Raw genomic sequence first — 144179 nt, 5'->3', positions numbered from 1 at the left:
CAAGATGCCAATTTGCCAACAAGTTTTTGGGAAGAAGACGTCAATACTGTATGCTATACTCAAAACAGATATATAATCAACAAAAATCTTGAAAAGTCACCCTATTCAATTTTTTCGAAGGAAAAACCTATTGTAAAGCATCTGCATTTCTTTGGAAGCAAATGATTTGTGCTCAAAGACAACTCTAAATATGTTGGAAAATTTGACTCTGAAGTATTTGAAGCTATTTCTCTGGGATATTCATTGGAAAGATCTGTCTATAGAATTTATGTGTTAGAGCAAAAGAAAATTATGGAAAGCACAGATGTGACCTTTGATGATGACAAGTATCCAGGCTTGGAATGTCTTGATAAAAATGAAGCGGAGGCGCTAAAGTTTGAAAATCTGAACATTGATAGTGATTCTGAAGATGATGTTGAGATCAACACAAATAACATGATGGAGGAAGAATCAAATGATCCAGTGAATTGAAAAGATGAGAATTCATCTCAAATAGAAACACACCTGGATTTGATGGCACAAACTCAGGGGGAGAAAGAGATGATAATTCTGCAAGTCATGCCAATAATGAAGAAAATGCAGACAATTCTAGTCAACAAAATCAAACCACAAAATGGGATAGAAGTCATACGAGAGAAGCTATAATTGGTGATCCCAATGCTGGTGTAAGGTCTAGAAGTGTCATTGTAAATGAATGCTTGCATGCATGCTTTTTGTCTCAAATTGAGCGAATAAAACCAAGGAAGCTCTACTTGATCCTGACTAAATAACTGCCATGCAAGAAAAGATAAATCAATTTGAAAAAAAAAGTTTGGAAATTGGTTCCCGCACCAAAGAACATAAGTGTCATTGGAACAAAATGGGTGTATAGGAACAAAATGGATGAAAATGTAATTGTGACAAGAAACAAAGTAAGACTGGTTGCCAAAGGCTACTCACAAGAAGAAAGAATCGACTATGATGAAACTTTTGCTCCAGTTGCAAGACTTGAAGTAATGAGAATTTTTCTTGCATTTGCTGAACACTCAAATTTCAAGGTGTATCAAATGGATGTGAAGAGTGCATTCCTTAACGATGAATTTTGAAGAAGAAGTCTATGTGCAACAACCACCTGACTTTGAAGATCCAGAATTTCCAGACTTTATTTATAAACTATTAAAGGCTCTTTATGGATTAAAGCAATCACCTAGAGCATGGTATGACACATTATCCAAGTTTCTACTCAAACATAAATTTGCTAGAGGGATAATTGACAAGACTCTGTTCTACAAGCAGCATGGAGATGACATTATTCTAGTTCAAATCTATGTGGATGATAACATTTTTCGTTCTATAAATGAAAAGCTATGTCAAAGATTCTCAAGACTCATGCAGAGTGAATATGAGATGAGCATGATGGGAGAACTAAGTTACTTCCTTGGCCTTCAACTTAGCCAGAGAAGTGATGAAATCTTTATCAGTAAAACCATGTATGTCAAAGATTTATTGAAGAAATTTGGAATGGTTGACTGATCACATGCATCAACACATATGTCTACAGCGACCAAGTTGGATGAAGATAAGAAAGGAAAAAGTGTAGACATTTCCGGTTATAGAGGAATGATTGGATCTTTGTTGCTAGTAGATCAGACATCATGTTTGCAATATGTTTGTGTGCTAGATTTCAAACAAACCCCAAAGAATCACATTCGATGGCTGTCAAGAGGATTTTCAGATATTTGAAGGGAACAACAAACTTTGGATTATGATGTCCAAAGGAAACTGGTTTTGAAACTGTTGGATATACATATACAGATTTTGTTGGATGTAGGGTAAACGGAAAGAGTACTAGTGGAAGCTGTCAATTCTTTGGTCAAAGACTTGTATCATGTTAGAATAAGAACATCGATCTGTGTCAACTTCCACAGCCGAGGCTGAAAACATAGCTGCTGGAAGTTGTTGTGCTCAAGTGATTTGGACTAGGAATCAATTAATGGACTATGGCCTAGTGTTACATAAAATTCTAATCATGTGTGACAATACCAGTGTTATATCTATTATTGCTAATCCATTTATTGCAAATCCAGTTAATCATTCTAGAACTAAGCACATTGATGTAAGATACCATTTTATTATAGAACATACTGTAAATGGTACCATTGAGCTTATTTATGTTCCAACAGAAAAATAATTAGCTGATATTTTCACTAAATCTTTGGATGAAGCAACTTTAACTAGACTTGTAGGTGAAATTGGTATGTTAAATTTTTCATCCTAAAGGCAAGAACTCGGCTAATGTGTTGCAGCAGATTAATTTCTGATAAATCAAAATTAATTTCATTTAATTGAAATTAACTGGAATATAATATACAAATATTTCTCTATATATTTATTTTTCAAAATTCAAATTTCACTTGGAATTTTTCTAATTCCGAGAAAAGTTGTCTAATTATTAATTCATATTGTAATATGTGAAATTAATATAAGACATATATTAGATAAAATCAAATTATGTAGAGAACGAAGTTCTCGATAAGTCTAAATGACTTCTCGACAAGCCATTTTGAGACTTCTCGATGGACATCTCGATAAGCCTCTTTATGACTTTTCGATAAGTATTATATAGATCTCAGTATACATATCAAAGTGGAGTTATCTACAAGTATAAATTTTAGGCTTCTCAATAACTTAAAACTGAAATAATTTAATTTAATGAATTATTTTTAGTAAAATACTTTTGATATAAAATCAATTCTAATTTTGTGTTGATTTATTTAATATAAATTAGAATAATTCAGTCCAATTAGGACACACTAGGTATTTGTACAACATCTTTGTTGTACAAGACATGCCTGTACTATAACAAGACTAAGTCAATTTGACAGGCCTAAGAATTAGTTATATGATAATCTAAGTTTGCATTTTGTATTGTATTACTTGAGTCTATAAAAGTGTCAATAGATTAGACTAGAGTATTTTTTTGTAAACAGTCTCAAGCCTAAGAATAAACTCTGGAAGAAGATCATGCCTCAGAGAAAGTGTGAAGAAGCTTGGAGTTGAATAAATCTGTTTTGAAAAAAGCATTCTAAGTCAATAAATCTACAAGTCACAGATCAAGTCATATAGATAAGTCATTCTAGAACTCCAGAATGACTTATCGAGAAGTCGAGAATAGCTTATAGAGAAGTCTCAAAGATATCGACAAGCCAAATGAAGATATGAAGATTGGAGATATCGACAGGTCATTTCTGTAATAGAGAATACATAGATATTGACAAGTCAAATTGAAGATATGAAGATTGGAGATATCGACAAGTCAAACTCTTATTAAAGATCTTAGAGATATCGATAAGTCAATATGCCTATAAAAATTTCAGAGATATCGACAAGTCTTTTCTACATGCAGAAATTCAGAGATCTCGACAAGCCAAATTCTTTTATAAAGAACTCAGAGACTTCGATAGTCAAAACAACTATAGAGAAATAAGAGATCTCGATAAGCCATTATACTTATCGAGATGCCAAGTTCTCTATATAACAAACTGGAGATCTCGATATAAACCTCAAGTACATAATGCAGACCAGTTAAAGATCCAAGATTGTCATTCAACAAACAAATCAGTCACTTATTTGAAAAGTCTACAAAAATAGCTTGAAGAGTAAAAGATCAAAGCCCAAGATTAACTGACACAGGAAAGTCACAGACATGCACGATTTGCAAAGATATACTAAGACAGAAATGGAAAGTTTTAGATAACTTAAAGTAGGATTTAGTACATGTTATTGCATGATGTGTAAAACCTGTGTTTACTGATTTATAAAGTAAACACTGGTCCTTTGTTCTAGTGTAACAAATAGATCTAGAAAATCTAGTAACTCTCTCAAAAAAGAAGTTGAGTTCTTTATCAACAAAGAACCCAAAAATTTGTAGCAAGACATAATTGATTTTAATATAAAATTAAGTGAGTTTTGAAGATAGTGTGTTCATATGCATGTTTTATTATTTCTGTTAAAATACTTCATCTCTACAAGTTAGACTACTTTGTTCACCACATCCATAACAGTTCAAAAAGCTTAAAAATAAGCCAAAACACATTCACCCCTCTGTGTTGTATTCATTACCTAACAAGTGGTATCAGAGCAAAATCTGAAAGCAAACAGATTAAAGATCTTGGAAGAATGAATACACAGAAGCTTAGCAGCATCAAGATCCCTACTTTTGACAAATCTAACTACACATTATGGAAAAAGAAAATGATGTTGTTCATAAGAATGACCAACCCATTATATGTTCAGATTCTCAAGAATGGCCCTTTCACCCCCATGGAAAGAGTTGAGGAATCTACAGATGGAGACATGGTCATTCCAGCACCTTATGTTAGGGCTGTCAAAAAATTTCGAAAAATACGATATTCGTCCGAAAAATTCGCATTCGTATCCGAAATAAAGCAGATATTATCTGTATCCGACACAAAACAGATATTATCCGTATTCGAATCCGACGATTGTGGATACAGATATAGGCATATTCGTATCTGATAATATCCGAATCTGAATAAATATATTTTATATTTAAATAATTTAAAAATATATTATATTAAATTTATAGTGTGTTTATGTGTATATATACATATATATATATATTAAATATTCTATTTATACAAATTTTATGGACATATAAAAAAATCATTTGAGTTCAACAATTTAAAGATAACGATTATATTGAAAAAAAATTAATTTTTAAAAAATTAAAATATGATTAAACCACTTTATCTCTTATTTTAAATTTTCAAAGAATTTTTATTTTTTACTATATTTTTCAGTTTTTTTAATTTTTAATATAAAATAAAAAAATCTGATTGAAAATCGGATTCGGATCCGTATATTATCTGTATCCGGATAGTATTCGTCGGATCCAGATTCAGATATTATTCTTTAAATATTTCCGGATTGGGATACGGATACAGATACAGATTTTCATATCCGGATCAAGATCCAGATATAGACAGATCTGTGTCCGAATTATCTGTTTGACAGCCCTACATTATGCTCCTAAAGATCCTTCACAATATACTGAACCTGAAAAGGAGAAAGTCTCTCTGGATAGTGGATTGCAGCTAATTTTAATAGAGTCACTTGACAATGTAATGTACAATAACATTATCAACTAGGACATAGCCAAACAGATCTGGGAGAAGATAGAAATTTTATGTGAAGGAACAGAGAAAGTTAGGTCAAACCAAAGAAGGATTTTGGTATCTCAGTATGAGGGTTTTATGGCTAAACCAAAAGAAGGAATTACTGAAGTTTTTGAGAGGTTCAATAAGTTGATAAATATTATGAGGCTGAAGAGGTTAACCTAAAGTTCCTGTTAGGTCTTCCTGGCCATCTTGAATAGAAAATATCAGCTATTAGAGAAGGAAGAGATCTAAGCAAGATAACTTTAAAAATTCTATATTGAATCTTGAAAACTTATGAACTTGAGATGCTGTAAAGAAAGTTATTGAAAGCGCATCATGGACATGTTGTTGGTGGTTCCAGTGCTTTGATTGTAAATGACAGGGAAGAAAGTGAAGATGAGCAAGACAATCAAGTTCCAGTTATTCAAGCTGTAGAACAAAAGAATAAAGGATCTCATAAGCAAGTTGTGTTGGAACTGTAGGAAGATGAATATTACAACCTGGATGAGCTAGATTAAATGGATCAATCCATAGTTTACTTGGCTAGAAAATTTTCCAACATAAGAGTCAAGAATTCAAGGTTTTTCAAAAGCAAGGGATAATCTTCCAATAACAACAATTGGAAACCAAAAGCTCAGTATAATTCAGGTAGCAAAGGTGGCTACAAAGTAGGATTTGTGGACAGATCAAAGATAAGGTGCTTCAATTGTGATGTGTTGAGTCACTTTGCTACTGAATGCAGGAAGCCCAAAAAGGTGAAGAAGGATAAAGCTTACTTGGAACTGGAAGTAAAGTATGAAGCTCTCTTAAAAAAATAGTCTGAAAAAGCCTATATTGTAGAAGGAAAGAGTTGTGATGACACTGATAATGATGATGAGGATGAAGAAGTTAGAAACTACGAACTAATGGATTTTGAGCATGGAGAAGCATCCACTTCAAAATCAGAGGTGCCAATTCTAACCACTATTGATTTAAATATTTGTCAATATAAGGAGACTGTGGAAAAGATGAGTGTAGAGATGTTTCATACACACACTAGCATGGTAGCAGCTACTGAGGAAGTCAGTAGGCTAACAAAAACTAATGAGAAGCTTGAGAGTAAGAAGTAAAACCTGGATCTGCTGCTTGTGGAACTTGAGTCAGTCAAGCAAGAAAATGAATATTTGAAAAACAAGCTGAAATCTGTTGCTGAAATTGAAGCTGTGTTGAGGGAGAAGCTGGAAAAGAATGAAGTAAAGTTGAAGTCTTTCAGGAATGCATCTGAGTTGGTTGGTCAGTACCATGAGAAGAACAATCCATGTGCTAACCTAGCTATTGGTCTTTATTATGATGCTTTGAACAACAACAAGAAAGGTGTAGGTGGTAAAGAAAAAACAACTGAAAATGAAGATGTCCCAGCTATGCTGAGAAAGGTTGGTTCACCTATGTTCAAAGCATGTGAAGTGAACTTCAGTGAAGAAGAGTTGATCATAAAGCAAGAAATTGCTGATGAAGATAATAAAAAGAAAAATGCAGAAACAACTTCAACTTCCAAAGTTGAAAAGAAGCCCATGGTCAACCAAGATTCCAAGACACCTGTCAAGGAAGTAAAAACTGAAGATGCAAGAAAGAAGAAGAAGAATAGAAATGGGAAGATTGGATAAACAAAAGCAACAACTTTACATTTATTGCAGATGCTCCAAGAAAACAATGTAAAAAATGTGGCTCTGTGAATCATCTAACTCACTTTGTAAAAAGGTTGCTAGCAAGCCAGTAGAAGGAACATGCAAGTACAATGAAGCAAATGCAAATGATATCTACTCATTCTGTGACAAGTTTGACTGCATCCCTTGCAACTTGAAAGTGATGAAAAGTTGCCATAAGCTGAGAGTAAACCTCAAAGGAGTAAATGTTGGGTCTACATCAAAAAGGGAGAATGCACAACAGTCCATGAACACTATTCTTTCTGAAACAACTTATTCTAATTCTGCTCATTCTATTAATAAGAACAAAGTACCCAACACTGCTTGGGTTGCTAAACACACTTAACCCTCATTGTGTGCAGAGCAAAAGGAAGAAAGTCATATGGATCATAGAAGTGGATGCTCAAGACATATGACAGGTGATATGACCCTGCTATCACAATTTGAGGAGAAAGATGACCCATTAGTGACTTTTGGAGACAACAACAAAATTTTCATAATGGGATATGGCAAATTAATTTCTGGAAATGTTGTCATTGAAGATGTAGCACTGGTAGCTAGTCTTGAAGTGAATCTTCTTAGTGTTCATCAATTTGCAGACAAAGGATTCAAGGTCTCACTTGACAAAGAGAATGCACTTTTATCAGCAAAAAGACTGGTGAAATTGCTCTGAAAAGAGTAAGAAAAGGAAGCTTATTTGTTGCAGACTTGGACTCAGCAAATGAGGATGAAATTTGTTGCTTCTACACCGAGGCATCTGTAGAGCAAAGCAAGTTATGGCATAAGAAGCTGTCTCAATTGAATTTCAAAGCAATAAACACTCTAGTCAAGAATGAGTTAGTGAGAGATATGCCAAACGTGGAGTTTGCTCAAGATAAAGTTTGTTATGCTTGTCAAAAGGGAAAAATGAAAAGATCAAGTCACAAGAGTAAACTGTGAATTCCATAAGTGCACCTTTACAACTTACTCACATGGATTTATTTGGACCAGTTAATGTCTTGTCAGTTTCAAGAAAGAGATATGCACTTGTGATGGTGGATGACTACTCAAGATATACATGGGTATAATTTATGCATTCTAAAGATGAAACTCCACACATCATAATTGAACACATCAAGAAGATTGAGAAACAGGCTGAAGATCAGAATTGTGTGAAAATATTGAGGAGTGATAATGGAACAGAATTCAGGAATGCAACCTTAACTGAATTCTGCAAAGATAATGGCATTGTTCAAGAATTCTAAGCTACTAGAACACCTCAGCAAAATGGGGTAGTTGAGAGGAAGAATAGAACACTAGTAGAGGCTGCTAGAACAATGCTGCAAGATGTAAAATTGCCTACAAGTTTTTGGGAAGAAGCTGTGAACACTGTATGCTATGCTCAAAACAAATATCTCATTAACAAGAATCTTGGCAAATCACCCTACTCAATCTTGTCTAAGAGAAAGCCTACTGTAAAACACCTTCATGTGTTTGGAAGCAAGTGCTATGTGTTAGATATATTTGAGATGTCATGTCTAATATGATTTGTGTTTAGTTTTCAGAAATTAACAACAGGACAAATCAGGACTTACTGGAAGTCAGAACTTAATATCAGAACTTAAGGTCATATCAGAACTTAAGTGTGGGAAGACTTTCAGATAAGGAATAAAGCTGATTTACAGGAGAAGATCGAGACTAAAACAATGGAAGATATGCATGGAAAGAGTTAGAAGGCTAGAAGACTTGTAGAAGATATCTGACTGATATATTTTAGGAGACAGAATTGTATTCCATATCAATTAGAATATATCTTGTAACTGTGTACTATATAAACACAGACTTAGGGTTTACACTATATGTGTTATCATTATCGAGAAGATTATACATTGTAACCTAGAAGCTCTTAGTGATATTTATTCATCACTGAGAGAGAACAACAGTTCTTATTGTAAGAGAGTTTATTCAAGATACTTGATCTTTGTTACATACTTGTGTTAAATCAATTTGATTGTATAAACACTGTATTCAACCCCCTTATACAGTGTTGTGTGACCTAACAAGTGGTATCAGAGTTTTTCTGTTAACACACATACAATAAAGATCCAAACAATCATGTCTAAAGAAGCACAAACCCCAACTAAGCCCACCAAAACTCAAGAAACTCAAAACACTCAAACACACAGTCGATATGAGACTATTAGGGTTCCCATACTGAGACCTTCTGAGTATCCCATATGGAAAGTGAAGATGGCTATATTTCTGGAAGCTATAGATCCAGAATACCTTGATAGGATTAATGAAGGACCATATAAGCCTACCAAGCTCTCTGTTGCAGTTGCAGATCAACCAGCAAAGTCCATACCAAAGGAGAAAGGTGATTACACAGCTGAAGACATCTCATCTATTGCCAAAGATGCAAGAGTAAGGCATTTACTGCATAGTGTCATTAATAATGTCATGTCAAACATGGTAATTCATTGCAAGACTGCAAATGAGATATGGGATGCTTTGGAGATAAGATGCCAGGGAACTGATACAATCAAGAAGAACAGGAGGACTATACTCACTCAAGAGTATGAGCACTTTGACTCAAAAGCTGATGAGTCATTAACTGACTTATATGACAGGTTTGTCAAACTCTTGAATGATCTGTCACTGGTGGACAAGGAATATGATCTTGAAGATTCAAATCTGAAATTCCTTTTAGCTCTTCCTGAAAATTGGGATTTGAAGTCTACTATCATAAGAGACAACTATTACCTTACCGAAACTACTCTTGATGAAATTTATGGTATGCTCAAGACTTATGAACTTGAGATGGATCAAAGGAGCAAGAGACATGGAAGAAAGTCAAGGACAGTTGCTCTTAAAGCTGAGGAGGAATCTCCTAAAGTGGTTACCTCAAATAGGGGCAAAGGAAAGACTCTCATCATAAAGTCTGATTCAGAGTCATCATATTCCGATGATGATGATTCAGAAACTGAAAGTTTACCTGAAATGGATGCTGATGTAGAGATGATACAATTGTGTGCTCTTATGGTGAAGGGTATCACAAAGATAGCCTACAGGAAATTCAAAAAGGGCAGGAAGTTTTCCAGGAAAGGTGGAAGTTCTGATAAGAAAGGGTTCAGAAAGTCTTAAGGAAAAGGAGGAAAGTCTGACAGAGGAGACAACTCAAATGTCAAATGCTACAACTATGGTGAAAGAGGCCACATATCTCCTGACTGCAAAAAAAGGAAAAAGTGAAAAAGACAAGGCACTTGTCACAAAGAAGAAAAGCTGGACAGACACTTCAGATTCTGAAATGAGGTGAACTATGCCTTGATGGCAAATGCTGATAGCAGCCCTGAAACTGCTGAATTGAAGGTACCTTAAACAACTTATGCTTTTCATACTGATGATATTACTGAGTTGAGATTATATCTTAAACCATGTTCATTAGTTATAGAGATCAGACTTTAACATATGAAAGATTAACATCTGAAAATCTTGCTTTTAAAAATAGAAATGACTATTTAAAAAATGAGTTACTTTTTTCATCAAACTAAGAAAGAAAGAGATGATGTTTTGTATGTTAGAGATGAAGTGTTAAAATTGAATGAATCTCTAAAAGCTGACTTAGAAAAGGAAAGAGAGATTATCAGAACTTGGACTAACTCTGGCAGAACAACTCAGAATTTACTAAGTAGTGGAAACTGGAAAGAGGGCTTAGGTTATAGAGATGATAAAAGTGAGAAAAGAACTGTGCAAATTGAGCCAATTGTTGTTAAACAGACTGTTAAGCCAAAGGTAAATCCTGTTAAGTTTGTAGCAAAAACTGTAAAGTCTGATTCTGAAAAGATGAAAGAGTCTAGGACAGAAGTCAAAGAAAAGTCAACTTCTGACAAATTAGAACATGATAAACCAGCAGAAGTAAACATAGGCTTAATGACTAAAAAGCAGCTTAAGCATAAGCTGAAAGAGATTAGAAATATGAACAAGGTAAAGGAAGCTAGGAAAAATAGGAATGAAAAGGAAGGTGTGAATAAAAGCAATAATTATATGCCTGTTCCTAATGCTCCTAGATAGAAATGTTATAACTGTGGAAACTCTAACCATCTTGCTTCTTTTTGCAGGAAAAATAAAGATATAAACTCTTTACCTCTTAAATCAGGAGTTAAGAGTCAGTCTGTTAGGTTTAAACCATAAAATCTTTATTTTCATTGTCGTACTTTATGGCATTCCATTTATACTTGTAAGGAATATCATAGTTTGTATTATAATTATTATCAAATAAAACCTTTTTTGAAGAAAGTTAGTATTATTCCTTCTAGTGTAAAGTCTGATATAAATTCTTATAAATAACATGTTAGCATAAACTCTGAAATTAAATTCGCTGCAAATGCTAACAAACTTAAAAAGGCCAAATGATCCAAGCAAGTCTGGGTCCTTAAAACTAATCAATAGTGGTCTTTGTGATTGCAGGGCAGCAGGAAAAACATCCTAGTATTGGACAGTGGATGTTCAGGACATATGACTGGAAATAAAGCCCTGCTATCAGACTTTGTGGAGAAAGCTGGCCCAGGAGTTTCTTATGGAGATGGCAACATGGGAAAAACTCTGGGATATGCCAATATTAATCTTGGGAATGTCATCATTGAAACAGTAGCTCTTGTCTCAGGACTTAAACACAATCTTCTAAGTGTGAGTCAAATCTGTGATAAAGGTTGTTGGGTATATCCAGCATCTTGCCTATTCGAAACGTGGCGCTGGCTGTTCCCTTTAAGGGAATAAAGTAGCACCTCACTAACACTCCGGAGTTTTGGTGCAAGTGGTAAGCGCTGAGGTCCTAAGAAGTGGTATCAGAGCAGGTCACGTGTTCGAGTCCCAACGTAAGGCATTTGCTTGGTGGCAATATGCTGGGGGGGGATTGTTGGGTATATCCAGCATCTTGCCTATTCGAAATGTGGCGCTGGCTGTTCCCTTTAAGGGAATAAAGTAGCACCTCACTAACATTCCGGAGTTTTGGTGCAAGTGGTAAGCGCTGAGGTCCTAAGAAAGGTTATCAAGTGGATTTTTTTTGAAGAACACTGTGAATTTGTAAGTAATTTTACAGGAAAAGTGGTTTTGAAAGGTTACAGGCATGGTAACATATATGAAGCCAGACTTTCAACAAGTTCTGATGGTTCTGCAATCTGTCTGTTGAGTAGAGCATCAATTGAAGAAAGATGGAATTGGCATAAGAGACTCTCTCATTTAAATTTCAATAATATAAATGAGCTAGTAAAGAAAGATCTTGTGAGAGGACTTCCAAAATCAGTATTTGCTCGTGATGGCCTTAGTGATTCATGTCAAAAGGCAAAACAAAGAAAATCTTCATTTAAGAGCAAAACTGAATCCTCAATTCTTGAGCCTTATCACCTACTGCATGTTGATCTATTTGGTCCAATCAATGTCATGTCAATTGTAAAGAAGAAATATGCTATGGTTATAGTGGATGAGTTCACAAGATACACTTGGGTGTATTTCTTGCACAAGAAGAATGAAACTGCATCTAATCTAACTGATCATGTCAGACATCTGGATAAATTGGTCAAAGACTCTGTCAAAATTATAAGAAGTGATAATGACACTGAGTTCAAGAATTCAATCATGGAACAGTTCTGCAAAGAGCATGGAATTGAACAGGAATTTTCTGCACCTGGAACTCCACAGCAAAATGGAGTTGTAGAAAGAAAGAACAGGACTCTCATTGAAGCTGCACGAACTATGCTTGATGAAGCAAAGCTGCCAACCTACTTTTGGGCTGAAGCTGTGCAGACTGCTTGTTTTACACAGAATGCTACACTCATAAACAAGCATGGAAAAACACCATATGAGATGGTGAAGAAAAAGATGCCAAATCTGAAATACTTTCATGTATTTGGATGTAAGTGTTTTGTTCTTAAGACTCATCTTGAACAGCTGTCAAAATTTGATCTAAAAGCTAATGAAGGAATTTTTGTTGGATATCCATTTTCCACAAAAGCTTTCAGAGTCTACAATTTAAGAACAAGGGTTGTCATGGAATCTATCAATGTATCTATTGATGATAAGAAGATTACTGGACTTGAAGATTTCAATGATCATGATTAGCTGAGATTTGAAAATGAAGATTTAAGTTCTGATTCTGTAAATTCTGATGACTTAAACTCTAATCCTGTAAGTTCTGATGTCATTAAAACTGTGGTCACTACTGAAAGGGAAAATGCACCTGTCCAGGGGGAGCAAGCTAATGATCCTACCACACTTCAAGACTCTCGAGGAGCATCAGAACTTATCACTGGTTCTTCAAGTTCTGATTCATCAAGTTCTGATGAGCCAAATTCTGATAATTCTGGAAATTCTGATTCTTCAAATCCTGAAGGATCCAACTCAAATTCTGAAGTCTCAGTGAGCATAACTACAGGGGGAGCATCATAAAATGCTGATGGAGACAACATGGATCATGAGGGAGGATCCAGTTCTAGAGAACAACTTCCATCTGCAAGGAAGTGGACCAAATCACATACACCTGACTTAATAATTGGAGATCCTGAAGCAGGTGTCAGAACTAGAACTGCAACATCAAATGAATGTCTCTATCATTCTTTTTTGTCTCAGACTGAACCAAAGAAAGTGGAAAAAGCTCTTCAAGATGCTGATTGGGTTCAAGCAATGCAGGAAGAGTTAAATGAATTTGAAAGAAATAAAGTCTGGACCTTAGTGTCAAGACCAAATAACAGATCCATTGTTGGCATAAAATGGGTGTTCAGAAACAAAAATGACAGTGATGGCATAATTACAAGAAACAAAGCAAGGTTGGTTGCTAAAGGCTACTCTCAGCAGGAGGGTATTGATTATGATGAAACATTTGCACCAGTTGCTAGATTGGAAGCCATAAGATTCTTTTTGGCTTATGCTGCTCAAAAAAAGTTTAAAGTCTTTCAAATGGATGTGAAAAGTGCTTTTCTTAATGAAGAATTGGAAGAAGAGGTATATGTTGAACAACATCCAGGATTTGTGGATTCAAAATTTCCAAATCATGTCTACAGATTAGACAAAGCACTTTATGGCCTTAAGCAAGCTCCAAGATCATGGTATGAGACTTTAGCTCAATTCCTTCTGGAAAGTGGATTTCACAGAGGTACAATTGATAAAACACTGTTCTACCTCAACCATGGAAAGGACTTACTTTTGGTATAAATATATGTTGATGATATCATATTTGGTTCTACAAATGCGAAACTCTGTGAAAGGTTTGCAAAGTTAATGCAATCAAGATATCAAATGAGTATGATGGGAGAACTTAGCTATTTTATAGGACTTCAAGTCAAGCAAAATAAAGAAGGTACTTTCATAAATCAATACAAGTACACCAGAAATTTACTGAAGAAATTTGGAATGCAAGATTGTTCAACTGCATCCACTCCCATGGCCACTGCAACCAAGTTAGATAAAGATACTGGTTCATCAGTAGATATTACTAACTACAAAGGTATGATTGACTCTTTACTCTATTTAACTGCAAGTAGACCTGATATCATGTATGCTACCTGTCTTTGTGCAAGATTGATCTAAGAGAATCTCATCTACTAGTTGTGAAAAGGATTTTCAAGTACCTCAAGGATACAGCTCATCTAGGATTGTGGTATCCTAGAGAATCATATTTTAAGCTAATAGGTTACTCAGATGCAGATTTTGCAGGATGCAAAATAGACAGGAAAATCACTAGTGGAAGCTGCCAGTTCTTGGAGGCAGATTGGTTTCTTGGTTTAGCAAGAAACAAAAATCAATTTCCACATCAACTGCAGAAGCAGAATATATTGCTGCAGGAAACTATTGTGCACAGATTCTTTGTATGAAGAATCAGTTTCTGGATTATGGGTTAGAATTTTCTAAAATACCTATTTATTGTGATAATTAAAGTGCTATTGCTATGACAGGTAATCCAGTTCAACACTCAATGACGAAGCACATCAGCATTAGGTACCATTTCATAAGGGAACATGTGATGGAAGGTAGAGTGGAATTGCATTTTGTTCCAACAGATCAAAAACTAGCAGATATCTTCACAAAACCACTATGTGAAGCTACTTTTACAAGACTGGTAAATGAACTTGGAATGGTTTCAGGTTATTTCTCAAAATCTACTTAGTTTCTGTTCTCATGCATCAGAATAATATGACCAGTGTTTACAGATTGTCTTATCTTCATGTAATCTGTGCTTAAATTGTTATACATTAAATATTGATTGTTATCTGATGTGGATCTTTATACTCTGATAGTGTTTTGAATGTTCAGTGACTATTCAATCCAATGAGGATAACTGTGCTAGGTGTTGAACTAGTAGTCTTTAACATACTAGAAATCCCATGTTTGAATTAGTTGTTTATGTGGAAATTCAATAACACAAGCAAATTCTGATGTTGAACTTAGTCAAATTTACTTTATGTATCTTATTACTAAGTCACAAACTAGATTCTTGCTTCTTATCTATATGTCAGTAAATCTTAAGGATGAACCACATGCTTGATAAGCCTCACTTATCTGAAGAAAAGAAAAGAAAATGGAAGTCAGGTACACCTTTGAGATCTAGAGTAAACATGTGGAAGGGAAGATCCAAGTGCATTGCTGGTATTAAGTTATATGCATTAGAAAAGCAAATAAATTTTTTTGATGACTTTTCACATTCTCTGATTACTGGAGAAATACTCTGATAATAGCATAAATTCTGATAGTAGTTGAGACTCACTTACACTGAGAAGCCACTGTAAAAAGGAATTTCAAAAGATGTATAAAATGAGCACAAACAGTTGAGGTGGATTCTTGCACAAATTTATTCTATAGTAGACTTCATTATTAATGACAAATTTTAAGCACTTTTCTTAGTTATGCCTTATTTCTAAGATGTACTAAAGTCTATCATACTTTAATCTTTATCTGATATTTTGCTAATGCACACACTATCACTCCATATGAATGATGAAAATTACTGTGGTTATTAAGTTGTTTTAGATAAACAGTTAAGTGTCATATGCATAAATTCTGAGGACAAGTTCTGATGGAAGTTCTGATAATTAAACTCTGAAGAAACAAGTCAGTATTTGTATGAAGAATCACAGATACAAACATTCACTTTTTGAGTACAGGAGCCATGTTCTGATGACCGTTAAAATATGATAATAGTCAAGTTCTGATATTAAATCCTGATGCAAACTCTGATGCTTACGTGGCATTATTTATTTACTTGACTTATTTGTGGTAAATACTGTAACGGTCATATTTTATCATAATATAATTAGGTGAGATAAAAACAGTCATAATCATTTAGTAAGTGGGAAGCATGTTTTCCTTGAAACACTGCATGTGCACATTTATTACTGTTTATTACCCGTGCCCACTAATAATGTTTTGACTAATGATATGCTGCCAGGTGTCTAAAGTCTGTTCTACTTCAATCATAAAAGTTGTCAAAAAGAGAGTATATATATGGGAGTTAAAAGATTTTATAATCTTTTACCTACTTTTCTTTCTCTAATCTCTCTTATTCTCTCTCTCTCTCTAATATTCTCTGAAGCTTTTTCTTACAGGACTTTTATCAAACACCTTGTGCACATTCTATTTTCTCACTTATTTCTTACAGAAATGGCACCAAAAGGCATAGTTTTCAATGGAGCTAAGTTTGTTCCTAACAACTACTCAGATATTCTCTCTAAGGATGGAGCTCCATCAGAACTTCACTTCATCCAGGACTTTTTGTCTCGAAGTGAAATAGGCTATGCACTGACCCAACCAGACACACTCTCAGGAACTCAAGTGTTGGAGTTTTGGAGGAGTGGCGTGTATGATGATGGTGGTGTCAATGGGTCCCCAAGTATTATCTTTACTACAGGGGATGATGAGCATGTGGTGACTGTGGCTACAGTTCGCCAAGCACTACAATTACCAGAAAACTGCACTTATTCAACAGTTGAGGAGCCAGCTCTTCAACAGCTAATGGCCAATCTGGGCTATGAAAAGACTTTGACAAAGCTTGGACAGTTGAAGAGACCCCATATAAGGAGGGAATGAAGTTTATTCTTTGACTGCATCACCAGAACTTTTGCAAACAAATGTTCAAACTTTGATGCAATTCCTATCCTAAGTCAGCAAATTGGGTATGCTCTGATTACTCAATCTCATTTTGATTATGCTACTGTTGTACTAGGATTCATAGGGGATAGGATGACAGATGATAGAAATACTGTATATTTTGCTAGATTCTGTCGACTTATTTACAGCTTTTGTAACTCTGATGCACCTCAACTAGTAAGTGAGTTAATTTCACCATTTAAACTTGCTAAGAGAGCATTTACTGACTTATTATCTACTGATAATAAGAAAACTGTTCTAAACCCCTCCAAATTCCACAAGCAGTCAAACAATTTTTAGTAAACTCTGACCCGACCACATACACTGCTAAATATCCTGATGTCCAACCATCCCAACCTCCATCAGCACCTACACAACCAACCACCTCTCAACCTCAACCAACTCAACCTACCATCTGAACATACTTCCAACCAGCTCAAGTCACACAACAACAACCATCAACACCTACCATCAGACCTTCATCTTCCAGGCCTAAGAGGGCAAAGTCTTTTCCTCAACCTCCACCAAAGAGAAGGAAGATGATTCTAAGGGATGAGTCAGATGATAAAGAAGTACATGTTCATGCATCAGAACCTGTGACTGTTGAAGCTGAAAATGTGGTTTTTCAGAAAGAAGCTGAATGGTCAACCCATCAAAATTTAGATGAAGCTGAGGGTTCAGGTATTTTGAAGAGGAAAAGAACTGTAAGTTCTGATGATAAAGCAACTCCTTCACTATCAATGAGATTAAAGAAAATGAGAGCAAGAAGGCACATGACTAAGCCTCCATCGGAGAATACTGAAGAAGCTGAGGAAGGGGATCAGGAATCTCTGATCTCACAACCAATTGTACTTGAAGCTTTTCCTTTTCCAACTCTAGCTCAAGACACTGCTCAAGATACTATGCTCACACCTCTTGTCTCTCCTATTCATGACAAAGCTATAGATAATGTTGAAGAACAAGCTGCAAGTTCTGAAACAGATATTCACAATCTGAATATACCAACTGTTCTTTATCTGGAAGCTCCAACAACAGTAGCTCAACATTCTACAATCAATTCTCCTATTCTACAGGCTGAGATACCACCAACTCATATTCTGGAGATAAATTCTGATGATTAGAATTTAGATGAAGATGTTCCAGAATCTCCAGTTGCCTCACATACTCTTGTACTGTCAGAGGATAATGAGTCTTCTTCCAGTTCTGAAGACAGTGTTTCAGTACATACTCCAGCTCCTATTCTTGGAAAGGAGGCATTGATCCAAAAATTTGTTGAACAAGATGCACCTATTCCTTGGGAAGATACTCACAGAGGTGTGGAGTGGACCAAGAAGTGGAATGAAACTGATTTTATTCCAAGCTCCAAAGTACTGATAGACCATATTGGAAAAGCTGATGAGTTGCTCATAAATTCTGATTTCAAGACACAACTCAAAGTCACAGCTATGTCTACCAAAAATCTTCAAGGTCTACACTCTGCTACTCATGAAAAGGTTGACAAACTTCTTGAAAAAGCTGAAAAGCTGGATATGGGGACCAAACTTGATAAAAAGAGGTTTATCATACCTAATTCTGAAAAAGTTGAAGCAATTAAAAAAGCTCAAGAGAAGCATCAGGCCCAAATTAATGAGGTCCTGCAGAATCAAGCTTCTCAAAAGGCTCAATTGGATGAAATTCAATCTTCAGTAGAACTTCTTCTCTCTCTCTCTCTCTCCTACTACCTGATGATGCCAAAAAGGGGGAGAAGGTAGTTAAGTCCAAATGCACACCTACTCAAATACTGAAGAAGAAGGATGACAAAGGTGATGACCAGGAAAACTCTGATAAGAGTAGAGGTCATGGAAAAGATCAAGGTCAAGGGCAGAGCAGCAAGGTTTCTTCTAGGAAACTAATTACTGATGTAAGAAAATCTTCTATTCAAAAAAAGACAAGTTCTGAAGCTGCTCAAACTCAAAATATGATAGCAAGTGCTGATAATCAAGTTCTGATGAGTAAAGTCTGATGACAAAGCCTGATGTTCTGATTCAAGGTGGAAGTCAAGACTCTCAAAAGTTTATTCAAACTCTGAAGCTAAAAGGGAAGCCGACTATAGTCTACTACAAAGATCTCAAGATTCAGACACTTGATGAAGAGATTGCTTGAAGATTATTTTTGAAGCATAATCCTGGAATGAATTTAGAAAATCTCAAGGAGGAAGAAGCTAGATTTAAAGCTGAAAAGACAAATCTAAAGCCAAAAGCTTCTATTGCAAAGAAACCTCCAAGGCCTAAGGAAAAAGGCATTGTGATCAAGAAGAAATCAAATACTGAGGCATCAAAGTCCAAAACAAGATCACAAATTGAGATTGATCCCAAAGATAAAGGAAGGGAAAAGTTGATGAACCAACCAATCCATTGGAGATGAAAATTCCTCAAATCCTGATGAAACCAGTGTGCAAAATGGTTCAAGTTCATGATGATACTCTTGTTGAAGATGAAGATGTTCAAACTCTGAAAAGAAGGAAGATAACTGAAGAATCCAAGACAACCTCTGATAAGGCTCAAGTTGTTCAGAGTGAAGAACTGCAAGCTACAACAGAAACAACATGTTCTGATAAAGTCATCAAGACATCAACCTCTGACATAGCTCAAGTTGATTTAGACAAGATGAAAGTAACTGACAAAAAGAAACTTCTATGGAAGAATTTTAAACCATCATATCCAAAGAAAAGCCAATTGTTATCTGATTTCATGACTGTTGGATTGAAAGCCAGAGAAGCAAGGGATAGAGCTGGACTAGGTTCTGATAAAGATAAGATCAAAACAGAAGTGGAAGTGCTTACAAGAGATCCATTTTTGTTGACTGACAAGCCTCTTGAAGATGTTACACAGAAACACCTTGATAAGGTTATCTCTGTTCAAGTGGTATTGGATGCTCATGACAAGCATAATGTCAAGGAAAATTTGATTCTATTTCTTGAAGATGGAAGGACATATCAAATGTCAGAATCAAATGTGCTAAACAAATCACTGAAAGAACTTCAATTTTTTCATTACCTTTTAGAGGTAAAGTCTGATATTACCAGGAGATTGTCAAATTTCATATTGAAGACCATAAGAGATAAAGCAAGAATTTCTAGTTCAAGGGTTACAGAATTCATTCCAAACATAGTTGAAGATGATGGAAGTGAAATTCCAATGAAAAATGATTCTGCTAAGCTTGAAGTGATACTGAATGAGAAATGTATGTGCTACAATGAAGATTCTTCTCATCCAAAGGTAATAAGACTGGGTGATGGTTTAGAAAGAAACCATATCTCTGCTTTAAGGACTGCAATCTACCAGATTGAAAGCCAGAATGAAGAGATGAAGCAAGTCAAGACTACAATGGCTCAAGTCCTGAGGAGTAAAGAAGAAAAGCTAATATCAAGCTTTGTCAATAATCATTTTGGATTCAGATTGACTCAGTGAGATTGGTAAAAGCTACACGGACTGTAAGTTGTAGTTAGTTATCTAGTTAAACTCTTATTGCATTTGTACTTAAGTGTTTTTGACATCATCAAATCTATTAACTTGTATATTTTGTATAATTTACAAGTTGGGGGAGATTGTTAGATATATTTGAGATGTCATGTCTAATATGATTTGTGTTTAGTTTTCAGAACTTAACAACATGACAAATCAGGACTTACTGAAATCAGGACTTACTGGAAGTCAGGACTTAATATCAGAACTTAAGGTCATATCAGAACTTAAGTGCGGGAAGACTTTCAGATAAGGAATAAAGCTGATTTACAGGAGAAGATCGAGACTAAAACAATAGAAGATATGCATGGAAAGAGTTAGAAGGCTATAAGACTTGTAGAAGATATATGATTGATATATTTTAGGAGACAGAATTGCATTCCATATCAATTAGAATATATATTGTAATTGTGTACTATATAAACACAGACTTAGGGTTTACACTATATGTGTTATCATTATCGAGAAGATTATACATTGTAACCTGGCAGCTCTTAGTGATATTTGTTCATCACTGAGAGAGAACAAAAGTTCTTATTGTAACAGAGTTTATTTAATATACTTGATCTTTGTTACATACTTGTGTTAAATCGATTTGATTGTATAAATACTGTATTCAACCCCCTTCTATAGTGTTGTGTGACCTAACACTATGTTTTGAAGGACAACTCTGAATATGTGGGAAAATTTGACTCTAAAGTTTTTGAGGCAATTTTTATGGGATATTCATTGGAGAGAACTACATACAAAGTCTATGTGATTGAACAGAAGAAAATTATGGAAAGCACAGATGTTACTTTTGATGATGACAAATGTCCATGCTTGGAATGTCTTAGTGAAAATGAAGTTGAGACCCTACAATTTGAAAATCTTAAAATTGATAGTGATTCTAAGGATGAAGCTAAAATCAATACAAATCACATAAATGATGAAGAGTCTACTGATCAAGAGAATCATGAGAATGGAAGCTCATCTCAAACACCTGAATTTAATAGCACAAACTCAGGTGGAGAAAGAGGAGAAAATTTTGGAAGTCAAGCCAATGATGAAGAAAAAACTTAAAATACAAGTCAGCAAACTCACACAAGGAAATGGGATAGGATTCACAATGCAGATGCAATTATTGGTGATCCCAGTGATGGAGTGAGGACTAGAAGTGCAACTGCAAATGAATGTCTTCATGCATATTTTTTTTCTCAAGTTGAGCCTAAGAAAAATGAGGAAGCCCTACTTGATCCTGATTGGATATCTACTACGCAAGAAGAGCTAAATCAGTTTGAAAGAAACAAAGTTTGGAAATTGGTTCCTGCACTAAAGAACAGGAGTATAATTGGAACAAAGTGGGTGTACAAGAACAAAATGGATGAAAATGGAATTGTCACCAGAAACAAAGCAAGGTTGGTTGCAAAAGGCTACTCACAGGAGGAAGGAATTGATTATGATGAGACCTTTGCTCCAGTTGCAAGACTTGATGCAATAAGGATATTTCTTGCATTTGCTGCACACTCCAATTTTAAGGTGTATCAAATGGATGTGAAGATTGCATTCCTTAAGGTGAGTTGGAAGAAGAAGTGTATGTGCAACAGCCACCTGGCTTTGAAGATCCAGAATTTCCAAATTTTGTATACAAGTTACTCAAGGCTCTCTATGGACTAAAACAAGCACCTAGAGCTTGGTATGACACACTGTCAGAATTTTTTATTAAACATGGATTCATTAGAGGTACCATTGGCAAGACTCTCTTCTACAAAAAGCATGATGATGATATGATCCTAGTTCAGATCTATGTGGATGATACTATCTTTGGTTCTACAAATGAAAAGCTTTGTCAAAGATTCTCTAAGCTTATGTAGAGTGAATATGAAATGAGTATGATGGGGGAATTGAGTTACTTTTTGGACTTCAAGTCAATCAAAGAAGTGATGGAATCTTCATCAGCCAAACTAAGTATGTCAAGGATTTATTGAAAAAGTTTGGTATGGTTGATTGCTCACTTGCATCTACACCTATGTCTACAGTTACAAAGTTGGATAAAGATAAAAAGGTCAAAGGTGTAGATATCTCAAAGTATAGAGGAATGATTGGATCTTTGTTGTACTTAACTGCAAGTAGACCAGACATCATGTTTGCAACATATTTGTATGCGAGATTTCAAGCCAATACAAAAGAATCACATTTAATTGTTCTGAAGAGAATTTTCAAATATTTGAAGGGAACTCCAAACTTGGGATTATGGTATCCTAAGGGAACTGGGTTTTGAAGTTGTTGGATACACAGATGCAGATTTTATTGGATGCAGGGTTGACAGAGAGAGCATTAGTGGAAGCTGTCAGTTTCTTGGACAAAGACTTGTATCCTGATATAGCAAGAAACAACAATCTGTGTCAACTTCCACAGCCGAGGCTGAATACATAGCTGCTGGAAGTTGATGTGCTCAAGTGCTTTGAATTAGAAATCAGCTATTGGATTATGGCCTAGTATTACACAAAATTCCTATTATGTGTGATAATACTAGTGCTATATCTATTGTGGCTAATCCAGTTAATCATTCTAGAACAAAGCACATTGATGTAAGGTACCATTTTATTAGAGAACATGCTGCAAATGATACCATTGAGCTCATTTTTGTTCCAACAGAGAAACAGTTAGCTGACATTTTTACTAAAACTTGGATGAAGCAACTTTCGCCAGGCTTGTTAATGAAATTGGAATGTTAAATTCTTCATCCTAAAGGCAAGAACTCAGCTAAATATTTTGTAGCGGATTAGTTTCTAGTAAATCAAAATTAATCTGATTTAATTGGAAATTAACTGGAATATGAATTATAAATATTTCAGAAATCTCTACATATTTATTTTTCAAAATTCAAAATTTAGCTTGGAATGTTTTTTTAATTATGAGAAAACTGTCTAAATATTGATTTGCAATTTCAATATGTAAAATTAGCACAAGGCAGAATCAAAGTAATCAAAAGTATATAAAGAACTGAGTTCTCGATAAGTCTAACGGGCTTATCGACAAGTCATTTTAAGACTTCTCGAGTGAGTTCTTGACAAGTCAATTTTTTTTTACTTTTCGAGGGACTTCTCGATAAACTTCATAATGACATATCGACAAGTCATTGTAGAGTTCTCTATAAATGTTAACCTACAGAGTTCTCTACAAGTACAATTTTAGACTTATAATAACTCAGAACTGAGATAATTTAATTTAATACATTATTTTGGTAAAACAATTTTGACAAAATCATTCTGATTTTATTTGAATTTATTCAAATAAAAATTGGAAACAATTCAGTCCATTTAAGACAAACTGGGTATTTATTTGACATCTCGATAAGTCTTTTTCTAGTTCTCGATAAGACTCAGAAATATGACATATCGATATGTATATCTATTCTCTCAATATGAATTCTCGATAAGCAAATTCCAAACATTTATTTTGAGTTCTCGATAAGTTATTTACCTTTTACAATAAATACCCAAACATCTCGACATACAACTATTTACGCTTTCGAGATCTCCAAGTGACCTAAGTTTCCAAATTCTTAACCGTTCTCTCTCGTTTCAAACTGTTTCTCTCTACTTTTTCTTACTTACTCAAATTCAGACTATTCAAATGGCCTCAAACACAGTTACACCTTTCATTCCAAAGGAGGGCACCAATTACCCGGGCTTTACTGATGCAAACCAGGCTCCTGATACTTTCAAGAGTTTTGTAAAGTTTCTCTCTGAAACTTATTTTGTAGGTGCTTTAACAGCTAATCCAGTCTTGTACTTGGATGTTCTAGGGGATTTCTGGAATACAGCAGTGATAAGAACAATAGTGCATGAGGACCAAACTGCTTCCATGGTGGTTAATTGCTCTATTAAGGGTCAGCAAGTGGAATTTTCTGAAATGGATGTCAACATGGCTTTGAGGATTCCTACTGAAAATCTGATGGAGGTTCTAACCCAAGATGAATTAGTTGAATTCATGGACTTCATTAACTATAGTGAAAGGATCAACCTGGCCAGTCTCAACAAGAAGAATTCGAGGAAGGAATGGTCATTCCTGTTTGACTCCATTGTGAGAGCTTTCACATGTAGGAAGACAGGGTATGATAACATTTCTAGTGTAGTTCAGTAGCTGGTATTCTCCATGGCTCACAACAGACACATCAATGTGGGATGCTAATTCTACAGGAGCTCAACACAAGGCTAATTATGCCTTTATCTTCTAGAGGTAAGGAAATTTTCTTTCCTACGTTTATCATGTCTACTTTAATCCATAAAGTTGCAGACATTCATTTACTTGATGGTATAGATAGGACCACAATAGGCAACTGTAAGCAAATGTCCAAAATTTAATTTGGTTCACTTACTACAAATAACAAGGTAAGTGTGAGTCTTAAAATCGCTCCATTTATGTTGGAGAGATTTAGGCTTACCCTTACTTTATGCCTGACATGAGAACTAATTTTAATCCTAGTGCAACTATGGCTCATGTCTCTATGGAAGTACAAACACAGGACAACCAACATGGACCTTCCCAAGCTAGACCATTCTTTCTGTACCACTAGAAGCTAGGAAACCAACCACTTCATCCTCTCAAAAGGGTGAAGTGAGTAAAAAGAAGAGAAAGTAGGCAAATCTGACAATCATAAATGAGAGTGGTGAGGAGCAAACAGAAATTGAGTCACCCTTGGTCAAAAAGACAAAGAAGGCTAAACAATCTGAGCTGATCACTCAAGTCACCTCTACATCCTCTCAAAGGGATGTAGTTGTAAAACAGGGACAAAAATAGACTCTAGGAGCATCCTCTCAACATGGTGTCTCTATTGAAAAGAGTACTCTCCCTAGTGCACCGTGTAATGAGTCTGCACAAGCACTTGAACCAATTCAAGTGCATGAAAGGAGGAATAAGGATGTCACACACAAGGAGAGCACATCTCTTGAATCTCCCTCATTTGTTCAGGGGGAGCTACCAACACTCAATACTGACATTCAAAATCTTATATCTCAAATTTCTTATTCCTACAATGAAACTCTTGATTCTGGTTCTCAAGAGTTGCCAACTTCAAGTGACATGGTTCTAGAAACCGTGATCACCATCCAGGAACCACAATTAGTTGGTGAGAGGCTACATGCTGGGATAGACCTTGATGACACCAACACAAACACATGGGTTTCATCATTTTTCACTAAAGACCCTATGATGGACACAAATGCACCTTCATGTGCAAATCAACTGTTATTCCTAGTGGACTAACAATGAGATTTACAGAAGGGGGGTTGAATGTAAATCTCAAAACTTTTTCAAGTTTTGAGCAGTTTATAAAGTTGTGTGTTCAAGAAGAACAAGTGTGTGAATTACTTTAAGCTAATACAGACAGATATATATTCAAGCACAAATGTAAAGAACACAACAGACCTTAAAAACTTTTCTGGTGGATTTGTTGTTCCACCAGAGATGGTATTTTAGAAAATCTGTGATTAAACAACGTTGATCACAGCTGCATCCTAGTACAAACTAGATGAATTTTCTCTCAATATTTTTCTAAACAGCTCTGGAAAATTCTCTTCTAATTACTAGCTTCTACTTGGTTTATATATTACCAAGTGTACAAGTGAAAAACAATATAAAAATACAGTAATAAAATAAGTTCTTCACTTGCTCCTTTTCCTGTTCACTCCAGTACTTTGTTGACTATTGCATCTTTGTACAGAAGAAGAACGGCTGCTTTTTCTGTTGTTCCTGAAATTCGGCTACCACATCTCAGTTGTCTCTATCAACCCATGTGCCTCTGTTCGTAGGTACAACTACCACTTATCAACGGCTAATCATCAGAACATCCGTTGAAGCTTTCATCCGTTGATGCACTCATCCGTTGATGCACTCATCCGTTGAAGGATGTTATCCGTTGATGACTTTATCCGTTGAAGCTTTAGAGACATCCGTTGAAGCTTAGCTTCTCATCCGTTGAAGGTCTTTAAGTCATCCGTTGATACCACTTCACTTATACAAAATTACAAGGCATGAAGTATTTACAATTGGCCTTCCTATCTGCATATCATCTAGTAGTCAACATGACTCATAGTTTCTCTCAACTTCTAAGAATTACATTTTAAATACAGAGACTGAAATATGCTACAACACTAGACTTATTTCTAAGTAAAGCTACACCATCAACGGATAGCCAAAGTGGTCTTATCCGTTGAGGCTACAGACACTAAATTTCTACTTAAGTATTTTGTTAAACATATCATCAAACTAATGCACATACATTCCTAACAATCTCCCCCTATTTATGTCTATAAGAATTGTAGGCATAAATTCAGGGTTAGCTTGATGATAACAAAACACTTAACAGATATATGAATTGAAACTAAGTAGAAATTTAAAAATGCTGCAAAAGTGTATGTACTAGGAGGTAATTGAAGATTTACAGTGTTTCCAAGGACACTCCTTTAGTCTGAGCAGATCATCTTTTTCTTCTTTGTTCCCTGGTTTTCTTTCCTAGCCTTTTGTCATTTTCCTCAATTTGGAGTTGGAGTTGTCTGAAGAATTCAGCTTCATCTTCAACACTGACATCCAACTTAGATTGCATTTCTTTGAGAGTTTCATTGCTGGCAATCTTGAGTTGGTCTTCAAGTCTGAAAAATCTTCTGACTCCTTTATCATCTCTAAATTCCATCAACCAATGAGGTGATTTGTGAATTGTAATTCCCCTTTCTTGAATGAGTAAAGTCCTGGGTAAAGCATTGGGCTCCCTCCAAGTTTTCCTTATATTGGCTATCTTGTTGAGAATTTCAGTCTTGGCAGTTCTGGTAAAGCCAGAATCCTTTTGTATGGCTGAAAAGACTCTAATCAAGGTAGAGTAGCCTTCATCCAGAATCCTGTGGAGAGGCCATGTTCTTTCCCCAGCTCCTTTATATCTGAACACTAATCTCTCTGGTAGCTGTCTGTAGGCAGCTATTCCCCTTACATCCTCCAGCTCATCCAGATAGAGTTCAATGTCTGAAATTTCTTTTATGTCACAGATGTGAACATAATCATCTTTAGAAATGGGTGACTTAGGCTTAGGTTTTTGTTTTTGAGTGAATTTCTTAGAGGTTATGGGAGGTGTAGATTTTGGTTTTCTTTTCTGTTTCTTTGGTGGTGGAAGAGTGGTTAGAAAGGTAGGCAATTTGATAGTATCCCAATCAATAGGTTCCTCTTTTGGAATGATTGGTTCACCATGGATGTTTATTGTGGGATCAGCAACAAGAGGTTCAGGTATGGAAGATAGTGGTTTAGATATAGATTTGGTTACTTCAGTGTTATCTCCACTCCTTCTATGTGCCTTGGTCTTTCTTCTGTTTCCCTTCTGCCATTCCTCTCTTTCTTCCACACTCTCACCAAATATTCTCCCTAAAACCTCATCTAGGTTTGTAGTCTTGTCTTCACCCCTGACTTCAATCCCTTTTTCTTTTTCAACTAGACTTGACTTTAGCTGTTGTTCAAGCTTTGCTTGTGCTCTTTTGTCAGCCTCTAATTGCTTGGCTTCTTCCTTCTTGGCTATTGAGAATTTGGGATGTCCTTGCATCACACATATGCTCTTTCCCTCTCTAATGATAATAGCTCTATTTCTCCTTACAGCCTCATCCATGGACTTTTTGAGATAGGCAATACTCCTGCCTAAAATCTTGTTCTCATCATCTTTTGGAGGAGGAAAGTCCACTTCTTTTAAAGGATTCTTTGTTGAGTCCTTATTGGATCTTTCATTGGGCTTGAGGATTATAGCTTGTAGTTCTTTGGAAGAAGCTTCTCCATCCTTATGACTCCCTACTGGCATGAGCTCCATGTTGATTGGTTCAATTTTTGTGCTGTGTTTCACAGATGTTGATTTGTCTTGTGTAGAACCAAACAACAGTTGCAACCTTTCATCAATTCTCCTCCTTTGCTCTTTCACTTGGATTTCAGCTGCTGCAAGCTGAATCAAATCAATTCCATCAGGCTTGCCCTTGATTTGAATGATTGGAGAAGTAGTGATGGCAGGAACTAGCACTTTAGATATTTTGACTTTTGTAGATGGCTCTCCTTCCCCTTCCCTTTTACTCTCCCCCTTTTTGTTATCATCAAGGAGAGGGGTCAAGCCTTGTGCTTTTGCCAGCTGCATTAGGAGACTGGTTTGAGATTGTTGGTTGTGAAGAATGGTGGCCACAGAATCTTCAATAACTTGAACTCTGTCTTCTAACTTGGCCAACCGTTTTTCAGTAACAGATTCTTTCTTCAATCTCAAAACCAAGTCCTGCAATGTACCATAGGGCATGACTGAATCCAATTTATCTGAAGTATAGGTTTTCAAGTCAGCAATATCCTTCCTTAGATCATCCATACCCAGATTCTGCTTCACTTGCTGCAGCTTCATGAGATGCAGTGAGTCCAGGTGAGCTTGAAGGATAGCCTTGATACTTGCATGTGAAGTATTCTGAATGGCCTGTTGAATAGTGTTGATTTGTTTGACTAAAGAGACATTGAATTCCCCTGATCTATACTCCTTAGTCAAGGCCCATTCAGGTAGATTTGGAATTGAACTAGGGCCTTCATCTCCCCCTAAGTCCATGCTTCCATCAAAAGAAATAGAGTCATCATCATCAGAATTTGCTCCAAATTCCTCAGATGGCTCACCAGCTGTAGAAGGCATTTTGTTAATGGCAGCTTTATCCCTTTGAAGAGATTCTGTTGTGTGCACTAGATGTAGTGACCTTTCTGCCTCCTCATTGCCCTGAGCAGCCAACATTTGATAGGCTGTCACAGGATGAGTAAAAGTGTCAGCATCCAAGGAAATGTTATCAATTACAGCTTTGTAAAGTTGCTGAAATTGTCTTTCCTTTTCAGCATCATCCACAATCATTGACTCATTAGCAATGGCTGGTTCCACCCTTGTATCTACTGTACCTGTTTTTCTCTCTTTATCTCTATGTTCTTGCATCAGGGGCTCCCCCTGGCTCACACATCTCACTCCCTCACCTTCACCTACTAAGGTGGTACACCACTCACTCACTTTTGCCATGCTGGAAGAAATAGCATGCATTTTTGAGCTCTCAATCTCTCCTTTTGCCTGGGAGCAACCCAGCCTCTCACTCAAATTGTCACTCCCTTCCCTCAATCCTAAGAGTGATTGCACATTATTCATGTCTTCTACACTTGGGATTAATTCAGTTATTTGTGTAGAGACTGTCAACGGATGTGGAATATCCGTTGAAGGTGAAACTGATGTTATCAACGGATGACTGCTGTTAAGCTTATCCGTTGAAGAACAACCACTTGTCAACGGATGAGTGATATCCGTTGAAGAAGGAAAAGAAGTTGAAGTTGAAAGTGATATAACTGTTGAATCTGTGTAGATTGATTTGAGATGTGGTGACACAGATCCTTCAATTATATCTGAAAGAATTTGCGGGTGATCCAACAAATCATCTAATAGATGATGATCACCTGTATTTGAGTGGGGCTTCTCCCTGAGTTGTAAAGAGGGAGAATCAGGAATTGATGGGAATAACATATCCACATCCAGAGATGGTGATGAAGTGTTTGGTGATTGATGTGTGATTATTGTGAGAGAATGGGGCTGTGACTCCACATTTATTGGAGTCACATCAAACTGAGTTTGAGAAGGCATAGATACAAATGGATGTATCTGTGCAGTGTGTGCACCCTGTGTAGAAGATTGGGTTCTGGCCTTCTTTCTTCTAATAAAGGCTTTTGTTGGTGAGTGTTTGGCTTTATTGTCCCTCCCTCGTTTGTTCTGTGTTCCTGGTTGGGAACTATTTTCAATAGTAACATCCTTTTGGGAGGATGCTACTAGGGATGTGCTAGATACCTTTTCAACCACCACAGCTTTTTGAGAAACTGTGGCTTGGCTAGCTTGGGAAGCACTCAACTTTCCTTCCTTATCCTGGGGGTTTCTTTGATGTTCACCCCTCCCCTCACCACTCACACCCTGTTCACTCACCTCAGGGTTAATAGTTGGTGTTACAACTGTTGTCTTTTGAGAAACAACAGAGGTGGATTTCTTTGTCTTGGATTTTGAAAGTTTAGTTTTGGTGACCTTGGTAGAAATCTGTTGGGGCATCACAGATTTCATGGCCACACTAGAAGATAAAGAAATAGAGGGGTTGGAAGAAGTAGGAGTTGTAGAAGCAATTACCTCACCTACCTGAGGTGCATTCATGATTGGTAAATATACCAATGGCACACTGCTGTTAAGATCCATTCTCTTCAAGTCTGCAAGAACTCTTTTCTCTTGTGCCCAGCACTTGAGTTTATTATTCTCATTGATTATGACTAAACCTTCAGCAACATGGTTAGCCAATAACATAAAGAATCTAGCATAATAGATGTTATTAGGTCTATTAGCTTTGTTACCTAATCTAGTACCTAATTCTAGCATCATATAGTTGCTAAAGTTAAAATACCTATCAGAAACAAGCATATAGAACATATTAACCAGAGATGAAGTTATGGCATCAAAATTACTAATTTTCCCAGAGAAAACCTTTATAAAGGCATCCCCAAGGAAACTCCATTCTTTCCTAAGGCCTTTTCTTCTAATACTCCCTAAATTAGCAGAGTTAAGAGAATAACCTATGGAATCTAACATGCTGGATACATCACTATCAGTGTGTGGTGTCATGGCATTGTTTTCAGGTAATTTAAAACATGCTTGTAAATCATCACAGTTAATACAGTGAGTTTTACCTTTGAGAGTGAAGGAGATAGTCATATCCATGGAGTTGAACTCAGCAGTTGTCCAAATCTCCTCAACTACTTCACAGAAAATTGTTGGGGCTTCCAGCATTGCATAGCTAAGTTTGCAGTTTTTGATGAAGTCCATCATTTTGTGATAGTCTGAGTGGGCTTCATTCTTCTCTACCAAAGCTATGAAATTGTTCTTTTCATAGATGAACCCAGATTGAGACATAATCTTCACGACTGGTGCCATTTTTGTGAGTAGAAATTGCAGAGAATAACTTGAAGTTTTTGCAGAGAGAAAATGGTAAATGCTTGAAATTTTAAGAAAGCGTAAAGTAAAAATGAACAATCAGAAGGACTTATATGCTCTCTCAAATTAAAAAAAAAATAAAAGAAAGATTTATCAATAAATATGCGTTAGTGAATTTCAGTCGTTTAAGAATAAACTGTAAGTATTCTAAAAACTACCTTTAAGACCAATACATACAGATGTATGTATGAGTATCAACGGTTAAGAGAATAGAATCAACGACTGTTAAACACCTGAATCGACTGATGTGACATTTCAACGGATAAGGCAAATTGTCATTCGTTGAAGGATACTTCAGTTTTATCCGTTGACGGATAAAAATTCCAGAAATGTATTTGTCTTTCAACGGATAATGACTATCCGTTGATAGAGCAATTTTGACTTTCAACGGATAGGGAACATCCGTTGATGAAATAAACTATGTTAAAAGTCAAATTTGTTCTAGCAACTAATATATTTCAGGCTTCAATTCAAATTGCAATAAAGACATGAATTTTAAGAATAATTAAGCATACCTAGCTCACTTACCAATCTTGTGAATGTTGATTCATCAAGTGGCTTGGTAAATATGTCAGCAATTTGTTGTTCACTTGGAACAAAATGTAGTTCCACTGTACCATTCATGACATGCTCCCTAATGAAGTGGTACTTGATATCAATGTGCTTGGTCCTTGAGTGCTGCACAGGATTCTCTGTTATGGCTATGGCACTTGTGTTGTCACAAAAGATAGGAATTCTATCAACATGAAGTCCATAGTCAAGGAGTTGGTTCCTCATCCATAACACTTGAGAACAGCAACTTCCAGCAGCAATGTATTCAGCCTCAGCTGTAGAAGTAGAGACTGAATTTTGCTTTTTGCTAAACCATGATACAAGCTTGTTTCCCAGGAATTGGCAGGAGCCTGTTGTACTTTTCCTATCTATTCTGCAACCTGCATAGTCTGCATCTGAATAACCAATTAGATCAAAGCCAGATTCTCTAGGATACCAAATACCTAAATTTGGTGTACCCTTGAGATATCTGAAAATCCTTTTGATAGCAATTAAGTGAGACTCCCTAGGATCAGCTTGGAATCTAGCACATAGACATGTAGCAAACATTATATCTGGTCTGCTAGCAGTTAAATATAAAAGTGAACCAACCATGCCTCTATAACTTGTAATATCCACAGACCTTTCAGTCTTATTTAATTCAAGTTTGGTGGCAGTGGCCATGGGAGTTTTTGCAGATGAACATTCCATTAAGTCAAACTTCTTTAAAAGATCATAAATATATTTAGTTTGACTAATGAAAATTCCATCACTAACTTGTTTAACTTGTAAACCAAGAAAATAGGTTAGTTCTCCCATTAGGCTCATTTCATAATTACTTTGCATTAGCTTAGCAAACTTTTTGCAAAGTTTGTCATCTTTAGAACCAAATATTATGTCATCTACATAAATTTGAACAAGTATACTAGAGCCATTAACATCCCTAAAGAAGAGAGTTTTATCAACAGTACCTCTAGTGAAGTGATTCTCCAAAAGAAATTTTGATAAGGTCTCATACCAGGCTCTAGGTGCTTGCTTCAGTCCATAGAGTGCTTTCAACAGATAATACACATAGTCTGGAAAATTTGGATCTTCAAATCCTGGAGGTTGACTTACATAGACTTCCTCCTCTAATTTCCCATTTAGAAATGCACTCTTGACATCCATTTGATAGACTTTGAAATTGGCATGGGCTGCATGGGCTAGAAATATTCTGATGGCTTCAAGTCTTGCAACAGGAGCATATGTTTCATCAAAATCTATTCCCTCTTGCTGAGAATAGCCTTTAGCAACCAGTCTGGCTTTATTCCTTATGATAATGCCATTTTCATCCATCTTGTTTCTGAATACCCACTTTGTGTCAATAGGACTCTTGTTCTTTGGTTTGGGTACCAGCTTCCATACTTGGTTTCTCTCAAATTGGTTCAGCTCTTCCTGCATAGCTAATATCCAATCTGGATCCAATAGAGCTTCTTCCACTTTCTTAGGTTCCTCCTGAGACAGAAAACCACTATACAGACATTCATCTTGAGTGGCTTTTCTTGTTTGCACTTTAGATGATGCATCACCAATGATCAGTTCAAAGGGATGATTCTTGGTCCATTTCCTTTGTGGTGGAAGATGTGCTCTAGATGAGGTGGCCTCAGTATTGTCATGATGTGAGACAGAGTGTTGACTAGTTGAAACTCCCCCTGAGTTGTTGGTCCTTTGCAGGGAACTTGGAGTTCTATCAACTGATGATGTAAATCGATTATCCGTTGATGAACCATGATCAACGGATGCTTCATTTTGTACTTCAACGGATGATGCACTATGTCTTTCAACGGATACTGCATTGCTTCTATCAACGGATGCAGTATTTTGTGCATTATCCAAGGGCAAGTTTTGAATCCCTTTTGAAGTGTCATCTCCATCAGTCTCCTCTTCACTATCATCACAATATATCTCAATGTTGTCAAATTTGAGTCTCTCATTATGTCCCTCATCTGTTAGTCCATCAATCTTTTTATCATCAAACACAACATGCACAGATTCCATAACAATGTTGGTTCTAAGATTGTAGACCCTATAAGATTTTCCAGCTGAGTAACCAACAAATATCCCTTCATCAGCCTTTGCATCAAACTTCCCTTTATGGTCAGATTGATTCCTCAGTATAAAGCATTTACATCCAAAGACATGAAGAAAGTTTAGAGTTGGTTTTCTTCTCTTGAACAACTGATAAGGAGTCATGCCTTTAGCTTGATTGATCAAAGAAATATTCTGAGTGAAGCAGGCACAATTAACAGCTTCAGCCCAGAAATATGTTGGTAACTTTGATTCTTCAAGCATTGTTCTTGCAGCCTCAATTAAAGATCTGTTCTTTCTTTCAACAACCCCATTTTGCTGAGGTGTTCTTGGAGCTGAGAACTCATGCATGATTCCATTTTCTTCACAGAACAGCCTTAATGTCAAATTCTTGAACTCAGTTCCATTGTCACTCCTGATATTTCTAACCTTCAAGTCAGGATGATTGTTGACTTGCCTGATGTGATTGATAATGATTTCACTTGCTTCATCCTTTGATCCAAGAAAATAGACCCATGAGAACTTTGAGAAATCATCTACAATCACTAAGCAATATCTTTTTCTTGCAATAGACAATACATTGACTGGTCCAAACAAATCCATATGTAGCAGCTGTAATGGTTCATCAATTGTTGTTTCAAGCTTCTTTTTGAATGATGCTTTCCTTTGTTTGCCTTTCTGACAAGCATCACACAAACCATCCCTTGAGAATTCAACTAGAGGGATTCCTCTAACTAAGTCCTTTTTGACTAGATCATTCATTATCTTGAAATTCAAGTGGGATAGCTTCTTGTGCCATAGCCAACTTTCAACTGAGCTTGCTTTGCTGAAGAGACAAGTAATGGATTCTGCATCTGTAGAGTTGAAGTCAGCTATGTACACATTTCCTTTTCTAACTCCAGTTAGAATCACTTTGTTGTCTTTCTTACTAGTGACAACACAGGCTTCAGAATTGAAGGAAACTGTATTCCCTCTATCACATAGTTGACTGATGCTCAGAAAATTGTGCTTGAGACCATCAACTAATGCAACTTCATTAATGATGACATTCCTTGTTGAAATCAAGCCATATCCCATAGTAAACCCTTTGCTGTCATCTCCAAAGGTTATGCTAGGGCCAGCTCTCTCCTTGAACTCTGTGAGCAGGGAGAAATCTCCTGTCATGTGTCTTGAACAACCACTGTCCAAGTACCATAGATTTCTTTCATTTCCCTGCACACCATAAAATCAATCAATTTGATTTTGGTACCCAAGTTTCCTTGGGTCCATTCTTGTTAGCCTTTCTCCTAGACTTCATTCCTCCTGTATCTTTAGACTTAGGTGAGTTTGAGTCAACCTTGGTCTTAGATGTAGTTGGTTGAGGTGTAGGGTTAGTCACTGAATCATTTAGCACATTTGTAAAATTATTAGGCATTGATTGTGCAAACATGTTATTCCATATGGGCATATTGTATGGCATTTGAGGCATACTACATGCAGCAAGATAAGGATTGTTAAAATATGGCATGTTTACAAAATGTGCATAAGGATTTTGTTGAGACATAACAGGCATAGCATGCAGAGGTGATGCAGACATATTAGGCATAGAAGAGGGTACAGTTATGGGAGTCTTCTTAATGGATTTACAATTAGCAGATAGATGATTAACACTACTACAATGCACACAGCTTTTTCTAGGAGCATACCTATCAGGTGTGTAATTGTTGTGTTTATTAATTCCTACCTTCCCATTTCTGTTGGATTTTCTTTTAGATTCCTTTTTGTCCTCAACCATCTTGAGCCTATTATTTAACTGTTCTAAGGTCATGTGCCCTACATTCACCTTACCGACATCTTTGGATGTGCTTGCTTCTTCTTTGACAAAGTTCTTTGAAGTTGAACCAAACTTTTTGTTGAGTTTCTTTAGATTCTCTCTTTTAGAAACATCTGCCTGTTTTAATTGAGGAACCTTCAACGGATGCTCCTTTTCTTCCTTCAACGGATAACTTTCATCATCCGTTGATTCCACATCCGTTGACAGTCCATCAATTAATTCTAGTTTCTTTTTATTTTTATTCCAGGCAGTTTCACAGAATGATTCAATTCCTTGGACCTTAGCAATTTGAGCACTTACATCCCTAGATGTCTTCCAGGCTTTAATCACCTCTTGCTCTTTCTCTAATTGATTGGAAAGTATTTCTACTTTCTTAACAGATTCAGCTAGTTCATTTTCAACAGATATACAATGCAACTTAGTTTTCTCTAGGTCAATCATCTTATCTTCTAACAAAGCATTTCTATTACTTAAAAACAGATTGTTCTCTTTAATCCTACTATTTTCTTTAGCAAGAGATTTAAGAGATACACGCAAATGATACAATTCAGTAGACATGTCATTAAAGGCATCATTGCACTCTTCTTTAGTAAGCTGTGTTAAGTCAGTAGTGATTACCTGATTGCTTGATGAACTAACTTCATTTTCTTCAGAATCAGCCATGAGAGCAAGGTTGACATACTCCACATCTTCATCCTCTTCATCTCCATTAGCTGCCCAGTCCTTTTCTTGAGTAATGAAAGCCCTCTCCTTTTGCTTGAGCAGATCAAAATATTTCTTTTTGTAATCTACTTGTTCAAATTTCTTCTTTTCAGAAGTTGGCTTTCTGCACTCACCTGCAAAGTGTCCACTTATACCACAATTGAAACACTTGAACTTGGATTTGTCCACAGTGTTTTTGTGAGGTTTAGTGGCTCTAGTGTTTTTCTTGAATTTCATCTTTGCAAATCTTCTGGACAGAAATGCAAGATGCTCATCAATTCCATCTGAGTCATCTTGGCTGGAGTTGTCTTCATTTTCAGCAACTTGCTCTTTCCCCTTGCTTGATTCCTGACTTCTTATACCATCTTTGGAGTTTGATGTAGATCTCGCAGTTTCTTGTCTGCATTTCCTCTCATTTTCAGCTACCAATGCAACTGAACTTCCTTTCTTTCTCCCCTTCTCCAATACCTCATCCTGTTCCAGCTCTAGTTCATAAGTCTTCAAGATTCCATACAATCTTTCAAGAGTGAAGTCCTTATAATCTTGAGAGTTTCTTAAGGAGACAGTCATGGGTTTCCATTCCTTTGGCAAGGATCTTAAAAATTTAAGATTTGAATCCTTCACCTGGTACACTCTTCCATACAGCTTCAGTCCATTCAACAGCTTTTGGAACCTATTGAATGTTTCATTTAAAGATTCATTTTCTTCAAAATGAAAGTATTCATACTGTTGAATGAGAAGCTGCATTTTGTTTTCTTTCACTTGTTCTGTACCTTCACACAGTAGTTGAACTGTGTCCCAAACCTCTTTGGCAGTTGTGCAATTTATCACATTATCAAACATATCCATGTTAAGACCATTAAACAAAATGTTCATAGCCTTCTTATCCTTGTGGACTTCTTCTGTGTCTTCCATTGTCCATTCTGCTCTAGGTTTTGGAATGGATTGACCAACAGCAACTGTGGCTGTAGCAACTGTGGCTACTTTGTGGGGAATGTGAGGACCATTCTCAATGCAGTTTACATAACCTTCATCTTGGGAGAGTAGATGAAGGTGCATTTTCACCTTCCAATGGTGATAATTGTCTTTGTCAAGAACTGGGATCTTTACTCCAATATCCTTCTTACTCATCTTTGTTAGATTCCAAGATCTTTAAACTCTTTGTATGTCAAGAGCCTGCTCTGATACCAATTGTTATTCCTAGTGGACTAACAATGAGATTTACAGAAGGGGGGTTGAATGTAAATCTCAAAACTTTTTCAAGTTTTGAGCAGTTTATAAAGTTGTGTGTTCAAGAAGAACAAGTGTGTGAATTGCTTTAAGCTAATACAGACAGATATATATTCAAGCACAAATGTAAAGAACACAACAGACCTTAAAAACTTTTCTGGTGGATTTATTGTTCCACCAGAGATGGTATTTTAGAAAATCTGTGATTAAACAACGTTGATCACAGCTGCATCCTAGTACAAACTAGATGAATTTTCTCTCAATATTTTTCTAAACAGCTCTGGAAAATTCTTTTCTAATTACTAGCTTCTACTTGGTTTATATATTACCAAGTGTACAAGTGAAAAACAATATAAAAATACAGTAATAAAATAAGTTCTTCACTTGCTCCTTTTCCTGTTCACTCCAGTACTTTGTTGACTATTGCATCTTTGTACAGAAGAAGAACGGCTGCTTTTTCTGTTGTTCCTGAAATTCGGCTACCACATCTCAGTTGTCTCTATCAACCCATGTGCCTCTGTTCGTAGGTACAACTACCACTTATCAACGGCTAATCATCAGAACATCCGTTGAAGCTTTCATCCGTTGATGCACTCATCCGTTGATGCACTCATCCGTTGAAGGATGTTATCCGTTGATGACTTTATCCGTTGAAGCTTTAGAGACATCCGTTGAAGCTTAGCTTCTCATCCGTTGAAGGTCTTTAAGTCATCCGTTGATACCACTTCACTTATACAAAATTACAAGGCATGAAGTATTTACAATTGGCCTTCCTATCTGCATATCATCTAGTAGTCAACATGACTCATAGTTTCTCTCAACTTCTAAGAATTACATTTTAAATACAGAGACTGAAATATGCTACAACACTAGACTTATTTCTAAGTAAAGCTACACCATCAACGGATAACCAAAGTGGTCTTATCCGTTGAGGCTACAGACACTAAATTTCTACTTAAGTATTTTGTTAAACATATCATCAAACTAATGCACATACATTCCTAACATCAACCTTCACATATTGTTATGTTTGATGGTAGTACTTCTGAGGGGGAGCTATCTAAATACTCTCCAATTCAATTGGAGGTTCCTCTTGTGAGAACAACTTCCCTCACAACCCTAGCTGAGATTGCTCTCTCAGTTGAAGCTAGGAGTTCAATTGACAATGATCCTGTTATAGGGGAGGCATGTTTAGCACATTCAAGTGCAAGCTCACTGTAAAATAAACAAGGGTTTGAGGCTAGAGTACATGACAGTAACCCGGATAACTCCCCTCCAATTCAAATGGAGGTTCCCACCACAAGTGAGGAACAACAAACTGTCAAAATCACAGAGCAATATGTGAGTCAAACTGTGATTTCAGTCACAGATGGTTCCAACCCAACTGATCAACCCTCTACTTCTCAACAACAACAACCACACCTCATCACCCAATGGTTACAGGCAGCTGAAGCTCAACCAACAACTGTAGATGATCTTCTAGTTGATTAGCTGTCTGGACTTGCTCAAATCTCTCAACAGCTACTAATTTTAGATATGTCCAACCGGGATTATCAGGCTATAATGCTCACATATCAGACAGGGGTCCAATAACAACCAGCTAAAATTATTAATGAAGCTGAACAAGATGACAACTGTGATGTTTGGCTGAAAAAAGACTACAGCCTTGAGATGGAAGTTGTTTTGGTAAAATTCATGGAAGATTATTTGACCATACCAGGAAGCAATGCAAAAGCTTTAACTCCAAAGTCTTAACCGTTCTCTCTCATTTCAAACTTTTTCTCTCTACTTTTTCTTACCCACTCAAATTCAGACTATTCAAATGGCCTCAAACACACTTACACCTTTCATTCCAAAGGAGGGCACCAATTACCCGGGCTTTACTGATGCAAACCAGGCTCCTGAGTACTTTCAAGAGTTTTGTTAAGTTTCTCTCTGAAACTTATTTTGTAGGTGCTTTAACAGCTAATCCAGTCTTGTACTTGGATGTTCTAGGGGATTTCTGGAATACAGCAGTGATAAGAACAGTAGTGCATGAGGACCAAACTGCTTCCATGGTGGTTAATTACTCTATTAAGGGTCAGCAAGTGGAATTTTCTGAAATGGATGTCAACCTGGCTTTGGGGATTCCTACTGAAAATCTGATGGAGGTTCCAACTCAAGATGAATTAGTTGAATTCATGGACTTCATTAACTATAGTGAAAGGATCAACCTGGCCAGTCTCAACAAGAAGAATCTGAGGAAGGAATGGTCATTCCTGTTTGACTCTATTGTGAGAGCTTTCACATGTAGGAAGACAGGGTATGATAACATTTCTAGTATAGTTAAAAATCCGATATTCTCCATGGCTCACAACAGACACATCAATGTGGGATGCTAATTCTACAGGAGCTCAACACAAGGCTAATTATGCCTTTATCTTCTAGAGGTAAGGAAATTTTTTTTCCTACGTTTATAATGTCTACTTTAATCCATAAAGTTGCAGACATTCATTTACTTGATGGTATAGATAGGACCACAATAGACAACTGTAAGCAAATGTCCAAAATTTTATTTGGTTCACTTACTACAAATAACAAGTTAAGTGTGAGTCTTAAAATCGCTCCATTTATGTTAGAGAGATTTAGGACTTACCCTTACTCTATGCCTGACATGAGGACTAATTTTAATCCTAGTGCAACTATGGCTCATGTCTCTGTGGAGGTACAAACACATGACAACCAATATGGACCTTCCCAAGCTGAGACCATTCATTCTGTACCACTAGAAGCTAGGAAACCAACCACTTCATCCTCTCAAAAGGTTGAAGTGAGTAAAAAAAAGAGAAAGCAGGCAAACCTGACAATCATAAATGAGAGTGGTGAGGAGCAAACAGAAACTGAGCCACCCTTGGTCAAAAGGACAAAGAAGGCTAAACAGTCTGAGCTGATCACTCAAGTCACCTCTACATCCTCTCAAAGGGATGTAGTTGTAAAACAGGGACAAAAATAGACTCTGGGAGCATCCTCTCAACATGGTGTCTCTGTTGAAAAGAGTACTCTCCCTAGTGCACCCTGTAATGAGTCTGCACAAGCACTTGAACCAATTCAAGTGCATGAAAGGAGGAATAAGGATGTCACACACAAGGAGAGCACATCTCTTGAATCTCCCTCATTTGTTCAGGGGGAGCTACCAACACTCAATACTGACATTCAAAATCTTATATCTCAAATTTCTTATTCCTACAGTGAAACTCTTGATTCTGGTTCTCAAGAGTTGCCAACTTCAAGTGACATGGTTCTAGAAACTGTGATCACCACCCAGGAACCACAATTAGTTGGTGAGAGGCTACATGCTGGGGTAGACCTTGATGACACCAACACAAGCACAAGGGTTTCATCATTTTTCACTAAAGACCCTATGATGGACATAAATGCACCTTCATGTGCAAATCAACCTTCACATGTTGTTAGGTTATATGGTAGTACTCCTAAGGGGGAGTTATCTAAATCCTCTCCAATTCAATTGGAGGTTCCTCTTGTGAGAACAACTTCCCTCACAACCCTAGCTGAGATTGCTCTCTCAGTTGAAGCTAGGAGTTCGATTGCCAATGATCCTGTTATAGGGGAGGCAAGTTTAGCACATTCAAGTGCAAGCTCACTGCAAAATGAACAAGGGTTTGAGGCTAGAGTACATGACAGTAACCTAGATAAATCCCCTCCAATTCAAATGGAGGTTCCCACCACAAGTGAGGAACAACAAACTGTCAAAATCAAAGAGCAATATGTAAGTCAAACTGTGACTTCAGTCACAGATGGTTCCAACCCAACAGATTAACCCTCTACTTCTCAACAACAATAAACACACCTCATCTCCCAACGGTTACAGGCAACTGAAGCTCAACCAACAACTGTAGATGATCTTCTAGTTGATCAGCTGTCTGGACTTGCTCAAATCTCTCAACAGCTACTAACTTTAGATATGTCCAACTGGGATTATCAGGCTATAATGCTCACATATCAGACAGGGGTCCAATAACAACAAGCTAAAATTGTTAATGAAGCTGAACAAGATGGCAAATGTGAGGCTTGGCTGAACAAAGACTACAACCTTGAGATGGAAGTTATTTTGGTAAAATTCAGGGAAGATTATTTGACCATACTAGGAAGCAATGCAAAAGCCTTAACTCCTGAGAAAATCTATGATGTAGTCAATGAGGTTCACATGGCTCAACTCAAAGCTTTTCACCTATTTGGTAAAGCACTAGAAATAAAATTGATTGGTCATGAAGACAAGATGAGGAAGCTGGTGAGAGATAAGATGGATGAGATTATTCTTTCTCAAGTCAAGATCACTTCAAGATTCCAACATTTTACTGACCAAATGGAAAAATTTGATCTAACTTCTATAGAAAAAGATGTCAAAAATCTCAGACAGTCTTTTATAGCTTTGCATGAGGTGCATATTGTCAATTCCAATGATACAAATATCAAATTGAACCAACTTCATCAAAGTAGGTATGAGCCCTCTGCACTACTCATGGAAGGAATAAAGGAAGTTGCGCAAGCAACCTTTGGCATCTCAGTACCTTCAAGTTCTCGACCACAATCTGCCACTTCATCAAATCTCCAACTGCAAGCTCTCCAGTGACAAGTTTCAACTTGCAGTCTTCCAATGATTCACTCACAGCTCAAGTGCAAGCTCTCGCTACTCTGGTGCAGAGTCAACATGCAGATATACAGATCTTGGTGGACTCCCACAAGCATTTACAAATGCAAAATTCTGTAGCTTCAGGATCCATCATGGGAAAACTAAACATTCTATTTCCTGTACTTCCTGAGACTGTGAGACCAGAATTGCCAACTCTCCTACTCATGCCTGTCAACAAGACTAAGGGGGGAATAGAAGCTAGGATTCAAAATCCAAGGATGCTGGTAAATCAAAGGAGCTTCGAAAATCAACAACTTACACTGGTCAAAGCTCCTCAAAAGCTCAATTATCTAAAGATGTTGGGAAAGACAGACTTCTAAAAGTTGTAGAAGGGCCTTGTCAAGATCAAGAATTTAATGAACTTATGTCAGTCTTAAGAATGTCTCTTTACAACAACTATGTAACCTACAAAAGAGCATTGGCCAACAACATCAACTTTGTCAGAGTGGTGATTGTCAAAGTTGATAATTTTCTAGAGAAAAGAATAGTTGCAAATGTGAATGATTGTGGCCTGGACAGATGTCTACATGTGTCTCTCACCAATCTTCAAAAATTGAGAGCATATGAGCTGGATGTGGTGATTGATAAAGTTCATACAGTAATTCCAAAGGACACCCAACTGCTAAAGGAACTCAAGAATGCTCAGATAGTTATTTTTCCTGAAGCCTATCTTCATCCAAGCAGGGGGATTGCCTACATATATTCATAATCCAGAAAATGCAGATTCTTCACAGTTCCAAAGAATTGTGTAAGAAATAATGTGAGGTTGATAATGACCTTTGAAACTGATCTCAAGACCAATATAAATAAGAAACCTGAAGATGAGGAAATGATCAGAATCTTGGGAAGATATCTTCAAAATGCAGAGACCATGTTGCCAACTTCAGATTACAACTTAAAGGATGACAATGATGATGATGAGCAGAAGCAAAATGATCAACCACCTTCTGGCTCAAATCCAAGTCAAACTTGTAGAGAAACTGGTAGAAAAGAGAAGAAGCGGGATAAGAAGAAGGGAGATGATAAGAAAAGAAAATAAGAGAGGAGAAGGAAGAAGATAGCTCAGAACCACAAAAGCAAATACTAAATCACCTCAAACCTCAAAGTCCAAATTCTTGTACAAACAAACTGCCAACACCTTACTGAAAATACCAATCACCTCATGCCAGACATCTCTAAAGAAAGTCTTAAACCTACCTTCTGTTAAGCCACCAACCAAAATTCATTACAAATCTATTGAGAGAAAACCAAAAAAATTGCAAGTAACTGAGAGGGTCATCTGGAACTGTTTCAATCAAAGTGATTTTCTACCTCTGAACTGGTCACCTCAGATGAAGACTACTTTCAACAATTAGCTGAAGAAATGGTCAGAGTTTGGGTTGTAACACTAATGGAAGTCAAAATGTACTATCAGGATGGAACCTTCACATTTCTTGGCAGAAACCTAATGGACACATTTTCACCCACATAGATCAAAAGGGTGATAAGCTTACTAAAGGACAAGGATACTGCAACTAAGGCATGAAGACCTGTTTTGGCTGAATGGTTGGTAGAAAGGGAAGAAAGAAGAGTAAAAGAAAAGGCTGAAAGTGAGGAGAAGAAAAGAAAGTATATATAGGAGATAAAAATGTTTATACAAAGATCTGAAGAACTCAAGGAAAAGGGGATGAACAGAATTACCAGGAATGGACAATTTTTAAACATCAAGACTGACAGATTCTCAATAATTAGGGTTGGTTACTTGTACAGTTATCCATTAGCTAATAAACTGAAATGTGTAGAAGCTCTAAGAGGGACACCAATCATAGAGGAACTGAAAGTACTTGTAAAGTTAAAGGATCTCATTAGAAAAGAAACAGGAGATGAGAAATTTGTCAAATGAATGTATCTGTCAAACTCAAGAAATCCTTAATGTATAAATATTGTATTTCTGTCAATTCTTATGTAATATTCCATTGTTCATTTTAACTTGGGATTAGTCTTGTTATTAGGCATGAATTTGTGATAAGCAATCTTCTCAAAAATTGGGGGAGATTGTTGTACAAGACATGCCTATACTATAACGAAACTAAGTCATTTGACAGTCCTAAAAATTAGTTGTATGATAATCTAAGTTTACATTTTGTATTGTATTACTCGAGTCTATAAAAGTGTCAATAGATTAGACTAGAGTATTTTTCTGTAAACAGTTTCAAGCCTAAGAATAAACTCTGGAAGACGATCATGAAGATCATCTGTTTTGAGAAAAATATTATACGTAAAGAAATCTACAAGTCACAGATCAAGTCATATAGAGAGGTCATTCGAGAACTCCAGAATGACTTATCGAGAAGTCAAGAATAACTTATAGAGAAGTCTCAGAGATATCGACAATCCAAATGAAGATATGAAGATTAGAGATATCGACAAGTCATTTTTGCAATAGAGAATACAGAGATATCGACAAGTAAAATTGAAGATGTGAAGATTGGAGATATCAACAAGTCAAACTCTCATTAGAGATCTCAGAGATATCGATAAGTCAATATTCCTATAGAAATTTCAGAGATATCGACAATTCTTTTCTACATGCAGAAATTCAGAGATCTCGACAAGCCAAATTTTCTTATAGAGAACTCAGAGACTTCGATAAGTCAAAACAACTATAGAGAAATAAGAGATCTCGATAAGCCATTATACTTATCAAGATGTCAAGTTCTCTATATAACAAACTGGAGATCTCGATATAAACCTCAAGTACAGAATGCAGATCAGTTAAAGATCCAAGATTGTCATTCAATAAACAAATCATGGTTTGAAAAAGTCTACAAAAGCAGCTTGGAGAGTAAAAGATCAAAGGCCAAGATTAACTGACAGAGGAAAGTCACATACATGCACGATTTACAAAGATATACTAATCCAGAAATGGAAAGCTTTAGTTAACTTAAAGTAGGGTTTGGTACATGTCATTGCATGATGTGTAGAACCTGTGTTACTGATTATAAAGTAAACACTAGTCCTTTGTTTTAGTGTAACAAATAGATCTAGAAAATCTTGTAGCTCTCTCAAGAAAGAAGTTGAGTTCTTTATCAACAAAAAACCCAGAAATTTGTAGCAAGACATACTTGATTTTAATATAAAATTAAGTAAGTTTTGAAGATAGTGTGTTCATGTGCATATTTTATTATTTCTGTTAAAATACTTTATCTCTACAAGTTAGACTACTTTGTTCACCACATCCATACAGTTCAAAAAGCTTAAAAACAATCCAAAACACATCCACCCCCTCTGTGTTGTATTTATTACCTAAAAATCTCGATAAGTCACTATCTAGCTCTCGATAAGAGTCGAGATAGTGACATCTCGACATGAGTTTTGTAATTCACGTGACTTCTCGATAAACAAATATCAACCGTTTATTTCTTACTTCTCGACAAGTCATATCTCTAGCATGTAAATACTCAGACATCTCGACATAACCACTCTTTACGCTTTCGAGATCTCAATTGACCTAAGTTCTGCAAATTTTCACCGCTCTCACTCGTTTCAAGCTCTTTCTTTCTCAAATCACTTACCCACTCAAACTCAACTCTTTCAAATGGCTGCCAGTAATGTTAGAACTTTTATCCCCAAAGAGGGAACCAACTACTTGGCATTTATGGATGCAAATCAAGCCCCTGACAACTTCAAGTGTTTTGTGAGATTCATTGATGATTCATATCTCTCAGGGCCTTAACTGTTAATCGTGTGCTTTATATGGACGTGTTAATGAATTCTGGAACTCTGCGGTTATCAACACCATTGTCCATGAAAATCAAACTATATCTTTGATGGTGAACTGCACAATTCAGGGTATAACTGTGGAATTCAATGCTAATGATGTCAAAAAAGCTTTTGGTATTCCCACAGACAACATTGTGGAGGTTCCAACAACATAGGAATTGACCGAGTTTATGGACTTCATCAACTGTGGTAAGAAGATTGACATGGCAAGGATGGACAAGAAGAATCTAGGGAGATAATGATCTTTTGTGTTTGACTCTATCATAAGAGCATTCACATGCAGAAAGACTGGCTATGACAACATCTCCGGTGCAGTGCAGAAGTCGGTGTACTCCATGACTTACAACAGACGACTCAATGTTGGAAGCTTGATTCTGGAAGAACTGAGCATAAGGTTGACAATGCCTTTAGTAAGTAGAAGTAAAAAAAAATTCTTCCCTGGATTTATAATGTCCACTTTAAACAATAAAGTATATGACATTTATATGATTGATGGTATAGATAAAAATCAAATAGGCATTTGTAAACATGTGTCCAAAGTTTTATTTAGTTCACTAACTACAAAGAATCAGGTAAAGGTAGCTCTAAATGTCATTGACTTCATGTTGGAGAGATTTATAACTTACCATATGCCTGGTATGAGATCCAGTGCAATATCTAGCACAATTATGGCCTCTGCACATATAGAAGTACATAAAAAGGACAGCACACAGGGGCCTGCCACAACTGAGACCTTTTCTTTAAAACCATTAGACGCTATGAAGTTAACTACTTCATCCTCACAAAAGGATAAAGTTAGTAAAAGGAAGAGAAAGCAAACGCCTATGATAATTGTTACTGAGAGTGGTGAGGACCAGATACATATTGAGTCTCCCTTGGTCAAAAAGCCAAATAAGCAAAGGAATGTTGAGCTGACCACTCAAATAACCACATCTGCATCTTCTCAAAAAGATGCAGTTGTAACAAAGGGGCAACAACAGACTCTAGCGGCACCTTTTCAACAAGGTGTCACTATTAAAACTAGCATTCTCCCCAGTGCATCATGTCAAGAGTCTGCACCCTCTCTTGAGCACTCTCAAGAGGGTGGAAGAAGTCATTTGGTTGGCACACACAGTGAGATCACATTAATTGAAACTCTCTCATCCACTCAGGGGGAGTGCCAATATCATTCCTGAAATCACTAATCTCGTTTCTCAAATCTCTTCATCTTACGATAAGGGGCTTGAATCTACTTCTCAAGTCTTGCCAACATCAAATGACACAGTTCAAGAAACTGAGCTCACCACCCAGATACAATCTTTAGATGGTGAGAGGCTACATGCTGAGATAGACCTTGATGACATCATCACAAACACAGGGATTTCATAAATTTTTACTGAAGACTATGTGTGGGTTCCAATTGCACCTTCATGTGCATAACAGTCTTCACAGACGACTAAAAGGTTTGAGGGTAGTACTCTTGAGGGGTAGCTACTCAAATCCTCTCTAATTCAATTGGAGGTTTCTCAAGAAGGAATAGCTCCCCTTCCAACCATAGCTGACATTGTTTGTCAATTGAAATTGGGAGTACAATTGCCAATGATCCTGTTATTGGGGAGGCAAGCACACAAGAACATTCAAGTGTCAGTCCCCTGCAAAAAGGACAAGGGTTTGAGGCCATTGTACATGATAGTAACTTGGTCAAATCCCCTCAAATTCCAATGGAGGTTCACTATACCAATGAACAACACACTATCACAACCACAATTCATTCTGTGAGTCAAACTGTGACACCTGTCACATGAACAGTTTCACCAACTCTCCCATTCACCTCAAACACAAAAAATCTACCATCAACCTCAACAACCATTAATCAAAATTCTACACAACTTTCACACCTCATTTCTCAAAGGCTGCAAGATGTTCAAACTCAACCCACAATAGCGAATGATTACTGGTTGATCAGCTTGCAGGCCTAGCCAACATTACCCAGCAACTTCTCAACACTAATATGTCTAATCAAGACTATCAGGCAATCTTGATATCATATAAGGAGGATGTAGAAGAATAACAAGCCAACATTGCAGATTAGGGCCGAGCAGAAAACCGAAAAAATCCGAATCTGCCATCGAAACCGCTAAAAACCGTTAAAATCCGATCTGAAACCGAAACCGCAAAACTAAAAACCGAACCCGAAACCTATTATATGGGTTCGGTTATAGGTGAAAACCGAACCGAGAAAACCCGATCCGAACCGATAATTATAAATAAATAAATAAAATATATTTAAAAAATATATATATATATTTTAAAAATTAATAAATACAAATAATTTTTAACGGAAGTTAAAAATAGTTATAAACTAGGGGATTGTGATGGTGTTAGGATGGGGATTGGGCAGTAAATTTCCAGTTCTAGTCTGTTGTTTTTGGTCTGCTGTTTTATGCATATTGTCCACTATTTTCAACTTTTTGTCGTCATATATACTTTGTTGGTGTTCATATTATGGTTCTGGTAAAGCTAGCTATATAATTGTGACACTGTCATGTTATACTTAATCTATAGCATTTGAATAAAACTGATTATCTAATGATTATTATTTGTTTTGTTTTGTATAAATATGATACATGTGGACATACAAGTATTAGAATTGTGCACTGTATGATGAACAATGGCTCATAGTGCTTGCTTCTTTTTAGATTGTTGTAATTTATTATGATTTTATATTATTATTTCGGAACAAATGTACTTTGTATATATATATATATTTTGAATGTTTAAAAATTTTATTACTAGTATTTATTTTACTAATTTTATTGGACGCGGTTTTATAACCGAACCCGATCCGATAAAAATCGAACCAAGATTTTTAAAAACGAAACCGAAACGGTAATTTCGGTTGCGGTTTTAAATTTTAAAAACCGAGGATATGCGATTTCGGTTTCGGTTTTACCTAAAATCCGGCCCGATCCACCCGCGCTCTCCCCTCTTGCAGATGAAGCATACATCAGACAGACATGAAACATACATACACTCGAGCATCACAGTTTCCAAGACACTTAAAAGCGGTGTACGTGTGTGACACAACTCACAAGGCACTGTTTCTTCACATATTTCTAGAAATAACACCGGCTGTTTCATTTTAAATGTATCTCGACTTTCATTTTTGCGCACAGTTTTCAGAAATAGGTGTAAAAAGGTCATGTTACTTGCTCTATTATTGAAGAGGGTTTTTTGGGATTCTCAAAACTTAAACAAAAACAACCAGAGAAGTTGAAAAGAGGAGCGAGTGTCGGTCTATTCGATCGATGAAACTTTCGGCGTCACTTTCCGGCTAGTAACCTTCTTTCTCCTATCAGTTTTCTTTTATTTTTTTTATAGTTACAACACTAGCACATCCCGAGATTCGAACTAGTAACCTCCTTCACGAAGCCAAGAGCACGAACCATTATACCAACACACGCACATTATGAGTTCTCTTATACTCCTTCCGTCTCACTGGATTTTTTATATTGACCGGATTCTTTATATTGACAACGGGACGCATTTTAAACATGATTCCCTAAATAATTTTAAATATTTTTTTTTTCTTTTAAATAGAATTATAATGTTTAAATTTTTATATAGAAAAAAAGAAAATTCTAAAAAAAATTATAAAACTAGCCTTAAAATCTGTGTATAGGAAAAAGTATGTAAAGAATGGAGTGGGATTAACATATTTAAGTTGTTTAGATTATGTTTTTCTTTTCTATGCTAAAATTTGTAGGCAGTAGGAACATATGTTATAGTTCTATATGCTGTTTTACTCTAAATGATGGTTAGGTTATAATATAGATGCTTTTTGGTGCATACAGAAACCCCATCCTAAGATAGGATATTGATATTCCACTGTAAGTGACAAGCACACGTTATTCTTTAGTAAAAAGCCTAAAAGGTGAAAGAATAGTTTGCTCTGTGCTCATCGCACGGTCACATTGATGAGTTCAATTAGTACAAATCCGGACAACTCTTTGATATTTGATTTTGACAATGTTGTTTACCTTGTTCTTGTAATGTGGAATTTCTTTCAAAGTCCCAAAAAATTGAATAAGCATGCGGAACTTGGTAATTCTAAGAGGGGCTTGTAGGCTAAATAGTTGTTAATTTGTTTAGCAATATTAATATAGACGTGGGATATGTGGATTGGTGATTCTAGAGTTTTTTGTAGCAAGGTAAATATATGTGCAGGATGTACTGATTGCTCGCTTGAGAACTTATTCGCTGCTAGCTTTCTTTGTGTAATCTGTTAGCTTGTGACAAGCCGTAATTCAATCTAATGCGTATACCGTCATTGTAGAAAAGGATCCTGACAGAGCCTTAAGGCCTCTAATCTTCCGGTACTTTTTCCTTGTGCAAGTACCTGTCATATTGCGGCCTATAATCTGTTAAGCAAAAGTCTGCTTTACATAATATGATTTGAATAAAAATGATTAATATTGTATATCTGATTCAATTCAGCAGCAAGGAAGCAATTTATTACGTGTAGAAAAGTTTAAAGAACACTATTCACGGTGAAAAACATAAGTGGAAATGAATCTGGTAAGGGCTCAAAGTTAGCTAAATTGCAGAAGTTGCATTGGTGTACAATGACACTTCTTTGAATACTATTTATTCTCCGTTGAGTCTTAGGCAGGTTTAAAACGGAAACAGGGATCGTGTTGGTTCCGGCGTTTAGGAAAGATCACCTCTTCCATGTGTCGATGCGAAAGAGGTATCCATTTCACAAGTCTATGAAGTATGCAAATTCTTATATGTGTACAAGTCAACTAATTTATGTTGCTTTTTCTTGTTTACAATATCCTGTTAATTGATACAAATTTATCTTTTCTTGTTTACATGATCATGTTAATTGCTACAGATTTATCTCATTGAATCCAATAGCAGCTTAATTATATAGGCATTATAGCTTTTGATTTATCTCGAAACTTAAATTCACAAGCATATTGTATCGAGCCTGCTTAAGAATCCAGGATGTACGTGTGTGTACAAGAACTTCGCAGTCCCCCACTATTACACACAAGGCACTGTTTCTTCACATATTTCTAGAAATAACACCCGCTGTTTCATTTTAAATGTATCTCGACTTTCATTTTGCACACAGTTTTCAGAAATAGGTGTAAAAAGGTCATGTTACTTGCTCTATTATTGAAGAGGGTTTTTTGGGATTCTCAAAACTCAAACAAAAACAACCAAAGGAGAAGTTGAAAAGAGGAGCGAGAATCGGTCTATTCGATCGATGAAACTTCCGGCATCCCTATCAGTTTTCTTATAATTATTTAAGTTGTTTAGATTATGTTTCCCTTTTCTATGCAAATATTTGTAGGCAGTAGGAATATATGTTATAGTTCTATGTCTCATATGCTGTTTCACTATCTAAATGATGGTTAGCTTATAAGATATTGATGCTTTTTGGTACATGAACATGGTCTTATACATGTTTTTTTTTTAATTTATTAATTATTTAATGTTTTGGAGAATATGAGCAATTCATGTCGAAGAAAAGGATCCTGACAGAGCCTTAAGTGCCTCTAATCTGCCGGTACTTTTTCCTTGTGCAAGTACCTGTCATATTGCAGCCTATAATCTGTTAAGCAAAACTCTGCTTTACATAATATGATTTGAATAAAAATGATTAATATTGTATATCTGATTCAATTCAGCAGCAAGGAAGCAATTTATTACGTGTAGAAAAGTTTAAAGAACACTATTCACGGTGAAAAACATAAGTGGAAATGAATCTGGCAAGGGCACAATGACACTTCTTTGAATACTATTTGTTCTCCATCATCGAGACTTAGGCAGGTTTTAAACGAAAACAGGGATCGTTTTGGTTCTGGCGTTTAGGAAAAATCACCTCTTCCATTAAGTCGTTCCATGTGTCGATGCGAAAGAGGTATCCATTTCACAAGTCTATGAAGTATGCAAATGTTTATATTTGTACAAGTCAACTAATTTATGTTACTTTTTCTTGTTTACAATATCCTGTTAATTGCTACAAAAGTATCTTTTCTTGTTTACATGATCATGTTGATTGCTACAGATTTATCTCATTGAATCCAATAGAAGCTTAATTATATAGGCATTATAGCTTTTGATTTATCTCGAAACTTAAATTCACAAGCATATTGTATCGAGCCTGCTTAAGAATCCAGGATGGTAACCTCAATTTGTGCAAGTAGAAGCCTTTTGATCTCTTTATTGCCGGTCGTACATTTAAAAGAAGGCGATTTCACGTTTACAAGAGGGCATGGTACAAAAGGCTTATTGCATGTTTCTATATTTCACTTATAGATATGGTCCATTATTATCTTTGATTTGAGAATTAAAATACCGCACCATTTAGTCATAAACTAATATATTGCGCGGTTAAGAATGGTGAGTACATGCAGAGTGCATGCAGGTGTGGTGTCACTTCATGAGTAGAGTAGGCCATTGCTTAGGACTAGTTTAAATTAGTTGTTACTTTAATTATACATGGAATCTCTAAAACTGTATTAGACTCCTAATGTAACTAAACTATATTAGACTCCTAAAGTATCTAGTAAAAGGTATTAGATTTAGATTGATTTGTATTCTAATTGTATTCATTAGTTTTTATTGAAGAAATTAAAATTAGTGCATCTAATGGCGCCATTCAATCAGTAAGAAAATCTCGAATTATGTTTTTTCCCCAGTTGTATCTTAGCTAATTTTTTACAAATTAACAAATATTTCCTTATTGTGATTGTTATTTTTTTCTATTTATATGTAATATTTTTAAAAAATATATACAGAGTCCAACCATATCTTGTATTTGGTTTTGGGAAAAAAAAATTGGACCATTTCTCGATTTGTGCGTGTCATCCTTACGCAGGGGCCATGCTAATCTTCTCTGTATCATTCCAATTTTATCGGATGTCCCCGAAGGGACAAGATATGTATCATCACTATCTAAATGATGGTTAGGTTATAAGATATTGATGCCTTAAGTGCCTCTAATCTGCCGGTACTTTTTCCTTGTGCAAGTACCTGTCATATTGCAGCCTATAATCTGTTAAGCAAAACTCTGCTTTACATAATATGATTTGAATAAAAATGATTAATATTATATATTTGATTCACTTCAGCAGCAAGGAAGCAATTTATTACGTGTAGAAAAGTTTAAAGAACACTATTCACGGTGAAAAGCATAAGTGGAAATGAATCTGGTAAGGGCACAAAGTTAGCTAAATTGCAAAAGTTGCATTGGTGTACAATGACACTTCTTTATATACTATTTATTCTCCATCATCGAGTCTTAAGTCGATTAAGTCGTTCAATGTGTCTATGCGAAAGAGGTATCCATTTCACATGCATATGAAGCATGCAAATGTAATTTATAACGATATTCTGTTAATTTCTACAAACTTATCTTTTTTGTTTATGCGATCATGTTGAATCGTAATCTTAACAATATGTATTATTGTCTCCGATATCGGAATCTTGAGAACCTGCCTTATACATTATTAGTTTAGTTTCATTTAGGAAAAGCTGATTAAAACCTTGAAAGGTTGAGATTTGAAACAAGTTGTGTCATCTGCCATCCTCCCAACCACGGGGTCAAAACTGAATTTTCAGAGCTACAACTTCAAGAATGAATAACGGAAACTCTCCCAATGTGAAAAGATGGTTGTGCGAACGAGGAATAGGTTGCCTGCTTATATTCTTTTTCTTGTTTGCTGTTGTGGTGAAACATTTCTTTATGTTGTGCTCGTCATTTAATACATTTCCTTCATTACATCGTACCATTCATATGGATCCATGACGGGTTCTTGAAGTAAAAGAAAGCATTTATTAGGTTACTACAATTGATTCAGGAGCGATATAATTATCAAGAATGACAGCATCATTTTTTCCTCGGGAGTGTTGACAAGCAGACGGAAGTCTAATTTCTGCATCAAATGGTCACTTTATTGTTCTGCCTGATGTTAGTCCGCACGGTTGCTGATATTCACTCCAAGTCCGCACAGTTGCTGATATTCACTCCAAGCTGAAGATAAGGTATACCATTATCATTAAATTTTTGGTATCATGCAACTTTGATCTGTCAGTTGGTTGAGAAAAACCTTGATCAAACTGTTATAATTGTTCACTCTTGCTAATAGGTACTTTCAAAAAGATGTATATATAAAGCTAAGTGTCATGAATATACTTAAACAGTAGTGCAACACTTGGACGACTCGTGAAGACCCCAATAGCAAGCTATTGTGGTTACCTAGATGAACATTGTTATAATGTCACGCTTCTAAATTTTGGACGACTCGTGAAGACCCCTAGTGCAACACTTGTTCACGTAATCTTGTTAATTGCTACAAATTTGTAAGTGTTAGTGGGATTGGACAGTCGTTTGTGTTTGATGCCAGGGCATTGACCTGTTGCTGACTTGCTGTCTTTACATGCTGCATGGCTTCTCAAAAAAAAACCCATATATATTCTTTAACAATTTTCTTGCTTTTGGAATTGAGACGGTGGCAAGTTGAGATGGTTATCAGGAGTCGGTGTTATGTCTCCGCAAGCAAGGTACGAAGATCAGTTCTTAAGGTTCTTAAGTTAGTAATGCTGTATGCTTTGTCATTTCAATATAATCAAGTTACTTTTTATCGCCCTCTGTGCTATAAGAAATCATATTTGATTGCTGCTTTAAACTGTTACTAGCATTTAGCAACCATTATGTAAAATGTTGGGATACTTAGTGAGGTCGGTTTGGGTTGCTCATTAAAATTTTACTTATTAATTACTTTGTTTAATTAAAAATAATTAGTAAATAGAATTCTTAAAATCTCGACATATTATATAAAATACTAGAATTCACAACTTTTCATTTTGTTGCTTGTTGTATCGTTCTAAAAAAAATGTGTGATACTCAATTAAGTAATTTTACTTGACGAGCACATATATGTCCAATATTTATCGATGATATCATATGTGCAATTAAGTGAATATTTAACCATTCTAAAAACAATTTTTTTTATTAATCAATATTAATAAGAGCGACAAATTTGATATTTAATTTTTCTACAAACACGTACACGGGGAAAATCTAAAATCAACTACTCATTATCATAATGGAATTTTTATAATTATGAACTTAAATTGTAGGGAGCCAACCAAAAGGAAGACACCTCCAAAAATAGGCGTATGCCACTATGAGTGACGAGCACACGGTATTCTTTAGTAAAAGGCGAAAGAATAGTTCGCTTTGTGCTCATCACATGGCTGCGTGATTTTGAAGCTTTCTCAGTGCTAGTTATTTATAGGTGTGCTAGACGATGTCTCTGAAATATTTTCGATGTGGGTTATATACTAACCGGAGTGGATAAGTGCTCGCTTGCACTTCGCAATATATTGTCTTTTGGTGCTATTTAAATATAAGAAGAAATAGTTTAGAGTCCACGTAACCTTTATTGACGTTTTAAAGCTAGAAGCCAAACGAGGAGACCGTCAAATTATGTAAAATCAAAGCTTCGCAAGTCTTCAATAGGAAAAAGGCTTTACTACAAGTAAACCAGGGGACAGGGAAAGAACACAACAAATTTCCTTATTGCATTATTTTATGCTAAATATCTTTAGCTTTTGCGATATAAACTCCAAATTAATTTATAAAAGTCACGAGAAATAACTTGATGGAGAAGGTAAACTTTCATAAAGCATTAACTAAACAAGTCAAGACACATGAACGTTCTTATTAATTGACAAAAAAGGAGAAGCACGTCAATTGTAGAACGAGTTTGTTAAAACACTTCAAAGTTAAGATTTAGGTATACCCTTTTCATCGATTGATTGCATAAATCTTATGGCTTGAATTCTTAGGTGTTCCATACATAAACCCCACTCCAAAAATAGGCATAGTACGTCACTGTAAGTGGCGAGCACACAGTATTCTTTAGTAAAAGACGAAAGAATAGTTCGCTATATGCTCATCACATGGCTACGTTTAATTAGAAGGAATCTGGTCAGCTCTTTGATATGTGATGTTGACAACGTCGTTCACCTTTTTCATGCTCCTAGCCAGCCCTTATACTTTCTCAAAGTATCACGCAAGAATAGTCAATAGCTAATTCACTTAGCTATTACAGAAAATTGGGGCCAGGGAACCTAAATATTCTCCAATCTTGCTAAAGTTTATACCCTTCTGCCACTTTTTTTTGCATTCTTGTTACTTGTGCAAAATAAAGAGTCAGAGTAACAAACCGTAGGCACGACAAAAAAAAGAGTTAGGGTCTGTCAAACAACTGCAAGACCACCCCAGCAAGAAGAACCTGGCTGAGAACGATCCTCTACGGCTCTGAATGAATGGTGAACTGACCACTGAGTGCTGTTAATCACGCTCTGGTCTTGCAGTCTTAAGTCATCCACCAGACTTGGTCACTATATGTTCATCACATGGCTACGTTTAATTAGAAGGAATCCTGTCAGCTCTTTGATATGTGATGTTGACAACGTCGTTCACCTTTTTCATGCTCCCAGCCAGCCCTTATACTTTCTCAAAGTATCACGCAAGAATAGTCAATAGCTAATTCACTTGGCTATTACAGAAAATTGGGGCCAGGGAACCTAAATATTCTCCAATCTTGCTAAGTTTATACCCTTCTGCCACTTTTTTTTGCATTCTTGTTACTTGTGCAAAATAAAGAGTCAGAGTAACAAACCGTAGGCATGGAAAAAAAAAGAGTTAGGGTGCAAGACCACCCCAGCAAGAACCTGGCTAAGAACAATCCTCTAGGGCTCTGAATGGTGAACTGACCACTGAGTGCTGTTAATCACGCTCTGGTCTTGCAGTCTTAAGTCATCCACCAGACTTGGTCACCTGTCTCCTTAGAAATCAAGGATAGGAACCTAAATATTCTCCAATCTTGCTAAAGTTTATACCCTTCTGCCACTTTTTTTTGCATTCTTGTTACTTGTGCAAAATAAAGAGTCAGAGTAACAAACCGTAGGCACGACAAAAAAAAGAGTTAGGGTCTGTCAAACAACTGCAAGACCACCCCAGCAAGAAGAACCTGGCTGAGAACGATCCTCTACGGCTCTGAATGAATGGTGAACTGACCACTGAGTGCTGTTAATCACGCTCTGGTCTTGCAGTCTTAAGTCATCCACCAGACTTGGTCACTATATGTTCATCACATGGCTACGTTTAATTAGAAGGAATCCTGTCAGCTCTTTGATATGTGATGTTGACAACGTCGTTCACCTTTTTCATGCTCCCAGCCAGCCCTTATACTTTCTCAAAGTATCACGCAAGAATAGTCAATAGCTAATTCACTTGGCTATTACAGAAAATTGGGGCCAGGGAACCTAAATATTCTCCAATCTTGCTAAGTTTATACCCTAAAGAGTCAGAGTAACAAACCGTAGGCATGGAAAAAAAAAGAGTTAGGGTGCAAGACCACCCCCCCAGCAAGAACCTGGCTAAGAACAATCCTCTAGGGCTCTGAATGGTGAACTGACCACTGAGTGCTGTTAATCAAGCTCTGGAACCTAAATATTCTCCAATCTTGCTAAGTTTATACCCTAAAGAGTCAGAGTAACAAACCGTAGGCATGGAAAAAAAAAGAGTTAGGGTGCAAGACCACCCCCCCAGCAAGAACAATCCTCTAGGGCTCTGAATGGTGAACTGACCACTGAGTGCTGTTAATCAAGCTCTGGTCTTGCAGTCTTAAGTCATCCACCAGACTTTGTCACCTGTCTCCTTAGAAATCAAGGATAGGGAGGTATGATTACTATAGAACAGATCCTGTTCAAGTAAGGTCATGAATTCAAGTCTTGCACACCTTGGTAATATTCATAGTATTGTTTCAAGTTCTTTCATTGTGGGATATTCACGAGTTTCTCTGTGAGTGTATTTTTAACTTCTGAAAAAGTTAAGACCATTTTCAACCCAAACTCTAAAAATGTACCTTTACACTCTTCAACCTAACTCCAAAATTTATATTATTTTGGTGTCAAATCAAAAGTTATATCAAATTTGGTGTCCATTAAATATTTGGAGTTTTTGTATATTCGATGTTGCCCTTGTACTCCTTTACTAAAAACAAATTTGTTCCATTTGTATCCAACCACTTTATAACTTTTAACTTTACTTTTGTACTTAAGTTATAAAATAACTCAATAGTACATGAATTGTGTAAAATTTAGTGTTGATGGGTTGAAGTTGAATTTAAAAATAGTGTAACTTTTAAACTAGTGTAAAAATTACACCAAAATAGTGTAATAGGTTCGAGATGGCACAATAATCTGGGACCGCCAAAACAGATTGCACAATTTTGTAGCAAGGTCGAATTATTCGTATACTGATTGCACGCTTGAGAATTTATTCGGATACCGTCATTGTAGAAAAGGATCGTGACAGAGCCTTAAGTGCCTCTGATCTGCCTGTACTTTTTCCTTGTTCAAGTACCTATCATATTGCAGCCTATAATCTTTTAAGCAAAACTCTGCTTTACATAATATGCGTTGAATAAAAATAATTAATATTGTATATTTGATTCAATGCAGGAGCAAGGAAGCAATTTATTACGTGTACAAAAGTTTAAAGAACACTGTTTTCGGTGAAAAACACAAGTGGACATGAATCTGGTAAAGGCAAAAAGTTAGCTAAATTGCAAAAGTTTTGTTAGTGTACAGTGACACTTCTTTAGATACTATTTAATCTCCATGAGTGTTCAACTTTTTGGAGTTAAGGCGTGGGCAGTTGATAACGGAAACAGGGATCGTGTTGGTTCCGGCGTTCAGGAGAGATCACCTCCTCCGTAACGTCGTTCCATATGTCTATGCGGAAGAGGTATCCATTTTACATGCATATGAAGCATGAAAATTTAATTTATAATTGTACAAGTCAATTAATCTATGTTACTTTTTCTTGTTTATAATATCATATTAATTGCTACGGACTTTTCTTTTCTTGTTTACATGATCCTGTTGATTGCTACAGATTTATGATTTATCTCATTGAATCCAATGGTAGCTTAATTAGATAGGCATTATAGCTTTTGATTTATCTCGAAACTTAAATCACAAGCATCGAAACTTAAATCACAAGCATATCGTATCCGAGCCGGCTTAAGAATCCAGGATGGAAACCTCAATTTGTGCAAGTACTTTTAATCTCTTTATTGCTAGTCGAACATTTAAAAGAAGGTGATTTCGTGGCTAGGTTCAAGAGGGCATGATACAAAGGCTTATTGCATGTTTCTAGATTTCAGTTGTAGATATGGCCCATTTATTATCTTTGATTTGAGAATTAATATTCTGCACCATTTAATCGATATGTCAAAAATAAAGGACCAAACTAGTATATTGCGCGGTTAAGAATAGGCAGAGTGCATACATACATAGCTACTGTATAGAAGTTAGGAGGATGGATGAGTGCATGCAGGTGCGAAGTAACTTTACAAGTAGAGTAGGTCATTGCTTAGAACTAGTTAAAATTAGTTGTTTCACATGAGATATCTAAAACTGTATTAGACTCCTAATATAACTAGTAATATAATATTAAGATTGATTGTATTTTATTTGTATTCATCAGCTTTTTTGAATAAATTAAAATAGTGCACTCTAATGGCCATTCAATCAGCAAGGATATCTTGAAGTGAGGTTTTTTTTTTCCGGTTATTTGTATCTTAGCTAATATTTTATTGTGATTGTAATTTTCTTTTCTATTTTTATGTAATATTTAAAAAAAAAATTGGGGGTCATCTTGGACATGTAGTAGTCTTCCACCCCTAATTTCATGTCTAGATTTGAATAAAAAGAGTTTTGCAGGGAGCTTGTATTAAACAAAACTGTAGTCCATTTCCTAGATTTTTGGTTGGCAAAAAAATTTGGACCATTTCTCGATTTGTGCGTGTCATCCTTGCGCAGGGGCCATGCTAATCTTCTCTGTATCGTTCCAATTTTATCGGATGTCCCCGAAGGGACAATGTTTGCAATTAAACTGTTATTATATAAAGAATAAATAATCACTATTCGTAGCCAGTGTGGGAGATTTTTAAAGTAAGTGTATGCCAACATGAAAGCTTTGAATCTATAATTGTGCTCATGCAACGGTCGAGGCATTAGGTGTTATGGATAACAAAGCTGAGAGAGCATTGCTATCCTATGCGATTGTTTGGCTTAAAATTTTAGCAGACTATTCTTTAAATTATAAGCTAGTCACTAGTAAAAGCCTTCTTAATTCTTATATTTTTTTTCTTGTTTGATGTTGTGGTGAAACTTTTCTCTTGGTTGTGCTCTTCTTTTAACACAAACATTCAAGACATCCTACCATTCATATAGATCAGTGACGGGTTCTTGACGTAAAAGGAGCATTTATTAGGTTACTGCATTCAGGAGCGATAAAAATATCAAAAGTGACGGCATCATTTTCTCCTTTATAGTGTTGAAAAGCATCATTTTTTTCCTTTATAGTGTTGAAAAGCAGTGGTCTACCAAGAACAGAAGTGCAAATTCTAGAATTAAATGGTCCATCTCTTTGGTCGGCCTGAAGTTGTCTGCACTATGTTGGGGGATATTCACTGCAAGATGAAGCTGAAACATTCAGGTATCCCTTAAATAATAAATGCTTGGTAATAGTATCTGCCTATAGAACTAAAACGTCATCTGCCGCTCTTTGACATCTTCATTATTGATTTGTGTTTTTTGTCCAAAATACTGATTCACCAACTATTAATTGCACACTCAAACTAAAAGTTTATTCCACAAAATCTGATGTTCTAACTTTGTTGGTTACCTAGTTGAACATTGTTGTACTGTCATGGATGCGCTTATTTTTTTTTATAAAATTGCTTTTAAAAGTTTTTAATGGCAACTTTTGTGAGAAAACTAAATAGCCAAGCATATATAAACTAAATAGCCGGCACTAGTATAAAGATCAGTCTTCAATCCCCTTCAGCTTGTATACACACAATCAGTGAATTGTATGTATTTGGAAGAGTCGCTGATACATCTGAGCTTCATGAGTTACATTTCGGGTAATTCCTTGATTCAAGCCTTTAAACTTCAATCTGTTTCGTTTGTTCCATTAGATTCTAATTAACCATGAAATATTTTACACTAGAGTTGTAGGGATTAACCTTAAATAAAGGGAGCCCTTCCAAAAATTCTCCATGGCACATGGCCAAAGAGGGGTTTGGAAATAATTTTCAACCAGCAATTGACGCGCCTCAGTTAGTAAACTTCACTAGCTGTGTCACTGCCCCGAGGCGAGGGCCGAAGCCCTGAATAATATGTGTTACCCTTTCTTATTTTAAACTGCTTTATCCTTGCATGCTTTTCGCACCAAGCGATGTGGCGAGTATCATCGCCTCAGTTAGTACTTCACTAGCCGTGTCACTGCCCCGAGGCGAGGGCCGAAGACCTGAATAATATGTGTTACCCTTTCTTATTTTAAACTGTTTTATCCTTGCATGCTTTTCGCACCAAGCGATGTGGCGAGTATCATCGCCTCAGTTAGTAAAGTGACACTAGCTGTGTCACTGCCCCGAGGCGAGGGCCGAAGCCCTGAATAATATGTGTTACCCTTTCTTATTTTAAACTGCTTTATCCTTGCATGCTTTTCGCACCAAGCGATGTGGCGAGTATCATCGCCTCAGTTAGTACTTCACTAGCTGTGTCACTGACCCGAGGCGAGGGCCGAAGCCCTGAATAATATGTGTTACCCTTTCTTATTTTAAACTGCTTTATCCAAGCGATGTGGCGAGTATCATCGCCTCAGTTAGTAAACTTCACTAGCTGTGTCACTGACCCGAGGCGAGGGCCGAAGCCTTGAATAATATGTGTTACCCTTTCTTATTTTAAACTGCTTTATCCTTGCATGCTTTTCGCACCAAGCGATGTGGCGAGTATCATCGCCTCAGTTAGTAAACTTCACTAGCTGTGTCACTGCCCCGAGGCGAGGGCCGAAGCCCTGAATGAATAATATGTGTTACCCTTTCTTATTTTAAACTGCTTTATCCTTGCATGCTTTTCGCACCAAGCGATGTGGCGAGTATCATGTACAATGATTATAATGTAGGATTGGTAATACTTATCAGGGCAGTATGTAAAAAAAACAAAAAGATGGTTGTTGGTTTGAGTGGCTCATCAAGTGCTAATATGTGCTAAACTTCACTAGCTGTGTCACTGACCCGAGGCGAGGGCCGAAGCCTTGAATAATATGTGTTACCCTTTCTTATTTTAAACTGCTTTATCCTTGCATGCTTTTCGCACCAAGCGATGTGGCGAGTATCATCGCCTCAGTTAGTAAACTTCACTAGCTGTGTCACTGCCCCGAGGCGAGGGCCGAAGCCCTGAATGAATAATATGTGTTACCCTTTCTTATTTTAAACTGCTTTATCCTTGCATGCTTTTCGCACCAAGCGATGTGGCGAGTATCATGTACAATGATTATTATTCAAGGCCGAAGCCTTGAATAATATGTGTTACCCTTTCTTATTTTAAACTGCTTTATCCTTGCATGCTTTTCGCACCAAGCGATGTGGCGAGTATCATCGCCTCAGTTAGTAAACTTCACTAGCTGTGTCACTGCCCCGAGGCGAGGGCCGAAGCCCTGAATGAATAATATGTGTTACCCTTTCTTATTTTAAACTGCTTTATCCTTGCATGCTTTTCGCACCAAGCGATGTGGCGAGTATCATGTACAATGATTATTATTCAAGGCCGAAGCCTTGAATAATATGTGTTACCCTTTCTTATTTTAAACTGCTTTATCCTTGCATGCTTTTCGCACCAAGCGATGTGGCGAGTATCATCGCCTCAGTTAGTAAACTTCACTAGCTGTGTCACTGCCCCGAGGCGAGGGTCGAAGCCCTGAATGAATAATATGTGTTACCCTTTCTTATTTTAAACTGCTTTATCCTTGCATGCTTTTCGCACCAAGCGATGTGGCGAGTATCATGTACAATGATTATTATTCAAGGCCGAAGCCTTGAATAATATGTGTTACCCTTTCTTATTTTAAACTGCTTTATCTTTGCATGCTTTTCGCACCAAGCGATGTGGCGAGTATCATCGCCTCAGTTAGTAAACTTCACTAGCTGTGTCACTGCCCCGAGGCGAGGGCCGAAGCCCTGAATGAATAATATGTGTTACCCTTTCTTATTTTAAACTGCTTTATCCTTGCATGCTTTTCGCACCAAGCGATGTGGCGAGTATCATGTACAATGATTATAATGTAGGATTGGTAATACTTATCAGGGCAGTATGTAAAAAAAACAAAAAGATGGTTGTTGGTTTGAGTGGCTCATCAAGTGCTAATATGTGCTAAACTTCACTAGCTGTGTCACTGACCCGAGGCGAGGGCTGAAGCCTTGAATAATATGTGTTACCCTTTCTTATTTTAAACTGCTTTATCCTTGCATGCTTTTCGCACCAAGCGATGTGGCGAGTATCATCGCCTCAGTTAGTAAACTTCACTAGCTGTGTCACTGCCCCGAGGCGAGGGCCGAAGCCCTGAATGAATAATATGTGTTACCCTTTCTTATTTTAAACTGCTTTATCCTTGCATGCTTTTCGCACCAAGCGATGTGGCGAGTATCATGTACAATGATTATAATGTAGGATTGGTAATACTTATCAGGGCAGTATGTAAAAAAAACAAAAAGATGGTTGTTGGTTTGAGTGGCTCATCAAGTGCTAATGGACTTGACAAGTACAAGCATGTTATCCTTCCACCGAAGGATTCGCTGCTCAGTGGAGCCTGCCTAGCGCAGTGCCTTCCGCTTTAGTCACCATGAGCTCCAGGCCTTCGCCCAAGACCCATGGTACAACTCCATACTTGGAATGGGCACACCTGTGAATTACTCAACAAAGTCTGACCTTCTGAGCCACGCCAATCGAGTTACAGGCCCCCGTTACAAGACCCAGATGTAGCAGGTGCTGGATCTCCTTTAATATAATGAAGCATTTATTCATTTCTTGAAGCGGTGTGGGTCTTCTTTATCTTGCCATATATGCAATTAGTTGAGTTTCCTGCCTTTGAAATAACTTATAATACATTCGTTAATAAGTAGTTCATTGTTGTAGTAAATTATTAATACAGTAATTTTAGAAGCGATAGAATGAAAAATGAGGTACACTTGATCTTCACAAAAGGCTAAGATATCCTAGACATGTGATGCAAAGTTAGTTCATATTCAATGTTAATGGATGAGTTCCCACATGAAATGCATAAGATATTTTAGTCTCTCCGCATGAATTGCGAGATGTTTGCATATTACGTTCTATTCTCTCTTTTTTAAGGGTAAAAAGTTTAGGCTGCAGAGTGCATACTATTGAACCGCATGAACTCCTCTCTTTAAAGGGTGAAATGTTTAGATAAAGAATATTTTCTACTCTCTACATGAACTGCTTAGAGAATTTCATTGCCACTTGAATGTGCAGACCTAGATTTGCTCACCTCCATAATTGACGTTACCCAGGTGTGATTTAAAACATGTTTCATCCGTCCCTCCTACAGGAAGATCGCTAAAAAAATATTGAAGTTAAGAGTTGTGTGGCTTCACCTGTGTTTAGAGGGAGACAACGGGGACAAACCGTGATAGCAGGAGCAGCGCCCCTGCCACATTGCTAACTACCTTCAGGTTGCTTATGAACACTTTTCCCTTTTTTAAGTTTGATATAGCTTTGTTTATTAAAAATAAACTTTTAATACATCAACAATAATCAATCAAATGGACCTTGTTTGATGGAAACCTTGTTTGAATTCAGTTATTTAATAAAACTACAGGTATGTGTACTAGACGGACCAGTGGAGATTTGCACCTCACAGTAATTTAGTTTCTAATCAATCATGTTCTTGTATACTTCCAGGTGGATATATGAAGCAAGTGCGAAGATGGTAAGTTAAGAGTTTTGAAGATAAACAGTCTTGTTACAGGAAGAGTTTGATTACCAATTTGAAAATAACAAGTGAACAGTTTTGGGTTGACAGTTAACGCAACACAAACTTTAAAACTATATTGGCGGGGGCTGCGCGAACGCAAGCCACCCCTAACACAAATTATGATGTAGACTCCACCACTTGGGTAGATCTTAGACGAGCACCCCTCCTAAGTGCAATGGAGGTCACTAATCTAGGCCATGAGCCTTCCTGATCGCTCATTGACCCCATCCAGGTAAGTATGTCACAAGGTTGGAAGTATGTCCATACTTATATCCAGGTGGTAGTGTTTGCTTTAGCATGTTATCGATGTGGGAATGTTGTTATCACAACTAAGAAAATTAGAGCTATTAAGTTCTTCACAATAATCCTAGTGGGATCAGCTTCGCACCTCTAGCTATGAATATTGTCATTATAGCAGGATATCTATGATTTGCTAAGTAACCTTAGCAATCTTACATGACTTCACTAATAAAGTTTGTAATATATAAGTATGATATGTAAGAAAAAATGTAGATACAACCAAGTACAATGTTTTATAATTTTAAATTTTAATAGTTATTAAGAACACGAAAGCTATTAAGGTGTTTAAAATAATCCTAGTGGAGATCGGCTTCTCACCTCTCTAGCTATGAATATTGTCATTATAGCACGAAATCTATGATTTGCCAAGTAACTTTGGCAATCTTACATGACTTCACTAATAAAGTTTGTAATATATTAATATGATATGTAAGGAAAGAATGTAGATACAAGTTATACAACTAAGTACAATATTTTATAATTTTAAATTTTAATAGTTTATAGATGCACACGAATTTCTTTGGAAATCATCTTTTTCATGGTGTATATGTTTTTTTCTATTTTTTGTCAAGTTGTTTTTTTTTCTATTTAATGGATTTAACTTCATTGACTTCAAATATATTCAACTCATGCTCTGTGTAATTTTTCTCAAACCAGCAAGTTGGCAACTTTGATTTTACTAGCATTTAGCAACCATGAGGTAAATTGTTATTGTAAGACCTTAATAATATCATTTGGGATATTGTCACTGGTAGGTGTGAACTTGTGATATTTATAATTAAAATATTAGTGTTTCTCTAAGATAAATAATAATTAAAATATGTCTCCATCATCCCTAATTGTTTGTATATATATAAAAAGCTTTTTGGAAAATTTTGAGTTAGAAACATTCAAGTCAACATGTCATATGTTTTTCATTTTGAAAGTAAGTTGTTTTACATGATAACAATGTACATGTGTTAATTTTTTTTAACAATATGGCTTTAAAGACTGGGGGATAACTAAAGAGTCATTTTTGAAATGATAATCAACTTAAATTAAAAATAACAAAAGCGGTGAGAGCGCGCTGAGCAACTGGCTCCTTAAAAATACATACTCTCAAATTTATAAATCAATATATATATATATGTAAGTTTAAGGGAAGTTTTGTTAGTGAAAATAATTTAATGAAGATGTTAATGAATTTTTTTACGTGGATTTACGAATAACTATGTTGCAACAAAGGTTAAATGTACTTACCATACTAGTAATTAAAATTGGAATGTGAAATTTTTAACGAAGGGGATATTTAAAGCGTTTTTTATGATCATGTTACACATACATCAATAAAAATAACTTTTTAAAGTTAATTTATCGAAATATATTTGTTATGATGAAGCCTAATAATGGTAGACTTGTTAGTTTTTAAACTGACAAATTACTGATAATGGTAGACTTGTTAGTTTTTAAACTGACAAATTACTGATACATTTAATATGCCTCGTAACAACTGTGGACCCAGATATATTATGATGAAGTTGAAGGTTTGACAGTGGCTTGATGCTACATGTACATTGATATCACAAATAAAGGGTATACAAAGAAAAGAAAGTCCAGCCAAGTGCAGGCCACTTGAAGAGGCTGTGTTAACTGTCAGTCCACATAACTTGATGGAAGCAAGTGATCCTTCCCAGTAAGCATTGTAATGAGGTGGGTAGTTTAGAAATGGAAGAGGGAGATGTGCTAGCTAGCATCTTGCATACCGAAAATATAGAACCAGTTGTTTTTCCTCTCATAGTTCGCAACTTATCAACAATCTATATTGTGCTTCATGCTGTTGGCGGTAATGGACCCCTCGACATAGGAGCAAGGTTAATGTATGCTAGCTCGTATCTTGTATAGGGAATTTTCTTGAGGGGCTAGTACTTCCGCAAAGCAAAAGGTTCCCCCAAGATGACAAAAATCCACAATAATTTTTGGTTGTGTTGGTTATGGGGTAGTAGTATATAGCTAGGGGTTTAGAAAAGAGACTATGAAGTGATCAGGAGGAGTGCATGCATTATGGAAATGCCTATTCCTAAATGTGTGACTGTCAAAGAGGCTTGGACAGTAGTACTGTTACTGGGTTTTTTTTGTTTCTTTTACACAAACCCAATAATTTTAACTTTGGGTTTCCCTTATCCAGCACTTGACTCCTGTTACTGAGATCAACTACCTTGTTGTTTGTAGAGTTGGATTTCTTAACAATTGTCTGTAAAATGTTGAATCGTTCAATGAAAATCTCCTGTTTCTTTTCTGCATCTTGTGTTTTTACAATTTTCCTGTCATATCAAGCATTGGTGGTCTGAATTATGCACCCAAATTTCCCCTTTTTTTAACGATTTAGATGAATATATCAAAATCTAATAGTTGCATCAAGGAATTTCTTTCATTTAAGAAAATCTATATGATAAGAGAAAATTCATACAGATAATCTCATTCAAGCATGTAAAAAATAAATGCAACATTCAAATTTAGGTTTAATAATAATAATAATAATAACTAAAATATCAATTAAAAATATCCAACCAAAAAGATCCCTCTTGAAGACAATAAAAGACACAAATGTTAGACAAAACAAGATTAATGTCAACATAAATATGAAGTAATTAAATTTTAACCAAACTAAAAAATATAAAAAATTAAAGTTTTTAATTCAAAAAAAAAACTTAATTAAAACAATGAGGTAATAATTATCTATAATTAAGAAATAAAACATATGGATCTGTAACTTATACTCATAAAAGTCATTAAAATAAATAATCAATGACACCTTTAGGTCAGGAAAATGGCATTAGCACAACAGGCTAATATATAGTCTGGAGGATCTCAGTAACAATAGCCTAATCCATAAACTGTTTTGACATCCTGTGCAAATCAGAAAATCAATGACACAAACATATATACTACCAAATTCAAGCTCATGCAATCACCTGGATAATATTAGCCCTGCTCATGTTCTTTGCTTCTCCTAGCAGAAGAAAATTTAAATTATGAACTAATATCTATATATTCTTAAATTGTACTCCTTAATTTACCCATTTTCCAAATGGGTATCCATAACCCATATTAAGTATAAAATCACTAGATTCATGAATATATCCACTAAATTTACTCAATGGGTAAATAAATTTACCCGTGACCCATATTAAGTATAAAATCTATATATCTATGGATATATCCATATAAGTTTACCCATTGTTTTACCCATCAAAACACTAAACATGAAAAAATTTTGAATTTTAAAATTTAAACATCGTATCTAAGGAAAGATTTGCATGATTTTCTCACATCTGTTACAACACTAATTCAATAATAATTATTGGTTTCCTTATTCTTTCTCATTCTTTATTTACACATTCAATTATTTTTTTTGAAATTCAAATTTCCTTAATTATCTCATATCCAATCAAATTACCCAATTAATATTATATGTGTACTACTCAAGATCCACAATTTTAGCCACGAATACGATAAAACTATCTATTCCAATATATCTACCTTCAAAAACCACTATTTCAAATTACATCAGACATTTATCTCTATCATTCTTCTATTTTTAATTTTTTTTCTTTTTATTCGACTTTTTACTCTTTTTTGCAATTTTAGTATAATTTTTTGTATTAATTTGATATGTCGTCTCTTTTACTCTTTCTTTTTTGTAATTTTAGTATTATTTTTTTATATTGATTTGATATGTTTGTATAAATATTCTTAATCTACATTTATAATTTGAAATTCAAAAAGTAAGCTATCTATGTAAAAAGATTTTAGACTAATCAATCATGCATGATTTGCTCCTTTATTTGTTATATTTTTAAATTTTGAATTTCATACTTATCTATAGAAACTATCACTCCTTGATTTGTAAATTGAGTTAAATTATTGATATATATACGTTTGTTATTCTTCTTTTCTCAAATTTCAAATCTCAGAATCTCATTTTCTCTCTTTCTTTTTGCAGGTCACATGTAGATTTTAATTGAGTTTCATTTGCTAATGAACAAACAGGTTAATACATCATAGTTCTTCTTTTTTCAGTTTTTCTTTTAATTCGTCTATGCACTCATTTCTTTATGTAATTTTAATGTTGTTTTTTGTATTGATAATATGTTTGTACTATTTCAAAGCATTGTTGGGTTAAGAATTCTTGGCGGTCTTATAGTTATGTCATGAGGTATTTTGTTGTTATTTTGGTATTGCCGATGATGGCATTGCACTTGCACAATTGGGATTTCTGGCCTTTTTATTGGTTAGCTCAGGGGACCATGTTCCGGGAAATCTTTGTTCTTGGCCATGATTGGTAAATTTTGTCATGTTTTTCCATTTGTTTTAACTATTTTTATAGAGTGAGTTGACTTGTATCTGGTTCTTGATGTCACAGTGGACATGGAAGCTTCTCTGATAATATTGAGAAGGATGGATCTTGGGTTCCTGTAAAGTTTCTTCACTCTCATACTCATAACTCAAGAATTATTTTTTCACAGTTCCTTATAATAAAATGTGCATCAATATTTTTTATTTTGGTTTCAGCTATCAGAAAAGATATACAAAAGTCTGTCAGTCCATATTAAACTTCTGAGATTCAAGATTCCTTTTCCCATATTTGAATATCTTCATATCTGGTGATAAATCATCTCTGTTTTGATAGAAGCTAGCATTTGTCTCTAAGTTTTTAGAACATAAAAGCTCATAATTTCTACGTATAATCTGCATAAATAACATATCAGCAAAAGTCCAGGGATGAAAGGTTCACAGTTCAACCCATACAGTGATATATTTCACCTGAGTGAGAACAATTTGGTGGTAACGTCGACATTGTGTTGTACTGCAATGCTAGCTTTCCTTAGCTACATGGCTAATACATTTGGCTAGGATTGTTGCAGTTAATACTATTAAATTGCAGTGATATTGCACTTTGTATCATGTATCATGCAAAGAAGTGCTGATGCAATTGGCAATGATGGAGGAAGCTAATGCTAGAGGAATCAATTGAAGTTTAACTGTAATGTCATATTTCAGTGTTAGTGTCGGTGATTTTTGCTAATTTGTAGTCTGTTGCTTAGTGAGCTTCAATTTTCTAAATTATGACCAAGTAATGTAAGATTGTAATAGTAAAGTAAATAGTGAGTGGGTTCTTCTTTAGTATATTTGGTCCAACAGTATGTGAGACTGCATGCTATGTTTAATAATTGTATTAGTATCTTTTCGTGAGGTTTGAACTATCAGGGCTTGATGTGTTCTATTTTAATATATCAATTGACTTTATAAAAGAAATGACGTTTTTATAGTTACATAAATTGCAAAGTATATAAATAATAAATTTAGTATAAGTTTATTCATTTTTACATTTTATTGAAAAAATCAGATTAAAAAGTATCATAGTATACAAATAATAAATTTAGTTTATATGCATACTTTTTATTATATTTAACTAATAAAATTATTAAGTTCATTCAAATTATGTACAAAAAAATATTATGAAGATAAAAGTGCAATATTAAACTATGAAAAGTTTGCATAAATTACGTAACCTTATGTAATATTGATTTTGAGTTCAATTATCTTTTGATATTAAAATCTCAAATATTTAATGAATTAATGAAAATCTCAAAAAATTTAAAAAAGAGATAGTGTGATATTTATGTGATATTTTTATGCATTTCAAAATATATTCATACACAGTTTACATTTTCAAAAAAATTATATGTATCTGCATTTCAAAATCATTGTTATATTTTATGTAATTTTAATTTTTTTACAGCAAATTATGTCGAAAAAAGAAATATTTTAATTTTATAATATTTTTTCTAAGAATTAATTTTATAATGCTTAAAATAGGAGGTGTTAAGGTGGATATCAGTAATATTAAAATGAATTTTTAATAAAAAATTCCGTTAGAAAAATAATTTTAATGCACTAATGTTTACTTTTGTAAATTGTATACATCAAATATAACATAGTGGTTGTCAATTAACATATTTTAAAATAACTTATGTAGAGTATTTATATATATATTTTTTCAAAGTTTAAAGTGTGAGGTGTTGTCATAACGAGTAATATTGAACTAAATTGTATATCAAAATTCAGCTATTTTGATATACTTTTCATTTGTCTATAGTATATATTTACATTTTGACAATTAATGTAATTCATATAATTTTAAATTTGTTCTACATCAAACTGTGTCGAGAAAATAAATATTTTGATTTTTTTTAATAATTAATTTTATAATGTTTAAAATTGGAGGTGTGAGTTTAAGGTGGCTATTAGTAATATTAAAATGATTTTTTAACAAAAAAATTTTGTTGCAAAATAATTTTAATGCACTAATATATATTTTTTGCAAATTGTATACATCAAATATAATATAATAGTTGTCAAATAACATATTTTAAAATAACTTATGTAAAGTATATATATTTATTTTTTCAAAGTTTAAAGTTCGAGGCCGGGTGATATTGAACTAAATTGTATGCTATTTTGAATATAACTATATAATTTTTATTTGTATATATTTACCTTTTGGCAATTAATGTAATTTTTGTAATTTTAAAATATTTTATTTATTATCTTTTTTTTTGAAGAATTAATTTTATAATGTTTAAAATTGGATGTGTCAGTTTAAGGTGGATATCAGTAATATTAAAATAATTTTTTAATAAAAAGTTTTCGTTGTAAAATAATTTTAATGCACTAATGTTTTACTTTTGCAAATTGTATACAAATTGTATACATCAAATATAGCATAGTAATTTTCAATTAACATATTTTAAAATAACTTATTTCAAAGTTTAAAGTGTCAAGTGTGGGACACCGAGTAATGTTAAACTAATTGATATATTTAACAATTGTATTGGTGTCTTCTTCGTGAGGTTTGAACTATCACGCTTGTTATGTTATATTTTAATATATTAATTGACTTTGTAAAAAAAGAACTTATAGAAATTGCATAGTATATAAATAATAAATTTAGTACAAATTTATACATTTTTTCATTTTATTAAAAAAATCAGATTAAATAGTATCATAGTATATAAATAATAAATTTAGTTTATATGAATACTTTTTATTGTATTTAACTAATAAAATTATTAAGTTCATTCAAATTATGTACAAAATAATATTGGATAGATAAAAGTGCAATATTAAACTATCAAAAGTTTGGATAAATTATGTAACCTTATGTAATATTGATTTTGAGGTCAATTATCTTTTGATATTAAAATATCAAATATTGAATGAATTAATGAAAATATCCAAAAATTTAAAAAACAGATAGTGTGATATTTTATGCATTTCAAATTATATGCATACACAGTTTACATTTTCGAAAAATTATATTTATCTGCATTTCAAAATCATTGTTATATTTTATGTAATTTTAAATTTTGTACAGCAAACTATGTCGAGAAAAGAAAATTTTTAATTTTAAAATATTTATTTCAATAATTAATTTTATAATGCTTAAAATATGAGGTGTTAAGGTGGATATCAGTAATATTAAAATGTATTTTTTATAGAAAAATCCCGTTAGAAAAATAATTTTAATGTACTAATGTTTGCTTTTGTAAATTGGATAAATCAAGTATAAGTTGTCAATTAACATATTTTAAAATAACTTATATAGAGTATTTATATTTTTTTCAAAGTTTAAAGTGTGAGGTGTCGCCTAACATGATGGCGGGTAATATTGAATTAAATTTTATATCCAAATTTAGCTATTATTTTGAATATTTTAATTTTATTATCTTTTTTTTGAAGAATTCATTTTATAATGTTTAAAATTGGAAGTGTCACTTTAAGGTGACTATCAGTAATATTAAAATGTTGAAGAATCAAAATTTGTGTCGATGAATATTTCAACCATCCTTATATTACTTCTATGTCATCTGTGTCATTTTCAAACCTGATTAGCATTTAATAACGTCATATTTTTTGTTAAAACTCTCATCTCCATTTATAATCTAACTAAAGTAGGTTATAAGGTCAATATCTAAAACAAGTGCATATACTGCATCTGTTTATGTAGATATTTGGTTATTGTTGTAATTTCGTCAATATTATTTTGTGTATGATGTTCCATGCACGGGTAATCTTAGATTTATGTGAAAAGTTTAAACATGATATCGGTTTTAAGCATGTTGAAGGGGATTTTGACTCACAACAAGAAAATGGTTATCAAAACAACTTGATAATCATCACACGCTCAAACATTGGGGAGTAAAAAAATGTGGTATCATTGATACACATACTACATTATTTTTTTATTACTTATTCTTCTATTTCTTTTTATTTTGACATTATTAGTGGCAAGTTTAAATACAACATATCTTATAAATATTTCAGAATTTTTTTTTAAGGGGAACTAATGAATATGATTTCTATCCGGGTGATTAAGCTATCGATGTGCGCATTTTTATACCTATATCACTTTCATCACCCTCAAATGCAAGTTATGTGTGATCGGTTATATTGTTACATTTCTTACCGTGTTAGACACGATATTCATGAAACAAGTTTTCTAAACTCTCAATCATATTCTTTGTGATTACAATTGACAGAGAATATTGTGGATACACAAACTCTCAGTCAATTAATCAATGAAAATAGTGCATATCTGTTTAAAAGTTGAAAATATCATGCAACTCTACCATAATCAACTTCATTTAACTGTACTATATATTCACATGCTTGGGCTCTCAACCTATACTCAAACATCAGAAGAACATAATAGAGATACACATTCTTGATTTTCTCAAATATAAATTGAAGTTTATATCAATTTATTAAGTTTCTCCTCTTCTTGCATTCAGATATGAACGACCATCAGCATTTTTCCGCTTTGGATGCTACTCAAGTAGCTTGGAAATTGAAGGTTCGAGTGACAAGAATGTGGATATCAAGGAATAACCATGGGGAGGCAATCAGGCATAATCTTATTATGTTGGACTGTGAGGTGTGATTTAATTATATCAGTTGCATTCGAACCATTGTTCACATCTCTTGGCGCATATTCTGCATATTAACATCCTAATTTTAATCCCGATGATGACAAATCCTGATTTCTTCTGCAACAAGATATGATCAAGATCATGATATATTTCTCGATTTCTCCTTCATCAGGATATGAATCAATATCAGGATATGAATCAGGGTTTGTTAGCATCAGGATTAGAATCATCATGTGATTACAATCTAAAATTTCAATTAAATTCTCCATGATTACAATTCACAGAGAATATTATGGCTACACAAATTCTCAGTCAATTAATCAATGAAAATGATTATGCAACTCTACCATAATCAATTTCGTTTAACCGTACTATATATTCACATGTCTGGGCTCTCAACCTATACTCAAACATCAAAAGAAGGTAATAGAGGTACACATTTTTTTATTTTCTCAAATATACATTGAAGTTCTATAGTAATTTATTAAGCTTCTCATCTTCTTGCATTCAGATATGGACGACCATCAGCATTTGTCCGCTCTGGATGTTACTCAGGTAGCTTGGACATTGAAGGTTCGAACGAACAATCCCATTTCTCACATCTATTGGAGCATACTCTACATATTAACATCCCGATTCTAATCTTGATGCTGAGAAATCCTGATTTCTTATGCAACAAGATATGAATCAGGGTTTGTCAGTATCAGGATTAGAATGAGGATGTGATTACAATCTTAACTCTCAATTATATTCTCCATGATTACAATTCACATAGAATATTGTGGCAAATTCAGCATTAGGATTAGAATCAGGATGTGAATACGAATAAAATATTGTTTCATATCTATGTTTTTAGTTAACTTTTTTTAAAAACATTTGCAGAACACATATATGCTTGCAATCTTGCCATTAGCTATTTGGAATCAATTTGTGATTTCCATGACATCTACTGTTAAAGAGACTTCCAACAAATCTTTTAGAAAACTGGAGAATCATTTTACAAATTATAGAGCATTGATATGAATATGTGCTGATAAAAAATATATTTTAATTGTATAATGTTTAAACGACGAGGCGTCGCAATAATATTAAAATACTTTTGAATAAAAAATTTCCTTTAGCAGAATACTGACTTTTTTTAATGCATTAATTTATATGTTTTGTATATGTATTCAGGTAAAACATTATGGTTTTCAATTCAACAGTTTTAAAATATCTTATATTAGTATTTATATACTGCGAGGTGTCGCCGTAACGCGACGCCGAGTAATATTGCACTATTTTTTTATATTTAAGTTATATATATAGTAATACAGTTAGAGAGTAATTGACAAAAATTGATTTCAAATTCACATGTGTAAGCAATATATGTAGAAATGTAACATTGTAGTTTTCAATTCAACTATTTTAAAATAACTTATATCGAGTACTTTCATTTTTTAATTTTCCAAATTTTAAACTACGAGGTGTCATCGTAAGGCGATACCGAGTAATATAAAACTAATTTTTTTATATTTAAGTTATATATATAGAAATACAGTTAGAGAGTAATTGACATAAATTAATTTCAAATTCATATGTTTAAGCAATATATATAGAAATGTAACATTGCAGTTTTCAATTCAACGATTTTAAAATAACTCATATTAAGTATTTACATTTTTTTAATTTTCCAAATTTTAAACTGCGAGGGGTCGCCGTAAGGACGCTGAGTAATATTGAACTAATTTTTTATATTTGAAATTTATATACAGAAATACAGTTAGAGGAGTAATTGACAAAAATTGATTTCGAGTTCACATGTTTAAGCAATATATGTAGAAAAACATATATGTGAAAAAATATTAATTTACCATAAAAAACTTAAACAATATTTATAAACTGAAAAAACCGTGTAAATAATATTTATTGACTGAAAAAGTGAACGATACAAAATGAAATATAAACAAAATATCAACACCTATCTAAATTGAATTAATTATAAATTAATAACATAATCTATAAATGAAATGGTATGATTTCAAATATTTTTAAAATAAATTAAAGTTCAATGAGATATTATTCATATTATTACAGGGAGATACTGATTTGTTAAAATTTGTTCACAGACACATGTTTACAGGGAGATACTGATTTGTTAAAATTTGTTCATAAACACATGTTTACAAATGCATCAGAAGCCAAATTTGAACATAAATCAGGCTCAACTTGATCATCGCATGCTGGAAACTCCTTCACAAGCTAAAAAAAATCAGCGTAAGAGACGTGTAACAGTTCATATTCCAGAGCCTGAGCAAATTGGTGTCAAAAGGTCAGGTATTCCGACATACTCATTTGTCAACATCACACAATATTAAAAAGTATTGCAACCTTGAATTGATGTTTTCTATTATTTATACTCAGTTTGGTTTCCAGCTTCACACGGTATGTCCCCGTCTTTGTGAGCCTATGATTTAAATTAGAATAGCATTCTCTAATATCAATTTCAGATAACAAGGATTCAATAAGAACGCCTAGAGCAAATGACGATTCTTCTGCGTCTGGTAAAAGGAATTTGTTTGAAGCATTCAATGACGCTGTTGAGATACAAATTGAACACATGTCGGACTATGAGCAATATATTTCTGGTAAAATATATTAAGACAGATTTCAGTCAGTTTTTTAGACAATAAGCCATTTTGTATTTACCAGAAAAAATTATATTTCGATATATTATTTTTTTCAGATGATAATGCAGATGACTCAGACGCTGAAGGTATGTTCAAACTGATAACCACTCATTACAATCAAACCTCAATGATTATCCTATTTAGATGGCCATTAATCTATTTATTTAATATTATCATAGTACAGCTCATAGAGGTGAGTACTTATCCGATGATGAAGAAGACAATAATCAATATTTCCCAGGTAGCATAAATATTTTAACTACGTCACAAAGGAAACATAATTTATGAAACTATGACATTTTTATCTTTATATTAATTTTTATTGTCAGATTTATGGACGAGATACATGGACCTCGGGCCTCCATCTAAGGTATGTCAAAAGTGTAACACACGAATGTGGAATGAAGAACGAAACAATAAATCATCGAATAATAGCACACCAACTTTTACAATGTGTTGCAAAGATGGTCAAGTTAAGCTTCCTGCTGAAAAACGTCTTCCTCCCTTCCTTGCTTCTTTGCTATCCGGAAGTGAAAAATTTGATCACTTTAGGCTCAACATAAGAACATATAATTCCCTATTTCAATTCACCTCAATTGGTGGCAAAATAGACCGCAAAATTAACAATGGAGGAGGGCCTTACTGTTTTAAACTTAATGGCCAAAACTATCATCTAATTGGAAGCCTCAAACCCAAGGATGGTCAACCAGCAAAATTCTGCCAACTGTATGTGTATGACATTGAAAATGAAATAGAAAATCGCATGAATGCAGTACCTGGCTCGGAAGTGTTTGATCCAGATATTGTAGAAGGGTTGTTAAAGATGCTTGACGAAAATAATCAATTGGAAGAAGGTCTTCGTTATGCGCGTGATCGTATTAATCTTGGTGAAACAGGCAACTTTAGTTTGCTTTTGGTTTCATCTAAGTCAGCCTCTAGCAGGAAAAACCAGGTTGGACCTTCAAATGAGGTGGCGGCCTTGGTAGTTGGAGATAGCGATGATACTTTCCCATTCAGAGATATTGTCGTTCAAATAAAGCAGATGTATCTGAAAAGAATATATGTAACCTGCAAGCACTTTATGCAGCTTCAATACTGTTGCTTTTTCCTTATGGTGATGATGATTGTCATCTAGGTATTCCCCTTCACAACAAGAAGCCTAAAGTGCCGGATGAGAATGTAAGTGATCTACATCCAGATGAGACTCAGCACAGAACTATTGTCACAATGCGAGAATATTATGCTTATAAGTTAATGATACGCCCAGAAGAAGGTACTTTTAACCACTGTCTTCTGATGCATAATATATTAGGGTTGTGCTCAGAATTATATATTTAGTGCTAACTTTATATTTACTATAACATGCATGAATCTTCATCTTGACGATTGTTTATGGCAACAATTTGTGGTAGATGCCTTTGCAGCAGTTGAGCAATATAGACTGGACTGGATTCGAGCTCATCAGAATATAATAAGGTCTGATCTTTATAAATTTATTCGTGATTCGGTATCAAAAGGTGATACAAATCCATCTACAAAAGGCAAGAATGTCATCCTTCCTGCAACTCACACTGGTTCACAAAGATATATGAATCAATACTTCAAAGATTCATTAGCTATTTGTCGTACCATCGGTCATCCATCCCTATTTTTGACAATGACGTGTAATACACAATGGCCTGAGATTAAGAGTATGATGAAATTTTTCCCTGGAGTAGATGTTGCTGACAAACCTGATGTGACACCGAGAGTTTTCAAGTTAAAACTTAACCAGTTGCTGGACCTTATCAAAAACAAGAATTATTTTGGGAAATACAAAGGAGGTAGTAATGCACTCTTATGATTTAGTTTCTTCCTTATGATTATAAAATCTTAGTTTATTACATATTGTTTATACCTTTTAAAGTCGTAAATAAATATATCACTGTTTCTTTCTTTTGTAGTAATGCATGTAATTGAATTCCAAAAGTGCGGTCTTCCTCACTGTCACATGTTAATATGGTTGCACCCGAGAGATCGCCCACAAAATGTTGATGACATTAATCAGTTAATCTTGGCTGAAATACCGGATAAAAATCATGATCCTATTGTGTGACTCCCTCAATCTCGGGGTTAGGAAATGAGGACCCACACACCTCTAATTTACTAATTAAATAAGCATAAACTCCGATTAGCTACTGACAGGATCAAACAGGATAAAGTATGAGACAAGATTACAACTACCAATCATACATTATAACTTACAACCCCAAAATAAAATTTAATAATCATATTCGATCCCGGCTTGGAACCGACAGATAACCCATTGTATCTTTACAACTCTCTGGCTAAGCGCTTGCTCACTCAAGAAAAAACTTTACTAACTGCTCTGGCAACCGGAAGCCCTCTACACGATAGGGACCACCAGGTACGCTCTTACAAGCAGTGTGCCTAATCCTGGCCATCTTCTTGCTTAACTGCCATGGTTAGATTTAAACAAAATATTTGAGTATAAAACTCAGCAAGTAACTATAAAACAGTTCTACGATATCAAAAATCCACAATATACTTTACCAATCACAGGGCATTCTACTTTATCAGATCTAGGTGGCAGATTTCTATCTTTCGGGTTAAGAAAGGGTTATGAAGGAAAAAATTGGGGCTTTCAAGGAACAAGGCTCAAAGCAGGGTGAAAGCCGACATTCATCACAAATCATTAAGGGATCAAAACAGATCTTTCAAAAAGGAAAGCGATAATCTTTTCATTATATGGAATCAATTATATGATCAACAGAATAACAATCAGGGTTCACGAGTTATAAGCTTCACAATATCACAATCAACTCTTTTCAAAGCAAAATAAACCATTTTCATTTTCAAAGAATCAATTACTGAGTAGGAAATTTCAATTCCTTTTAAAATAATCAATATGGAACCCTTGATTGGACCACTTTATCTTTCATTTCATTATAATACGGGTGATCAGCCCGTACCGACCTCCATCCGGTCTTTAAGGTACCAAATGGCATAATTTCAGCCTTAAACTGGACTAGCTCCGCTAGCCTCTTACTATGACTGGACTAGTCCCACTAGCCTCTTACGTCCCAATCCAATCCATCAGGAATTCGTTTGGAAAACCTTGAGTTGGAAAAAGTAGGTTTTCTAAATTCATTTTATCATTAACAAAAATATGAAATCATTCGGACTCTTTCAAGTCGAAATTCATTCTTAGATTCAATTTCAAGAAACCAAAGTTAAGGAAATGAATCAAGGATAGGAAGGTGCAATTCTAGGGATCTTGAATCAATGATAACAAGGTACTTAAGTTAGAAGAATCAAAACTGTTTCAAGGATCAATAGGGAATATGGTGATCTAGGATTGTAGCATCATTATAAGGGGTTCGTAAAGGTACTTGTAGGGTTTATAACAGTTCATGGTATATCAAATAAGTAGAACAGGAAAAAGAGTTACCAAAGGGGGTTGGATCAATAAGCTTATCAATAACAGTTTTACAAGATCACAGACAAGGTATCTCAAATCAATAACAGGGGTTCATTATTTAAACAGTTCAATACTCTACATGGCATGAACAATATCCTCTCTATAACCATTTACACAAATAATTATAGTTACTTGCCTGAATTCGCTTTCCTGAAGGTTGAACTACTGCCACCTAGTATACCTTTCCCTTTCCTAGCCTGAATGCCCTCATGCTCTGAATCTACAATAAAAACCAAACCCTTAATCAGATCTCAACTCTCGTTCCCGGAACGTTCACTCAATACGATAGCTCGGTTATACTCTTGACTCGAACTATAAGAGTATAGCTTATATACACACATGCACATAGCACATAACACATTCTTTTCTCGTAACCTCTATATCTTTATATACTCAATAATCAACTTATACTCGCTTTAATCTCGACTATTCTTTAAATCAAATGATTATAACTCATACGAGTACACGATTCATACACAACTAAATCTTTACGATTATAACTATCACTTATAGCTTTTAAAATCAATCGTCTTAGTTCCCTTTTTCTTTTATTCCCTAATTCGAACCACATACTACAATCAAACAATCAAATCAATAGACATTTACATATACACACCCAATCATTCTTTCGATTATCAAAAACCAAGTTTCATTCTAAGTTTATATGGCCTATTCGGCCTTCTTGCAATTACCAATCACAAAATCAATCAAATACTCACTTAGTTCGTATAAACACATACTCATTCAAAAACCTTTAAAGAATCATTTTCCTTTCTTTCAATTTACAAAAATTTGAACCATAAATATATATATGTACAATCAAATTTCTCAAAAATTACACCATGCAACTTTAGTTCTAGCATAATCCAACATTTAAGCTATCACCCTTTTCTTTATTGATAAAATCCGAGCAAAATCATACATTTATGCTCACATGCAAATCAAGTTCATCTCTTAATTAAATCAAACACTCATTTTTATCACAATTTTTGAATAACACCAAAACATCACTTAGTGACTCAAGCTCTAATCAAATTTTCCAATTAAACATGCATGCATTCACTTAGCATCAAATCAATCTCTTTTAGACCCATTCGCCTAAAATCATAAATCACAATTCAAGGACCAAACAATGACATGCATCACTAGTTCTTCTTTTAAACCAACATGCAATCATATTTCTCACTAATTAAGCTTAGCTTACACTAAGATCAAGTCACAAAATCTAATTCCCCTTTTTATTAGTACAAATGCCGAACCAAAACCCCAACATGCAACCCTCAAATTTAATTTCTTAAGCATCCAATCAATTACACAAGTCCAAATACTTTTAAAACAATCGTAGCAATCCTTTTATCAATCAACACACTTAAATTTCAAAGAAAGTACAAAACCTTTTTTTTTGAACTCTTCAAGAAACCAAGACATGCAAAGGCTACATAAAATTTTTAAAGGGCATAAAGCTCAAAAATCACATTAGTACCACTAACACATCATTTTCTTAAAATCCCACCGGCTCTCCTTGGATCATGGCCGGTGGTGGTGGAACTTAAGAGTGCCCATAACGGGTCTCCTCTTGAGTTTTAAACCATAAAATCTCTTGAATCTTCTCTTATGATCATATATCAAGAAATCATATTTCCTTGAACACAACCATAGAGATGGAATCCATGAAACTTACATAAACACTTACATGCAAGTGGTGTTTGAGTAGTATATTGAAAATAGAAGCTATGGATGGTGAGACCTTTGAATTTGGGTGAGTATTTGGTGTTGCATGCAAGAGAGAGAAGAGAGATGGGGAGAGAGCCGAGAAAGAGTGTTCGAGAGAGAGAGGAAGAAAGAAAGAGAGGGAGAGGGGGGTGCTCACGGACAGAAAGAAGAAAGAAGGGTGGGTGAGTTTATATTTGTATTAGGTCCAAGGGTAGTTTTGTAATTTACTAATTCCCTTTTTGTTTCATTTATCCTTTCTTTTTACTCAAATAAGATAGAAATCGAATATTGAATATATCCATCTCGGAAAGTCAAAAATTATTGTGAATGACAATTTTAAGACGTAGATATCGAAATTAGCTTTCCAACCATTACTCATAATAAACTTTTGAGCGTACGGTTGATTTTATATGATTTTCACAAGTTTGTGCTAAATATAGCATTTTATCACATAAAAATCAATTTCAAATGCAACGATCATCAAATAAATCCGTCCGTCATTTTTAGAAAGTCTCTAGGACTATTTCGAAGATAACAGAACAAATCTCATGCCTTTATCTTACTCAGATAATTTTTGACAATCCTTTTATCAATCAACACACTTAAATTTCAAAGGAAGTACAAAACCCTTTTTTTTGAACTCTTCAAGAAACCAAGACATGCAAAGGCTACATAAAATTTTTAAAGGGCATAAAGCTCAAAAATCACATAAGTACCACTAACACATAATTTTCTTAAAATCCCACCGGCTCTCTCTGGATCATGGCCGACAGGGGTGTACACGGTTTGGCCAACCCGACCAATCCAAACCGAACCGACCCTATTTCGGCCGAACCAAACCGATTTTTTTCAACCCGATATATAGTTGGGTTGAAAAAATGTCAACCCGATTTAATTGGGTTGGATATGGTTTTCGATAATTTTAAACCAATCCAACCCAACCCGATTAAAATATATATGTACATGCTAATAAGTTAATCCAAAATTATGTTTAGGTCATTTACATAGATCCATATATCTCTAACTCTAAATGTAACTTATAACTTCCGTGTTCATAGTTCATTTCGTAACAACAATAGATGTTTGATTAGTGTTATATTTTTTGCATTTATGATTCATTCCAATATTTAAAGCGTAAGCAATATTATTAGTAATTTTGATGTCGAAAATTAGATGCTTAAGATTATTCAATATGGAGGATTGTAATATTGTTTTGCACTATTTTCAAGTATTTTAAACTTTGAAACCTTATGTTTTATTATAATTTTTTATATTAATTTTGTATATTTTATAAACCGATCAAACTGATCCAAATCGAACCAAACCGAAGTATATAAATCGGTTTGGGTTACAAATTTAAACGGTTTGGGTTGGGTTGAAATTTTGAAAATCCGAACTAATTGGGTTGAGTTGCTAAATTCTCCTAACCCGCCCAACCCGATCCGTGTACACCCCTAATGGCTGGTGGTGGTCGAACTTAAGAGTGCCCATAATGGGTCTCCTCTTGAGTTTTAAACCACAAAAACTCTTGAATCTTCTCTTATGATCATATATCAAGAAATCGTATTTCCTTGAACACAACCATAGAGATGGAATCCAGAAAACTTACATAAACACTTACATGCAAGTGCTGTTTGAGTAGTATATCGAAAATAGAAGCTATGGATGGTGAGACCTTTGAATTTGGGTTAGTATTTGGTGTTGCATGCAAGAGAGAGAAGAGAGATGGGGAGAGAGTCGAGAGAGAGTGTTCGAGAGAGAGAGGAAGAAAGAAAGAGAGGGAGAGAGGGGTGCTCACGAAAAGAAAAAAGAAAGAAGGGGGTGAGTTTATATTTGTATTAGGGCCAAGGGTAGTTTAGTAATTTACTAATTCCCTTTTTGTTTGATTTATCCTTTCTTTTTATTTAAATAAGATAGAAATTGAATATTGAATATATCCCTCTCGGAAAGTCGAATATTATTGCGAATGACAATTTTAAGACGTAGATCTCGAAATTAGCTAACCAACCATTACTCATAATAAACTTTTGAGCGTGCGGTTGATTTTATATGATTTTCACAAGTTTGTGCTAAATATAGCATTTTATCACATAAAAATCAATTTAAAATGCAATGATCATCAAATAAATCCGTCCGTCATTTTTAGAAAGTCTCTAGGACTATTTCGAAGATAACAGAACAAATCTCATGCCTTTATCTTACTCAGATAATTTTATAAAAATGCGCGAAGGTTAAATAAACCTTATTTAAATCAAATAATTCTCTTAAATCCATAAAAATATTAATAGATCGCGTAATCATGCATACAGACAAACAAGCACATATATGGACACATCACAACTCATGTCTGATCATAAAAATTTTCCTTCTTTAATATTATTCCTTTCTACGCGTACCGGGTCACGTTCAGCCTGACGGTCCGACGCTTAGCGTTTCATTTACGCTTCACAATATCGTCATCGACCGACACGCCACTAGAACGCATTACTTTACTCAAGCATTTCATTTCACATAATAACACATAATTCACACTTTAAATACTTTAATCCCCTTTTTAGGACGGGTTCCGTTCTTCCTGACGGCCCGACAACATAGCTTAACTCCTAAGCAAACTCTTTAAATTGGAACGCTTCTAATTACGCTCCTAGATACTAATATACAGTAAGGGCAATTAACCAACACTTAATCTCATAATTCATATTTATAGCACATAAATCACACTTTATTCACTTAATTACGTCGCAAAATTCTCAATCGTCACATATTGGTTTTAATATTGTCAACAGTCACATGATTCATGGGCCATGTGGAAAAGATTACTCCTACTCTCCTTGCATGGTTAAGGGGAATTATGGTCGCCATTTTCCTAAAAGGTGTTGATTTTTTCATATTTGGCATTTGCATTGGTATATGTTTAATAAGCCTTTATTTTTTATACCAAGATTTAACAACACAAATGTAGTAATATAATAACCATCCTTTTTTCCTTATCCAGGTTTAATGCTCACACATTTTTTGACGATTGTGGCTTTCCTGTATATCGTAGATGACGCACATGATTGACTGTGACAAAGAAAGGAGTGGAACTTGATAACCAATACGTGGTTCCTTATAATAGGGATTTATTAGTCCGTTTCCACTGTCATATTAATTTGGAGGCTTGTAACAGTTCGCGATCTTTGAAGTATTTATTTAAATGCTGCTTGAAAGGTCACGATACGGCTACCATGATTCTGAGGAAAAAACAGCAAGGAAATGAAACAAGCACTTCATTTTCAAAACCAAAGTCAAATGATGAAATAAAAAATTTCCTTGATGGTCATTACATATGTGCTTCGGAAGTTGCCTGACGTCTTTTAGGATTTGACATACATCATCGTTTTCCTACTGTTGAGCGTTTGCCAGTGCATTTGGAAGACGAAAAGAGTGTGTCTTTTAAGCAACATGAAACTCTTCAAGATGTTGTAGAGAAGGCTAAAAAGAGATTTAGCAAATTGGAAGGATGGTTTCAGGCAAATAAAAACATACCAAAGGCAAGACAATTTACATATCATCAGTTTCCTCAGAATTTTACTTGGAAACGGGATCAAAACAGGTGGAAGATTCGTGAACGTGTACAGTTTTTGGGCGTTTATATGATGTTCATGCATCTTCTGGAGAAACATTTTATCTGTGTATGATTTTGATGCACATTAAAGGAGCAACATATTTCAAAGACCTCAGAACTGTTAATGGCATTGTGTATAATACATACAAAGAGGCATGTGATGCTCTTGGCCTATTAAAGGATGACAAACAATGAGATGTCGCCATGACCAAGAATTCCAATCATGCTATGCCCTTTCAGCTGAGACAATTGTTTGTATTCATATTATCTAATAATCAGGTGACAGATCCTTTGAAACTATGGCAACAACATTGGAAAACAACGGCAGATGATGTTCTCTACTCAAGGCGTAAAATTTCTGGAAACGTTAATCTCCAGCTAAGTGAATCAGATATCCAGAACATAACTCTAATAGGTAATTTGAACTATTTAATTTTTGTCTCATATTTTTGGAGATATAACTGAAGTCATGTTGATGTGTTATATTGAGCTAAAAGTTGTTATATTTCACATAGTTATAATGAACTCATTTTTCCTTTTTAACTATAATTTTCTATGTAGCAGATTATAGAATCCTAATTCTGCCTCAATTAATTGAAGATATTCCTCGCACTTAAAATTTAAAATATTACTACTATACCCACCTACATTTATAATAGTTTCATGTATGTGACTAATTTCTTATTATGAGGAATAAGCTCCTCGGAATGATAGTTGTTGCAAACTGTTTGGTAACGTTAATCTCCAGCTAAGTGAATCCGAATTCCAGAACATAACTGTAACAAGTAATTTGAAGTATTTAATTTTTGTCTCATTTCTGGAGATATAACTGAGGTCATGTTGCTTTGTTATATCAAGTTGTGTCACTTTTACAGGTTAGTCTTCATGGTTGCTTTCAATATACTATTAAGTCTATGTGTAAACAAACTTTTTAATATGTAGATGGACAATTAACTTTAATAGATTTTTATAATCTCAATACACAAATATAACCCACTGTCAATTTTCATTATTGAAGTAGACACCATTGTATAATGCTATACAAAATTGAAATATCTGATTAGTAATGTTTAGACAGTAATAAAAATCAACCAAGTTTTTCTATATGTCAAATCTATTCACATACCGTGTACCAATCTAATGCAAAGTTTAAGCAGGAACAAGATTGATAAAAATATTCTCATACTTTAAAGAATCCTCATGGTGTACTATTTATGTTATGTAATATTTACTGGATTTTTTTAAAAGTATTTAATTAAAAAAATATTTACTCAGTTTTGTTGTACAAATTATTAAAATATTGACTACTACAAACGTAAAAGAGAAATGTTAAAATATGAGTTAAGAGACTTTTAATTGGTTAAAATGTGAGAGAAAGAAAACTAAATTAAAATACTGAGATTTAACGTTAAACTATAATATCAATTTTATATTTCAAAATAAACGGAACCTAAATAACTGTAATAAATAAATTAAATAAAACTAGAAGATAACTGTTTATGTTATAAAAATTACAAACTTCGTGAAAAAAATTCAAAATTGAAGAAATTTGGAGCGCGCGTAGCATGGGCAAAAAGTCCCTAGTCTACATAAATGAATACAAAAGTTTAACAAATAGGAAATGCAAACCTCCTATGATGTTAAATCCTCTCCAACACTGACAAATAAATTATTCTCGGTAAGAACCCCATGTACGTACAATAGAAAGTTTGGAATAATTTTATTCATCTCAAAGACGATTTCCTCATTTGTCAAAGCACCCTAAGCAACATCATACAAACACAAAATTTAAAATATTACATACAAAGAATTATGAAATTAACAACACAATTTTTAATAAAAATCTTACTTTCTTTGCATCCACAATTAAGTTTCACTAGAATTTCAAGAATGATGACGGAGAACCATCATAATCGACCTCTCCCTCTCCTGCTTCCACTTCCTCTCCCAATGGCGTATCCAATTCCTTTTTCGATAGCTCTTCTATTCCTTTATCATTTCCCGTTTCAATTTTGGTTGCTCCAGAATCTTGTACTTTATTCTTTTTGAAGTTAAGTACATCCAATAAAATTGGATGTTGTACCTCAGCAATCCAATTCAAATTATCATAAAACTGAACTTGTACAAAAAAGTTGTTTTTTTTTATAAATTGAGCACGTACAAGGAGATGCTTGTATTCTTTCATGCGCTATCTTTAAATACATGCACGTTTGTGAGGCCGACAAAAAGAATGGATGTGTCACACACGACACATGCCAACTGCCAAAAATACCAAAAAGAAACATAATGAGAAAAAAATATATATTAGTAGATTTCAACAAAGTTAAAAAGTAGCATCAGATAATCAAATGTAGTTACACACCTATGTTTTCTCATGTGCTTAAGAAGATAATAAAGCTCTACCGGAACAGGATTAGATTCAAAAACCTCTATTTTCACCATATAGCCACAGGCGGTGGTATCCGATGTAGCTTGTTTAAACAAGCTTAACTTTGCTCGCCCATTAACAATGAAGATATTATTAATAGATAGTTCAACACCTAATATACATTTGGATTGATTATGCACATATGTCGCTTTATTTATCACATCTCTACAAAATATAAAACAAACAAAAAAAACAAAGTATGAAAGTAACAAAAGGTAGAAGAAATTAATTTATGGCCATCTGAAGAAACTTTTTAAAGTACTTGAAAGTGGTTTATCATGACTAAAGTGTGAAGAATCATTGAGCCAGTTTTCTAAAGATTGCTCGAAAGTCTCACATGCAATAAAGTACCGATCATCTACCGTTTCGCTTACCCCATATACACTTAAAACATTGATACTGCATTGTGAATTTCGCCCACCAAAATCATGACATGTCATAAACAAGCTTCTCCAATTTGAGATACATAACAACAATTGGTTCTTTGTCGGTGGTATTGGATGGCACTGAAATTGTAACTTTCACTTTAAAAATGCGAGTGCTAATATTCGTACTCTCCCCCCAAGAATACTGGATAAAAGCTATATGGGGAATACAAGTCTACAAAATATAGAGATAAGAGAGTCAAACACTATAGTCTGAAAATTAACACAAAGAGTTAAATACAATAACAAGTGGAATAAATTTCAGGAAACAAATGCTAATAGGATTAGTATGGGTGCACAGTATTAGTAATAATCTACTTGAACCTTAAAATACTTATTAGCAAAAATATAGGAAAAATTTTGAAAATATGAAACAATTTAACAAATATAAAGAAACATATTGGCATTTGCAATTACGTAATATATATATATATATATATATATATATATAATTTTACCTTTTCAGTTCGCGCATCCTCTTTGTCAAAGTCATGTATTGCCTCAGCTTCAATTTCAATTTCAGGCTGAACAATTGCCTAGAAAATAAACATATTAAAAAGAGTTATATACAGTAACAAAATGGATAGTCAGCCTTGGAAACAAGTGCACTCGTATTTATATAATGGATACTTGATTTTAGCTCACTTATTGAGTTACTGCAATCACGTTGTCAAGGCCATTATACGTTTCACCGAGATTTTGAAACTCAATACTTATTTTAAAATACTTATTAGCGGAAATGAGAGAAAAGTTTTGAAAACATGAAATAAATTAACAAATATAAAGAAGCATATTAGCATTTGCAATCACGTAAGTTAGATAATTAAATTTTACCTTTTCAGTTTCCACATCTTTGTCAAAGCCATGTTCTGCTTCAGCTTCAATTTCAGGTTGAATACTTGCCTAAAAAAAACACATTGAGTTATACACAGTAAAAATATATGGCCAACCTTGGAAACAAGTGCACTCATATATAATAGATACTTGGTTTTAGCTCACTTGTTGAGTTACTGCACTCACATTGTCAAGACCATTATACACCTAGATTTTGACACTGAACACTTGCCTTAAAAAACAAAAAAATTTGAAGTGTCAAGCTAACAACGCTTAATAATATGAAATGGACACATAATTGTCAATTCTATATAAATTTATTCATAGTGGTATTATAATCATTATCATTATATTACTTCTTATTATTAATAGTCGGTTATTGATCAAGACTTCATTATACCACTATAAGGATTAGAGTGGACCTGGATTTTCAATTTAAAACTGAAATACAATACCATATACAGACATGATATAAGCAACAATTTAACCGGGCCGGATTTGGGTGGACTGGAATTTTCAATTAATATTAAAAGGGTGTTGCCATATAATTTTAATCATGTCGCTACTATAAGAAATTCATTCCTCTAAAAGAGTTATAGTTAGTCAGCATGTTATTAACTTGGAATAGGAGTTAGGGTGAAAAGTAAAAAAAATTGTTATAGTTACGAAACCTTGGCTGATTATATGTAGTTGACAACAAGCATTGACCGGCAAAATAAGCAATCTATATATGGCAATTAGATTTTTTTTACCTCAACTTACTAACAACAGTGAAAGTTTAGCCTCTTAAAACGTATAACAGAGTTCTGCTAATCAATTATATATATGACCATACTCATTTCCTTTTTGAGTCAGAGTAGCAGAGGCAGCATGTACTGACTGATATTGGTCATTATATGACACTGTCAATTAATCCTCGAAACAAATATTTAGAACTGGAAAAGTCTAAGCAGAGAATTAATCTCGATAAACTGATTCACACACTTTATAGAGTTGTCTACCTGTTATGTATGCGATAATCAAGGACTTGATAAAACTATGGCATATCACTGGTGAATGATTGAACAAAAACTAGTGAATTTTAATCCTATATGTTGTGTAATGTGTAAGCACCAATTGTTACCAAAAGGTACAGTCTGAAGACTACTTACAAAAAAGAAAGGTGCGGGTTTTTATGTGGTTTTGCAGATGGCAACTAGCGACAAGTTTATTAACAATTTCAGGTGTCATATAGGGTTCCAGTCGTTATGTACGGAAAGACGCTTTCACATAATCATTAGCTATCCCGAAGACTTATTCCTGAAGTTGCAATACTGCATATGGCCAATGTGGCTCTTATAATACTCATCAATGATAAAATTTACACCTAACACAGATATCCTCTGTTCCGGACATCATTACGGATAGACCTACCTATGTTCTCATAGGACACCATACAAGTAGACCTAACAATATTCGTGTTGGTTAATTTTGTGTCATACAGTACTTTCGTGTTCCGTGTATCTCGGGCCTCACCACGAAACCAACATCAATTTAAGTAAAATAAATCGAGTAAGAATGCCCCAAGTGGAATAAGATCAAATAAGGAGTAACTACTAGGGGAGAACATGGGCCGGTTTTGCTCGGTTTTCGGATAAAACTGAAATCGCAACCACATATATTCGGTTTCTAAAATAAAAAATCACAACACCCCTTCGGTTTCAGATTCGGCAGCTACTAACTACACTGTACACACCTACCACATGTAATAGTAAGTTTAACCTAGCTTAGCATCTACAAGCATAATACAAAACTGAGCCGTAAAATATAAAAATGATAAGAAAATGTTGAATTTATAAATGTCTAAGAAAACATTCAGTATTAATTAATTTTAATAAACATATAGTTAATGATCTTAATTTTTACTTAAAGCTATTATGACTACAAATTTTGTATATGACACGTAAATATAGTTTACTTTGGATTTTTTTTAAATTTTATAATTTTTTATTTCAGAAATTTTTAAACACCACTAAAATATAAAAATATGATTTTTTTTTGTAATTTAAATAGTAACTATGTTTATCAACCACTATTAATTTTGAACAAAGTTAAGATTTAAAGAGAATAATAAATATAAGGATAATTAAAAATTTATTTTTAAATTTGTATTGATATAAAAAATGGAAAAGTGCAACTTTTTTTCAAAAAACAAATGAAGGGAAGAGGGAGGATCTTTTTTTTCTGTGAGGAGAGAGTATCGATTAGTTGTATTAAGCATGGTTTATTCACTACTCCCCATTTCAAATTAGTTGTCTTATTTAACTTTTACGTGTATTTTAAAATATTTTCACGTATATTTTCTTTGATTATTTTTAATTTTTTTAAAAATAAATTAAAAAAATAAACTTATGCGGTCAAGACTTTAATGCAAAAGTCAAATGAACAATATGAGAAGAGAGTAGAGATGCATAAAAAACCCATCGGACCGGGCTTTATTCGAACTTTAAAAAACCCGGTTTTTTTGAAAACGGATCGGGCCGGACTTTTTAAAAATCAGGTGGGGCCGGGTCGAGCTTCCAAAGAAATATAAGGCCCGTTTTAGGCCCATGGGCCGGGCCGGATCGGGCCGAACCAGGTTTTTTATTTATATATTTAAAAAATATTTTAATATTTTATAACTCGAATTATGAGTAGTTTAAATATCGGAGAATATAATATCTTGATATATCAGATATAGTAGTTTAGACACCGAAATAAATAATTATTTTTAATATAATATATAAATAATCATATATACACGTACACCTGCTTCACAGTCCCCCTTCTTAACACACAAGGCCGTGTTTGTTTTGTACAAAAATATTACTGCAAGTACATCTACTTTACTGTTTGTTTAGTTGAAGTACTTATAATAGTACTTGCTCTATTATTGAAGAGGGTTTTTTGGGATTCTCAAAACTCAAACAAAAGCCAAAGGAGAAGATGAAAGAGGAGCGAGTGTCGTCGGCCTATTCGATCGATGAAACTTCCGGCGTCACTTTCCGGCTAGTTACATTTTTTCTCCTATCAGTTTTCTTTTATTTTTTTTATAGTTACAACACCAGCACATCCCGAGATTCGAATAGCACATCCCGAGATTCGAACTGTTGACCTCTCTCATGATAGCCACGAGCACGAACCACTGCACTAACACACGCACACTATTAGTTTTCTTATAGTTTTCTTATATGCAGGGTCGATCATTATTAACGAGCTCTTCACCGATATTTTGTGAACATTTTATGAAGCACTTACCCTTAGTATATGTCCATGAGCACACACTTCACATATTTAAGTTGTTTAGATTATGTTTCCCTTTTCTATGCAATTATTTGTAGGCAGTAGGAATATATGTTATAGTTCTATGTCTCATATGCTGTTTCACTATCTAAATCATGGTTAGGTTATAATATAGATGCTTTTTGGTACATGAAGTTTTTTTTTTTTTTAATTTTTAATTATTTAATCATGTCGAAGAACTGGTGAACTTAATTCTAAGTTCTGGTAATCACTACGAACATTTGCATCTTCCAATAGTTTGGTGTATGTATGTATTAACATATTCTATTGATCTGACGTGGTGTTGTGAATGACACATGGATCTCTACTAATATCAAGGAATTTATCTCATCTCTATACTCAAAGTTTTTGACCAACTGACAATTGTCAACAATATGTTCTGTTCCTTTTTTTTATATTTTCATTTATATGTTTTGGTTGTCGTATGTTTTAATCAAATAAAATTGAAAGATGATTTTGTACATTAGTTGACCTCTTGCTCAAATTTCATTCTTAATATGCAAGCATCGCTTCTCATAGGGAAATGCTGCATCAGCCATTTAATTTTTAGAGATGTGAAACAACATTTAGCTAGTTCAGACATTCGGAATTGTTTCGTACGTCCCTTCAAATCACAGGGTATGATGATGAAGTATGCAATGATAATATGTTATTATTCAAGTATGTCCCTTGCCTTAATAGTTATGTTCTCACTGTTGAACCAGTATATTCAGACATGTGAGTTAGGATTTAGTTATCCCTTAAGTGGGTGTATTGCATAAATTTTAGACTTTGAATTGTAGAAATCCGGACAGCTCTTTGATATGTGATTTTGACAATGTTGTTACCTTGTTCTTGTAATGTGGAATTTCTTTCAAAGTCCCAAAAAATTGAATAAGCATACGGAACTTGGTAATTCTAAGAGGGGCTTGTGGGCTAAATAGTTTTTAATTTGTTTAGCAATATTAATATAGACGTGGGATATGTGGATTGGTGATTCTAAGTTTTTTGTAGCAAGGTAAATATCTGTGCAGGATGTACTGATTGCTCGCTTGAGAACTTATTTGCTGCTAGCTTTCTTTGCGTAATCTGTTAGCTTGTGACAAGCCGTAATTCAATCTAATGTGTTTACTGTCATTGTAGAAAAGGATCCTGACAGAGCCTTAAGTGCCTCTAATCTGCAGGTACTTTTTCCTTGTGCAAGTACCGGTCATATTGCGAAAAATTGACAAAAATAACCCCTTTTTTAAGATTATTAACATAAATGACTGCTTTCAAATAAATGGCCAATTATGGCCGATCAAATACTTAATCAACAAATGCGTATTGTGTTTAGGGGGTACTGGGTGTTAGAATTACTGACTTCTACTTGCAAAATGAATAAACTCAGAAAAAGTAAAAAAAAAAGTAGTGGGGACATGATGTCACTCTCATCCTAGTATCCTTTCCTTCCTGGCGTCTTTTCCTTTGCTGACAAAGTGATATCGTCGATACGCATTTCAGGTATGCTTATTAGTATCGTAATACCCTAATACTGATTGCGTAATTTGTAGTAAATTTGAAATATATATTGATTACTTCACCATGTTATGCGTGTCATGTATTACACCATCCACAAATGCGTATTCCGTCGGCCATTATTGGTCACAAATTGAAAACCGGTTACTTTTGTCAAAAAGTTTAAAAAACTGGTTATTTTTGTTCATCACCCTCATATTGCAGCCTAAAATCTGTTAAGCAAAACTCTGCTTTACATAATATGATTTGAATAAAAATGATTAATATTGTATATCTGATTCAATTCAGCAGCAAGGAAGCAATTTATTACGTGTAGAAAAGTTTAAAGAACACTATTCACAGTGAAAAACATAAGTGGAAATGAATCTGGTAAGGGCACAATGACACTTCTTTGAATACTATTTGTTCTCCATCATCGAGACTTAGGCAGGTTTTGAACAGAAACAGGGTTCGTGTTGGTTCTGGCGTTTAGGAAAGTTCACCTCTTCCATTAAGTCGTGTCATGTGTCGATGCGAAAGAGGTATCCATTTCACAAGTCTATGAAGTATGCAAATGTTTATATTTGTACAAGTCAACTAATTTATGTTAATTTTTCTTGTTTACAATATCCTGTTAATTGCTACAAAAGTATCTTTTCTTGTTTACATGATCATGTTGATTGCTACAGATTCATCTCATTGAATCCAATAGAAGCTTAATTATATATGCATTATAGCTTTTGATTTATCTCAAAACTTAAATTCACAAGCATATTGTATCGAGCCTGTTTAAGAATCCAGGATGGTAACCTCAATTTGTGCAAGTAGAAGCCTTTTGATCTCTTTATTGCCGGTCGTACATTTAAAAGAAGGCGATTTCACGGTTACAAGAGGGCATGGTACAAAAGGCTTATTGCATGTTTCTATATTTCACTTATAGATATGGTCCATTATTATCTTTGATTTGAGAATTAAAATACCGCACCATTCAGTCATAAACTAATATATTGCGCGGTTAAGAATGGGTGAGTGCATGCAGAGTAATTCTATAGGAGGATGGGTGAGTGCATGCAGGTGTGGTGTCACTTCACCTAAATTAGACTCCTAATGTTATAGGAGGATGAGTAGAGTAGGCCATTGCTTAGGACTAGTTTAAATTAGTTGTTACTTTAATTATACATGGAATCTCTAAAACTGTATTAGACTCCTAATGTAACTAAACTATATTAGACTCCTAAAGTAACTAGTAAAAGGTATTGAATTAAGATTGATTTGTATTCTAATTGTATTCATTAGTTTTTATTGAAGAAATTAAAATTAGTGCATCTAATGGCGCCATTCAATCAGTAAGAAAATCTCGAATTATGTTTTTTTCCCAATTGTATCTTAGCTAATTTTTTACAAATTAACAAATATTTCCTTATTGTGATTGTTATTTTTTTCTATTTATATGTAATATTTTTAAAAAATATATACAGAGTCCAACCATTTCTTGTATTTGGTTTTGGGAAAAAAAATTGAACCATTTCTCGATTTGTGCATGTCATCCTTGCACAGGGTGCCATTCTAATCTTCTCTATATCGTTCCAATTTTATTGGACGTCCCCAAAGGACAAGATATATACTTAAACTGTTATTATATGAAGAACATGTTATCGCTATTCTCAGCCAATATGGGAGATTATTATAAGAACGCAAGTGTATGCCAACATGAATCCTTTTAAGAGAGCAAGTGTATGCCAACATGCAATGCTTTTAATCTAATGATTAAGTATTATGGATAACAAAGATGAGCGGGCGTTGCTTTCCTATTAGATTGTTGTGGCTTAAAATTTAGCGGATTGTTCTTTAAATTCTAAGCTAGTCACTGGTTAGATCGTAGCCTATCTATCTGAATTGGACCCCTGGATATTTTTATTTGATCAGGCCTATTTATTTAAAAACAATATTGTATATAAAGAAAAGATGGTCGCATCCCAAATTAGAAGTGAATGTCCAACATTTGCTTATAGCATGCAAAGTACTTAATCCCCACAAAATAGTATTTCGTATATTATTTTACTTTTTAGTTTGTGCTTGATGAAGTGGTGACTTTCAACCTTAAAGACTTGTATTTATGTTGAATAGTATGCCATGTTCCTTGATTATGGATTAGTTGGCTGGAAATTCTTTAATTAGAGAGTGGAGGCTGTTTATCACTTGGTCGTAATTATTAGTCTTCATCAAATTTTATATAATTTTGTTTTAACAATAATTTATCCAAGTTGGGAGTAACCTGCCTTTTGGAAATCTATTTTTAAGTGGGTTGAAATGGTTTAACATGTGGTGAGCACACACCATGATATTTACCATGGTTTAACATGTGGTCAGCCATAAAATGTTATTTACTATGAAGAGAACTTTAGACTTTTTGCATCATCAACATAAATCGTCATGTTTGAATGCAACAATATATATTATTGTCAACATAAATCGTAACATGTTTGAATGCAACAATATGTATTATTGTCTCCAATATCGGAATCTTGAGAACCTGCCTTATAAATTATTAGTTTAGTTTCATTTAGGAAAAGCTGATTAAAACCTTGAAAGGTTGAGATTTGAAACAAGTTGTGTCATCTGCCATCCTCCCAACCACGGGGTTAAAACTGAATTTTCAGAGCCACAACTTCAAGAATGAATAAGGGGAACTCTCCCAATGTGAAAAGATGGTTGTGTGAACGAGTAATAGGTTGCCTGCTTATATTCTTTTTCTTGTTTGCTGTTGTGGTGAAACATTTCTTTATGTTTTGCTCGTCATTTAATACATTTCCTTCATTACATCGTACCATTCATATGGATCCATGACGGGTTCTTGAAGTAAAAGAAAGCATTTATTAGGTTACTACAATTGATTCAGGAGCGATATAATTATCAAGATTGACAGCATCATTTTTTCCTCGGGAGTGTTGACAAGCGGACGGAAGTCAAATTTCTGCATCAAATGGTCACTTTATTGTTCTGCCTGATGTTAGTCCGCACGGTTGCTGATATTCACTCCAAGTCCGCACAGTTGCTGATATTCACTCCAAGCTGAAAATAAGGTATACCATTATCATTAAATTTTTGGTATCATGCAACTTTGATCTGTCAGTTGGTTGAGAAAAACCTTGATCAAACTGTTATAATTGTTCACTCTTGCGAAAAGGTACTTTCAAAAAGATGTATATATAAAGCTAAGTATCATGAATATACTTAAACTATGTTTTGGGTGAGGTGAGCCAGGCCCAAGCAGTAGTGCAACACTTGGACGACTCGTGAAGACCCCAATAGCAAGCTATTGTGGTTACCTAGATGAACATTGTTATAATGTCACGCTTCTAAATTTTTTATTAAATTGCTTTTAAAAAACTTTCATGGCAGGATACATCATGTATCTAAATAGACAGCCTTAGCATGAAGACTTCCATCTGCTTCAGCTTGTACTAAGACATCAGGTATTCTCTTCTTTTTTACAAGCTCCCTTTATACTGGGTTTATGCTTTTATCTAAATTTTCATCTAGTCCCATTCAGATTTGATACATTCTGGACTAATGTATCATGTAGATATTTAGTCCAGAGCAGAAAACTTGATTTATTACAGGTGCTGGCGGAGACATCTAAGCTTTGATGAGTTATGTTTTTGGTTTTATGGTCAAACTATTCTTCTAAATGCGATTCACTAATTCAAGTCCTTGTTCGTTCCACCAGATTTTAGTGTACAATGAAAAATTTTACACTGGAGTTATAGTGATTCATCCCTGTATTAAAGGGATTCCTTCAAAAAATCCCCGACACCGAATATAGATGGTCGGTTCTGATGGTATCCAGAATGTGTACCATACTAACATCTCCAACAAGTTGATGCTCTTGGATAAGAAACACTGTACATGCATGATTCGTAGCTGCTTGCCTTTGACTTGCAGGAAAGTGTGCAATCCCGAGCCTGATCTATACAAAGAAATACAAAACTTTTATTTGGCATCAAAAGTCAATGGCCAGAAAATGAGGTAAATGGGGCTTTTGTTCACATAATCTTGTTTATTGCTACAAATTTGTAAGTGTTAGTGGGATTGGACAGTTGTTTGTGTTTGATGCCAGGGCATTGACCTGTTGCTGACCTGCTGTCTTTACATGCTGCATGGCTTCTCAATAAAAAAACCCATATATATTCTTTAACAATTTTCTTGCTTTTGGAATTGAGACGGTGGCAAGTTGAGATGGTAATTAGGAGTCGGTGTTATGTTTCCGCAAGCAAGGTACGAAGATTAGTTCTTAAGTTAGTAATGATGTATGCTTTGTCATTTCAATATAATTCAAGTTACTTTTTATCGCCCTCTGTGCTATAAGAAATCATATTTGATTGCTGCTTTAAACTCTTACTAGCATTTAGTAACCATTATGTAAAATGTTGGGATACTTAGTGAGGTAGGTTTGGGTTGCTCATGACAAGAAAAATATTGATTTGGGTGGCTCATGCCAAGAAAAATATTAAACTTAATATTGTAGGGCTTTACCATGGTTTAGAGGAAACCCTTCCAAAAATTCTCGATGGCACAAGGCAAAGCCAAGACCAAGGAGGGGGTTTGGAAATAGTTGTCAACCAGCAATTGACGCGCCTCAGTTAGTTCCTCACTAGCTGCGTCATTGAGCCAAGCGCAAAGATACACTAAACATGGTCCTTGTTCGTATTTTAAACAGCCGCCTCCTAATTTTATTGAGAAACCAAGTGATGTGGTATAGGTTTTCGAGGGTATGACTAGTAAAAAAAAGTGCTAAAGTGTTTTAACATTTCCCAAGCTTTGGTCATTTCATTTTTTTAATTTTAATCTTATTCTTAATATAAGAAGTTGTTTTCTCCTTCAAATCCGAGAGTTTACGATGTTTTACAGATTGATTATACAAAATAAGGAAATGACTCGAACTTCAACAACCAATATTTTTTTGCAAAACTAGGTAGAAAGATCGAGTTGAACACCTAAGTAGATTTTAAGTAAATGTTTAGAATCAATTTTAAATATTTTTGAACTTATTGTGGCAAAATCAGGTTTCGATACTGTGACAACCTTCAAAATTAGGTATACTATTATAGCGAGGACCAATTAACGTGCATCTAGTAGGAATTGAACTTATGAATTGTCTGCAAAGTTCTAAAGCATGGCCTTTTCATTTTGCAACACCTCTAGAATGCCAATTTTGTTATACTTGTGCTACACACTACACGTCCTTTAAAGTGTATAAGGTATTAAAAAATAAACATATTTAAACTAAAAAATTACATGTGCTCGAGAACTAAAAATAATCTTTTATTGAGTTTATACATTTTTCCCGAATGTTACCATAACCAAGTGAAAGTTCGTGGACTCTAGTATCTTATGTATTATATTTAGATCTTAAAATTTTAATTATTTTGTTTAATTAGAAATAATTAGTAAATAGAATTCTTAAAATCTCGACATATTATATAAAATACCAGAATTCACAACTTTTCATTTTGTTGCTTGTTGTATCATTCAAAAAGGAAAAATGTGTGATACTCAATGGAGTAATTTTACTTGCCGAGCACATATATGTCCAATATTTATCTATGATATCATCTGTGCAATTAAGTGACTAATTTAACCCTTCTACAAAAACAATTTTTTTTATTAATTAATAAGAGTGACAAATTTGATATTTAATTTTTCTACAAACACGTGTAAGTAAAACAAATTGAACAGGCACAGGAAAAATCTAAAATTGTAAGGAGCCAACCAAAAGGAAGAACCCTCCAAAAATAGGCATATGCAACTCTTATAATTATGAACTTAAATTGTAGGGAGCCAACCAAAAGGAAGACCCTTCCAAAAATAGGCATATGCCACTATGAGTGACGAGCACACGGTATTCTTTAGTAAAAGGCGAAAGAATAGTTCGCTTTGCGCTCATCACATGGCTGCGTGACTTTAAAGCTTTCTCAGTGCTAGTTATTTATAGGTGTGCTAGACGATGTCTCCGAAATATTTTCGATGTGGGTTATATGCTAACCGGAGTGGATAAGTGCTCGCTTGCACTTCGCAATATATTGTCTTTTGGTGCTATTTAAATATAAGAAGAAATAGTTTAGAGTCCACGTAACCTTTATTGACGTTTTAAAGCTAGAAGCCAAACGACGAGACCGTCAAAATATGTAAAACGGAGTGGTAAAAAATTCAAAGCTTCGCAGGTCTTCAATAGGAAAAAGGCTTTACTCCGCCAAGTAAACCAGGGGACAGGGAAAGAACACAACAAATTTCCTTATTGCATTATTTTATGCTAAATATCTTTAGCTTTTGCGATATAAACTCCAAATTAATTTATAGAAATCACGAGAAATAACTTGATGGAGAAGGTAAACTTTGAGAAAGCATTAACTAAACAAATCAAGACACATGAACGTTCTCATCAATTGACAAAAAAGGAGAAGCACGTCAATTGTAGAACGAGTTTGTTAAAACACTTCAAAGTTAAGATTTTGGTATACCCTTTTCATCGATTGATTGCATAAATCTTATGGCTTGAATTCTTAGGTGTTCCATACATAAACCCCACTCCAAAAATAGGCGTAGTACGTCCTTGTTAGTGGCGAGCACACGGTATTCTTTAGTAATAGACGAAAGAATAGTTCGCTATATGCTCATCACATGGCTACGTTTAATTAGAAGGTATCCGGTCAGCTCTTTGATATGTGATGTTGACAACGTCGTTCACCTTTTTCATGCTTCCGGCCAGCCCTTATACTTTCTCAAAGTATCACGCAAGAATAGTCAATAGCTAATTCACTTGGCTATTACAGAAAATTGGGGCCAGGGAACCTAAAACATGAAACCTATAACCTCTATTTTATAAAAAAGATTAGATGCATTACATTGTAGTTTAGTAACTTATTCAGCTTGTTTATTTTGTGCTGACAGGCTATGGTTGATGTCGCCCGAGAGATTGGAATGCACAGGAAAGGGAAATGATCAGGTATGCTTTGAAATTGTGTGTGCTGTTTTGGCCATCTTTGTTAAGATGGTTCAAAATTTTACTCAGTATTACTATTATAGTATATATGGTTCAAATATTCTCCAATCTTGCTAATTTATACCCTTCTGCCACATTTTTTGCATTCTTGTTACTTGTGCAAAATAAAGAGTCAGAGTAACAAACCGTAGGCTCGGCAAAAAAAAGAGTTAGGGTCTGTTAGACAACTGCAAGATTACTTGTGCAAAATAAAGAGTCAGAGTAACAAACCGTAGGCACGGCAAAAAAAAGAGTTAGGGGTCTGTCAGACAACTGCAAGACCACCCCAGCCAGGAGAAGAACCTGGCTGAGAACGATCCTCTACGGCTCTGAATGGTGAACTGACCACTGAGTGCTGTTAATCACGCTCTGGTCTTGCAGTCTTATGTCATCCACGAGACTTGGTCACCTGTCTCCTTAGAAATCAAGGATGGGGAGGTACGATTACTATAGAACAGATCCTGTTCAAGTAAGGTCGTGAGTTGAAATCTTGCACACCTTGGTAATATTCATAGTATTGTTTCAGGTTCTTTCATTGTGGGATATTCACGAGTTTCTCTGTGAGTGTATTTTTAAGTTCTGAAAAAGTTAAGACCATTTTCAACTCAAACTCTAAGAATGTACCTTGACACTCTCCAACCTAACTTTAAAATTTATACCATTTTGGTGTCAAATCAAAAGTTATATCAAATTTGGTGTACATTAAATATTTGGAATTTTTGTACATTCGATGTTGCCCTTGTACTCCTTTACTAAAAACAAATTTGTTCCATTTGTATCCAACCACTTTATAACTTTTAACTTTACTTTTGTAATTAAGTTATAAAATAACTCAATAGTACAAGAATTGTGTAAAATTTAGTGTTGATGGGTTGGAGTTGAATTTAAAAATAGTGTAACTTGTAAACTAGTGGTAAAATTACACCAAAATAGTGTAATAGGTTGGAGATGGCACAATAGATTGGGACCGCCAAAACAGATGGCACAATTTTGTAGCAAGGTCGAATTATTCGTATACTGATTGCACGCTTGAGAATTTATTCGGATACCGTCATTGTAGAAAAGGATCGTGACAGAGCCTTAACTGCCTCTGATCTGCCCGTACTTTTTCCTTGTTCAAGTACCTATCATATTGCAGCCTATAATCTTTCAAGCAAAACTCTGCTTTACATAATATGAGTTGAATAAAAATGATTAATATTGTATATTTGATTCAATGCAGGAGCAAGGAAGCAATATATTACGTGTACAAAAGTTTAAAGAACACTGTTTTCGGTCAAAAACATAAGTGGACATGAATCTGGTAAGGGCAAAAAGTTGGCTAAATTGCAAAAGTTTTGTTAGTGTACAGTGACACTTCTTTAGATACTATTTAATCTCCATGAGTGTTCAACTTTTTGGAGTTAAGACGTAGGCAGTTGATAACGGAAACAGGGATCGTGTTGGTTCCGGCGTTCAGGAGAGATCACCTCCTCCATGAAGTCGTTCCATATGCCTATGCGATAGAGGTATCCTTTATAGTGTTGAAAAGCATCATTTTTTCCTTTATAGTGTTGAAAAGCAGTGGTACACCAAGAACAGAAGTGCAAATTCTAGAATTAAATGGTCTATCTCTTTCTTCGGCCTGAAGTTGTCTGCACTATGTTGGGGGATATTCACTGCAAGATGAAGCTGAAACATTCAGGTATCCCTTGAATAATAAATGCTTGGTAATAGTATCTGCCTATAGAACTAAAACGTTATCTGCCGCCCTTTGACATCTTCATTATTTATTTGTGTTTTTTGTCCAAAATACTGATTCACCAACTATTAATTGCACAATCAAACTAAAAGTTTATTCTACAAAGCTGATGTTCTAACTTTGTTGGTTACCTAGTTGAACATAGTTGTACTGTCATGGATGCTCCTTTTTTTTTTATAAAATTGCTTTTAAAAGTTTTTAATGGCAACTTTTGTGAGAAAACTAAATAGCCAAGCATATATAAACTAAATAGCCAGCACTAGTATAAAGATCAGTCTTCAATCCCCTTCAGCTTGTATACACACAATCAGTAATTTGTATGTATTTGGAAGAGTCGCTGATACATCTGAGCTTCATGAGTTACATTTCTGGTAATTCCTTGATTCAAGCCTTTAAACTTCAATCTGTTTCGTTTGTTCCATTAGATTCTAATTAACAATGAAATATTTTACACTAGAGTTGTAGGGATTAACCCTAATTAAAGGGAGCCCTTCCAAAAATTCTCCATGGCACATGGCCAAAGAGGGGTTTGGAAATAGCTTTCAACCAGCAATTGACGTGCCTCAGTTAGTAAACTTCACAAACTGTGTCACTGCCCGGAGCGCAAAGATAGCGAGGGCCGAAGCCCTGAATAATATGTGTTACCCTTTCTTATTTTAAACTGCTTTATCCTTGCATGCTTTTCGCACCAAGCGATGTGGCGAGTATCATGTACAATGATTATAAGGTAGGATTGTGTTCAATTATGGATCCTACGGGTGTCAACATTCAGTCTCTTGCAAACTTGGAAAAATTATGTCTTATCAAAATATGTATGTGCATATTGAGCGGTAGGGAACGAAGGTTGTTAGAGATGCAGATATCCACGCTAATGGTTCTTGTGTTGGACCAAATTAGGTCCCATATTTCAGAAGCTACTATAAAATTTGGCGTGCCGTGAACTTGCTCTCGAAATATTTCTATGATTGTCATTTCTTGTGGCCTATTTCTTGCTCTCGAAATATTTCTATGATTGTCATTTCTTGTGGCCTATTTCTTGCTCTTTCGTTTTCCTTGTATCATGTACAATGATTATAAGGTAGGATTGTGTTCAATTATGGATCCTACGGGTGTCAACATTCAGTCTCTTGCAAACTTGGAAAAATTATGTCTTATCAAAATATTTATGTGCGTATTGAGCGGTAGGGAATGAAGGTTGTTAGAGATGCAGATATCCACGCTTATGGTTCTTGTGTCGGACCAAATTAGGTCCTATATTTCAGAAGCTACTATAAAATTTGGCGTGCCATTATAATTTGGAAGCTCAATTTGTTGTAAAAATGAACTTTTTTCATGTTTAAGGAAAGCGTATGTGAACTTGCTCTCAAAATATTTCTATGATTAATTTAGATTATAATCAGTTTGGACTATTTTATTGCTAATAAATAACTTGGGCATCTTTTCTGTCTTGTATGCAGGAGCTTTTTACTGAGTTCTGGATTTAAAGCAAAGAAACTGATGTCAAACAACATAGAAGTGAGTTCACATCCCTTCAATAGTTTGAGACGATCAAAACAGATGGTACAATTTTGAAGTGCCGGTTCAATTCCCTTTCTAGTGCATTCATGAGACAACCAACATAAGCTCCAACCTTTTAGACCAAATCATCTGTGAGCTTAAGCTGAGTTCGTTGGTAATACTCATCAGGGCAGTATGTAAAAAAAACAAAAAGGTGGTTGTTGGTTTGAGTGGCTCATCAGGTGCTTAATGGACTAGCCAAGTACAAGCATGTTATCCTTCCACCAACAGGAGGGGGAAGTGATCGCTGCTCAGTGGAGCCTGCCTAGCGCAGTGCCTTCCGCTTAAGCCTCCATGAGCTCCAGGCCTTCGCCCAAGACACATGGTACAACTCCATATTTGGAATGGGCACACCTGTGAATTACTCAACAAAGTCTGACCTTCTGAACCATGCCAATCTCCAACCATCTTAAATCTCTCACTTGAGTTATAGGCCCCCGTTACAAGACCCAGATGCTGCCGGTGCCAAATTTATTATAATTTAATGAAGCATTTATTCTTTTTTTGAAGCAATTTGTGTCTTCTTTGTCTTGCCTAATGTGCTATGAGTTGAGTTTCCTGTCTTTGAAATAACTTTGAATACTTGTATTAATAAGTAGTTCCCTGTTTTCCTAAATAGAAGCAATAGAATGAAAAAAGAGCTACACTTGATCTTCACAAAAGGGCCAAGATATCCTAAACATGTGATGCAAAGTTAGTTCATATTCAATGTTAATGGATGAGTTCCCACATGAAATGCATAAGATATTTTAGTCTCTCCGCATGAATTGCGAGATGTTGGCATATTACGTTCTTTTCTCTCTTTTTAAGGGTAAAAAGTTTAGGCTGCAGAGTGCAGAATATTGAACTGTATGAACTCCTCTCTTTAAAGGGTGAAATGTTTAGATAAAGAATCTTTTCTACTCTCTACATGAACTGCTTAGAAATGACCTTGTCTGATGGAACCTTGTTTGAATTCAGTTATATGTTCTTGAGACTTCCAGGTGAATATATGAAGCAAGTGAGAGGATGGGAAGAGTGAAGAACAATTTGAAGAAAATAAGTGAACACCAAAACTGGGTTGACCAACAAAACTTCAAAACTATATTGGTGGGGGCTGCGCGAACGCAAGCCACCCCTAACACAAATTATGATGTAGACTCCACCACTTGGGTAGATCTTAGACAAGCGCCCCTCCTAAGTGCAATGGAGGTCACTAATCTAGGCCATGAGCCTTTGTGATCGCCCATTGACCCCATCCAGGTAAGTATGTTACAAGGATAGAAGTATGTCCATACTTATATCCAGGTGGTAGTGTTTGCTTTAGTATGTTATCGATGTGGGAATGTTGTTATCACAACTAAGAAAATTAGAGCTATTAAGTTCTTCACAATAATCCTAGTGGGATCAGCTTCGCACCTCTAGCTATGAATATTGTCATTATAGCAGGATATCTATGATTTGCTAAGTAACCTTAGCAATCTTACATGACTTCACTAATAAAGTTTGTAATATATAAGTATGATATGTAAGAAAAAATGTAGATACAACTAAGTACAATGTTTTATAATTTTAAATTTTAATAATTTATAGATGCACACGAATTTCTTTAGAAATCATCTTTTTCATGGTGTATATGTTTTTTTCTATTTTTTGTCAAGATGTTTTTTTTCTATTTAATGGATTTAACTTCATTGACTTCAAATATATCAACTCATGCTCTGTGTAATTTTTCCCAAACCAGCAAGTTGACAACTTTGATTTTACTAGCACTTAGCAACCATGAGGTAAATTGTTATTGTAAGAACTTAATAATATCATTTGGGATATTGTCACTGGTAGGTGTGAACTTGTGATATTTATAATTAAAATATTAGTGTTTCTCTAAGATAAATAATAATTAAAATATGTGTCCATCATCCTTAATTGTTTGTGTATATATAATAAGCTTTTTGGAAAATTTTGAGTTAGAAACATTAAGTCAACATGTCATATGTTTTTATTAGGCAAAATTTCGGAGTTTATATGCTAGGGTTTGGGACCATTATACAGAAGGCCTGTTTTTTTTTTCATTTTGAAAGCAAGTTGTTTCACATGATAACAATGTAGATATGTTAATGTATTTTAACAATATGTATTAAGGGACTCCGTTTTGAAGGTTCCAACTTATAATCATGGCTTTAAAGACTGGGTTGGATAACTAAAGAGTCATTTTTGAAATGATAATCAACTTAAATTAAACATAACAAAAGCAATGAGAGTGGGCTGAGCACTAGCTCTTAAAAATACAGACTCTCAAATTTATATCTCACTATTTCTATAAAAGTTTAAGGGAAGTTTTGTTGGTGAAAATAATTTAAAGAAAATGTTGTTAGTGAAATTTTTTATGTGGACTTACGAATTACTATTTCGCAAGAAAGGTTAAATGTAAAAATTGGAATGTGAAGTTTTTAACGAAGATGATATTTAAAGTGTTTTTGATGATCATGTTACGGATACATCAAGAAAAAATAACTTTTTAAAGTGGATTTATCAAAATATATTTGTTATTTATAGTATATTTTGATTACGAATTTTATTTGTGAAATAAATCAATCAAATTTAATTATGTCAAAGTACAAATTTAGGGTTCAATTTTATAAATTTGCACTCTAATGTGTAGTCTGTCACCTCCCTGAACAAGAGTGAAAGATTCGAACTTAATATCTCGTTTAAATTGGGTAAAAGATAAATTTAACCTATTTTTATATAAAATTAACAAAAATGACCGATTTCTAAAAAGTTGGTCAACTTTGACCGATGAGATACCCAACTATCAGTAGAGTAGAGTATCTCATATACCTAAGTACCAGTGGAGTATCTTATATAAATTGGGATACCCAACGGACAGTGGAGTATTCCATCGGCTAAAATTGACCACTTTTTTCAGAATGACTATTTTTGTTAATTTTTTAAAAAAACAGGTTATTTGTGTCATTTTTTCTTTTAAATTGGTCTTTAGAATATGGTTATAAAAATTCGGCCAATTTTTCAAAAATCGCAGATAAACCACTTATAAATTGGTCAAAAATATTTGGCCGGTTAGATAAATCACCGATAGATCATTTAATTTCTCGAAAATCACCCGATAAATAACAACTTAGTAGCTCCACCGATTACTTCCCATTCTCGAATTCTATAACCATGCTTTAGAAACACGTGTAAAAAATTTAGTTTAAATATATATATATATAGTTTCATGTGCTCACTAGGTTTTGTATCAAGAGTAGAGATATATGCTTCTTATTGTTAGTTCATTCAAAAAGGTGGTGTAATATCTATGGGGTTGGCAAAGGAGTAATAGTGGCGTTATACTCGTGGAGAACACAATGCTAGTTGATGACGGAAAGTTGTGTTAGCAAGAGCAGATTCGCCCGTCATATTCGATAAACTTATAGGTAAAGTTTATTGAAAGGCCAACTACTTTTGGCCTCATTTAGGAGAAACGTGTTTTAAAACATGGACTCACGTTTGTTATATGCGTCTCGCCGTTTTTCTGAAGCTAGATTGTGTATGTGTATAAATTATTTAGCCGCAATTCAAGATTACATACACGTATGTGTTTGTGGAAAACTAAACGATTGGCGCACACTGCAATACCCAGCTGTAGACCCTAACTAGATTAGTCTCGGCCGAGGCCCGGTTAATATCTAGTTTAGGGGGTGTTTGGTTCAATAAATCTGGGTATGAGGTATGGGTTGGAATGTAGAAAACCCATACCAGGTGTTTGGTTAAAAAAAATTTGTTTTAAAACTCATTCCTGAAACCCATGAAGTATGGGGTTTAGAAACCCATGTGAATAGGTGGGTATGAGCTAAATCAAACTCTTGGTATCATTTTCATTATTTTCTCTAGTCTTTCTTTTTAACTAAAGTATAATTCTTTTTTTAGCTCTAGTTTTAATATTGATGAATAAAAAATGTGAATGTATATTTAATTTTCTTAAATACTACGTAAAAATATTTATAAACTCATATTTTAATAAGAAAAATTATCAAAAATACTAGCTTTTTTTATTTAATTCTTTTTGCAATTTTACTATCCTCTAATTTTTTTGGCAAAAATATAGAATCAACCAAAATCAAGCAGACATACAATTAGTTGAATCAAGTTTTTTTTGTTGCATTTGAGGTTACATGAAGTGACATAAATTTGTCGAAAATTGCATCTAATTGAATCAAGTTGCATTAAACAGTATTTTCGTAAAAAATTTGGAAAATAGCATTTTTTTAAAATAAAAAAGTATTTTTGCAATTTTTTAAAAAAATTATAGTATATTTGTAAAAATATCTTTAGCCTTAGGTATTTTTCAAAAAAATTATATTTTTAGCCTTACTAATTATGATTGTCAAGTGATCGTGTATAATTTTAGATTTTAATAATAAAATAATGAATTAACAAAAAATAATAATTAAATGTCTTTTGATTGTTGATTCCAATTAATTTATCAAAGAGATATATTCTTATCCTATTTTGAACCAAACAGGTGATATCAAGTATCAAGTTCCAAACCCATACCAGCTTAACCCGATTCCTGATTCCAACTCGATACCACCCAACGAACCAAACGACCCCTTATTCGAAATGAATATTTTAGTTTAGTAAAAATTTATTTTAAGTATATATTGGAAAAAAGTTATATATTGACATTTGGATAATATTGTAAAAATAATTTCTTGTGTATGTTGTATAAAGGTCATAAAAAAAAATTTATTTTATATAATTTTACTTCAAATTTTATAATAGTGTGAATCAGTCAAAAAAATAAAAATAAGTGAGTAATTAGAATTAGGGGATGAAAAATGGGAAGGGGGAGAATTACCGGAGATTAATAAGCGAAAAATGGAGGATGTGAATTGATGAAGGGAGAGAGAAGTAGAGAATATGAAAAAGAAGATTTTAAAGCAATATAAAATGAGATTAAATAAAAAATTGACACATAAGCAACTATGACGTCATCATCATAACATAATAACTTGACAAATTAGCTAGGATGACGCCGGTTGTATTTGTACTCTGTTTTAGTATATCATAGATTTTTCAAAAAGTAAAGGTACCAGAAAAGTTACAAAAAAATTATTACAAATGACGTGACAAGGAAAATGTGATAGTATAAAATAATTTAATTGATGTTATTAATGTAAATGCAGTGATCCATTTATATTTAAACTAGTCAATAAAAATTTAGCATATGTCATTTTATAACTATTTTAGGAACTAATTTTATATTAATAGCTAGTATGTATATATAATTAATTTTTACACGTATTTTGAAATTAAAACCTCTCATACAGGATCCGGTAAAGGATTTATGTCTTCTTGTTTTGATTCTCGCTCATGCATAATTTCTTCGAACTCATTATTATGTTATGTTTTCTCTTCACTCTCGCAGTAATATCAATCGCTGTAACATCAATGTGATTACACGAATATATCTATATTTTAATGGGAGGCGGCATCTTCTAATAACTCGAGGAAGTTACTTTACTCCTTTGTATTTTTTTGTGACAAATGTGTACATCTAGATCTATAGGAGTAGCGGATTTAAATAAGAAATACACTATTTAGATGTATTTTCAGTGTAGTTAACAAAGAGTGAATACAACTGTCAAAAAAACACTCAGATTTTATGATAAATATAAAGTATGGTATAATAATTAATTTTTTAATATTTTTTTTTTGCATTAAACTTCTAACATCAATTTTTTATTTAAAAAAGAAAGAATTGAAATTGTTTACTGAACTATGTAAAAATGAGTATTAAAATATGTACACTGTCCCTGTTCCCCAATATATACTTCCCGACGGAAAAGATGAATTAACAAAGAGTTACTCCCTCCGTCCGACGGACTGGATTGTTTACGTTACTTTTCGGCATGCTTTTCAATGCTCGTTTAAAGTATATTTCCATAATATTTTATTTTTAAAAAAAAATTCTGAAAAAAAGTTTCATGTTTAAACTTTTATTCAAAAAAAAAAAATTAAAAAAACATTATAAAACTATACTTTATTGAAACCTCGAAATACGTACAAACAGTGTACGTAAATAATCCAACGGGATGGAGGAAGTAATATTTAGTAAAAAAACCCTACTCTCTTTTTTTCTCTAGCCTTCTTCTCTCTTTCTCAAAATATAGCCGTTGTCGGGGCTTTCACCGAAAACCGGTGAAAAGCCCCATTATCTTTATTTTCTTTCATTGTTTTATCTTTATTATAAGATCTTGATTTCTATCGTGTTTTTTTTCAAAATAATTCTTAGATAAAAAATTATCGGAGTATTTTTCTATATTCTCTTATTTTTGTGATTTGTTTTGTGGATCTAAGTCTTGCTTTTATTTCGTAATTTCAATTTGGTTATATACTCTCCTCAGTGAGAGTTTTGGTATTTCTCTACTTAATTTCTGAGAGTATAATTTTTGATTTAATGATAAAAGTTTCGATGAGATTACAATTATGGTCGATAGCTCAAACAGGATTAGTTCCAACTGGATGTGATGAAGCGGGTATATGTAAATATATCATCTTCAACAAATGGCGTGATTGTTTGTCTAAAATAGATGGATTGATCAACTATTATTTATATTTTATGTTTGTTCGACGCGACTATTTTTGTAGATGTCGTATGACTTTTATTTATTAAATTAATTCTTACTCAAAAACAAAGAGTTAATATTTAAAGATAAACAAAGAGTCTTGACAAAAAAATAAAAATTGAATGTACATAGTATGGCTGATAGTCTCAGTTTTGATAAATTCTCGGGATGAGTCAGAGTCGATACAGATGATAAACGCATTAATGTGCATGATTTAAACGAGTGAATAAACAAAAATTGCAGAACTTGATTCCTCCACGCAATTATGAGATGATAGATACCAACAGCAATGCGAGCAAACATCAACTAACAAATTATTCTCAATCGCTCCCTATTACGTGCAGCATTTTCAAGCACCGCCCAAAGTCATCTATATTCAATTACAGGATTTTGCTTAAATTCGTAATTAAATTTATAAAATTAATAAAAGCATTTTAAACCCTTTAAAATTTCAAGGTCTCGAGTCCTGATTATATTTTGACTATAAGCATGGCAACGTGTTAGAAAGCGGAAGACTTCTCAGCCAAGCAACCCACTTGACTTGTGCTGGTGAAAACTTATATCGTTAAACCTCGATAAAATAATAATTCTGCTAAAATAATATTCTTCTCCAATCCCAATATAATGTACACAATGTATTTTTACTACCAGTACCCGACCCTATTACTTTAAAGATGTTTAACTGTATGCTTACTAAAATAATTACATTTTTTAAACCTACAAAAATAATTACATGATTATGTCGTGTGTTAATAATTGATCTTGTTAATTAATTAGTCATTTTTTTATGAAAAATGGTTTATAAATACGCGCGTATCAAATAATATTTGAATTACATTTCTTAATTTAATTTCAGTAATAATAATAATCAGGACGACAATAATAATATTCATATTACCATTTCGCGTTTATCACATCTATTATTTTTTTATCATTTGAGAAAAAAAAATAGAAATGGTATTGATTTATTCAACGATATATAATTATGAGAAAACTGTGTCTAAATACTTAACAGAGTTAAATGAGTACATAATATATTTTAATAACAAATTTTAAAAATTTTATGGTAATTACAAAATTACCCATCATACATTTATATTAAAAATACTCTGTTAGGAGTTTTGAACCAAACTACCATCTGAGCACGGTGGGATAGCTGATGATTAAGGATTTATCCTCCGTCGTCTGTCGTCCCAGGTCTTGGGTTCGACTCTGTCTCACCCAAAATTTATAACAGATATACCATCAAAATTTGCAAGTTTCATTACGAATCTTTTCTCTAGCTAGTATCACTATTTGTGATTTTCTATGGGCGAACCCTGCGGATCCTATACCATAAAATATATTAATATTGAATTTTAATCTTTTGTTTATTTTGTCCAAGGAAGACCGGTTCTAATTAGAACGAGTTTTAACAACCAAATGAAATTTGGCTTTTATAGTTAAATACACACGGGTAAGGAGTCGGACTTGGGACCTTGATAAAAGTAATTCAAGACTTTGACCATTATATCAATAATTTATTGATTAACTATGTGTAGCATTGTCACTTATTGCCATACACCATCAAGACCGGCCCTGAGATTTATATAGTCTCAAGTAAAAAAAGTTATGTCCAACAGTAAATCGAAAGAACTATAAAAACAAAATATCGATAATATTAATGTCAATTCAAACCAAACAAAAAAAATATCTTAGTTTTGTGGTGGTCTTTTAGAATAAAAAATAAAAACGGGTTAGTTATCACGTTTTTTAAGGGTATTTTAGTTTTGCGTGTATCAAAATGTTCACTCTAATAATATTGTACCACTATAGTGGAGAGTAATGATACGCCGTCAGAGTTGACCTGTTGACTTGACGGAAACACTGACGTGGCCAATTACGTGTATTGTGCCGGATAGTTTTAGTTGACGTGACCTTCATTTACTTGTAGCGACTATATTATACTCCTTCTGTCTCCCTCAATTCTTTACATTGGGGGACGGTGGCTCGACACGCACTCTAATACTCTTATTAAATGTAATTCCATAAATCCTTTTTAATTTGTTTTTTTCTAAATAAAAATATAATGTTCAAATTTTTATACAAAAAAAAATGAAAATTTTAAAAATAAATTACGGAAATATACTTTATAATTGCCTTAAAATGCATGTCAAGCATGTGAAAAAAACTGTAAAGAAATGAGAGGGACGGAGGTAGTACTATTGTACTTACCGACTCTCTCTCTATATATATATATAGTAAAGTTCTATGAAGTTCACCTTTTAATTAGAGTCCTCGGAGTCTATCAATGTTCTGCAAATAAAATATCTTCTAAAACGTGTTATCTTGCAAAATATGTTTCACAAATATCATTACTTCAATAAAATCATGCAAATCTCATATATTTACAAGTACAATATGTATGTTCTACAACATGAACATTTATGTTCTACAAACTAAGCATGTTATGTAGAATAATATATTTTGCAACGTTCCACTTGTAAAATTTATGCAATCTGCAAAATTTTCAATAAAATTGTGATATTTGTAGAATGTCATTCGAAAAATAATACGTTTTGCAACAATTTAAGCTATATTTTACTTGCAAAACATATATGGAATCTAAGGACTCCAATGAAATAAGGGACATCATAGAACATAACCCATATATATATATATATATATATATATTAGGGTTCTTGTGTTTAATTTCCCCCCAACTGAGAAAATAGTTTGTATAATTCAATTACTTGTACATGTAGCATCTCAACATGGCGACAATTGAAAGCCCTATAGCCAAAAGCAATGGTAGTTCTTCTCGCGCTTCTGTTAAAAAATGGGAGCACAGAAGTTGTCATTGTGGGATAAGAGCTCGAATTTATACTTTTTGGTCGTTGAATAATCCTGGGAGGTATTTTTTCTACATGTTATAAACCGAAGGTAATATTTGTGTTCAATTTATTTTCATTTAGTAATGTATGAGTTGATTTTCATTCAAGGAAATATGAAAAAAAAGATCTAATATTTTGATATTATAGGCGTCTGGAGATTGTGAATTTTTCGAATGGTATGATGCAAACTTTACTAGAAGAGCCAAAATTGTGATTACGGAGTTGAATCATAAAAGAATATTTTTGGAGGAGGAGATAAGACTTATTGAAGATGATCTTGGAAAAAAGACAGAGGAAAATAGTGTTTTGCAAGTTGAGAATAACAAAATGCTTGAGTTAACTGTTGCTAGTGAAGATCAAATAAAGAAGCTTTCAAAGAATTTGAAGATATTAATATTTGTGGTTGTTGTATTGTTGGCTTTGCTCTTCTGTGAGAGTGGTTGAATGTAATGAATGTAAGGAGTATGGTTGTTAGATGTAATAAATTTTATATATAAGGAAGATTTGTAATGATAAAGGTTCCTGAAATTAAATGGAATCAATAATTGATTATCAAAAGATAGAGCAGACATAAATATATGGCTCAACAATCATAACAAAAGATACAGTCCGGTGTAAAAGTTTGAGGACTAGCAAATGTTTTAACCACCATAACAGGTGCCAGTACTAAAATGGTCCACACACCAAAATCAAATAAGTTTAAACATAACACAAAAGTTTAAAACATAGAGAACATAAACATAATAGCTTTCTAATCCTCCCCTAGGATGACAGGTTCATCTTCAGTATTTTTGAAGTTGAATTTGCCTTTCATCAACATCATTGCACTCCTCCTTGATGGTGCTTCGGATGGTGCAAAAGACCTAGAAGTCTGAGAAGATGTTGTCGATGCTTGAGATGTGGTTACAACAGTTTCAGAAGTTCTTGACCCAACTGGCATGACTGGAGTGTGAGGGGGAAGTGGTTCAAAGACAACAGCATTACCTAGTGGACCTCTAACAACATCTTCAAAACTTTTTGACTGATTTCCCTTCAAGCACATATCCTTACCATCTTCAATGTTGTCTAAAATCAAAGGTAATTTCTTCCTTAGCACTCTGAATGCTAGCTTATCAACATGTTTCCCAGGTGCCTTTTCTGCAGGCCTAGGCCTCCTAAACATCAACTTCTTCCTCCTTAATTCTTTTCCCCTCTTTTGAGATTCCCCAACAATAATACTAGGTTTCCATGTAACTGAAGTTGATGATTGTTGTGTCTCTTCAATGACCGGCGCCTCCTTTCTTACAGCTTCATCCCTAACTGGTGGTTTCATGACTGGTTCTTCCCTCAAAGCGGGTTCCATGACTGACATTTAAAAAAAATTGTATGTTTCTTTTCTCAAAGGGGGTTTCATAACAGGTGATTGGGATTTAGTGGGACACTTGTTCTTTCTATGCCCTTCACTATCACGTATACTATAATGCATGACCCTCTTATTACTAAATCTCTGTATGCCCCCTATTTTGACTTGCTTGACTTCTGGAACCCCCTTCACAAGCTTCTCTCATCCTCATCTTTTTAGGCCTCCCTCTGAGTTTTTGGGAATGTCAGGAGGAAGTACCTCCTCACATGATTGCATTGTTCAAAATTCCTCCTCTTTCATTGTGTTAGGTCACACACACACTGTAGAAGGGGTGAATACAGTGTATAGTACACTCAAATCGAACTTAAATAACTTAAGTAATAGAAAATAAACTTTATTGAAACAATAAACTCTGTTACAGTATGGAACTGTTACCTCTCAGTGATGAACAAATATCACGAGAGCTGCTAGGGTTATATAGAATAATAACTTCGATAATGATAACACTTATAGTGTAAACCCTATGTCTGTGTTTATATACTACACATTTACAAGATAATCGCTAATTGATATGGAATATAATTCCGCTTCCTAAAATATATCAATCAGATATCTTCTATTCCAAGTATTCCATTCTTCACGGAATTCCTTCTTCAGGCATATCTCTTCTTATGTTTATCTCGATCTTCTTTCCTTTAATCAGCTACTGTCCTTATCTGATTGTCCTCCAGCACTTAAGTTCTGATATCTATCTTCTGATGATTATCTCCTGATAATATAAGTACTGATATCCTTAAGTCCTGACTTTCAGTATAAGTATTGATCAACAGTTAAGTACTGATCTATCCTGTTCACGTAAGATCTGAAAGCTAAACATAAAACATATTAGTCATGACATTATCAAATATATCTAACAATCTCCCCCAACTTGTAAATTAACAAAATATACAAGTTAAACAGATATTTGATGATGTCAAAAACATTAAGTACAAATGCATGAGAAATAGACTAGATAACTACAACTTACAGTCCTTAAAGTTTTACCAATTTCAACTTCTGATAACAACTTCAATCTGTAAATATTAGAGTTTAAGCAGTTGTAGATCTTTGACTTGGCTTCATCATCTTCTGATCTCTCTGATGTCAGGAGTTGTTCTGAGATAGTTCTTCAATAAACATTTCTCAGCATATCTTAGTTCATCAATCATTCTCCTTTTAACACCTTTAAGCTCTGCAGTATCTTCACCAGTTTGAAAGATTGCAGCTCTGAGATCATTAATCTTTGCTTTCCTTAACTCCTGATCTAGTCTTATGACATAAGCTTTGTCAGATTCAAGATTGAATTCAAGTCCCTTAATACCAAGATACGTTCTGATCTGTGCAGTATTAGGCTTCATATCAACAATATCACCATTGTGATCTCTGTACTTTGGAACATATCTGCTGTCAGACTTAACAGAATAAAGCCTTTTCTGTCTCTGAATCTGTTCTTTTAAGTAGTTTGCAGCAGTCTCTGTTATTCTGTCATCCACTTGAAGTAAGAAAAATACATGCTCCAATTCTTCAAAATACTTCAAAGGAATGGCATTTTGTCTTATATGATAAACCCTACCATCTGTCATGAAATACAACATGATGTATTCTTTCAAGTAGGTATGGTAAACCATCTGTACAGATTTCAGTTGATTCAATCTCTCAGGAGTTGCTCCAATACCTGGTTCACTCAAGAAAGTTGGATCATCGGTAGTGTTGTGTACTCTTCTTTCATCAGCACTTCCCAATCCAGTTTTATCTCTAGCTTCCTTTCCAGTAACTACTCTTGCTTCAAAACCACTTGGAGTAGTCTTCAAAGATTAAGTCTGTTTTGCTTTAGTGAATCCTGGTAGGAGTGTTTTAGATCTATTTTCTGATATCAAGTTAACTTGAGCACTGTCAGAGGTTACTTGCTTCTTCTGAATATCAGAACTTACAATTTCTTGACTCTGAACAACTTGAGCCATGTCAGAGGTTGTTTTAAGAACTTTTCTTGAAGTCAGAGCAAGATCATCTTTTCCATCAGTAATTTCTTCTTCCTCAGGAGGTACATAAGGCTTGATAGGTTCACCAACCTTTTCTTTACCCTTGGATCTTGGATCTATCTGTGGTTGTGATCTAGCCAAAGTTTCTTCAGTATGTATCCTTTCTTTGATCACAATGCCTTTAGGTTTTGGAAGTAACTTTTTACCAGAAGCTTCAGATTTAGATGTGACTTTCTCTCATTTAAGTCTGGCTTCTTCTTCCTTTAAACTTTCCAAGTCCATCCCTGGATTTTCTTGAAGAAATAACTGTCTTGACATTTCCTCATCAAGATCTAGAAGTTCATCAGAACTTATCCTTTTACCAGCGGCAGAACTTATTCTTTTCCCAGTATCAGAACTTGTTCTGTGACTAGCTTGTCTTGATGTAAACCTTCTACCTTGACTATGACCACTACCCATTCCAGAGTTTCCTTGGTCATCTTTTCCATCATCCTTTTCCTTGCAGTGTCTTGTTGGTTTTGCATTTTGACTTAATTACCTTCTCCCCCTTTTTGGCATCAGCAGGTAATAAAAGAGAGATAAGTAGTTCCACTGAGGTCTGGATTTCAGTAAGTTGCGATTGCTGAGAAGCTTGATTTGTCAGAATTTGATCAATCTGAGCTTGTTGCTTCTCTTGAGTTTTCTCAATATAAGCAACCCTGTCAATGGTAGGTTGGAAGAACTTTTTCTTATCAATTTTCCAAACTTGTTCCTGTTTGATAAAGTTCTCCTGAATCTTGTGTAGCTCTGCATGAGTGTTGGAATGAAGACCTTGTAGATGTTTAGTACTCAATGCAGTGACTCTAAGCTGGGTTTTAAAATCATCAGAATGTAACATTTCATCAGCTTTAGTCAAGTGCTCATCAAGATGTAAAGCATTTGGAACACATGAAACTGAGTTCCATTCCTTAGTCCACTCCTGACCTGCAGGAGTTTCACTCCAAGGTACTGGTGCATCCCTGATAACAAACTCCTTGACCAGTTCAGACTTAGGAAGAGTCAGTGGAGGAGTATGTCCTGAAGGACCTGCTTCATCAGCATCTACAGTTGTAGCAGCCTCACCAGTATCTCCAACATTTGCAGCATCAGAACTTAGAGAATCAGTATCTTCTGATAAGACAACAGTGTGAGTAGCAATGGAGGCTTCAACATCCTCTAATTGCTGATCTGATACTAAGTTCTGATCAACAGCCATATCCTGATGCTCATCTAAAATCTGATCATTAGCATCTTGATGCAGAGAAGGTGTTGGTGATAACTCAGGAGTTTGAACAGCATCAGTAACAGGTGTTGTGGAAGGATTATTTGTTGTTGGAGCTTCTAAGAAAAGTATTTCAGGCACAACCAGGTTCTGAATATCAATTTCAGCACTTGTGCCTGGATCAACAAGAGACACAGAAGGTGAATTAGCCTTGTCAGATACAGCCTCCTGAGATGGAGTTGATGGAGAAGAAGTGACTGGAGCAAATTCCTTGTCTTGTGAGATCAGAGATTCCTGATCCCCTTCCTTAGCTGCTTCCTCCTCATCATCTGAAACTGGCCTTTGTGCCCTCTGTTTCTTGTACTTCCTTGTTGATTTGGATTCCTTGGGAGTTTCAGGAACTGTCATACGTCTAAGCCTCTTGAGAAGCCTAGAACCCCCAATTGCAGAATCCTTCTGAGAAGGTGCCTTCTCAGCTTCATTTACCACAGGTTCTGAAGAAGGAATCTGATCCTCAGAATCTGATTCATCTCTCAAAGTAATTCTCCTCCTCTTTTGAGGTGTTTGAGGAACAGTCTTTGTTTTCTTTGGCTTAGAGGATGTAGGCTTCACAGTAGGTGCCGAAGAAGAAGGTTGAGCAGTCTGTGAAGTGGAGAGATAGGATTTGAGATAAGTTCTGAGGGTAGTTTGAGTAGAATGAGAGGTAGGTACTGAGGTTGATGGATTTTGGGTGGTTGGAGGTGGTTGAACATCAGAGTAAACAGATCTATAGGTATCAGGATCATCATTTACCAGGATCTGTTTTACAGACTTAGGAATCTGTAATGGTCTAACCATTTTCTTCTTAGTATCAGCATTTACCAGATCATTAAAGTACCTTTTTGCAACCTTAAAAGGTGGGGTTTGGGTGCTGACTAACTGAGGTTCATCAGTACAATAAGTGTAAATAAGTTGACAGAATCTAGCAAAATAAACAACATCTCGATCCTCTGTCATCCTATCCCCAATAAAACCAATTAAAGCAGTTGCAAAATCAAAATGAGTTTGATTGATAATTGCATACCCGATGTGCTGACTCATAATGGGAATAGCATCAAAATTCGAACATTTATTTCCAAAAGCTTTGGTGATGCAATCAAAGAAGAAACTCCATTCTCTTCTGATATTAGCCCGTTTCAACTGTCCAAGTTTCGTCAGACTCTTTTCATATCCCAATGCAGCCATAAACTCCCTAAGGGCTGAGTCCTCTGGAACTGAGAAAGTACAATCCTCTGGAAGATGTAAAGCCCTGCGTAATGTACCAGGAGTGACTACAAAAGATGAATCACCCAATTGGAAGATAATACTGGGAGTTCCACGGTTACCACCATCATCAAAAACGCCAGTCCTCCAGAACCTTAGAACTTGTTGACTTGAAAATAATTCAGGCTGAGTTAAGGCGTACCCAACCTCACTATGTGCAAGAAGATCTTGCACAAAGTGCAATTCAGATGGAGCTTCAGCATGATCAAGAATTGCAGCATAGTTGTTTGGAACAAACTTAGCTCCATCAATGATCAAATCCTTTGGTGCCATGTGAAAAAATTTAGAGTTAAGTATGCCTGATAGGTGTTTGATATAATATCTGTATGAAAACAACGGAAATAGTAAAGTGAAGGAGAGTAAAAGTAAGAAGAGAGATAGAAGATGAAGAAATTAAAAAGATTAAAGAAATCTTCTCTCTGCTGTACTTATACAAAAAAATATTACCGTTGGACACCTGTCAGACATGCAGTAATAACGGATAGTTACTAGGCTCGAGAAAACAGTAATCATGACTTACCCATTTGCCGAGTTTCAAGGAAAAACTGTTCCATTTATAAAGGGAAACAATTCAAATTTTAACCCGTTATCACTGATTGAATTATTTGTCACTGCAATATTAATATTCTGAAAATAAATCATGTTAAAAATGACCGAGATAATGGTGATGAATAAGTGCTGACAGAAAATCAGAACTTAACTAAAAGTACAATTTAAATGATCATCAGAATATCAATCAGGATTTATCAACACAAGATAAAATAACTCAGAGACACAATCTTGAAGTAAAAACAATTTTCATTAATATATCAAGTCAATACATTTATGAAATGGAAATTACATCAATACTTATACAAGATTTTCTCTAAGCTTCTAATCCTAACATCAACAGCTTTAGTCCTGGCTAAGAAGCCTGACAAAGCTGAGGATGAAGAAGAACAGGAAGAAGACGAGATTAAGTCATCTTCCTCTTCCTATCTTCGACGAACAAGATGGCGAGTCGTATGATTCGCTCTTGCTGACGGATAGCTTCCCGCCTTTCCTCCTCCAGGCGCTCCAGATGGCGATGGTAATCCATCTCAGTGTAAGTGAGTCACGACTGTTTATCAGAATTTATGCTATTATCAGAGTATTTCTCCAGTAATCATAGAGTGTGAAAAATCACCAAGAAAATATTTTGCTTTTCTAATGCATATTTACTTAATACCAGCAATGCACTTGGGTCGCCCCTTCCACATTTTTACTCTAGATCTCAAAGGAGTACCTGATTTTATTCTTTAATCTTTTTGTTTTTTCTTTTGATAAGTGAGGTTTATCAGCACTTAGTTCATTAAGCAGTTTTACTAGTATCAGAACTTAACAGAGGAGTAACATTATTCTAATGTGTGACTTAGTAATAAGATATACAAAGTGAACTTAACTAAGCTCAATTATCAGAATTTGCTAGTGTCATAAGATTTCCACTGAAATAATTACTTCTTCCATGGAATCATTTGTTTATTTAAGACTACTAGGTCAGTATCTAACACAGTTATCCTCATAGGATTGAATAATTATTGAAACAGACATATCACTTAGCAGAGTTGAAAAATATATATCAGACAACAGTCAGTACTTAAAAATATTTAGCAATTAAGCACAGAATACACAATGAGATTAATTCTGTAAATACTGAGCATAAAGTCTGATAACACAGAACAAGTCTAAGCAGATTTAGAGAAGGAACCTGAAACCATTCCAAGTTCATTTACCAATCTTGTAAAAGTAGCTTCACATAATGGTTTTGCGAAGATATCTGCCAACTGTTGATCTGTGGGAACAAAATGCAATTCCACTGTACCTTCATCCACATGTTCCCTGATGAAGTGGTACCTGATGCTGATGTGCTTTGTCATAGAGTGTTGAACTGGATTACCTGTCATAGCAATAGCACTTTGATTATCACAGTAAATAGGGATTTTGAAATATGTTAACCCATAATCCAGTAACTGATTCTTCATCCAAAGAATCTGTGCACAACAGCTTCCTGCAGCAATATACTCTGCTTCTGCAGTTGATGTGGAAATTGACTTTTGTTTACTTGCTGTACCAAGAAACCAATCTGCCTCCAAGAAATTGGCAGCTTCCACTTGTGCTTTTCCTGTCAATTTTGCAAACTGCAAAATCTGCATCTGAGTAACCTATTAGTTTAAAATCTGATTCTCTAGGATACCATAATCCCAGAGCAGTTGTTCCTTTAAGATACTTAAAGATTCTTTTTACAGCTGTTAAGTGAGGTTCTCTTGGATCTGCTTGAAATCTTGCACAAAGACAGGTAGCATACATGATATCAGGTCTACTAGCAGTTAGATAGAGTAGAGAGCCAATCATACTTCTGTAGTCAGTAATATCTACTGATTTACCGGTATCCTTATCCAGTTTTGTTGCAGTGGCCATTGGAGTGGATGCACTTGAACAATCTTGCATTCCAAATTTCTTTAGCAAGTTTCTGGTATACTTGGTTTGACAAATAAAAGTGTCTTCCTCATTCTGCTTGACTTGAAGGCCCAGAAAATAGCTAAGTTCCCCCATCATACTCATCTGATATCTTGACTGCATTAGTTTGGCAAACTTCTTGTAAAGTTTGTCATTTGTAGATCCAAAAATGATATCATCAACATAAATCTGGACCAGAAGTAAGTCCTTTCCATGGTTGAGGTAGAACAGTGTTTTGTCTATTGTCCCTCTGTTGAATCCACATTCCAGAAGAAACTGAGCTAAAGTCTCATACCATGCTCTAGGAGCTTGCTTAAGTCCATAAAGTGCTTTATCAAGCCTGTAGACATAATCTGGATGTTTAGTATCTACAAAACCTGGAGGTTGTTCAACATATACCTCTTCCTCCAATTCTCCATTGAGAAAAGCACTTTTCACATCCATTTGAAAGACAGTAAACTTTTTGTGAGCAGCATAAGCCAAAAATATCCTTATGGCTTCTAACCTAGCAACTGGTGCAAATGTTTCATCATAATCAATTCCCTCCTGTTGAGAATATCCTTTTGTAACCAGCCTTGCCTTATTCCTTGTAATTATGCCATCACTGTCAGTTTTGTTTCTAAATACCCACTTTGTACCAACAACAGATCTATTCTTTGGTCTTGGCACTAGGGTCCAGACTTTGTTTCTTTCAAATTCATTCAACTCTTCCTGCATTGCTTGCACCCAATCAGCATCTTGAAGAGCTTCTTCTACTTTCTTTGGCTCAGTCTGAGAGAGAAAAGAATTGTATAGACACTCATTTGAAGTACCTGTTCTAGTTCTGACACCTGCATCAGGATTTCCAATTATCAAATCAGGTGTATGTGATTTTGTCCACTTCCTTGCAGATGGAATGTTTTCTCTAGAACTGGATGCTCCCCCATGATCCATGCTATCTTCATTTTCATTTTCTGATGCTCCCCCTGAAACTATGCTCTCTGAGTTGGATTCTTCAGTATTTAGATTTTCAGCACTATCAGAACTTGGCTTATCAGAACTTGACGAATCAGAACTTGAAGAGCCAGATGCATGTTCTGATGTTTCTTGAGATGTGGTAGGATCTTGAGTATGCTCCCCCTGCATAGGTGCATCTTCCTTTAACGTAGTCACCACAGTTTCAATAACATCAGAGTTTAATCTGTCAGAGTTTGTAGTATCAGGACTTAGACTGTCAGGATTTTCAGTATCAGAATATGAGTCTTCATTTTCAAATCTCAGCTGATCATGGTCAACGAAATCTTTAAGACCAGTGATCTTCTTGTCATCAAAAGAGACATTGATAGATTCCATGACCACTTTTGTTCTCAAATTATAGACTCTGAAGGCTTTTGTGGAAAGTGGATATCCAACAAAGATTCCTTCATCAGCTTTTAGATCAAACTTTGATAGCTGTTCAGGATGAGTCTTGAGAACAAAACACTTGCATCCAAATACATGAAAATATTTCAGATTTGGATTCTTTTTCTTCACCATCTCATATGGTGTTTTTCTATGCTTGTTAATGAGTGTTGCATTTTGAGTAAAACAAGCAGTCTGCACAGCTTCAGCCCAAAAATAGGTTGGAAGCTTTGCTTCTTCAAGCATTGTACGTGCAGCTTCAATGAGAGTTCTATTCTTCCTTTCAACAACTCCATTTTGCTGTGGAGTTCCAGGAGCAGAAAATTCCTGCTTTATTCCATGGCTTTTGCAGAACTCTTCCATTATCAAATTCTTGAACTCAGTGCCATTATCACTCCTTAAAATTTTCACAGAATCTTTGACCATTTTATCCAGCTGTTTGACATGATCAATCAAGATAGATGCAGTTTCACTTTTTGTGTGCAAGAAATACACCCATGTGTATCTGGTGAACTCATCCACTATGACCAACGCATACTTCTTCTTTGCAATAGACATGACATTTACTGGACCAAATAGATCAACATGTATAAGATGATAAGGCTCAAGAATTGATGATTCAGTCTTGCTCTTGAATGAAGATTTTCTTTGTTTGGCTTTCTGACATGAATCACAAAGACCATCTGGAGCAAATACTGTGTTTGGCAATCCTCTCACAAGATCTTTCTTGACAAGTTCATTTATATTGTTGAAATTTAAATGAGAGAGTTTCTTATGCCAATTCCAGCTTTCTTCAATTGATGCTCTACTTAACAGACAGATTGCAGAGCCATCAGTACTTGTTGAAAACTTAGCTTCATAAATGTTACCACGTCTATATCCTTTCAGAACAATTTTGCCTCTAGATTCACTCACAATTTCACAGTGTTCTTCAAAGAAATCAACATGATAACCTCTGTCACAGATTTGACTTATACTCAGAAGGTTGTGTTTAAGTCCTGAGACCAGAGCTACTTCTTTAATGATGACATTCCCAAGATTGATATTGCCATATCCCAATGTTTTTCCAATGTTGCCATCTCCATAAGAAACACTTGGGCCAGCTTTCTCCACAAAGTCTGATAGCAGGGCCTTATTTCCAGTCATATGACCTGAACATCCACTGTCCAGAACTAGAATATTTTTCCTGTTGCCCTGCAATCATAAAGACCACTAATTATTAGTTTTAAGGACCCAGACTTGCTTGGATCCTTTGACCTTATTAAGTTTGTTAACATTTGCAGCGGATTTAGCATCAGAGTTTATGTTAACATTTTTCTTATCAGAATTTACATTATCATACTTCGAATCAGAATTTATACTAGAAGGAACAATGGAAACTTTCTTCAAAGAAGGTTTTATTTGATAATAATCATAGTACAAACTATGATATTCCTTACAAGTATACATGGAATGCCATAAACTACCACAATGAAAACAAGGATTTTATGGTTTGTATCTAACTGTCTGACTCTTAACTCCTGATTTTGAAGGTAAGGAGTTAATATTCTTATTTTTTCTGCAAAAAGAAGCCAGATGGTTAGAACTTCCACAGTTATGACATGTTTTCCTAGGAGCATCAGGAACATGTTTATAATCATTGCTTTTATTCACACCTTCCTTTCCATTCCTATTTTTCCTAGGTGATTTTACCTTGTTTGCATTCTTGACATCTTTCAGCTTATGCTTAAGCTGCTTCTTTGTCATTAAGCCTATGTTTACTTCAGCTGTCTTTTCCTGTTTTAGTTTGTCAGAAGTTAATTCCTCTTTAACTTCTGATTTCTCATTATCAGACTTTACAGTTACAAACTTAACAGGTTTTAACTTTGGCTTTTGCTTAACAACAGGCTTAATTTCTTCAGTTCCTTTATCATTCTTATTTTCTCCATAACCTAAGCCCTCTTTCCAATTTTCACTACTTAGCAAATTTTGAGTTGTTCTGCCAGAGTTAGTCCAAGTCCTGATTATCTCTCTTTCCTTTTCTAACTTAGTTTTTAGAGATTCATTCATTTTTAGCACTTCATCCCTAACATAAAAAGCATCATCTCTATCCTTCTGAGTTTGATGAAATATAACTAACTCTTTTTCTAAGAAATCATTTCTTTTCTTCAAAATAAGATTTTCAGAAGTTAATCTTTCACATGTTAAGGTTTGATCTCTATAACTAACAAACATGGTTTTAAGATATCTTTTCAACTCATTAATATCATCAGTATGAAAAGCATAAGTAGTCTGAGGTACCTTTGTTTCAGCAGCTTCAGAACTGCTCTCAGCACTTTCTTTATCAGCATTTGCCATCAATGCATAGTTCTCCTCACTTTCAGAGTCTGAAGTGTCTGTCCAGCTTTTCTGCTTTGTGACAAGAGCCTTGCCTCTGTCACCCTTTACCTTCTTGCAGTCAGGAGATATGTGGCCTTTCTCACCACAGTTATAGCATTTAACATTGGTGTAATCTCCTCTGTCAGACTTTCCTCCTCTGCCTTCAGATCTTCTGAAATTCTTCTTATCAGAACTTATGCTTTTCCTGGAAAACTTCTTTCCCTTCCTGAACTTCCTGTATGCAATCTTTGTGATTCCTTTCACCATAAGAGCACACAGCTTCATCATCTCCTCATCAGAATCAGTCTCAGGCAAGCTTTCAGAATCTGAGTCATCATCACTCTCAGAACTTGATGACTCAGTATCATACTTTATGAAAAGAGCTTTACCCTTGTCTTTCTTTGAGGAAGCTGCTTTGGGGAATTCTTCTTCAGCCTTAAGAGCAACTGTCCTTGACTTTCCCCCTTTCCTCTTACTTCTTTGTTCCATCTCCAGCTCGTGTGTCTTGAGCATTCCATAGATTTCGTCAAGAGTTGTTTCATCAAGATTGTAGTTGTCTCTTATTGTCGTTGCCTTCAAATCCCAACATTCAGGAAGAGCTAACAGGAACTTAAGGTTTGAATCTTCAAGATCATACTCTTTATCAACCAATGACAAATCATTCAAAAGTTTGACAAATCTATCATATAAATCATTCAATGACTCATTAGTCTTTGAGTCAAAGTGTTCATACTCTTGAGTGAGTATTGTCTTCCTGTTCTTCTTAATTGTGTCAGTTCCCTGACATCTTGTTTCCAGAGCATCCCATATCTCCTTAGCAGTCTTGCAGTTGATTAACCTGTTTGACATTACATTATCAATGGCACTATGCAGTAAGTGTCGTACCTTAGCATCCTTAGCAATTGATGCTATGTCCTCAGCAGTATAATCACTCTTCTCCTTTGGTACGGTCATTGCTGCTTCACCTGCAACTGCAACAGCGAGTTTGGTTGGTTTGTGAGGACCTTCCTTGATTCTATCAAGGTATTCTGGATCTGTTGCTTCCAGGAACATGGTCATCCTTACCTTCCATATGGGATATTCAGATGGTCTCAGTATGGGGATTCTGATGGTCTCATACCGACTCTGAATTTGTGTCTTCGGTGGTTCCTCAGTTTTAGTAGGCTTAGTTGGAGTTTCTGTGTCCGACATGATTGTGTTTGGATCTTTAACTGTATGTATGTTAACAGATAGGCTCTGATACCAATTGTTAGGTCACACACACACACACTGTAGAGGGGGTGAATACAGTGTATAGTACACTCAAATCGAACTTAAAGAACTTAAGTAACAGAAAACAAACTTTATTGAAACAATAAACTCTGTTACAGTATGGAACTGTTACCTCTCAGTGATGAACAAATATCACGAGAGCTGCTAGGGTTATATAGAATAATAACTTCGATAATGATAACACTTATAGTGTAAACCCTATGTCTGTGTTTATATACTACACAGTTACAAGATAATCGCTAATTGATATGGAATATAATTCTGCTTCCTAAAATATATCAATCAGATATCTTCTATTCCAAGTATTACATTCTTCATGGAATTCCTTCTTCATGCATATCTCTTCTTATGTTTATCTCGATCTTCTATCCTTTAATCAGTTACTGTCCTTATATGATTGTCCTCCAGCACTTAAGTTCTGATATCTATCTTCTGATGATTATCTCCTGATAATATAAGTACTGATATCCTTAAGTCCTGACTTCCAGTATAAGTACTGATCAACAGTTAAGTACTGATCTATCCTGTTCACGTAAGATCTGAAAGCTAAACATAAAACATATTAGTCATGACATTATCAAATATATCTAACAATCTCCCCCAACTTGTAAATTAACAAAATATACAAGTTAAATAGATATTTGATGATGTCAAAAACATTAAGTACAAATGCATGAGAAATAGACTAGATAACTACAACTTACAGTCCTTAAAGTTTTACCAATTTCAACTTCTGATAACAACTTCAATCTGTATAAATATTAGAGTTTAAGCAGTTGTAGATCTTCGACTTGGCTTCATCATCTTCTGATCTCTCTGATGTCAGGAGTTGTTCTGAGATAGTTCTTCAATAAACATTTCTCAGCATATCTTAGTTCATCAATCATTCTCCTTTTAACACCTTTAAGCTCTGCAGTATCTTCACCAGTTTGAAAGATTGCAGCTCTGAGATCATTAATCTTTCTTTCCTTAACTCCTGATCTAGTCTTATGACATAAGCTTTGTCAGATTCAAGATTGAATTCAAGTCCCTTAATACCAAGATACGTTCTGATCTGTGTAGTATTAGGCTTCATACATGCACATCACTATTTTTCATATCATCCCTCTTCACTCTGAGTCTTGTTATTAGCTTGAAATGCAATTCTTGCTGCATCATAAGAACTGGATGTAGTATGACAACAATGTGTTATAATGGATGTTATCAAGTGCATAAAGAATAAAAAATTAAAATGAAGAGTACCTCTCATTGATGATCCAAGCATTAAAACATTCTCTCATACTATTGTCAACATTATCGGCTTATGAATGTGAAGAGAATAAAGCCTTTGTCCACACTTTTGGGTCCAACTTGCTAAGGAATTCATGAGCATATTCTAAAAGTCTCTCAATATACTTCATTGTCCTCATATGTGCTACAGGGTGGGTAGCACATGTTGCAGTCCATAATAGCCTTTTCAACATATTAGTATTGTGCCTATACAAGTAAGATATGACATTAGTGAATCACCAAGTACAGAAACATGCATACACATACTAATAGAAAAGAAATAGAGTAATTTACCTCGTTCTGAAATTATTATAAAGATGGCGAACGCAAAATCTATGTTCCACTCTAAGCAACAACAATTTTAGTGCATTTTCCAATCCCCTCTGCTGGTCACTAATGACTGTGATTCCATAGCCATTTCCAAGATTAAGGTCATCCTTTAATAATTATGTGAACCATGTCCATCTCTCTGTGTTTTCACTCTCCACTATGGCATATGCAATTGGGAACATTTGATTGTTTTCATCCCGGCCAATGGCTGATAAAAGTTGGCCTCAACGAACTGTTTTCAAGAAACAACCATTTAGCCCTATGACTACTCTGCATCCTGCTTTCCATTATGCCTTCAGTGCATGGTAGCATACATAAATCCTTCTGAATTTAGGTGGATCTGTTTCATTTAGCCTGGTAATTGAGATATTCGCTGTATTCCTAAGATTATTTTGTAACAATTCATGTCCAAAGTCCCTCGACCTAGAGTACTGTGCTTTCAAAGCATCATGAACTCATTCTGATGCCATTCTCCTCACTCTGATTATTTTAATTCTGAAAACATCTATCTCCAAATCATTTTTATGGTCTCAACCATCTCTTTTATCCTCCACTGTGGGTTCTGCCTCACTCTATCTCCATATATCTTACAGAGCTTCTTAACTGAAGCTAACTTGTTTGTGTAGGGTTTAATGCAAAGGTGCAGGAGATTAAGGGTCTTCAAGGTGCAATTCTCAGAATATTTGTCCTTACTACACCATATGTAGAAAAGACATTCATCCTGACACAAAACTCGACACCTGAGTTTATCACTTGTTACAAACTGTATATATCTCTCATGTGTGTCAGCCCATACTGCCTAACCAAGTCTCTGAACTCTTGAATGTTCACAAATTTCTGTCCAACTTTTGAGTGGAATCCCTCCTCGAAAACGTTGTGTGTGGTTTTAGGTCTTTTTTCCCTTTTCTTTGGATTAGGTGGGCCAACATAGCCAATCCTACAATTCTCATCCTCACTACTAGAATCTTCATACCTAAGTAAATCAAAATAAAAATCTGATTCATCACTGTTAATTATTGGAAGTTTAATCGGATTATTCAAATTCTTCTTAAAGTCCTTATTCTTAACCCCCATGTTTTTCAGTTATTCATCTTCATCACTATCAAGATATAAACTTCCATTATCTGACTACACTTTCAGTTTCAACATCATATTCAGGATCATCCTCATCCTCACTAGACTCATTACCCGCATTGTCAAAATTACTATCAGGTTGGTTGTTTGTTATTAAGGGCATGTTTGTCCCACGGCTTATAAGACACTTATGACTTATAAGTCCGTAACAGTTTATCCGCGAGTGTTTATCGACCCAACTTATGAGTTGAATTTATAACTTATAAGCTGATAAGTTGAATGTCAGTAACGACTTACTTTTTTCAACTTATTTTGATTTTTCGTTGATTTATTAACCTCAATTTTAAAATATATAATTTTAAATTTTAATCTAAGTTAAAATTCAAGAATTAAGATGATTATATTTAATATTTATTTATTTTAGTTCATTTATAGAAAAAAACATTATGGCTTATAAATAAAATTATCCAAACAATTATTTAACTTATAAGTATTTTTTTACTTATCACTTATAATTCACTTATTCATTTTAAGTCGTAAGTTACTTATTTTCAGATTTTCCAAACGGGCACTCAGTTGTGTAGGGTTGTAGGCATGTCAACCAGATTATTAAGCTCAAAATGGTCTACAAACAATGAGATTTTACCATGTGGTTTGTGGAAATCTACCATGTCCCTCATAATATCATCATATAGCAGACAACACATTCCTAAAACTAGAGGCGTCATACTTAAAATAAACTAATGCGGAAGGATCGTAATCGTATTTCACAACAAAATCATTCAATTCACAGAACAAAAATACATCAGTATCAATAATATGGAGGGTTTCTACTTTTCCCCTATATATCTAACATTAGAATGAGAGGTCAAATCTTCATAGTGATGCAGATAAATAGTCACGAAAGAAGACATACTGAAAACACAAAACAAAACAAAATAAGTATACCAAAATTCAATTAATTAATACAAAAAACATTCACGTGGAATAAAAATAAAATTAAAGTTCAATTAACCTTATTCATATACAATATCATCAAAATGGAATTAGTGTTTCATACCTCCAACTCGTTAATGCTTCGTTTACATCAGTCTATGTCCGGATTAAACCTTCAATAGCCTACTCAGTCGATAGCCGATTCAAGAAATTAGGATTTTTCGCTCCAATTTAGACTTCGACTCTTCCGCTACTTAGTCGTGTACAAATGAGAGTTTTGACCCGTTATTCTGATAAATATCGTACTACATATATCTATACCACAAATACAACTTTATTACATGTAGATTCACGTGTGTCCACGTATAGTTCCACGACACAGATGTTACGTTTTCCGTTAAGTCAACAGGTCAACTATGACGGTGCGTCACTACTTTCAACTATAATGATACAAGTGATACCCCAATTACTATAATAAATTTTTTGATACATGCATTTTAATCAAGTGAACAAAATGATCCTTAGTATCGGTTCCGCAAATCTCGACCAACTATAATGAACTATAACGGAGGGGATTATGTGCCCGTTTGGAAAATTTTAAAATAAGTAACTTATGATTTAAAATGAATAAGTAACTTAAAAGTGATAAGTATATGAACACTTATAAGTTATATAAGTGTTTGGATAATTTATTTATAAGTCAGATTTTTTTAACTTAAATGAAGTAAAATAATTATTTTTTAAATATAATTATCTAAATTCATAAATTTTAAATTAAATTAACATTTAAAAAATACTCCCTCCGTCCCACTGGATTGTTTACGTTACTTTTCAGCACGCTTTTCAATTCTCGTTTAAAGTATAGTTCCATAATATATATATATATTTTTTTAAAATCTGAAAAAAAAAATTCATGTTTAAACTTTTATTCAAAAAAAATTACGAAAAAAAATTATGATACGTGCAAACAGTGTACGTAAACTATCCTGCGGGACGGATGAAGTATAATTTAAGATTAAAGTTAATAAAAAGGAAAAAAAATCAAAATAAGTTGAGAAAAAGTACGTTGTTACCAACATTTCACTTATCAGCTTATAAGTTATAAATTCAACTTATAAGTTGGGTCGACAAACACTCGTTGATAAGCTGTTACGGACTTAGAGCAACTCCAACAACTTAGCTATTTTGGAGTCTTAAAGTCTAATACAAGGAATATGGAGAAAAAAACTACTCCAATAGTATCCTAGTGATTCCTTAAATCAGTAAGATTCAATGAGATTTTTTTTCAATTCTTTATCTTTAGCTAACCTCTCTCCTCTTCTAACTTTTATTTTATAATATATATTTGAAATAAACACTTTATGTAATAATATTACTTTTTAATGATAAAATATTGTATAAGGAATGAATATAGGGAATGTTGTTGGAGTTGGTAATAATTATTGATATCTTAAATTATTAAGATCCAATACTTTATATTAAATTTAGGGAATAAACTAAGAAGCTGTTAGAGATGGTCTTATAAGAAATAACTTACAATTCTGGATACAAACAAGCCCTATACTTCTTTAGCGAGGTGTGAAGGCAAGGACAAATAATCAACCTCTTCATTTAATTCTCGGGGTCCACTAATCAATATACCGAACCTTTGATTTGACACTTGTTATACCAACACAAGGTCGGAAGAAAATGGACAAGGAGACTATTTTAAGTGTAATAACTATTTTAACCTTTGTTTCTTTGTTTCAATTTCCTTTACGTTTTTCCACATGAAATATAAACATGTGATACAACTAAATACATATTATTTTACTCGGAAAAAGAAATTGTTTACGAAATTGTTGGCTACATTTGTCTCTTTGTTGATCAGCTTCTCTTTCTCGAGTCTTCCAACACATGCATGCTTTTTTTACCTACGTTTTACGTTTTGGCTTTTTGCAGCTAGACACACATCAAACATGTTCTCCCGTGTGTCCCGTTTACTCGTGTGTATATATAATTTTCATTTTCGGAAAGTCTTTCTTGATTGTATATATTTAAAAATGGGCAAGTCACCAAAATACCCACCATTTGGGGACTTGTACCCAAAATATCTACTGGCATAAAAATTGTCCAAAATACCGACAAAATGTGCCTTACTATCCTGCGTATTTTGATTTTTAAAATTTTTACAAAGAATACGTATGTCTGTCATGTATTTACTGTTTACAATAACTGTTTACAATAGAAGTGAATACGCATGTCAGACATGCGTATTATTTGTAAAATTTTTAAAAATCAGAATACGTATCTGTAAAACGCGCATTTCGTCGGTATTGGACAGTTTTACCGCCGATGGGTATTTTGAGCACTTGAAACTGAAAAGTTGTGTATTTTAGGGATTATTTCTTTAAGAATTTATAAAATTATATAATATAAAAATTAATACTATACACTTTTTTTTTGCACTACAGTCTATACTCATATTAAATATTATAAATATTAATTTGTCTCACCACTTTTCCTACTTTTCTCGTATTTTCTTATTAAATTATACTTTTTCTCCGTATCATACACCTTTGTATACTAGTTAATGAGACGGATGGAGTAATAATTTTAAAATTATGTTTGAGATTAATTTTCCAAGCAAAATATTAAGGTAATACAAAATATTAATTTACAAAAAAATCTGTATATTAATGTTTCTTGAAATAATATTAGGATAAAAATGATTTTAAATGATACTTAATAATAATATATTAATTTCTGTAATATTATAATTTTCGAAATCAATGAATAATGGTACGAATCTTTCAACGTACACAACTACTGACCACTTAAATTCCGCAAAGCACCTCTCCCAGTCCCAGAACACTTTGATCGAATCAATTTCAAACTCATCCTTGTTTCTTAAATTATTTTGGAGAAAAATATTACGTATTTAGGCAAGTTATACGAGTGTAATTTTAGTAGGAGAACTTTAATTTTTTAAGAGTTAAATATAGAGTATGTGAATGATTGCGTCCAAATAATTCAAGTAGGTCACTCATTGCAAATTAAACTCAAAATGATGATTAATTAACTTAAGTTGATCATTTCGATAAAGTCAAAAATTGAAATTACCCAAAACTGAAAAATGGTAATATACGATGTTAGAACTCATATTGGGCTTCAACATGGTTACTAAAATTTTTTGTTTGACTCACAGAATCATGTTAAAATTTGGTTTTGATTCTCCCAACTTTATTTTCAAAACTTTGAAAATTAAAAATGAGATTTTATCAGTCAAAAAACAAGTTTTAATAACCATATTGAAGCTCATAACGAAACGACCATTACCCTCCTTTGTTAACATTTTCGATTGTGGCTATTTTCAGTTTTTGACTTTAGCATAATGATCAAATTAAGTTAACTGGTGATTATTTTGAGTCAAATTTGTAATTAGTACATACTTGAATTTTTTTTAACGCAGTGAGTCACCTACTTAATATTTAACCCATCAAATCTTATAATTACAAAAAAACCCCAGCATTCTAAACCTGTATTTATATATTCCAAAATCGAAAACAAAAATGTACAAATCTCAGCCACAAATATCAACTATAAAAACACCACCACACCGTCAACATATTATGATATATACACAACCTAGCTTACCTTTAGTTTCATCAAAGCTTCTAACAAAATGCTTGTTCTCCTCTCTCTACTTCTCCTCATGCTACTCTCTTTTCTCCATAGATATTACAAACAATCCCCAAGCTCATATCCACTTATAGGGAGTCTCGTGGCCTTTTACAGAAATCGGTACCGTCTTATTCACTGGTACACTGATCTTCTGTCAGAATCGCATTCTCAAACAATCGTGGTCCGTCGTCTCGGTGCTCGACGGACCATCATTACCGCTAATCCAGATAACGTGGAGTACATTCTGAAGACCAAGTTTGATAATTTTCCTAAAGGAAAGCCGTTCACTGAAATTTTGGGTGATTTTCTCGGCTCCGGGATTTTTAACGTTGATGGGAGTCTCTGGAACTCGCAACGAAAGCTCGCGAGTCACGAGTTTAGTACCAAGTCATTAAGAGAGTTTATGGTTAATGTTTTGGAAGAAGAGGTTGAGAGTAAGTTGTTTCCGTTGCTTGATAAAGTTTGTCGAAACGATGGTGTTGTGGACTTGCAACATGTTTTGAGAAGCTTTGCATTTGATACGATATGTAAAGTTGCGTTAGGGATTGATCCGTGCAGCTTGGATGACTCCAAGCCGGCTCCTCCGCTGGCTAATGCTTTCGACGCCGCGTCGGAGATTAGTGCCATGCGTGGAGCTGCACCTGTTTCTGCAGTGTGGAAAATGAAACGTGCGTTCAATATCGGGTCCGAAAAGAAGCTGAGGGAAGCTGTTGCGGTTGTGCATGGGTCGGTTGATGAAATTATTCGAGTCAAGAAAAAGAAATTGAATAAAAGTTGTAGCACTAAGACTAAGACTAAGACCCTGACCCTGGTTCACGAGCGGGATATAAAGGGTATGTTTGGTAGTTTTATTGATAAATTTGACGGCGAAGAAGCAAATACCGAAAATGACCTTCTGTCAAGGTTATTATCAGCCGGAAATGACAATGAGATGGTTCGGGACATGGTGATTAGTTTTCTAATGGCGGGAAGGGACACGACGTCGTCTGCGCTGACGTGGCTATTTTGGTTGATCGCTAGCAATGAGGCTGTTAGGAAAGAGCTGCTGAATGAACTGATGTCATTAGACAAATTGGACTTCGAGAAGCTCAAGGACATGAATTATACAAAAGCGTGTTTATGCGAGTCCATGAGGCTTTATCCACCGGTAGTATGGGACTCGAAACACGCCGTCTCGCCCGACATTTTGCCGGACGGGACGGTGGTTTGTAAGGGAGACAGAGTCACTTATTTTCCTTATGGAATGGGAAGAATGGAGGAGCTTTGGGGAAAAGACAAGCTGGAGTTTAGACCGGACCGGTGGTTTGATGAACCGGGTTCGTTGAAGATAGTTAGTCCTTACAAGTTCCCGGTTTTTCAAGCCGGTCCGAGGGTGTGTTTAGGCAAGGAGATGGCTTTCATACAAATGAAGTATGTTGTGGCATCAGTTGTGAGGAGATTCGAGATCAAACCGGTTTGTTTGGGAGAACCGGTTTTCGTACCTTTATTAACCGGTCATATGGCTGGTGGATTCAACGTTAAGGTGTCCAGAAGGGTATAAAGAAGGAAAATGCTAGAAGTATCAAATTGGTTCCAAAAAAATTATAAAATGTCAAGTGTCAAATTTTTATTGGTTAAATGAAAATGAACCCCCTGCATTTATATCAAAAGCACCAATTAAATCATTTCAAAGTGTCACATCAGCCATGACATATCATTTTGTAACAAATTTTTGTACCATTTTTTATGCTTCTAGCATTACTCATAAAGATGTATCTGAACTCTGAAGTCTTAACTTCCAAGTTGTAAAGAATACATTTATGTATCAACCTATACAAAACGTGTTCTAAATGAAGTGTTTTTTGGTATTGACTCATTCTCGGGAGTGGAAATTAAGATTAGTTAACTAATTACAGTTAAATCTCGATAAATAAATATACTTGGCAGCAAAAAATTTTATTCATTTAATGAGATTATTCGTTTATCGAAATTAAAAATACAATATCCCTATTATATTGAGCCCGAAAAAAAATTGTTTTTTACAAAATTATTCATTTATCAAATATTCATTTATTGAGATTTTATTATATTAAGATTAAGGGCATCAATAGCAAGCATATATGATTGTTGAAGCACGATGCACAATGATATTTTTAGCCGCAAATATGAATATCCAATTTTACACGTAACGTGAAAGTTTTCACAATTACGGCTAATAATCATTTTTTGGTGACCATCTTCCTCTTTTGATTCGGATAACATAATACATGTGTGGCATTCAATTTTAACTTGAAATCATGTACCATTAGTTGTATATTCTCTGAATCGGGACTGATCTCGTATCTATATTTTAAGTATTTGTCAATATTTTATCCGGCTGCTTTCGTATAGGGAACATTTAAAAAAACTAGAACCAATTTTTAATACTTTATACTATTATTAATCCCAAGCTAACCACTTTATGAATGCTGTAACACAATTTTGGTTATCCTCCCTGAGTTCATGCTTTTAGAAGGTGGCGGAATCAGAATTCTCAAAACTCCGAGGCGAAACTAATTTTAAAAACAAAAAAGAAATTATTTGACATGAAGCGCATGTTACTACGGCGTTAGACACTGCAACATTCTGGTAGTACTAATTTTAAACACAAAAAAGAAATTATTTGACATGAGAGGCCTTGTTTTGTTTGATAGCTTTGATCATTCGAATCAAGTACGAAGCTTTTGGTTTCAGCCTTTCAGAGTTTCAGGTGACTAAATAGTGAAAGCAGTGCAGACGGTTTAACTTCTACTACTGAATTTACTAAATATAGTACAACAATTATTTTTAACGTGCAGTTTACTATCAATTCTATGGTAATCTTAGTTCAGTCATACATGGAGTATCTTACTGTGAATTGTATCTTTTCACCTTATATTCACCTGGAAGCTAAGAAGCAAGGATACAGGTGCAGGATGTGGGGATACTTGGGATACGGGTGCATGATGCGGGGATACTTGGAATACGGGTGCCGGGATGCGGGGATACTTGGGATACGGGTGCCGGGATGCGGGGATACTTAGAACTTCCTGGGAACAAACAACTTCGAATATGTATCTAAAACAAGTTACTATCATGGCTGAAAGTTCTGGAAGATAAAAAAAAACATAATACACGTATTACTTTCAATATTCACTTGAAATCGTGTATCCTTGCATAGCTAGCTCCTGGGAACATATGAAACAAGCTGCTGGGAGTTGGGACATTGTAACACCCCCTTTTTAATAATAAAAGAAGATATTACTTAAAATCCATAAACCTGCAAACAAAGCACTAATATATTTCTAACAATAATTTAACAATCTAAAATTTTCAAAATAATATTAAATCTTCAAAATGTCTAAACCAATAATATAAATTTCGAATTCTCTAAATAAATAATTAAGTCTAAATATTGATAAAGTCTGAAATCTTAATAAATAAAAGGGGTAAGTCTCCATCACATAGTCTCAGATCCCCCTAAGCACCTGCTAGAAAAAGAATACGGCATGAGCCAAACGCCCAGTACGGATTTGGAATACAGTTTATAAAATTAGAGATTGGAAATAAATAATCTGCAATTTATAATAAATCAACAATTTTAAAAATAAGTAAGGCTGAAACAAAGAGTGGTTAGGATATTTCATAACGAGATCAGAACGGATACAAATACACACATCATAGGGTACCTAATATGTGCAACAGAATGGATAACGTGTACGACATATACAACGTCACCATAAATCAAATTACAAATCAAACTCAGGGTGCACCCACGTATCCTGAACAAATATCAAATGCACAAAAACTCCTCCCAAGAGCTAACAGAAGGATACGCCGTGACCAATCACACTGTCACGGAAGTGTCATGTCACTGGTGCCGCAATGACATGGCTGTAGTACCCCTACAGCTGGTTAACTCGATAAACCCTATATTTCTAAGGGTTCAAATAAAAATATTCTCGCAAATTTAAAATCACTTGAGACAATTAATTTAAATTTCCAAAACAGAGGGTGTTGGCATAGATAAATTTTGAAAACCGCATAAACAGATATTTAAAATTTTCAAATCAATTTTAAAATAATTTTCGGAAGTCAGAAAAAGTCAAATCAAATTATATTGAATGAGCAGGATACAGAAGAACCGAACGAATCAAATATTTTTAAATGCTAAGAGGAGTAGCGCTGAATAAAAAGGGGACATAATCCGTACCTCAAATATCGGAAACTCTACTTGTAATGAAATCAGCAAACGAGCCGCTAAATTCCCAGCCCACGATCTAAATACAAAATTATAGTTTACAATTAATATGCATTTTATAAATTAATTATTAATTAATCATTGCTTCTAATAAAATATTTAAATTATTTTTTTCTTAATCCAATTACTATCCTCGATAGACATTGTTACGGCCTATTATCACCACAATTTTAGTACAGGTTAATCGAATCAATTGGAAAATACGTACTGCTACTCTAGTATACAGGAAGGTGACCATTCTATTAAAATAATAATTAAACTAACACCTACATCCCTGGATACATGATTGACCATGAATTTGAATGTCATGTAAATGTCAAAGCAAAAGCAAATGTAAGCAACCAATATATAATTGAATAGCCAATTTTCCTCTTATTGGCATGCTTGTAAAAATCGGTAATCATTATATAATAATACAGATAAAATAATAAAATACTGACCTGCAAGACAATGTCTCTCGTCTCTGTTTTTCTATCTATGTTATGCTCTCCGTGCGCCTCTAAATAACAATCACCAATTTGCTTCAGTATTATATTAGGGTTAATTTAACATATAGGCACCCACTATGTTTTCTTATAATAACACCTTTTTTCTAATCAATTTCTAACGCAATTACATATTTTTTTATAATTCTTATTCTAATTTAAATCAAATTCATCACCTAATATTATTATTATTATTATTATTATTATTATTATTATTATTATTATTATATTTCACGTATATTACAGACATGGGTAAGGATTCCTCGAAGAGAGTAGAAATAAAGTTTACATTCATTAATCCCAAGCTGAAATTCCGGAAGTGCTCGAATAAATAAATGCTTCAAGTAGGGATGGCAATATGAGACACGACCGAAACTCGACCTAAATCTTACTCGATTCGTAATCCGATTTACTTAGAGAAAACACGAAAATGAACTGAACACGACACGCATAATCTGAAATGATCCGTTATTAATAATTTCATTCTTTTCCACTTAAATATTTGTTTTCCTTTAATTTAAAGTAATTTTAAATTAACCTGAAATTGACCAGTTTACAAAAACGAACATGACCTGAAACCGAAATTGCCACCCATAGCTTCAACACACATTTTGTTTTTTCTCCTCGAATTATGTGTTTATATGCTTTTAAAAGTGACGGAATTAGAATTCTGACAAATTTCAGGCTATAATAAATTTTGTACTGAAATAATACATTATGTATACAAGTTTTCTAGTGCTCCCAAGAGTTAGAATAAGGAGACAAGAAGAAGAGAACGAAAGAGAGAAATTTAAAATTTTCTTTTCAAGGTGGTCTCCCAAGTTTTACAAGGAGAGAAGAGAAAATAATGAGAGAGAAAATTTTCTATGAAAGATTCTTCTCAAAAATGGAATGATTGGAAGAGAAGTTTTCACATAATTATTTTTAAAAAAAAATTCCCTCATTTTCATATTTTTCAAAATTTTCTCTCATCTTTAACAAAAAACTTGAGAACATGTTGAGGATAATTTTTTGTTTCTTTTATGTACGTATCTTTTCTCTTTCATTCTTTCATTCAATAAAAAACTCGGGAGCACTTGTTATTTTTTGTTCAAATCTTTTTTAGTGAAATGATTTATATCTATTATATTTATCATAGGCCAACATGGCCTTTCAAGCTATTTAGTAAATTACTCATTTATCCCTCTTTTATATTAATGTTGAAAAAATATATTTCTCGTGAAAATTAAACCCGTGACCATCCTATTATAAAATAATTATGTTCACATCTCCAACCACTACACCAAAGATATTTATGATGCTTTTTCAAAAATCATTAACTCACTACTAGAAATTTGTCAATAGACATCGCTTATTAGCCGATGTCTATTTAAAATCCAAGCGATGTCTTTGCATGCGATGAGAAAGGTAGGTGCATTATACATCGCTTATTAGCCGATGTCTATACACAGTTTAGACATCGTTTTTCTTAACAATGTGATGTATTTTTCTTCAATGTATACATTCACTATGGTTTCAGTTATTCATTCATATGTCATGTATATCAATTTAAACTTATCACATATAAATCAATATGATACATTAACATCGAAAAACTTGTTAAACTGATGTGTAACTTAACATATTACATCACTCTTTTATCAGAAGCGATGTCGTACCTTTCTTTTTTTAATGAAACCGATGTCTTTGTGTGTGTTTAACATCAGTTCTTTCATAATGTGATATCTATTATATTGTTTTACATCAGTCATTTCTTGTGAGCTGATATATGTGCCTGCTTATGACATCAGTTTATTGTATGAAATGTCTTATTTGACTACATTTTACATCAGTTATTTTGTTCATGAAGTGATGTTTGTTTATTTTTTTTATTCATGAATCCCCTGTTTCAGTCAAATGCCCAAAACCCAAATAAGAGTCATCCAAAAACATACCAACTGCCATTTTACCATTCCAAAACTAACCAAACCAAAACAAACGCAAAAATAAACATACATTCATTGATTTACCATAGATTATACCAATTACGTACATATATCCACCACCAACCAAACTTCATAATCCAAACAAACTACATAACTGCAAAAACAAGTACTAGACATCCACCATCGATCATTTACATAGTTCATCCTAAACAGAAATACATCTGCTAAACCAGCTGAAGCTCTTCTAAAATTTAACAGCTGCTAAACCAGCTGAAGCTCTATATAAATTAAACATGAGTTGAGATGAAACCTCGACAGCAGCAAATCTCATCTTTGTTTCATCTAGCTCTTTCTGTGATCCCCTGGACGATACCCAGATAGACTGCAACAGAAGTTTTTTTTAAAAAAAACATGAGCTTTACTAGACTATTCACAATGTAAACATATCAGCCATTCCAAATATTGCATATTGGAAACCTAACCAGAACTCAGTCATAGACAAAGGCTCTTCAGAATCAACCATGTTGTACTCGACAGCAACAGAAAGGGTATTAGACTCTTCAGGGTCTGACTCATCAAACTGGTCTGCTCCCAAATAATGAAGCGTCGCTTTTAGTCCACCAGCCCCAAATGCAACTAAATATAGGCCAGTGTATAGAATCGCAGCTTGGCTACTATCTGCAGCCTCACATTGATTTATTAGTAATATCTTAAGCATCTCAAATATTTGCAGAATTTTGAAGATCCAGTGTAGACTATATGTATACAATTGATTAGAGAACTCTTAGAATGTAACTTATCATACAATTATTGTATCATTCAACTCAAGATGTTCATATTTCTATGTTATGCAAACAGCTAGATCAAATATGAAGAATTCCAAAAAGATTATGATATAGGGGAGAGTCTACCTGTATGGAAAGGACAACAGCAATTGTTAAGATCTCCTCGGAACATCCAAGCTCATCTGAAGCTAAGATCATTTTTGAGAACATTGGTTCCTACATAAAGTTAAATATTCTGAGTACTAGAAATCATGAAATCAGTATAAATTCTGTTTACTATATGGCTAGGTAGGTGGTTTTGCACTTGGATAACAGAGAGAAGTGCAGAAATTATATCAGGCATCTCATGTGTGTGTGCTCAGGAAGAAAGATAAAATTATTCAATTTTTTAAAAGAAAGATATACTGCAACATACTAATGGAATTTCAGCTATTTGGAAACCAGCTGGTGAAGTAAGTTTGGCATCATCATCAATTACAGAGGAAACAAGACTTGTTCTCTGAATCTCTGGAATCCCCTCTGTAGACAATTCATTGACGTAATACTTCTCTGTGTAGAGCCTAATATCGTATAGCTCAAATTAATATTATTCAACAAAGTCTTGCTCTCCAGCAAAATCAAAACAAAAACTTAATAAATTTATGAACAAGAACTCATGCAGTGATATTTGAGAAGAATGCCGAAGATGAATTATAATTAAATTCAACCATCCATTTTCAATAACAAAAACACCAAAGAGGTGGAACTTGGACATAATTGCAATAAAAAACAACAGAGATATCCAGTGCCAGAGATAAGCTCAAAAAGTAGAAAGATAAAGGCATGCATATACATATGAAAGCGTAATATCAAAATCATGAGTTATCGAGCTGTTAAAACCTAGAATGATCAATCAAAGCTGAAATTACATATAATAAACACCTACCGACTAGTATTTTATTCATTAAGTCTAGTTGGATGATATAAAGGGAGAAATTATTCAAGACTCGGCCTACACAGGTAACCCCTAATTCAAACCAGGAGAGATGCTATGGAAGATATTCACCCATCAATCTATGAAAATTATCAACTCATATCACGCCCTGTTTTTCAAGATCTAATTCACTTCAAACTGTGCACACAGTAGGCAGAATTTGGACACAGTATCACACCTAAACCATTAAAATCTTCTTGATATTTAGAATAGATAATAATAATAGGCACAACTTCTAAAAAGAAACTGTTGTCAATAAAATGAGAACTTCTCAGTTCAACACCTATAACATTTTCCAGGACGTACTCTTCCTGCCCTTCCAGCTCTTTTCCTAGTTGATGCTTTTGATATTGGTGCTACTATCAAATTTTCAACATCTGTAATCTGCAAAGTTGTAATCAGAGTTATGTTAAAAATCAAAGACAATGCTGCATATTTAAATATAATTTCATATACGATATATCACAACCAGAAACTGGAGATTACTCTAAGCAAATTTGTAACCAAAAGAAACCTACTGCCCAAAATGCAATATACTACATTTGAACTCTTAATGGCCATGTAGCATCTTTTCGACACTGTCACAAACTGAATTATTCTGCCTAGGAAAACTAAGAATCTGAATACATGATTTTAAGATTATAATATGAATTAGTAAACAAACTAAACACAAATATATTTACAAACAACACAAACACAAATATATACAAGCACTTGTTATTACATGTAAATCTGTATTTTAACTACACATACAACTACACATGCAACAACTACACATTTCAATTTCACATGCATACATACAACTACACAAAATGCAGCCCAAACATATATAAATAGATATGTAAAG

General features: G+C 34.4%; 1 protein-coding gene, 2 long non-coding RNA genes, 12 other non-coding genes and 2 pseudogenes across 36 annotated transcripts; 3 read left to right on the top strand and 14 right to left on the bottom strand.

Moving 5' to 3' along the window:
* The first annotated feature begins 49318 nt into the window (after positions 1-49318).
* LOC141666477 (uncharacterized) lies at positions 49319-65746 on the top strand. Its single transcript, XR_012552233.1, has 13 exons — positions 49319-50636; positions 50761-50838; positions 50929-51010; positions 51775-51838; positions 51960-52192; positions 53406-53486; positions 54135-54318; positions 54423-54837; positions 58813-59098; positions 60724-60856; positions 64772-64895; positions 65042-65152; positions 65232-65746. It is a non-coding gene; the product is annotated as an uncharacterized LOC141666477 (long non-coding RNA).
* LOC141669656 (U6 spliceosomal RNA) lies at positions 53107-53209 on the bottom strand. The gene has a single exon (XR_012553924.1). It is a non-coding gene; the product is annotated as a U6 spliceosomal RNA (small nuclear RNA).
* On the bottom strand, positions 55419-55535 carry LOC141669189 (U5 spliceosomal RNA). Its single transcript, XR_012553480.1, has one exon. It is a non-coding gene; the product is annotated as a U5 spliceosomal RNA (small nuclear RNA).
* Positions 56128-56247, bottom strand: LOC141669439 (U5 spliceosomal RNA). The gene has a single exon (XR_012553724.1). It is a non-coding gene; the product is annotated as a U5 spliceosomal RNA (small nuclear RNA).
* LOC141669868 (small nucleolar RNA U3) lies at positions 57872-58069 on the bottom strand (annotated as a pseudogene).
* Positions 60132-60234, bottom strand: LOC141669599 (U6 spliceosomal RNA). The gene has a single exon (XR_012553869.1). It is a non-coding gene; the product is annotated as a U6 spliceosomal RNA (small nuclear RNA).
* LOC141669131 (U4 spliceosomal RNA) lies at positions 61386-61525 on the bottom strand. Its single transcript, XR_012553423.1, has one exon. It is a non-coding gene; the product is annotated as a U4 spliceosomal RNA (small nuclear RNA).
* Positions 65277-65437, bottom strand: LOC141670010 (U1 spliceosomal RNA). Its single transcript, XR_012554261.1, has one exon. It is a non-coding gene; the product is annotated as a U1 spliceosomal RNA (small nuclear RNA).
* A 26754-nt stretch (positions 65747-92500) lies between the features above and the next one.
* LOC141666476 (uncharacterized) lies at positions 92501-105272 on the top strand. Of its 22 annotated transcripts, none has more exons than XR_012552218.1 (12): positions 92503-93565; positions 94070-94110; positions 94263-94813; positions 94886-94965; positions 97323-97506; positions 97826-97899; positions 98369-98452; positions 98544-98701; positions 101375-101429; positions 102688-102768; positions 102874-103149; positions 104664-105272. It is a non-coding gene; the product is annotated as an uncharacterized LOC141666476 (long non-coding RNA). The 22 variants fall into 22 exon arrangements; XR_012552220.1 differs by having other exon boundaries at positions 92504-93565; positions 94317-94813; XR_012552217.1 differs by having other exon boundaries at positions 92512-94110; positions 94317-94429; positions 94733-94813.
* Positions 95935-96037, bottom strand: LOC141669724 (U6 spliceosomal RNA). The gene has a single exon (XR_012553990.1). It is a non-coding gene; the product is annotated as a U6 spliceosomal RNA (small nuclear RNA).
* Positions 98963-99108, bottom strand: LOC141669096 (U4 spliceosomal RNA). The gene has a single exon (XR_012553392.1). It is a non-coding gene; the product is annotated as a U4 spliceosomal RNA (small nuclear RNA).
* LOC141669245 (U5 spliceosomal RNA) lies at positions 100263-100379 on the bottom strand. The gene has a single exon (XR_012553535.1). It is a non-coding gene; the product is annotated as a U5 spliceosomal RNA (small nuclear RNA).
* LOC141669484 (U5 spliceosomal RNA) lies at positions 100991-101111 on the bottom strand (annotated as a pseudogene).
* Positions 101725-101944, bottom strand: LOC141669845 (small nucleolar RNA U3). The gene has a single exon (XR_012554098.1). It is a non-coding gene; the product is annotated as a small nucleolar RNA U3 (small nucleolar RNA).
* On the bottom strand, positions 103677-103817 carry LOC141669142 (U4 spliceosomal RNA). Its single transcript, XR_012553434.1, has one exon. It is a non-coding gene; the product is annotated as a U4 spliceosomal RNA (small nuclear RNA).
* A 580-nt stretch (positions 105273-105852) lies between the features above and the next one.
* On the bottom strand, positions 105853-106013 carry LOC141669898 (U1 spliceosomal RNA). Its single transcript, XR_012554144.1, has one exon. It is a non-coding gene; the product is annotated as a U1 spliceosomal RNA (small nuclear RNA).
* A 28798-nt stretch (positions 106014-134811) lies between these two features.
* LOC141664125 (cytochrome P450 94B3-like) lies at positions 134812-136727 on the top strand. The gene has a single exon (XM_074470023.1). It carries the CDS (start codon positions 134908-134910, stop codon positions 136444-136446), a length of 1539 nt encoding a protein of 512 aa, XP_074326124.1. The 5' UTR covers positions 134812-134907; the 3' UTR covers positions 136447-136727.
* The last annotated feature ends 7452 nt before the right edge of the window (positions 136728-144179 follow it).

Source organism: Apium graveolens, chromosome 6 (assembly GCF_009905375.1).
Source record: "Apium graveolens cultivar Ventura chromosome 6, ASM990537v1, whole genome shotgun sequence".
NCBI classification, from domain to species: domain Eukaryota; kingdom Viridiplantae; phylum Streptophyta; class Magnoliopsida; order Apiales; family Apiaceae; genus Apium; species Apium graveolens.
This window is presented reverse-complemented; position numbering and strand designations above follow the sequence as displayed.

Excerpts from the sequence above, each read along its gene's own strand:
- LOC141664125 (XM_074470023.1), top strand. The coding sequence starts at position 134,908 with ATGCTTGTTCTCCTCTCTCTACTTCTCCTCATGCTACTCTCTTTTCTC.